Genomic DNA, 138687 nt, shown 5'->3' with positions numbered 1-138687 from the left:
ACACGCACAGTCCCTCTCTCTCTCACACACACAGTCCCTCTCTCTCTCTTTCACGCACTGTCACTCTCTCTCTCTCACACGCACAGTCCCTCTCTCTCTCTCACACACGCACAGTCTCTCTCTCTCTCTCACACGCACAGTCCCTCTCTCTCTCTCTCACGCACAGTCCCTCTCTCTCTCTCTCTCACACGCACAGTCCCTCTCTCTCTCTCACACACACAGTCCCTCTCTCTCTCACACGCACAGTCCCTCTCTCTCTCTCACGCACAGTCCCTCTCTCTCTCTCTCACACGCACAGTCCCTCTCTCTCTCTCACACGCACAGTCCCTCTCTCTCTCTCACACGCACAGTCCCTCTCTCTCTCTCACACGCACAGTCCCTCTCTCTCTCACACGCACAGTCCCCCTCTCTCTCACACGCACAGTCCCTCTCTCTCTCTCTCACACACACAGTCCCTCTCTCTCTCTCACACGCACAGTCCCTCTCTCTCTCTCACACGCACAGTCCCTCTCTCTCTCTCACACGCACAGTCCCTCTCTCTCTCTCACACGCACAGTCCCTCTCTCTCTCTCTCACACGCACAGTCCCTCTCTCTCTCTCACACGCACAGTCCCTCTCTCTCTCTCACACGCACAGTCCCTCTCTCTCTCTCACACGCACAGTCCCTCTCTCTCTCTCACACGCACAGTCCCTCTCTCTCTCTCTCACACGCACAGTCCCTCTCTCTCTCTCACACGCACAGTCCCTCTCTCTCTCTCACACGCACAGTCCCTCTCTCTCTCTCACACGCACAGTCCCTCTCTCTCTCTCACACGCACAGTCCCTCTCTCTCTCTCACACGCACAGTCCCTCTCTCTCTCTCACACGCACAGTCCCTCTCTCTCTCTCACACGCACAGTCCCTCTCTCTCACACGCACAGTCCCTCTCTCTCTCTCACACACGCACAGTCCCTCTCTCTCACACGCACAGTCCCTCTCTCTCACATGCACAGTTCCTCTCTCTCTCTCACACGCAGAGTCCCTCTCTCTCTCTCACACGCACAGTCCCTCTCTCTCTCTCACACGCACAGTCCCTCTCTCTCTCTCACACGCACGGTCCCTCTCTCTCACACGCACAGTCCCTCTCTCTCTCTCACACGCACAGTCCCTCTCTCTCTCTCACACGCACAGTCCCTCTCTCTCTCTCACACGCACAATCCCTCTCTCTCTCTCACACGCACAGTCCCTCTCTCTCTCTCACACGCACAGTCCCTCTCTCTCTCTCACACGCACAGTCCCTCTCTCTCACACGCACAGTCCCTCTCTCTCTCTCACACGCACAATCCCTCTCTCTCTCTCACACGCACAGTCCCTCTCTCTCTCTCACACGCACAATCCCTCTCTCTCTCTCACACGCACAGTCCCTCTCTCTCTCTCACATGCACAGTCCCTCTCTCTCTCTCTCACACGCACAATCCCTCTCTCTCTCTCACACGCACAGTCCCTCTCTCTCTCTCACACGCACAGTCTCTCTCTCTCTCTCACACGCACAGTCCCTCTCTCTCTCTCTCTCACACGCACAGTCCCTCTCTCTCTCTCACACGCACAGTCTCTCTCTCTCTCTCACACGCACAGTCCCTCTCTCTCACACACACGCACAGTCTCTCTCTCTCTCTCACACGCACAGTCTCTCTCTCTCTCTCACACGCACAGTCCCTCTCTCTCTCTCTCTCACACGCACAATCCCTCTCTCTCTCTCACACGCACAATCCCTCTCTCTCTCTCACACGCACAGTCCCTCTCTCTCTCTCACACGCACAGTCTCTCTCTCTCTCTCACACGCACAGTCCCTCTCTCTCTCTCTCTCACACGCACAATCCCTCTCTCTCTCACACACGCACAGTCCCTCTCTCTCTCTCACACGCACAGTCTCTCTCTCTCTCTCACACGCACAGTCCCTCTCTCTCTCTCTCTCACACGCACAATCCCTCTCTCTCTCTCACACGCACAGTCCCTCTCTCTCTCTCACACGCACAGTCTCTCTCTCTCTCTCACACGCACAGTCCCTCTCTCTCACACGCACAATCCCTCTCTCTCTCTCACACGCACAGTCCCTCTCTCTCTCTCACACGCACAGTCCCTCTCTCTCTCTCACACGCACAATCCCTCTCTCTCTCTCACACGCACAGTCCCTCTCTCTCACACGCACAGTCCCTCTCTCTCACACGCACAGTCCCTCTCTCTCTCTCACACGCACAATCCCTCTCTCTCTCACACGCACAGTCTCTCTCTCTCACACACACGCACAGTCTCTCTCTCTCTCTCACACACACAGTCTCTCTCTCTCACACACACGCACAGTCTCTCTCTCTCTCTCACACACACAGTCTCTCTCTCTCTCTCACACGCACAGTCCCTCTCTCTCTCTCACACGCACAATCCCTCTCTCTCTCTCACACGCACAGTCCCTCTCTCTCACACGCACAGTCCCTCTCTCTCTCTCACATGCACAGTCCCTCTCTCTCTCACACGCACAGTCCCTCTCTCTCACTCTCACACACAGTCCCTCTCTCTCCCTCTCACATGCACAGTCCCTCTCTCTCTCACACACACAGTCCCTCTCTCTCTCACACACACAGTCCCTCTCTCTCTCTCACACGCACAGTCCCTCTCTCTCTCACACACACAGTCCCTCTCTCTCTCACACACACAGTCCCTCTCCCTCTCTCACACGCACAGTCCCTCTCTCTCTCACACACACAGTCCCTCTCTCTCTCTCACATGCACAGTCCCTCTCTCTCTCTCACACGCACAGTCCCTCTCTCTCTCACACATGCACAGTCCCTCTCTCTCTCAGACACACGCACAGTCCCTCTCTCTCTCTCACACGCACAGTCCCTCTCTCTCTCAGACACACACACAGTCCCTCTCTCTCTCTCACACACACAGTCCCTCTCTCTCCCATGCACATGCCCCCTCTCTCTCTCAGACACACGCACAGTCCCTCTCTCTCTCTCACACGCACAGTCCCTCTCTCTCTCAGACACACACACAGTCCCTCTCTCTCTCTCACACGCACAGTCCCTCTCTCTCTCTCACATGCACAGTCCCTCTCTCTCTCAGACACACACACAGTCCCTCTCTCTCTCAGACACACACACAGTCCCTCTCTCTCTCTCACACACACAGTCCCTCTCTCTCTCTCACATGCACAGTCCCTCTCTCTCTCAGACACACGCACAGTCCCTCTCTCTCTCTAACACACACAGTCCCTCTCTCTCTCTCCCACGCACAGTCCCTCTCTCTCTCTCACACGCACAGTCCCTCTCTCTCTCACGCACAGTCCCTCTCTCTCTCTCACACGCACAGTCCCTCTCTCTCTCTCACACGCACAGTCCCTCTCTCTCTCACGCACAGTCCCTCTCTCTCTCTCACACGCACAGTCCCTCTCTCTCTCACACGCACAGTCCCGCTCTCTCTCTCTCTCACACGCACAGTCCCTCTCTCTCTCTCTCTCACACGCACAGTCCCTCTCTCTCTCTCACACGCACAGTCCCTCTCTCTCTCTCTCTCACACGCACAGTCTCTCTCTCTCTCTCACACGCACAGTCTCTCTCTCTCTCTCACACGCACAGTCCCTCTCTCTCTCTCTCACACGCACAGTCCCTCTCTCTCTCTCACACACACAGTCCCTCTCTCTCTCACACGCACAGTCTCTCTCTCTCTCTCACACGCACAGTCCCTCTCTCTCTCTCTCACACGCACAGTCCCTCTCTCTCTCTCTCTCACACGCACAGTCCCTCTCTCTCTCTCACACGCACAGTCCCTCTCTCTCTCTCTCTCACACGCACAGTCTCTCTCTCTCTCTCACACGCACAGTCTCTCTCTCTCTCTCACACACACAGTCCCTCTCTCTCTCCCTCTCACATGCACAGTCCCTCTCTCTCTCTCACGCACAGTCCATCTCTCTCTCTCACGCACAGTCCCCCTCTCTCTCACACACGCACAGTCCCTCTCTCTCTCTCACACGCACAGTCCCTCTCTCTCTCTCACACACACAGTCCCTCTCTCTCTCTCACACGCACAGTCCCTCTCTCTCTCACACACACAGTCCCTCTCTCTCTCTCACACGCACAGTCCCTCTCTCTCTCTCACACGCACAGTCCCTCTCTCTCTCTCACACGCACAGTCCCTCTCTCTCTCTCTCACACGCACAGTCCCTCTCTCTCACACGCACAGTCCCTCTCTCTCTCTCTCACACGCACAGTCCCTCTCTCTCTCTCTCACACGCACAGTCCCTCTCTCTCACACGCACAGTCCCTCTCTCTCTCTCACACGCACAGTCTCTCTCTCTCTCTCACACGCACAGTCCCTCTCTCTCACACGCACAGTCCCTCTCTCTCTCTCTCTCACACGCACAGTCCCTCTCTCTCACACGCACAGTCCCTCTCTCTCTCTCTCTCACACGCACAGTCCCTCTCTCTCTCTCTCTCACACACACAGTCCCTCTCTCTCTCCCTCTCACATGCACAGTCCCTCTCTCTCTCTCACGCACTGTCACTCTCTCTCTCTCACACACACAGTCCCTCTCTCTCTCTCACACGCACAGTCCCTCTCTCTCACACACACAGTCCCTCTCTCTCTCTTTCACGCACTGTCACTCTCTCTCTCTCACACGCACAGTCCCTCTCTCTCTCTCACACACACAGTCCCTCTCTCTCTCTTTCACGCACTGTCACTCTCTCTCTCTCACACGCACAGTCTCTCTCTCTCTCTCACACGCACAGTCTCTCTCTCTCTCACACGCACAGTCCCTCTCTCTCTCTCACACGCACAGTCCCTCTCTCTCTCACACACACAGTCCCTCTCTCTCTCTTCACGCACTGTCACTCTCTCTCTCTCACACGCACAGTCCCTCTCTCTCTCTCACACACGCACAGTCTCTCTCTCTCTCTCACACGCACAGTCCCTCTCTCTCTCTCTCTCACGCACAGTCCCTCTCTCTCTCTCTCTCACACGCACAGTCCCTCTCTCTCTCTCACACACACAGTCCCTCTCTCTCTCACACGCACAGTCCCTCTCTCTCTCTCACGCACAGTCCCTCTCTCTCTCTCTCTCACACGCACAGTCCCTCTCTCTCTCTCACACGCACAGTCCCTCTCTCTCTCTCACACGCACAGTCCCTCTCTCTCTCTCACACGCACAGTCCCTCTCTCTCTCACACGCACAGTCCCCCTCTCTCTCACACGCACAGTCCCTCTCTCTCTCTCTCACACACACAGTCCCTCTCTCTCTCTCACACGCACAGTCCCTCTCTCTCTCTCACACGCACAGTCCCTCTCTCTCTCTCACACGCACAGTCCCTCTCTCTCTCTCACACGCACAGTCCCTCTCTCTCTCTCTCACACGCACAGTCCCTCTCTCTCTCTCACACGCACAGTCCCTCTCTCTCTCTCACACGCACAGTCCCTCTCTCTCTCTCACACGCACAGTCCCTCTCTCTCTCTCACACGCACAGTCCCTCTCTCTCTCTCACACGCACAGTCCCTCTCTCTCTCTCACACGCACAGTCCCTCTCTCTCTCTCACACGCACAGTCCCTCTCTCTCTCTCACACGCACAGTCCCTCTCTCTCTCTCACACGCACAGTCCCTCTCTCTCTCTCACACGCACAGTCCCTCTCTCTCTCTCACACGCACAGTCCCTCTCTCTCTCTCACACGCACAGTCCCCTCTCTCTCACACGCACAGTCCCTCTCTCTCTCTCACACGCACAGTCCCTCTCTCTCTCTCACACGCACAGTCCCTCTCCTCCTCCCTCACTCACCACGCACAGTCCCTCTCTCTCTCTCACACGCACAGTCCCTCTCTCTCTCTCACACGCACAGTCCCTCTCTCTCTCTCACACGCACAGTCCCTCTCTCTCTCTCACACGCACAGTCCCTCTCTCTCTCTCACACGCACAGTCCCTCTCTCTCTCTCACACGCACAGTCCCTCTCTCTCTCTCACACGCACAGTCCCTCTCTCTCTCTCACATGCACAATCCCTCTCTCTCTCTCACACGCACAGTCCCTCTCTCTCTCTCACACGCACAGTCCCCTCTCTCTCTCTCACACGCACAGTCCCTCTCTCTCACACGCACCACACGCACAATCCCTCTCTCTCTCTCACACGCACAGTCCCTCTCTCTCTCTCACACGCACAATCCCTCTCTCTCTCTCACACGCACAGTCCCTCTCTCTCTCTCACATGCACAGTCCCTCTCTCTCTCTCTCTCACACGCACAATCCCTCTCTCTCTCTCACACGCACAGTCCCTCTCGCTCTCTCACACGCACAGTCTCTCTCTCTCTCTCACACGCACAGTCCCTCTCTCTCTCTCTCTCACACGCACAGTCCCTCTCTCTCTCTCACACGCACAGTCTCTCTCTCTCTCTCACACGCACAGTCCCTCTCTCTCACACACACGCACAGTCTCTCTTTCTCTCTCACACGCACAGTCTCTCTCTCTCTCTCACACGCACAGTCCCTCTCTCTCTCTCTCTCACACGCACAATCCCTCTCTCTCTCTCACACGCACAATCCCTCTCTCTCTCTCACACGCACAGTCCCTCTCTCTCTCTCACACGCACAGTCTCTCTCTCTCTCTCACACGCACAGTCCCTCTCTCTCTCTCTCTCACACGCACAATCCCTCTCTCTCTCACACACGCACAGTCCCTCTCTCTCTCTCACACGCACAGTCTCTCTCTCTCTCTCACACGCACAGTCCCTCTCTCTCTCTCTCTCACACGCACAATCCCTCTCTCTCTCTCACACGCACAGTCCCTCTCTCTCTCTCACACGCACAGTCTCTCTCTCTCTCTCACACGCACAGTCCCTCTCTCTCACACGCACAATCCCTCTCTCTCTCTCACACGCACAGTCCCTCTCTCTCTCTCACACGCACAGTCCCTCTCTCTCTCTCACACGCACAATCCCTCTCTCTCTCTCACACGCACAGTCCCTCTCTCTCACACGCACAGTCCCTCTCTCTCACACGCACAGTCCCTCTCTCTCTCTCACACGCACAATCCCTCTCTCTCTCACACGCACAGTCTCTCTCTCTCACACACACGCACAGTCTCTCTCTCTCTCTCACACACACAGTCTCTCTCTCTCACACACACGCACAGTCTCTCTCTCTCTCTCACACACACAGTCTCTCTCTCTCTCTCACACGCACAGTCCCTCTCTCTCTCTCACACGCACAATCCCTCTCTCTCTCTCACACGCACAGTCCCTTTCTCTCACACGCACAGTCCCTCTCTCTCTCTCACATGCACAGTCCCTCTCTCTCTCACACGCACAGTCCCTCTCTCTCACTCTCACACACAGTCCCTCTCTCTCCCTCTCACATGCACAGTCCCTCTCTCTCTCACACACACAGTCCCTCTCTCTCTCACACACACAGTCCCTCTCTCTCTCTCACACGCACAGTCCCTCTCTCTCTCACACAAACAGTCCCTCTCTCTCTCACACACACAGTCCCTCTCCCTCTCTCACACGCACAGTCCCTCTCTCTCTCACACACACAGTCCCTCTCTCTCTCTCACATGCACAGTCCCTCTCTCTCTCTCACACGCACAGTCCCTCTCTCTCTCACACATGCACAGTCCCTCTCTCTCTCAGACACACGCACAGTCCCTCTCTCTCTCTCACACGCACAGTCCCTCTCTCTCTCAGACACACACACAGTCCCTCTCTCTCTCTCACACACACAGTCCCTCTCTCTCTCACACATGCACAGTCCCTCTCTCTCTCAGACACACGCACAGTCCCTCTCTCTCTCTCACACGCACAGTCCCTCTCTCTCTCAGACACACACACAGACCCTCTCTCTCTCTCACACGCACAGTCCCTCTCTCTCTCTCACATGCACAGTCCCTCTCTCTCTCAGACACACACACAGTCCCTCTCTCTCTCTCACACACACAGTCCCTCTCTCTCTCTCACATGCACAGTCCCTCTCTCTCTCAGACACACGCACAGTCCCTCTCTCTCTCTAACACACACAGTCCCTCTCTCTCTCTCCCACGCACAGTCCCTCTCTCTCTCTCACACGCACAGTCCCTCTCTCTCTCACGCACAGTCCCTCTCTCTCTCTCACACGCACAGTCCCTCTCTCTCTCTCACACGCACAGTCCCTCTCTCTCTCACGCACAGTCCCTCTCTCTCTCTCACACGCACAGTCCCTCTCTCTCTCACACGCACAGTCCCGCTCTCTCTCTCTCTCACACGCACAGTCCCTCTCTCTTTCTCTCTCACACGCACAGTCCCTCTCTCTCTCTCACACGCACAGTCCCTCTCTCTCTCTCTCTCACACGCACAGTCTCTCTCTCTCTCTCACACGCACAGTCTCTCTCTCTCTCTCACACGCACAGTCCCTCTCTCTCTCTCTCACACGCACAGTCCCTCTCTCTCTCTCACACACACAGTCCCTCTCTCTCTCACACGCACAGTCTCTCTCTCTCTCTCACACGCACAGTCCCTCTCTCTCTCTCTCACACGCACAGTCCCTCTCTCTCTCTCTCTCACACGCACAGTCCCTCTCTCTCTCTCACACGCACAGTCCCTCTCTCTCTCTCTCTCACACGCACAGTCTCTCTCTCTCTCTCACACGCACAGTCTCTCTCTCTCTCTCACACACACAGTCCCTCTCTCTCTCCCTCTCACATGCACAGTCCCTCTCTCTCTCTCACGCACAGTCCATCTCTCTCTCTCACGCACAGTCCCCCTCTCTCTCACACACGCACAGTCCCTCTCTCTCTCTCACACGCACAGTCCCTCTCTCTCTCTCACACACACAGTCCCTCTCTCTCTCTCACACGCACAGTCCCTCTCTCTCTCACACACACAGTCCCTCTCTCTCTCTCACACGCACAGTCCCTCTCTCTCTCTCACACGCACAGTCCCTCTCTCTCTCTCACACGCACAGTCCCTCTCTCTCTCTCTCACACGCACAGTCCCTCTCTCTCACACGCACAGTCCCTCTCTCTCTCTCTCACACGCACAGTCCCTCTCTCTCTCTCTCACACGCACAGTCCCTCTCTCTCACACGCACAGTCCCTCTCTCTCTCTCACACGCACAGTCTCTCTCTCTCTCTCACACGCACAGTCCCTCTCTCTCTCACACGCACAGTCCCTCTCTCTCTCTCTCTCACACGCACAGTCCCTCTCTCTCACACGCACAGTCCCTCTCTCTCTCTCTCTCACACGCACAGTCTCTCTCTCTCTCTCACACGCACAGTCCCTCTCTCTCACACGCAAAGTCCCTCTCTCTCTCTCTCTCACACGCACAGTCCCTCTCTCTCTCACACGCACAGTCCCTCTCTCTCTCTCTCTCACACGCACAGTCCCTCTCTCTCTCTCTCACACACACAGTCCCTCTCTCTCTCTCACACGCACAGTCCCTCTCTCTCTCTCTCTCACACGCACAGTCCCTCTCTCTCTCTCTCACACGCACAGACCCTCTCTCTCTCTCACACGCACAGTCCCTCTCTCTCTCTCTCACACGCACAGTCCCTCTCTCTCTCTCACACGCACAGTCCCTCTCTCTCTCTCACACGCACAGTCTCTCTCTCTCTCTCACACGCACAGTCCCTCTCTCTCTCACACGCACAGTCCCTCTCTCTCTCTCACACGCACAGTCCCTCTCTCTCACACACACAGTCCCTCTCTCTCTCTCTCACACGCACAGTCTCTCTCTCTCTCACACGCACAGTCTCTCTCTCTCTCTCACACGCACAGTCTCTCTCTCTCTCTCACACGCACAGTCTCTCTCTCTCTCACACGCACAGTCTCTCTCTCTCTCACACGCACAGTCCCTCTCTCTCTCTCACACGCACAGTCTCTCTCTCTCTCTCACATGCACAGTCCCTCTCTCTCTCTCACACACACAGTCCCTCTCTCTCTCTTTCACGCACTGTCACTCTCTCTCTCTCACACGCACAGTCCCTCTCTCTCTCACACACGCACAGTCTCTCTCTCTGTCTCACACGCACAGTCCCTCTCTCTCTCTCACACGCACAGTCCCTCTCTCTCTCACACGCACAGTCTCTCTCTCTCTCTCACACGCACAGTCTCTCTCTCTCTCTCACACGCACAGTCCCTCTCTCTCTCTCACACGCACAGTCTCTCTCTCTCTCTCACACACACAGTCCCTCTCTCTCTCTTTCACGCACTGTCACTCTCTCTCTCTCACACGCACAGTCCCTCTCTCTCTCTCACACGCACAGTCCCTCTCTCTCTCTCACACACACAGTCCCTCTCTCTCTCTCACACGCACAGTCCCTCTCTCTCACACACACAGTCCCTCTCTCTCTCTTCACGCACTGTCACTCTCTCTCTCTCACACGCACAGTCCCTCTCTCTCTCACACACACAGTCCCTCTCTCTCTCTTTCACGCACTGTCACTCTCTCTCTCTCACACGCACAGTCCCTCTCTCTCTCTCTCACACGCACAGTCCCTCTCTCTCTCTCACACGCACAGTCCCTCTCTCTCTCTCACACGCACAGTCCCTCTCTCTCTCTCACACGCACAGTCCCTCTCTCTCTCTCACACGCACAGTCCCTCTCTCTCTCTCACACGCACAGTCCCTCTCTCTCTCTCACACGCACAGTCTCTCTCTCTCTCTCACACACACAGTCCCTCTCTCTCTCTTTCACGCACTGTCACTCTCTCTCTCTCACACACACAGTCCCTCTCTCTCTCTCACACGCACAGTCCCTCTCTCTCACACACACAGTCCCTCTCTCTCTCTTTCACGCACTGTCACTCTCTCACACGCACAGTCCCTCTCTCTCTCTCACACACACAGTCCCTCTCTCTCTCTTTCACGCACTGTCACTCTCTCTCTCTCACACGCACAGTCTCTCTCTCTCTCTCACACGCACAGTCCTCTCTCTCTCTCACACGCACAGTCCCTCTCTCTCTCTCACACGCACAGTCCCTCTCTCTCTCCACACACACAGTCCCTCTCTCTCTCTTTCACGCACTGTCACTCTCTCTCTCTCACACGCACAGTCCCTCTCTCTCTCTCACACGCACAGTCTCTCTCTCTCTCTCACACGCACAGTCCCTCTCTCTCTCTCTCCACGCACAGTCCCTCTCTCTCTCTCTCTCACACGCACAGTCCCTCTCTCTCTCTCACACGCACAGTCCCTCTCTCTCTCCACACGCACAGTCCCTCTCTCTCTCTCACACGCACAGTCCCTCTCTCTCTCTCTCACACGCACAGTCCCTCTCTCTCTCTCACACGCACAGTCCCTCTCTCTCTCTCACACGCACAGTCCCTCTCTCTCTCTCACACGCACAGTCCCTCTCTCTCTCACACGCACAGTCCCTCTCTCTCTCTCACACGCACAGTCCCTCTCTCTCTCTCACACGCACAGTCCCTCTCTCTCTCTCACACGCACAGTCCCTCTCTCTCTCTCACACGCACAGTCCCTCTCTCTCTCTCACACGCACAGTCCCTCTCTCTCTCTCACACGCACAGTCCCTCTCTCTCTCTCACACGCACAGTCCCTCTCTCTCTCACACGCACAGTCCCTCTCTCTCTCTCACACGCACAGTCCCTCTCTCTCTCTCACACGCACAGTCCCTCTCTCTCTCTCACACGCACAGTCCCTCTCTCTCTCTCACACGCACAGTCCCTCTCTCTCTCTCACACGCACAGTCCCTCTCTCTCTCTCACACGCACAGTCCCTCTCTCTCTCTCACACGCACAGTCCCTCTCTCTCTCTCACACGCAAGTCCCTCTCTCTCTCTCACACGCACAGTCCCTCTCTCTCTCTCACACGCACAGTCCCTCTCTCTCACACGCACAGTCCCTCTCTCTCTCTCACACGCACAGTCCCTCTCTCTCTCTCACACGCACAGTCCCTTCTCTCTCACACGCACAGTCCCTCTCTCTCTCTCACACGCACAGTCCCTCTCTCTCTCTCACACGCACAGTCTCTCCCTCTCTCTCACACGCACAGTCCCTCTCTCTCTCTCACACGCACAGTCCCTCTCTCTCTCTCACACGCACAGTCCCTCTCTCTCTCTCACACGCACAGTCCCTCTCTCTCTCTCACACGCACAGTCCCTCTCTCTCTCTCACACGCACAGTCCCTCTCTCTCTCTCACACGCACAGTCCCTCTCTCTCTCTCACACGCACAGTCCCTCTCTCTCTCTCACACGCACAGTCCCTCTCTCTCTCTCACACGCACAGTCCCTCTCTCTCTCTCCCACGCACAGTCCCTCTCTCTCTCTCACACGCACAATCCCTCTCTCTCTCTCACACGCACAGTCCCTCTCTCTCTCTCACATGCACAGTCCCTCTCTCTCTCTCTCTCACACGCACAATCCTCTCTTCTCTCACACGCACAGTCCTCTCTCTCTCTCACACGCACAGTCCCTCTCTCTCTCTCTCACACGCACAGTCTCTTCTCTCTCTCACACGCACAGTCCTCTCTCTCTCTCTCCACACGCACAGTCCCTCTCTCTCTCACACACGCACAGTCTCTCTCTCTCTCACACGCACAGTCTCTCTCTCTCTCTCACTTCTCTCTCAACACGCACAGTCCATCTCTCGCTCTCATGACATGCAACATCCCTCTCTCATACCATGAAAATACCACCATCCCACCCAAACTCTCTCTCTCTCACACGCACAGTCCCTCTCTCTCTCTCACACGCACAGTCTCTCTCTCTCTCTCACACGCACAGTCCCTCTCTCTCTCTCTCTCACACGCACAATCCCTCTCTCTCTCACACGCACAGTCCCTCTCTCTCTCTCACACGCACAGTCTCTCTCTCTCTCTCACACGCACAGTCCCTCTCTCTCTCTCTCTCACACGCACAATCCCTCTCTCTCTCTCACACGCACAGTCCCTCTCTCTCTCTCACACGCACAGTCTCTCTCTCTCTCTCACACGCACAGTCCCTCTCTCTCACACGCACAATCCCTCTCTCTCTCTCACACGCACAGTCCCTCTCTCTCTCTCACACGCACAGTCCCTCTCTCTCTCTCACACGCACAATCCCTCTTCTTCTCTCACACGCACAGTCCCTCTCTCTCTCACACACACAGTCTCTCTCTCTCTCTCACACACACAGTCTCTCTCTCTCACACAGACGCACAGTCTCTCTCTCTCTCTCTCTCACACGCACTGTCACTCTCTCTCTCTCTCACACGCACAGTCCCTCTCTCTCACACACACGCACAGTCCCTCTCTCTCTCTCACACGCACAGTCCCTCTCTCTCTCTCACACGCACAGTCCCTCTCTCTCTCACACACACGCACAGTCCCTCTCTCTCTCTCACACGCACAGTCCCTCTCTCTCTCTCACACGCACAGTCCCTCTCTCTCTCTCACACGCACAGTCCCTCTCTCTCTCACACGCACAGTCCCTCTCTCTCTCTCACACGCACAGTCCCTCTCTCTCTCTCTCACACACACAGTCCCTCTCTCTCACACGCACAGTCCCTCTCTCTCTCACACGCACAGTCCCTCTCTCTCTCTCACACGCACAGTCTCTCGCTCTCTCTCACATGCACAGTCCCTCTCTCTCTCTCACACGCACAGTCTCTCTCTCTCTCTCACACACACAGTCCCTCTCTCTCTCTCACACACACAGTCCCTCTCTCTCACACGCACAGTCCCTCTCTCTCTCACACGCACAGTCCCTCTCTCTCTCTCACACGCACAGTCCCTCTCTCTCTCTCACACGCACAATCCCTCTCTCTCTCTCACACTCACAGTCCCTCTCTCTCACACGCACAGTCCCTCTCTCTCTTTCACACGCACAGTCCCTCTCTCTCTCTCACACGCACAGTCCCTCTCTCTCTCACACGCACAGTCCCTCTCTCTCTCTCACACGCACAGTCCCTCTCTCTCTCTCACACGCACAGTCCCTCTCTCTCTCTCACATGCACAGTCTCTCTCTCTCTCACACGCACAGTCCCTCTCTCTCTCACATGCACAGTCCCTCTCTCTCTCACACGCACAGTCCCTCTCTCTCTCTCACACGCACAGTCTCTCTCTCTCTCACACACACAGTCCCTCTCTGTCACATTCACAGTCCCTCTCTCTCACATGCACAGTCTCTCTCTCTCTCTCACATGCACAGTCCCTCTCTCTCTCTCACACGCACAGTCCCTCTCTCTCTCTCACACGCACAGTCTCTCTCTCTCTCACACACACAGTCCCTCTCTCTCACATGCACAGTCCCTCTCTCTCACATGCACAGTCTCTCTCTCTCTCTCACACGCACAGCCCCTCTCTCTCTCACACGCACTCTCTCTCTCACACACACTCTCTATCTCTCACACACACTCTCTCTATCACACACAGTCCCTCTCTCTCTCTCACATGCACAGTCCCTCTCTCTCTCACATGCACAGTCCCTCTCTCTCTCTCACATGCACAGTCCCTCTCTCTCTCACACGCACAGTCCCTCTCTCTCTCTCACACAGTCCCTCTCTCTCTCTCACATGCACAGTCCCTCTCTCTCTCTCACATGCACAGTCTCTCTCTCTCTCTCTCTCTCACATGCACAGTCCCTCTCTCTCTCACACACACGCACTGCCTCTCTCTTTCTCACTGTCACTCACACACTCACTCTCACGCTCACACACACTCTCACACTCACACACTCACACTCACATGCACACTCCTCACTCTCACACACACACACCCCCCCTCTCTGTCTCTCTCACACACCCCCTCTCTCTCACGTGCACACTCCCCCTTCTCTCTCATGCACATGCGCACACACAGACACACCACCTCCCTCCCTCTCACAAACTACCTCTGTCCCTCATACACACATTCCCTCTCTCTGTCTCTCTCTCACTCCCCTCTCTCACATGTGCACCCCACTCTCGCTCACACACACATTCCCTCACACTCTCTCCCTCTCTCACATGCATACTACCTCTCCCTCCCCCTCTCACACACACACCCTCCCTCTTTCTCTCTCACAAGCACACTACCTCTCCCTCCCTCTCACACACACATTCCCTCACACCCTCTTTCTCTCTCACATGTACACTACCTCTCTCTCCCCGTTTCACACGCACATTCTGTCCCTCTCTCTCTCACTCACAGACATTTCCTCCCTCTACCTCTCCCTATCTCCCCGCTCCCCCCTCTCTCTCTCATATATACACACACGCACACCTTCTCTTCCTCCCTCTCTCTCTCTCTCACTCACACGCACACACAGTTTTGTAGTCTTCTGGTTTAAATGGGCTGCGTGCTCTGCGTCCTTTATTTCCTGAGTATTCATGTCTGAATTGGGTTTAGCTGAAATCTCTGGTGATCAGAGAATCAAAAAGATGTCAAGCCCAAAATGAGGCCATTCATCCCTCTGTGCCTGTACTGGCTCTGAGAACAGTCCTGTTTTGCCCCACAGCACCTTCCTTTTTGCCTGTAACCCGCTAAGTCCCTCACCCTCCAGTGTCTGTCCAACTCCCTTTTAAAAATTATTTAACAAATCAGCTTCCAAGACCTTTTCAGGTGGAGAGTTCCCCTCCCGCTCTCGATCTTTTACCTGTGACTTTCAACCCCTGACCTTTGCATATTAACCCTCTCACTCGAAGGAATATTTTCTCTCTCTCTCTCTCTCTTCTATCAAACTTCTCATCATCTTTGAAACCCTCGAGGTGGTCGCCTCTGTTTGAAGGAGGACAGTCCGAATGTTTCCCACCTCTCCTCATAACTGAAGTCCCTCATCCCTGGTCCCATCCTAGGAATCGCCCTCCTCAGAACCCTTTCTGAGGCCTCAACGGCTCCCCTGAGGTGTGGGGCCCGGAATGTTCCGCAATACTCCAGCCGAGGCCTAACCAGCCATTGATAAAAGTTCCGACACAATCTTTTTTTAAATTCGTTCACGAGATGTGGGCTTCGCTGGCTGGGCCCAGCATTTATTGCCCATTCCTAATTGCCCCCTTGAGAAGGTGGTGGGTGAACTTCCTTCTTGAACCGCTGCAGCCCCTGTGGTGTAGGTACACTCACCGTGCTGTTAGGGAGGGAGTTCCAGGATTTGGACCCAGCGACAGTGGCCGATATATTTCCAAGTCAGGATGGTGAGTGGCTCGGAGGGGAACTTCCAGGTGGTGGGTGTTCCCCATGTGTCTGCTGCCCTTGTCCTTCTAGATGGTAGCGGTCGTGGGTTTGGAAGGTGCTGCCGAAGGAGCCTTGGTGAGTTGCTGCAGTGCATCTTGTAGATGGTACACACACTGCTGCTACTGTGCGTCGGTGGTGGAGGGAGTGAATGTTTGTGGATGGGGTGCCGATCAAGCGGGGCTGCTTTGTCCTGGACGGTGTCGAGCTTCTTGAGTGTTGTGGGAGCTGCACTCATCCAGGCAAGTGGAGAGTATTCCATCACACTCCTGACTTGTGCCTTGTCGATGGTGGACAGGCTTTGGGGAGTCAGGAGGTGAGTTATTTGCCACAGGATTCCCAGTCTCTGACCTGCTCTTGTAGCCACAGTATTTATATGGCTGGTCCAGTTCAGTTTCTGGTCAATGGTAACCCCCAAGATGTTGATAGTGGGGGATTCAGTGATGGGAATGTCATTGAACATCAAGGGGCGATGGTTAGATTCTCTGTTGTTGGAGATGGTCATTGCCTGGCACTTGTGTGGTGTGAATGTTACTTGCCACTTGTCAGCCTAAGCCTGGATATTGTCCAGGTTTTGCTGCATTTGGACATGGACTGCTTCAGTATCTGAGGAGACGCGAATGGTGCTGAACATTGTGCAATCATCAGCGAACATCCCCACTTCTGACCTTATGATGGAAGGAAGGTCATTGATGGAGCAGCTGAAGATGGTTCTCTTTGTCTTTAACCTCTATTCCTCTATATGTAAACTCGAGTAACCCAGAGGGTCATCTTATTAATTTGCCCTGTCACTTTTAAGGCCTCATGGATATGGACACTAAGATCTCTCTGACCAGCCACAGTTTTCAAAACTCTGCTATTTCTCGTACACTGTCTTTGTACATTCGATCCCCACCACCACAACCCCACCACCCAACCAAAGCCCATCTCTTCACTGCTCTCTGCGCTGAAATCTATCTGCCCATCTCCCATCTTGCCAAAGTCATCTTGAAGACTTTCACTCTCCTCATCACCATCTGCCACTTAACACATTTCATGCTGCCTGTAAACTCCGTAGTGCTGCCCCCCCTTACACCCGAGTCCAGATCATTTATAAAAACCGAGCCGAGATGAGTTTGTTTCCTTTCTCTGCAGGCACTGCGTTTGAACCGGACTCTCTTGTGGCTCTCCCTGGCCTACAATCGAATAGGAGATGGCGGAGCGACCAAACTAGCGGAGGTGAGCAAACTGGCGATGGGGCCGGGGTGGGTGAACGGTGAATGACACTTGGGCCTCCGCAGAACAGGACAGGTTGTGAGATTGCTCCAGGGTTTTATACTCCTGATAGCCAGTTGGTGATGAGAAAAAAAACCAAGCTAGTCTTTAAACAGGCCGACATCTCCTGACGGCACTCTACTCCTGTGTTGGTAAAGTATCTCTTTATATGTGCTCAAGTAACCGTTCAGCTAATGCCCTCCGCCAGGATGTACTTAACCTCAACAGATATAATTCACACTGGGGCAGGGAGTAGGATTCCTCCTGGGACACAGGGCAGGAGAATCTCTCGCAGGACATTCTGCCCACACCCCCTCTCCCCCTGCCCCCCCCCTGTGACATGGTTGAGAACGGGAGCTTCCCCCCTTGGTTGTTGGGGATCTGTGGAGTGACTGCGTGTTCCAGGTGACTGCCAGGGTGCTACGCAACCAATGCTGTCAGAGTACAGCCCAGCGAACTCATGATGCCTAGGGTTCTGTCCGGGTGGTTTGGGGCCTGGCGAGGTGTGTTGATGTGTGGTGGGGGTGGCATTGTGGGCAGTGTACCCCCAGCTTCTGTAATGGAGTTTCTGTCACTGTCAACCTCGACGCTCTTCTGTTCAGCGCAGGTTCTCGCTCCATTTGCACTAACCCACGAGGAGGTGGTGGAGAGGAGGGTCCTTCTACTCGAGACTCAGGGGAGACAGAAATCGGTAAAGCCTGCCTTTCGTTTTAGCCCACACTCACAAACACTCTGCTTCACCATTAACGCGACATATCCTGAATCTCGTCAATCTCTATTCTCACGATATGGGCTCTGCTGACCAGAGGGCTCTTTCCACGTTCCCTTGAGAAGGTGTTGGTCTGCCTTCTGGTATAAAGAGGGGCCCTTGCACTTTGTAAGGTCTGTTACTGCCCGATGCCTCAGCCTCACAGCTGATAGCGACAGCACTCTGGAATCTGATACTGACGCCCAGTCATGCAACTGCTATAGGGATCGTACAAAAGGAATGTTGCCCTTCGAGGTATTTCTGGGTGGGACCCAGTGACCTGACGTCCAGTTGATGCGGAGGCTTCCTCAGCTTCAACTTGACCAGAAAGAGCAGGGATATCCCCGACATTGAGTACAGGGAAGACTCTTTCACAGTTAGAAACCCCTGTGTGTGTTACAGGACAGGAACCCCTGTGTGTGTTACAGGATAGGAACCCCTGTGTGTGTTACAGGACAGGAAGCCCTGTGTGTCTTACAGGACAGGAACCCCTGTGTGTGTTACAGGACAGGAACCCCTGTGTGTATCATAGGACAGGAACTCCTGTGTGTGTTACAGGACAGAAACCCCTGTGTGTATCATAGGACAGGAACCCCTGTGTGTGTTATAGGACAGGAACCCCTGTGTGTGTTACAGGACAGAAACCCCTGTGTGTATCATAGGACAGGAACCCCTGTGTGTGTTATAGGACAGGAACCCCTGTGTGTGTTATAGGACAGGAACCCCTGTGTGTGTTATAGGACAGGAACTCCTGTGTGTGTTATAGGACAGGAACCCCTGTGTGTGTTATAGGACAGGAACTCCTGTGTGTGTTATAGGACAGGAACCCCTGTGTGTGTTATAGGACAGGAACCCCTGTGTGTATCACAGGACAGGAACTCCTGTGTGTGTTATAGGACAGGAACCCCTGTGTGTATCACAGGACAGGAACCCCTGTGTGTATCACAGGACAGGAACCCCTGTGTGTGTTATAGGACAGGAACCCCTGTGTGTGTTACAGGACAGGAACCCCTGTGTGTGTTACAGGACAGGAACCCCTGTGTGTGTTACAGGACAGGAACCCCTGTGTGTGGTATAGGACAGGAACCCCTGTGTGTATCACAGGACAGGAACCCCTGTGTGTATCATAGGACAGGAACCACTGTGTGTGTTACAGGACAGGAACCCCTGTGTGTATCATAGGACAGGAACCCCCGTGTGTGTTACAGGACAGGAACCCCTGTGTGTGTTACAGGACAAGAACCCCTGTGTGTGTTACAGGACAGGAACCCCTGTGTGTATCATAGGACAGGAACCCCTGTGTGTGTTACAGGACAGGAACCCCTGTGTGTGTTACAGGACAGGAACCCCTGTGTGTGGTATAGGACAGGAACCCCTGTGTGTATCACAGGACAGGAACCACTGTGTGTATCATAGGACAGGAACCCCTGTGTGTGTTACAGGACAGGAACCCCTGTGTGTATCATAGGAGAGGAACCCCTGTGTGTGTTACAGGACAGGAACCCCTGTGTGTGTTATAGAACAGGAACCCCTGTGTGTATCATATGACAGGAACCCCTGTGTGTGTATTATAGGACAGGAACCACTGTGTGTGTTACAGGACAGGAACCCCTGTGTGTATCATAGGACAGGAACCCCTGTGTGTGTTACAGGACAGGAACCCCTGTGTGTATCATAGGACAGGAACCCCTGTGTGTGTTACAGGACAGGAACCCCTGTGTGTGTTACAGGACAGGAACCCCTGTGTGTATCATAGGACAGGAACCCCTGTGTGTGTTACAGGACAGGAACCCCTGTGTATATCATAGGACAGGAACCCCTGTGTGTGTTACAGGACAGGAACCCCTGTGTGTGTTACAGGACAGGAACCCCTGTCTGTATCATAGGACAGGAACCCCTGTGTGAATCATAGGACAGGAACCCCTGTGTGTATCATAGGACAGGAACCCCTGTGTGTGTTACAGGACAGGAACCCCTGTGTATATCATAGGACAGGAACCCCTGTGTGTGTTACAGGACAGGAACCCCTGTCTGTATCATAGGACAGGAACCCCTGTGTGAATCATAGGACAGGAACCCCTGTGTGTGTATTATCGGACAGGAACCACTGTGTGTGTTTTTGGACAGGCACCCCTGTGTGTATCATAGGACAGGAATCCCTGTGTGTATCATAGGACAGGAACCCCTGGGTGTGTTACAGGACAGGAACCCCTGTGTGTATCATAGGACAGGAACCCCTGTGTGTGTTAACAGGACAGGAACCCCTGTGTGTATCATAGGACAGGAACCCCTGTGTGTGTATCATAGGACAGGAACCCCTGTGTGTGTTTTTGGACAGGAACCCCTGTGTGTATCATAGGACAGGAACCCCTGTGTGTGTTACAGGACAGGATCCCCTGTGTGTATCATAGGACAGGAACCCCTGTGTGTGTTATAGGACAGTGAACACTGTGTGTGTTTTAGGACAGGGCCTCTGTGTGTGTTATAGGACAGTAACCCCTGTGTGTGTTATAGGACAGGGCCTCTGTGTGTGTTATAGGACAGGAACCCCTGTGTGTTTTACAGGACAGGAACCCCTGTGTGTGCTATAGGACAGGAACCCCTGTGTGTGTTATAGGACAGTAACCCCTGTGTGTGTTATAGGACAGGGCCTCCGTGTGTGTTATAGGACAGGAACACCTGTGTGTGTTATAGGACAGGAACTCCTGTGTGTGCTATCAGACAGGAACCCCTGTGTGTGTTATAGGACAGGAACTCCTGTGTGTGCTATCAGACAGGAACCCCTGTGTGTGTGTTACAGGACAGGAACTCCAGTGTGTGCTATAGGACTGGAACCCCTCTGTGTGTTACAGGACAGGAACCCCTGTGTGTGTTACAGGACAGGAACCACTGTGTGTGTTACAGGACAGGAACCCCTGTGTGTGTTACAGGACAGGAACCCCTGTGTGTGTTACAGGACAGGAACCACTGTGTGTGTTACAGGACAGGAACCTCTGTGTGTGTTACAGGACAGGAACCCCTGTGTGTGTTACAGGACAGGAACCCCTGTGTGTGTTACAGGACAGGAACCACTGTGTGTGTTACAGGACAGGAACCCCTGTGTGTGTTACAGGACAGGAACCCCTGTGTGTGTCATAGGACAGGAACCCCTGTGTGTGTTATAGGACAGTGAACACTGTGTGTGTTTTAGGACAGGGCCTCTGTGTGTGTTACAGGACAGGAACCCCTGTGTGTGTTACAGGACAGGAACCCCTGTGTGTGTTACAGTACAGGAACCCCTGTGTGTGTTACAGGACAGGAACCCCTGTGTGTGTTATAGGACAAGAACCCCTGTGTGTGTTACAGGACAGGAACCCCTGTGTGTGCTATAGGACAGGAACCCCTGTGTGTATTATAGGACAGTAACCCCTGTGTGTGTTATAGGACAGTAACCCCTGTGTGTGTTATAGGACAGTAACCCCTGTGTGTGTTATAGGACAGGGCCTCTGTGTGTGTTACAGGACAGGAACCCCTGTGTGTGTTACAGGACAGGAACGCCTGTGTGTGTTATAGGACAGTGAACACTGTGTGTGTTTTAGGACAGGGCCTCTGTGTGTGTTACAGGACAGGAACCCCTGTGTGTGTTACAGGACAGGAACCCCTGTGTGTGTTACAGGACAGGAACCCCTGTGTGTGTTATAGGACAAGAACCCCTGTGTGTGTTACAGGACAGGAACCCCTGTGTGTGCTATAGGACAGGAACCCCTGTGTGTATTATAGGACAGTAACCCCTGTGTGTGTTATAGGACAGTAACCCCTGTGTGTGTTATAGGACAGTAACCACTGTGTGTGTTATAGGACAGGGCCTCTGTGTGTGTTACAGGACAGGAACCCCTGTGTGTGTTATAGGACAGGAACTCCTGTGTGTGCTATAGGACAGGAACCCCTGTGTGTGTTACAGGACAGGAACGCCTGTGTGTGTTACAGGACAGGAACCCCTGTGTGTGTTACCGGACAGGAACCCCTGTGTGTATTATAGGACAGGAACCCCCGTGTGTGTTACAGGACAGGAACCCCTGTGTGTGTTACAGGACAGGATCCCCTGTGTGTGTTACAGGACAGGAGTCTTTGGGTGTGTTACAGGACAGGAGTCCCTGGGTGTGTTACAGGACAGGATCCCCTGGGTGTGTTACAGGACAGGAACCCCTGTGTGTGTTACAGGACAGGAACCCCTGGGTGTGTTACAGGACAGGAACCCCTGGGTGTGTTACAGGACAGGAACCCCTGGGTGTGTTATAGGACAGGAACCCCTGGGTGTATCATAGGACAGGAACCCTTGTGTGTGTTACAGGACAGGAATCCCTGGGTGTGTTACAGGACAGGAACCCCTGGGTGTGTTACAGGACAGGAACCCCTGTGTGTGTTACAGGACAGGAACCCCTGGGTGTATCATAGGACAGGAACCCCTGTGTGTGTTACAGGACAGGAACCCCTGTGTGTGTTACAGGACAGGAACCCCTGTGTGTATCATAGGACAAGAACCCCTGTGTGTATCATAGGACAGGAACCCCTGTATGTGTTGCAGGACAGGAACCCCTGTGTGTATCATAGGACAGGAACCCCTGTGTGTATCATAGGACAGGAACCCCTGTGTGTGTTACAGGACAGGAACCCCTGTGTGTATCATAGGACAGGAACCCCTGTGTGTGTTACAGGACAGGAACCCCTGTGTGTGTTATAGGACAAGAACCCCTGTGTGTGTTTTTGGGCAGGAACCCCTGTGTGTGTTATAGGACAGGAACCCCTGTGTGTGTATCATAGGACAGGAACCCCTGTGTGTGTTATAGGACAGGAACCCCTGTGTGTGTTATAGGACAAGAACCCCTGTGTGTGTTTTTGGGCAGGAACCCCTGTGTGTGTTATAGGACAGGAACCCCTGTGTGTGTATCATAGGACAGGAACCCCTGTGTGTGTTATAGGACAGGAACCCCTGTGTGTGTTATAGGACAGGAGCCCCTGTGTGTGTTACAGGACAGGAACCCCTGGGTGTGTATCATAGGACAGGAACCCCTGTGTGTGTATCATAGGACAGGAACCCCTGTGTGTGTTATAGGACAGGAACCCCTGTGTGTATCATAGGACAGGAACCCCTGCGTGTGTCATAGGACAGGAACCCCTGTGTGTGTTATAGGACAGTAACCCCTGTGTGTGTTATAGGACAGGGCCTCCGTGTGTGTTATAGGACAGGAACCCCTGTGTGTGTTATAGGACAGGAACCCCTATGTGTGTTATTGGACAGGAACTCCTGTGTGTGTTATAGGACAGGAACCCCTGTGTGTGTTATAGGACAGGAACTCCTGTGTGTGCTATAGGACAGGAACCCCTGTGTGTGTTACAGGACAGGAACTCCTGTGTGTGTTACAGGACAGGAACCCCTGTGTGTGTTACAGGACAGGAACCCCTGTGTGTGTTACAGGACAGGAACCCCTGTGTGTGTTACAGGACAGGAACCCCTGTTTGTGTTATAGGACAGGAACCCCTGTGTGTGTTACAGGACAGGAACCCCTGTGTGTGTTATAGGACAAGAACCCCTGTGTGTGTTACAGGACAGGAACCCCTGTGTGTGCTATAGGACAGGAACCCCTGTGTGTATTATAGGACAGTAACCCCTGTGTGTGTTATAGGACAGTAACCCCTGTGTGTGTTATAGGACAGTAACCCCTGTGTGTGTTATAGGACAGGGCCTCTGTGTGTGTTACAGGACAGGAACCCCTGTGTGTGTTACAGGACAGGAACGCCTGTGTGTGTTATAGGACAGTGAACACTGTGTGTGTTTTAGGACAGGGCCTCTGTGTGTGTTACAGGACAGGAACCCCTGTGTGTGTTACAGGACAGGAACCCCTGTGTGTGTTACAGGACAGGAACCCCTGTGTGTGTTATAGGACAAGAACCCCTGTGTGTGTTACAGGACAGGAACCCCTGTGTGTGCTATAGGACAGGAACCCCTGTGTGTATTATAGGACAGTAACCCCTGTGTGTGTTATAGGACAGTAACCCCTGTGTGTGTTATAGGACAGTAACCCCTGTGTGTGTTATAGGACAGGGCCTCTGTGTGTGTTACAGGACAGGAACCCCTGTGTGTGTTATAGGACAGGAACTCCTGTGTGTGCTATAGGACAGGAACCCCTGTGTGTGTTACAGGACAGGAACGCCTGTGTGTGTTACAGGACAGGAACCCCTGTGTGTGTTACCGGACAGGAACCCCTGTGTGTATTATAGGACAGGAACCCCCGTGTGTGTTACAGGACAGGAACCCCTGTGTGTGTTACAGGACAGGATCCCCTGTGTGTGTTACAGGACAGGAGTCTTTGGGTGTGTTACAGGACAGGAGTCCCTGGGTGTGTTACAGGACAGGATCCCCTGGGTGTGTTACAGGACAGGAACCCCTGTGTGTGTTACAGGACAGGAACCCCTGGGTGTGTTACAGGACAGGAACCCCTGGGTGTGTTACAGGACAGGAACCCCTGGGTGTGTTATAGGACAGGAACCCCTGGGTGTATCATAGGACAGGAACCCTTGTGTGTGTTACAGGACAGGAACCCCTGGGTGTGTTACAGGACAGGAACCCCTGGGTGTGTTACAGGACAGGAACCCCTGTGTGTGTTACAGGACAGGAACCCCTGGGTGTATCATAGGACAGGAACCCCTGGGTGTGTTACAGGACAGGAACCCCTGTGTGTGTTACAGGACAGGAACCCCTGTGTGTATCATAGGACAAGAACCCCTGTGTGTATCATAGGACAGGAACCCCTGTATGTGTTGCAGGACAGGAACCCCTGTGTGTATCATAGGACAGGAACCCCTGTGTGTATCATAGGACAGGAACCCCTGTGTGTGTTACAGGACAGGAACCCCTGTGTGTATCATAGGACAGGAACCCCTGTGTGTGTTACAGGACAGGAACCCCTGTGTGTGTCATAGGACAGGAACCCCAGTGTGTGTCATAGGACAGGAAGCCCTGTGTGTATTATAGGACAGGAACCCCTGTGTGTGTATCATAGGACAGGAACCCCTGTGTGTGTTATAGGACAAGAACCCCTGTGTGTGTTTTTGGGCAGGAACCCCTGTGTGTGTTATAGGACAGGAACCCCTGTGTGTGTATCATAGGACAGGAACCCCTGTGTGTGTTATAAGACAGGAACCCCTGTGTGTGTTATAGGACAAGAACCCCTGTGTGTGTTTTTGGGCAGGAACCCCTGTGTGTGTTATAGGACAGGAACCCCTGTGTGTGTATCATAGGACAGGAACCCCTGTGTGTGTTATAGGACAGGAACCCCTGTGTGTGTTATAGGACAGGAGCCCCTGTGTGTGTTACAGGACAGGAACCCCTGGGTGTGTATCATAGGACAGGAACCCCTGTGTGTGTATCATAGGACAGGAACCCCTGTGTGTGTTATAGGACAGGAACCCCTGTGTGTATCATAGGACAGGAACCCCTGCGTGTGTCATAGGACAGGAACCCCTGTGTGTGTTATAGGACAGTAACCCCTGTGTGTGTTATAGGACAGGGCCTCCGTGTGTGTTATAGGACAGGAACCCCTGTGTGTGTTATAGGACAGGAACCCCTATGTGTGTTATTGGACAGGAACTCCTGTGTGTGTTATAGGACAGGAACCCCTGTGTGTGTTATAGGACAGGAACTCCTGTGTGTGCTATAGGACAGGAACCCCTGTGTGTGTTACAGGACAGGAACTCCTGTGTGTGTTACAGGACAGGAACCCCTGTGTGTGTTACAGGACAGGAACCCCTGTGTGTGTTACAGGACAGGAACCCCTGTGTGTGTTACAGGACAGGAACCCCTGTTTGTGTTATAGGACAGGAACCCCTGTGTGTGTTACAGGACAGGAACCCCTTGGTGTGTTACAGGACAGGAACCCCTGTGTGTGTTACAGGACAGGAACCCCTGTTTGTGTTATAGGACAGGAACCCCTCTGTGTGTTATAGGACAGGAATCCCTGTGTGTATCATAGGACAGGAACTCCTATGTGTATCATAGGACAGGAACCCCTGTGTGTATCATAGGACAGGAACCCCTGTGTGTGTTACAGGACAGGAACCCCTGTGTGTGTTACAGGACAGGAACCCCTGTGTGTGTTACAGGACAGGAACCCCTGTGTGTGTTACAGGACAGGAACAACTGTGTGTGTTACAGGACAGGAGTCCCTGTGTGTATCATAAGACAGGAACCCCTGTGTGTATCATAGGACAGGAACCCCTGTGTGTATCATAGGACAGGAACCCCTGTGTGTGTGTTACAGGACAGGAACCCCTGTGTGTGTGTTACAGGACAGGAACCCCTGTGTGTGTGTTACAGGACAGGAACCCCTGGGTGTGTTACAGGACAGGAACCCCTGGGTGTGTTACAGGACAGGAACCCCTGGGTGTGTTACAGGACAGGAACCCCTGGGTGTGTTACAGGACAGGAACTCCTGTGTGTGTTACAGGACAGGAACCCCTGTGTGTGTTACAGGACAGGAACCCCTGGGTGTGTTACAGGACAGCAACCCCTGGGTGTGTTACAGGACAGGAACCCCTGGGTGTGTTACAGGACAGGAACCCCTGTGTGTGTTACAGGACAGGAACCCCTGTGTGTGTTACAGGACAGGAACTCCTGTGTGTATCATAGGACAGGAACCCCTGTGTGTGTTACAGGACAGGAACCCGTGGGTGTGTTACAGGACAGGAACTCCTGTGTGTGTTACAGGACAGGAACCCCTGTGTGTGTTACAGGACAGGAACTCCTGTGTGTATCACAGGACAGGAACCCCTGGGTGTGTTACAGGACAGGAACCCCTGGGTGTGTTACAGGACAGGAACCCCTGTGTGTATCATAGGACAGGAACCCCTTGGTGTGTTACAGGACAGGAACCCCTGGGTGTGTTACAGGACAGGAACCCCTGTGTATATCATAGGACAGGAACCCCTTGGTGTGTTACAGGACAGGAACCCCTGGGTGTGCCCTAGGACAGGAACCCCTGTGTGTGTTTGATGGGACAGGGACTCCGTGTGCATTATGTGTGCTTTATCTGTTGCTGTTCTTCCCCCCACACCAGCCTCCCTCTGCCCGGCGCCCTGACTCTAAGAGTGAACGCAGTACCAGCCAGCTGGGCAGTAGCACCAACATCGAGAAGTCAAAAACTGGCAGAGTTACCTCCAAGAAAAGGGTAAGAGAAAGACTAAACAGCCCAATAACAGCTTGAACAGATTCCTAGCTCTCAGTGCGGACGGCAGGGCTCCCAGTGAACTGTTCAACGTTAAGGTCTGGGGTTTGGAGCGCTTCCCTTGAAGCCATAGAGTAATCCCTTCACAATTGTATCTATCTCTGGTAATTCCTGCCATCCGTTTATGATTCTGCTGCACCTTTGCACTGTCAGGTTCCAGGCCTAAAGGAGTGAGGTCTTATCACATCCTCGCCTTCAGTATTACCTTCCTCTTACTAAATAAAGTCAATCTCAATGTGTCGCTATCTCCCTTGTTGCCCAATGTGCTGAATTGTTTCATCAGCTCTGATTTCCCAGCCCGATCGAAGGACCCTGCTTTTCTCTAATACCTCTCGCTCCCTCAGAATGTCCCCAAAGCACCTCGCAGCCACGGCGAGACCTTTGAAACGCGGCCAGCGTTTTCGTTTCGGAACTCCGACATCCCGATTTTGCGCACGGTGCGATCCCACGCACGGCCACGTGACCAACGACGAGGTAACGGTCAGATGGGCGGAGCAGTGGCGAATGGAGTTTAACGTGAGGTGGTGCATTTTGGGAGGACCAACAAGGCACGGCCATACACGACGAACGGTCGGACCCTGGGAAGTACAGAGGATCGGAGGGTCCTTGGCGTGCATGTCCATAGATCCCTGAAGGCAGCAGGGCAGGTAGATAGGGTGGTTAGGAAGGCATATGGGATACTTGCCTTCATTAGCCAAGGCATACAATACAAGAGCAGGGAGGTTATGATGGAGGTTATGATAGGACAAAGCATACTCACCCCTAGGCTTCTCACCTTCATTGTCCTCATAACCCACAAGGGAAGAAACATCTAACCTTACTCTTATTCTTCTTCATACTTCAGCCATTCAGTTCTTTGGCTTTATAGTAGTTCCAACTCAGCTAATGGACCTCTACGTCTCCCTTTGGAATCAAGGTCTACAACTAGAAGGTCACTGTTTCAAAATAAGGGTCGCTCATTTAAGACAGAGATGAGGAGAGGGTTGAGAATCTTTGGAACTGTCTTCCTCCTCAAGAGATGGTGGAAGCAGAGTCTTTGAATATTCTTAAGGCAGAGCGAGAGAGATTCTTGATAAGCCAGGGGGGTGAAAGGTTATCAGGGGTAGGCGGGAATGTGGAGTTGAGGTTACAATCAGATCAGCCCATGATTTTATTGAATGGGCAGGGCAGACTCGAGGGGCTGAATGGCCTACTCCTGCTCCTTGTTCATATGTTAGGACAGCTGCACATCCCCTTGGAGTGGACGAGTTGGATAAGACTATCGTGATTTCCCTAGGATTGGATGGGTTTGCTGGGAATACTGTACCTCTGCCAGGATTGGACGTGTCGAGCGTGACATCAACAGTTCTCGTCTCCTGGTTGATAACATCTCTTCCAACAATTTTGAGAGACCTGGTCACCAAACGGAACACCTTGCTCTGGCTCAACATTTTCTCATGTCCTAAGATCCTTGGTGCAATCGTTGCAGTAAATCGAGTCTCAGAACTCTTGGAATGACCAATCCCTTGTCATAAATGAGGTCCCTCTCTGTTCATCATGCTGTCTGAGAATGGGATTGTACGGCATTGTATGCTGGTCATCCTTTGACACAGTACCCTCTGACCTGAGTACGTTCGTCGTCAGGTTTCTGGGCATCTCTGGTTTCATTCGGTCGCTGAGTTGCTGGTAAAGATGTGGCTGTTGTCAATGCAAAGGTTTCTACCCCTTCAACTAAGGCTGTGTCACCTTGTTCCGGTCTTACCACTAGGATACAGGACAAAGCATCTGCTGTAGTCTGGAGTTTCCCAGAACGTACCCTGTCTTTGCATCAAACCTCATCATCCTCAGTCTGAATCATTGTACTTGCGGAGGCATTTTTGCTAACTCCTTAGAATTTAGGAGTGTCACTCAGGGTTTGTGACTGGTCTCTATCTTGAAGTAGAGACCACGGACATAGATACAAACTTTTCATAAGCCTGTGTAGCAGCTAAAGCCTCTTTCTCTGTCACAGAATATCTCTGTTCAGCCCCTGTCAGTGTATGGATGTCTGCACACTCCGTCCGCCTGTACCTGGAGCTCCCAATCCTGTGGAAGGTGTATCTGCAGCAATGAGAGTGGGTGGTCCTGGGCCATAGTGAGCCAAAATATCAGCATCTGTTTGGTTTCCTCAAAAGATCTCTGATCTGCTTCCTCCCAGCACCATGTAACAGCTGACATAGTGGCTCACTAACGACAGCTAGGCTGGTCAGGAGCTTTCCCGCTTGGTTTACCACATCCATGAATCTCTGGAGTTCAATCAAATTCCGGAGAGCTGGAAATTCCTCGATTTCTCTTGCCTTCCGTGGACCGACTCAACGTGCCCGAGGACCTTGACAGCCGGCTGTGAGAATTGACATTTGCTGCTGAGTCTCAGCGCCGTTTCCATTGCAGCACAGCTCACGCTCCACAAGTGTCACGTTCTGTCTGAGTGGATCCACGGATCAGGACATCATCCATGTGACGTGCAACTCCATCCAGACCTTCCCGGATCGTTGGCGTTGTCCCTCTGGGAGGTTTCTGGTGCTCACCTGATGCTGAAGGGTGACCAGTTGGAACAAAGCCTCCCGTCAGTGCAATGAAGGTCATCAGCAACTTAGACTCTTTGTCGAGGGGTTGTTGCTGATGACTACCGGCGGCATCGAACTTTGTGAAGATTGAACTCTTCCCTAATTTTGCGAAGCTCTGGTCCGCAGACGGCAGAGGATGAACTTCACGTCTGGCTGCTTTGTTCGGCTCTGTAAGATCCACACCGATTGTGATCGATCCGCTGGGTTTTGGCACTGGCACCAACCCCCGAGCACCGGTCACAGGTGAAATAACTCCCTTGCTTCAACCATGGGGCAGAAATTTGCGCTGAGCGGGTTTGGGGGCAGGCGCGCGCCCGACCCACTCGAGCGCGAAGCGATGGGCGATGACATCAGGCGAGCATCCCGACATCATCGCGACACACACGCGATATTTCGGCCGGCGGGCAAGGGGAGTGGGTAGCACACCCGCCGACAATTAACAGGCCCTAGTAAGGCCGTTAAAGTTACCATTGAATGAAATTTTTTTCACTGCCCATCCAACCTTACGGCTGGCGGGGCCGGAGAAAAGGCCAAGCGGCCTTTGGATTTTTATTTTTAGGGAACCTCATCCACGGGCGGGATGAGGTGTTTGGCGGCAATTAAGAACTAAATCAAATGTTTAACATTTCGTTAATAAGGTGTCCCCGCTCGTGGGACAGAGCCACGTGAGCGCGGACACGTTTTTAACGTGGCTAAGTTTTTTATTGCTGATTTTTTGAAAAGTCTTCAACTCCCTCGAGGCAGCTCTGTGCCTCAGAGAGCTTCCATTGCACCCGCAGGCGCGAATTTCCCCGCTCTCCCTCCTCCCCACCCAGCCAGCGTGAAACCGACGCCCGATCGCGGGCGGTTGTCACTGTCATGTCCGCTCCCGCCCGATGAGGGGGAAAACCCTGCCCATAGAGTCCATCTCCTCCTTTATCTTTGGCAAGGGCGAACGAGGAACCTCTCTGGGTGCAAACAGACGCGCTGGCTTTGTTTCAGGGCGTGGAGCAATGCGATACGCTGGTCTTCAGCTTCCCTCCCCCCCTAAGTCCTGTGAACCCCTGTGGAAATGCAGCTCCGAAGTTTTTTGGGCTGACCTTGTTGGCTCTCCAGTTCCCCTACTCCGCAGATCGGATGTGAGCCGGTACAGGGTTTCCTGTTTCAGAGCGAACAGCTCTGGTTCAGGATCACATACAAGGTTTTCAGTGGTTTTTCTCTCTCTGTGTTGAAGGCCCCATGCCCTTGAGATCGATACCTGCTGGCCCATGTAGATTTTCGCAGGATGGGTAAAGAGAACTTTTCTCAGTGTCAGAAGGACCCCAAACTGCTGCATGTGTGTCTAACTGAAAGTGTGTCTTAGTTCCCTGGACGAGGATATCAGCCCTCCAGCAGCATCCACTTTGTGCCTGGATCTCCCCGAGGAGAGACATCTCAATATCTATTTCTGTGGACCTTGCCACAGTCTAAAAGCCTCTCTTCTTGCTTATTGTGGACAGGCTCCTTGCCTACGACACATGATGTTGCGCATCACGTGCACACTGAGGGATGTGGCTCTGGGGAATGATATTATATATAAATAAGGTTTAGAATAGCTATGGAAAAGGACCAGTGCAGTCTGGCGTAAAATGCTTCATTGGAGACGGGATCAGGATGCATTTGTTCCACGTCAATTAGAGTCGAAAATTGGCAAGCAAACTGTCAAGGAACTGTCAGTCAGAGCTGCCTCGGAGGAGAAGATAGTTCAGGTACAGTCAAGGGTGAAAGGCAGGGTAACCAGGGTCAGGATTACCCAGCTGACCATAGTGATAGAGAGTGAGATAAAGCAGAGAAAGAGGGGAAATGACAGGGGCCAGTTTGAGAATAGAAGAGACAACAAGGCTGAAGACAGAAAGTTCAGAGGGCAAGTGAAAAGAGGAATAAGTCTCCTGCTTTCCTGCAGCACTACCCCCCCCGCCCGGCGATCCTGTACCCCCCACCCCACCCCCCCACCCCGGCGATCCTGTACCCCCCCCCCGCAATCCTGTACCCCCCTGCCCGTGATCCTGCACTGTACCCCCTCCCGCGCAACACTGGCCCCACCCCTCCCCTCCCCTCCCACTTCTGACCACCCCACCCCCCTCTCACTCCTGGCACTCCCCACTTTCCTGCGCGGTGACCAGAACTGGGCTCATTACTCTCGTCGTTCCCTAACCAAAGCTTTATGAAGGTTCAGTGTAACCTCCCGGCCCCTGTACTCAGTGCCTCCCTGTCGGAAGCCCAAACGTCTCCGCCCTTTGCTAATCCCTTTCTGCATTTGTCCTGCCACCTTCAAAGATCGATGCAGATGAAACCCCAGGTCCCTCTGACCCTGCATCCTCTTTAGAATCGTACCATGAAGTCTATATCGCCTCTCCCTATTCCTTCTACCAAATTATATCACCTGACAATTCTCTGTTCTAAATTCCATCTGCCAATTTTCTGCCCATTCTGTAGCCTGCCTGTGCCCTGTGCCCATCACCCACACTGTTTGCCACCGCCCCACGTTTGATGTCATCAGTAAATTTTGGAACTTTATTCTGTTTTCCACTATCCATATAGAAAAGAAGTATTGATGTTAGCACTGACCCTTGGGGGTCACCACTGTCTACCATCTTCCAGTCTCCTTAACACTCGTTGTTTTCTGTCCTTTTTATCCAAGCCGGCAGTGTCTCTAGTTGCTATTGCCCTTGCTGTTCCTGTGCCCCTTCCGTTCCTGCGAAACCCTCTTATCCTGAAAGAGCCATGGAATTTGTTCCGTTAAAAATACCTCCGACCCAAGGTACAGGCAGCGGTGGAGGGACTGGGGAACTTTTCACACTGTCCCTGAGTTCAAAGGCATTTGACACACAACAGACTTGGGAGCAAAGTTAGAGTCGGTGGAATTGTGGACAGTAGCAGCCATGGATACAAAATTGGCTGAGTGACAGGAAACAGGGACAGTCCTAGTTAATGGATGTCTTTCAGGCTGGAGGAAGGTTTGTATTGGAGTTCCTCAGGGGGTCAGTCTTGGGACCCTTGCTCTTCCTGATGTATATTATTGACCTAGACCTTGGCGTGCAGGGCACAATTTCGAAACGTGCAGATGATAACGAAACTTTGGAAGCACTGCGAACTGTGAGGAGGATAGTGTCGAACTTCAGAAGGATACAGGCGGGTTGGTGGAATGGGCAGACAGGTGGCAGATGTCGTGCAATGCGGAGAAATGTGAATGAATCACTTTGGTAAGAAGAAGACTGAGAGACAATATAACTTGGAGGGTACAATTCTAAAGGGGGTGCAGGAAAACAGAGACCTGGGTTGTTTTTGTGCGTAGAGGGTACAGAATGGGGCACACAGACGCCAGACTACGCCTGAGTGAGATGTAGATTGAGCGAGGAGTTGGGAATTTGCTTTGGCTGGGAATTTCTGGTACTTTAAATTTAAAGTTATGAAAAGCTGAGGAGTTAGGTTCTTCCTCTCGCGCATTGTTAGTTGAATAGCCTAGTTAAACAGGGAGCTGCCTGAAGTGGCAGTTATCTGTCAATCGGTCGAATGTTTGTGGAAGGGGTGCCGATCAAGCGGGGCTGCTTTGTCCTGGACGGTGTCGAGCTTCTTGAGTGTTGTGGGAGCTGCACTCATCCAGGGCAAGTGGGGAGTATTCCATCACACTCCTGACTTGTGCCTTGTGGATGGTGGACAGGCTTTGGGGAGTCAGGAGGTGAGTTACTCTCCGCAGGTTTCCCAGCCTCTGACCTGCTCTTGTCGCCACAGTATTTATATGGCTGGGTCCAGTTCAGTTTCTGCAACGAAAGTTCACTAAACTAATCCCTAGGATGGAGGGACTGTCCAATGAGGAAAGATTAAATAGACCGGGCCTTTATTCCCTGGGAGTTTAGAAGAATGAGAGGTGATCTCATTCAAACATACAAAATTCTTACAGGGCTCGGCAGGGTAGATGCAGGAAGGGTGTTTCCCTTGGCTGGGGTGAGGCGTGGGGGGGTCTAGAACCAGGGGACACAGCCTCAGAATACGGAGCAGGTCATTGAGGAGTGAGATGAGGAGGAATTTCTTCACTCGGGTTGGTGAATCTTTGGAATTCTCTACCCCAGAGGGCTGTGGAGGCTCAGTCATTGAGTACGTTCAAGACAGAGATCGATAGGTTTCTACATATTAAAAACACCCAGGGATATGGGGTTAGTGTGGGAAAATGGAATTGGAGTAGAGGATCAGCCATGATCTCATTGAATGGTGGAGCAGGCTCGAAAGGCCAAATGGCCTACTCCTGCTCCTATTCCTTATGTTCTTACAAGCCATTAAAGGTGGTAGGACAGGTTGGGAGAGTGGTTAATAAAGCATACAGCATCCTGGGCTTTATTAATCGGAGCATAGAGTACAAGAGCAGGGAGGTCATGTTCAACTTGTATAAGACATTGGTTTGGCCTCAGCTGGAGTATTGTGTCCAGTTCTGGGCACCGCACTTTAGGAAGGATGTGAAGGCATTGGAAAGAGTGCAGAGAAGATTCACGAGAATGGTTCCAAGGATGAGGATAGTTCGGTGCATAGACTGGAGAAGTTGGGACTATTCTCCTTGGAGAAGAGGAGGCTGAGAGGAGATTTGATGGAGGTGTTCAAAATCATGAAGGGTCTGGACAGAGTCGATAGAGGGAAACCATTCCCATTGGTGGAAGGATCGAGAATGAGACAGGGACAGATTTAAAGTCATGGGCAAAAGAGGCGATGGAGACATGAGGAAAGACTATATGATGCAGTGAGCAGTTAGGATCTGGAATGCACTGCCTGAGAGTGTGATTCAATCGAGGCTCTCGAAAGGGAACTGGATAATTATCTGAAAAGTAAGAATTTTCAGGGCTATCGGGAAAAGGCAGGGGATTTGCACGAGGTGAACTGCCCCTTCAAAGGGCCAGAACAGACAAAATAGGCCAAATGGCTCCTTCTGTGCTGTAACTATTCTATGATTCTGAGAGTTGTCAGCAGGACTTAAAACTAGGCACTGTAAGTCCAAATGTGTTTCTGGAGGGGGAAAGGATTCAGGATTACAGTGAGAAGGTGGGTAGGTGGGCATTGAGGGATATGGGGAGAGAAGGTAGGTGGGAAATGAGGGATATGGGGAGACTGTGGGGATCGAGGGATATGGGGAGAAGGTGGGTAGGTGGGCATTGAGGAATATGGGGAGAAGGTGGGGATCGAGTGATATGGGGAGAAGGTGGGGGTAGGTGGGGATCGAGGGATATCGGGAGATGATGGGTAGGTGGGGATTGAGGGATATGGGGAGAAGGTAGGTAGGTGGGCATTGAGGGATATGGGGAGAAGGTGGGTAGGTGGGGATTGAGGGATATGGGGAGAAGGTGGGTAGGTGGGCATTGAGGGATATGGGGAGAAGGTGGGTAGGTGGGGATTGAGGGATATGGGGAGAAGGTGGGTAGGTGGGGATTGAGGGATATGGGGAGAAGGTGGGTAGGTGGGGATTGAGGGATATGGGGAGAAGGTGGGTAGGTGGGCATTGAGGGATATGGGGAGAAGGTGGGTAGGTGGGGATTGAGGGATATGGGGAGAAGGTGGGTAGGTGGGGATTGAGGGATATGGGGAGAAGGTGGGTAGGTGGGGATTGAGGGATATGGGGAGAAGGTGGGTAGGTGGGGTTTGAGGGATATGGGGAGAAGGTGGGTAGGTGGGCATTGAGGGATATGGGGAGAAGGTGGGTAGGTGGGGATTGAGGGATATGGGGAGAAGGTGAGTCGGTGGGGATTGAGGGATATGGGGGAAGGTGGGTAGGTGGGCATTGAGGGATATGGGGAGAAGGTGGGTAGGTGGGGATTGAGGGATATGGGGAGAAGGTGGGTAGGTGGGGATTGAGGGATATGGGGAGAAGGTGGGTAGGTGGGCATTGAGGGATATGGGGAGAAGGTGGGTAGGTGGGGATTGAGGGATATGGGGAGAAGGTGGGTAGGTGGGGATTGAGGGATATGGGGAGAAGGTGGGTAGGTGGGCATTGAGGGATATGGGGAGAAGGTGGGTAGGTGGGGATTGAGGGATATGGGGAGAAGGTGGGTAGATGGGGATTGAGGGATATGGGGAGAAGGTGGGTAGGTGGGGATTGAGGGATATGGGGAGAAGGTGGGTAGGTGGGCATTGAGGGATATGGGGAGAAGGTGGGTAGGTGGGGATTGAGGGATATGGGGAGAAGGTGGGTAGGTGGGGATTGAGGGATATGGGGAGAAGGTGGGTAGGTGGGGATTGAGGGATATGGGGAGAAGGTGGGTAGGTGGGGATTGAGGGATATGGGGAGAAGGTGGGTAGGTGGGCATTGAGGGATATGGGGAGAAGGTGGGTAGGTGGGGATTGAGGGATATGGGGAGAAGGTGAGTCGGTGGGGATTGAGGGATATGGGGGAAGGTGGGTAGGTGGGCATTGAGGGATATGGGGAGAAGGTGAGTCGGTGGGGATTGAGGGATATGGGGAGAAGGTGAGTAGGTGGGCATTGAGGGATATGGGGAGAAGGTGGGGGTAGGTGGGGATCGAGGGATATGGGAGAAGGCGAGTAGGTGGGCATTGAGGGATATGGGGAGAAGGTGGGTAGGTTGGGATTGAGGGATATGGGGAGAAGGTGAGTCGGTGGGGATTGAGGGATATGGGGAGAAGGTGAGTAGGTGGGGATTGAGGGATATGGGGAGAAGGTGGGTAGGTGGGGATCGAGGGATATGGGAGAAGGTGAGTAGGTGGGCATTGAGGGATATGGGGAGAAGGTGAGTCGGTGGGGATTGAGGGATATGGGAGAAGGTGAGTAGGTGGGCATTGAGGGATATGGGGAGAAGGTGGGTAGGTGGGGATTGAGGGATATGGGGAGAAGGTGGGTAGGTGGGCATTGAGGGATATGGGGAGAAGGTGAGTCGGTGGGGATTGAGGGATATGGGGAGAAGGTGAGTAGGTGGGCATTGAGGGATATGGGGAGAAGGTGGGGGTAGGTGGGGATCGAGGGATATGGGAGAAGGTGAGTAGGTGGGGATTGAGGGATATGGGGAGAAGGTGAGTCGGTGGGGATTGAGGGATATGGGGAGAGAAGGTGGGTAGGTGGGGATTGAGGGATATGGGGAGAGAAGGTGGGTAGGTGGGGATTGAGGGATATGGGGAGAGAAGGTGGGTAGGTGGGGATTGAGGGATATGGGGAGAGAAGGTGGGTAGGTGGGGATTGAGGGATATGGGGAGAGAAGGTGGGTAGGTGGGGATTGAGGGATATGGGAGAAGGTGAGTAGGTGGGCATTGAGGGATATGGGAGAAGGTCAGTAGGTCGGGATTGAGGGATATGGGGAAAAGGTGGGTACATGGGGATTAAGGGATACGGGGAGAAGGTGAGTAGGTGGGGATTGAGGGATATGGGGAGAGAAGGTGGGTAGGTTGGGATTGAGGGATATGGGGAGAGAAGGTGGGTAGGTTGGGATTGAGGGACATGGGGAGAGAAGGTGGGTAGGTGGGGATTGAGCGACATGGGGATGGGGAGAGCAAAGGATAGAGTAAGAGGGATGAGGGAGATGAGAGGGGAGAAGGAGGGGTGAACAGTGAAGGACGGGGTGAGAGGGTGAGTGAGGTGATGAGGGAGGGATGGGAGTGAAGGAGGGGGAAGAGGGAAGGGTAGGGGTGAATCGGGATGAGAAAGGGGTGGGGGCAAAGCGGGTGTGAGGGATGAGGCGGTGAAGGAACGGGTGAGGGAGAGTTTGAAGGAGGGGGTGAGAGGGTGAAGGAGGGGCTGAAGCAGCGGTTGCGGGGTTAAGGAGGGGGTGAGGGGCAGAACGAGGGAGTGAGGGGCAGAAGGAGGGGGTTTAAGGAGGGAGTGAGGGGCTGAAGGAGGGGGTTTAAGGAGGGTGTGAGGGGCTGAAGGAGGGGATTAAGGAGGGTGTGAGGGGCTGAAGGAGGGGATTAAGGAGGGTGTGAGGGGCTGAAGGAGGGGGTTTAAGGAGGGTGTGAGGGGCAGAAGGAGGGGGTTTAAGGAGGGTGTGAGGGGCTGAAGGAGGGGATTAAGGAGGGTGTGAGGGGCAGAAGGAGGGGGTTTAAGGAGGGTGTGAGGGGCAGAAGGAGGGGGTTTAAGGAGGGTGTGAGGGGCAGGAGGAGGGAGTGAGGGGCAGAAGGAGGGGGTTTAAGGAGGGAGTGAGGGGCAGAAGGAGGGGGTTTAAGGAGGGTGTGAGGGGCAGAAGGAGGGGATTAAGGAGGGTGTGAGGGGCTGAAGGAGGGGGTTTAAGGAGGGTGTGAGGGGCAGAAGGAGGGGGTTTAAGGAGGGTGTGAGGGGCAGAAGGAGGGGGATTAAGGAGGGTGTGAGGGGCAGAAGGAGGGGGTTTAAGGAGGGTGTGAGGGGCAGAAGGAGGGGGTTTAAGGAGGGTGTGAGGGGCTGAAGGAGGGGGTTTAAGGAGGGTGTGAGGGGCAGAAGGAGGGGGATTAAGGAGGGTGTGAGGGGCAGAAGGAGGGGGTTTAAGGAGGGTGTGAGGGGCAGAAGGAGGGGGTTTAAGGAGGGTGTGAGGGGCAGAAGGAGGGGGTTTAAGGAGGGAGTGAGGGGCTGAAGGAGGGGTTGAGGGATTAAGGAGGGTGTGAGGGGCTGAAGGAGGGGGTGAGGGACGGAGAGTGGGTGGGAGGGGCTGAAGGAGGGGGTGAGGGACGGAGAGAGGGTGGGAGGGGCTGAATGAGGGGGTGAGGGGCTGAAGGAGGAGGTGAGGGACGGAGAGTGGGTGGGAGGGGGCTGCTCTGTTGCACATGCAGCATTTGCAATGTGTGAGGTCAGTTGTTCCCCAATGTGTTCAGGTCTTTGCAGTAATTTATGTTCCTGTTCCTGGTTTCTATAGAAAGAACTTGGAATCCCAGATAAATTTATTTCTCAAACGCAGCTTTCTCTAAAGAAAGAGGAAGTCAGGATGATGAGAAGAGGTAAGTTTACCCACTGGAGAAAATATCTCTGGTGATTTATGTGAACCAAGAGGGAAAGAGGGGAACTGAGAGGGACAGAGAGAAACAGAGGGGAACTGAGAGGGAAACAGAGGGGAACTGAGAGGGACAGAGAGAAACAGAGGGGAACTGAGAGGGAAACAGAGGGGAACTGAGAGGGAAAGAGAGAAACAGAGGGGAACTGAGAGGGGCAGAGAGAAACAGAGGGGAACTGAGAGGGAAACAGAGGGGAACTGAGAGGGAAAGAGAGAAACAGAGGGGAACTGAGAGGGAAAGAGAGAAACAGAGGGGAACTGAGAGGGAAACAGAGGGGAACTGAGAGGGAAAGAGAGAAACAGAGGGGAACTGAGAGGGAAAGAGAGAAACAGAGGGGAACTGAGAGGGAAAGAGAGAAACAGAGGGGAACTGAGAGGGAAAGAGAGAAACAGAGGGGAACTGAGAGGGAAAGAGAGAAACAGAGGGGAACTGAGAGGGAAACAGAGGGGAACTGAGAGGGAAAGAGAGAAACAGAGGGGAACTGAGAGGGAAAGAGAGAAACAGAGGGGAACTGAGAGGGAAACAGAGGGGAACTGAGAGGGAAAGAGAGAAACAGAGGGGAACTGAGAGGGAAAGAGAGAAACAGAGGGGAACTGAGAGGGAAAGAGAGAAACAGAGGGGAACTGAGAGGGAAACAGAGGGGAACTGAGAGGGAAAGAGAGAAACAGAGGGGAACTGAGAGGGAAAGAGAGAAACAGAGGGGAACTGAGAGGGAAAGAGAGAAACAGAGGGGAGAGAGAGGGAAAGAGAGAAACAGAGGGGAATTGAGAGGGACAGAGGGAAACAGAGGGGAACTGAGAGGGAAACAGAGGGGAACTGAGAGGGAAAGAGAGAAACAGAGGGGAACTGAGAGGGGAACTGAGAGGGAAAGAGAGAAACAGAGGGGAACTGAGAGAGAAACAGAGGGGAACTGAGAGGGAAACAGAGGGGAACTGAGAGGGAAACAGAGGGGAACTGAGAGGGAAACAGAGGGGAACTGAGAGGGAAACAAAGGGGAACTGAGAGGGAAAGAGAGAAACAGAGGGGAACTGAGAGGGAAACAGAGGGGAACTGAGAGGGAAAGAGGGGAACTGAGAGGAACTGAGAGGGAAAGAGGGAAACAGAGGGGAACTGAGAGGGAAAGAGAGAAACAGAGGGGAACTGAGAGGGACAGAGAGAAACAGAGGGGAACTGAGAGGGAAAGAGAGAAACAGAGGGGAACTGAGAGGGAAACAGAGGGGAACTGAGGGGGAAAGAGAGAAACAGAAGGGAACTGAGAGGGAAACAGAGGGGAACTGAGAGGGAAAGAGGGGAACTGAGAGGAACTGAGAGGGAAAGAGGGAAACAGAGGGGAACTGAGAGGGAAAGAGAGAAACAGAGGGGAACTGAGAGGGACAGAGAGAACAGAGGGGAACTGAGAGGGAAAGAGAGAAACAGAGGGGAACTGAGAGGGAAACAGAGGGGAACTGAGGGGGAAAGAGAGAAACAGAAGGGAACTGAGAGGGAAACAGAGGGGAACTGAGAGGGACAGAGAGAAACAGAGGGGAACTGAGAGGGAAAGAGAGAAACAGAGGGGAACTGAGAGGGAAACAGAGGGGAACTGAGAGGGACAGAGAGAAACAGGGGGGAACTGAGAGGGAAAGAGAGAAACAGAGGGGAACTGAGAGGGACAGAGAGAAACAGAGGGGAAGAGAGGGAAAGAGAGAAACAGAGGGGAACTGAGAGGGAAAGAGAGAAACAGAGGGGAACTGAGAGGGACAGAGGGAAACAGAGGGGAACTGAGAGGGAAACAGAGGGGAACTGAGAGGGAAACAGAGGGGAACTGAGAGGGAAAGAGAGAAACAGAGGGGAACTGAGAGAGAAACAGAGGGGAACTGAGAGGGAAACAGAGGGGAACTGAGAGGGAAACAGAGGGGAACTGAGAGGGAAACAGAGGGGAACTGAGAGGGAAAGAGAGAAACAGAGGGGAACAGAGAGGGAAACAGAGGGGAACTAAGAGGGGAACTGAGAGGAACTGAGAGGGAAAGAGGGAAACAGAGGGGAACTGAGAGGGAAAGAGAGAAACAGAGGGGAGCTGAGAGGGAAACAGAGGGGAACCGAGAGGGAAACAAAGGGGAACTGAGAGGGAAAGAGGGGAACTGAGAGGGAAACAGAGGGGAACCGAGAGGGAAACAGAGGGGAACTGAGAGGGAAACAGAGGGGAACCGAGAGGGAAACAGAGGGAAACCGAGAGGGAAAGAGGGAAACAGAGGGGAACTGAGAGGGAAAGAGAGGGGAACTGAGAGGGAAACAGAGGGGAACTGAGAGGGAAACAGAGGGGAACTGAGAGGGAAACAGAGGGGAACTGAGAGGGAAAGAGAGAAACAGAGGGGAACTGAGAGGGAAAGAGAGGGAAACTGAGAGGGAAACAGAGGGGAACTGAGAGGGAAAGAGAGAAACAGAGGGGAACTGAGAGGGAAAGAGAGGGAAACTGAGAGGGAAACAGAGGGGAAATCCCTGGCGGAACCCAAACTGAGCATCAGTGAGCAGGCTGTTGTTGAGTAGGTGCCGCTTGCTAACACTGTCAATGAGCCATTCTGTAGACTGATGGGGCGGTAATTAGCCAGTTGGATTTGTCCCTTTTGTGTACAGGACATACCTGGGCAATTTTCCATATTGTCAGTTAGATGCCAGTGTTGTAGCTGTACAGGAACAGCTTGGCTAGGGAGCACAAGTCTTCAGTACTATTGCCGGAATATTGTCAGGGCCCAGAGCCTTTGCAGTATCCAGTGCCTTCAGCTGTTTCTTGATATCACGTGGAGTGAATTGAATTGGCTGAAGACTGGCATCTGTGATGCTGGGGACCTCCGGAGGAGGCTGAGATGGATCATCCACTCGGCACTTCTGGCTGAAGATTGTAGCAAACGCTTCAGCCTTATCTTTTGCACTGATGTGCTGGGCTCCTCCACCATTGAGGATGGGGATATTTGTGGAACCTCCTCGTCCAGTGAGCTGTTTAATTGTCCAACACCATTCACAACTGGATGTGGCAGGACTGCAGAGCTTAGATCCGATCCATTGGTTGTGGAATTGCTTAGCTCTGTCTTATACTGTCTAGCATGCAGGTAGTCCTGTGTTATAGCTTCACCAGGTTGACACCTCATTTTTAGGTATGTCTGGTGCTGCTCCTGGCATGCCCTCCTGCACTCTTCATTGAACCAGGGTTGATCCCCTGGCTTGATGGTAATGGTAGAGTGGGGGATATGCTGGGCCATGAGGTTACAGATTGTGTTCGAGTACAATTCTGCTGCTGCTGATGGCCCACAGCACCTCATGGATGCCCAGTCTTGAGTTGCTAGATCTGTTTGAAATCTATCCCATTTAGCACAATAATAGTGGGACACAACATGGAGGGTATCCTCAAAACAGGAATTCGTCTCCACAGGGACTATGCGGTGGTCTCTCCTACCGATACTGTCTTGGGGTCCAGAGTCAATGCTGAGGACTCCCAGGGCAACTCCCTCCCGACTCTATACCACTGTGCCGCCACCTCTGCTGGGACTGTCCTGCCGGTGGGACAGGACATACCCAGGGATGGGGATGGTGGTGTCTGGGACGTTATCTGTAAGGTATGATTCTGTGAGGATGACTATGTCGGGCTGTTGCTTGACTAGTCTGTGAGACAGCTCTCCCAATTCTGGCACAAGCCCCCTGATGTTAGTAAGGAGGAATTTACAGGGTTAGGTTTCTGGTGCCGAGGTCATTTTAGACTTCATATCAGTTTTATGCAACTGAGGGTCTCGCTCGGCCATTTCAGGGGGGTGCAATTAAGAGTCGACCACGCGGCTGTGGGGTCTGGAGTCACGTGTAGGCCAGACAGGGTAAGGAGGGCAGATCTCCCTTCCCCTAAAGGGGCATTAGTGAATCAGATGGGGTTTATACGACAATCGATGATGGTCGTCATGTTCACCGTCACTTTATATTCCAGATTTATTATCTGAATTTATATTCCACCAGCTGCCGGGCTGGGGTTTGAACCCGGGTCTCCCGAGCATTAGCCTGAGGATGACTGGTCCGAGGACATTAACCCCAATGCCACCGCCTTCCCCTTTAAATAGCTTTCCTCTGTGTTAGTGAATGAAGGTTTAGAGTAAGTGGCAGGTTGCCAACTGGGCTAGAGGTGGCAGGGTGGGTAGGATTGGCAGGATGACAGGAAGGTGTGCTCAGGTCGGTTTGGGTTGGTAGGGAGTCATAAGGTCAAGGGGGGGTGGGGGGGAAGAGTTGGGGGGTCAGAAGGGAGTTGGGGGGTCAGTTGAATGGTAGGGTCAGCTGGGATTCGGGGGGGGGTCAGTTGAATGGTAGAGTCAGCTGGGATTCGGGGGGGTGGTCAGTTGAATGGTGGGGTCAGCTGGGATTCAGGGGGGGGTGGTCAGTTGAATGGTGGGGTCAGCTGGGATTCGGGGGGGGTCACTGGGCTCAGTTGTCTCGAAACTCAGGAGTTCAGTATTGTTTTGTCCTGTCTAACAGTTGCGGGGTAACTGAGCCGGTAAGTTGGTGGGAACTACCTGTTGACTCTGACTCTAACTCAGAGCTGCAGACTTTGTCAGAGGATTCCAGAAGCAAGGGAATTGACCACTGGGCAATTCCACGGAGATGTTGCATTGGGATCCCGGAGGGAAGCCCTTAGTGCACCGTCTCCAGAGTGACCATCCGGACAGCTGAGGACCTGGGCCAATGGGTTAGGGCCTCTCACCGTCCCAGCGCTCGGTTACACGGTTAATAATCTTGCAGCTGTAAATTGTGCCTTTTTTGCTTTCAGGATCCGTGGCTTTGGATGCCAGAGGCAGCAAAACAAAGCTGCACCGTTCAGTGAAGGAGAAACGTGCCGTCACACAGGAACAGGAGGTTTGAGCACAGCAGCATATTAACATCAAATCATCATTTGGACTGTAGTTAAGGAGTGCATGCTCCAATATGTCTGTCTGCATTCAGCAAATGTTAGATATGTGAATGTTTTCATCATTCAGACTCTGAAAGATCAGTGTTTCCATAGTACGCGAGACTTCAGTTTCAATGGGGAGTGTGTGGGTTCAATGTTGATAAGGCCAAACCCATGAGTCTCACAGCTCCAGACTCTCTCTCACAGCCACTGAGTCTCACTGCTCCAGTCTCTCTCTCTCTCCCACAGTCACTGAGTCTCACTGCTCCAGTCTCTCTCTCTCTCCCACAGTCACTGAGTCTCACTGCTCCAGACTCTCTCTCACAGTCACTGAGTCTCACTGCTCCAGTCTCTCTCACAGTCACTGAGTCTCACTGCTCCAGTCTCTCTCTCTCTCCCACAGTCACTGAGTCTCACTGCTCCAGTCTCTCTCTCTCTCCCACAGTCACTGAGTCTCACTGCTCCAGTCTCTCTCTCTCCCACAGTCACTGAGTCTCACTGCTCCAGTCTCTCTCTCTCCCACAGTCACTGAGTCTCACTGCTCCTGTCTCTCTCTCTCCCACAGTCACTGAGTCTCACTGCTCCAGTCTCTCTCTCTCTCCCACAGTCACTGAGTCTCACTGCTCCAGTCTTTCTCTCTCCCACAGTCACTGAGTCTCACTGCTCCAGTCTCTCTCTCCCACAGTCACTGAGTCTCACTGCTCCAGTCTCTCTCTCTCCCACAGTCACTGAGTCTCACTGCTCCAGTCTCTCTCTCTCCCACAGTCACTGAGTCTCACTGCTCCTGTCTCTCTCTCTCCCACAGTCACTGAGTCTCACTGCTCCAGTCTCTCTCTCCCACAGTCACTGAGTCTCACTGCTCCAGTCTCTCTCTCTCCCACAGTCACTGAGTCTCACTGCTCCAGAATCTCTCCCACAGTCACTGAGTCTCACTGCTCCAGTCTCTCTCTCTCCCACAGTCACTGAGTCTCACTGCTCCAGTCTCTCTCTCTCACAGTCACTGAGTCTCACTGCTCCAGTCTCTCTCTCTCTCCCACAGTCACTGAGTCTCACTGCTCCAGTCTCTCTCTCTCACAGTCACTGAGTCTCAGTGCTCCAGTCTCTCTCTCCCACAGTCACTGAGTCTCACTGCTCCAGTCTCTCTCTCTCACACAGCCACTGAGTCTCACTGCTCCAGTCTCTCTCCCACAGTCAGAGTCTCACTGCTCCAGTCTCTCTCTCTCCCACAGTCACTGAGTCTCACTGCTCCAGTCTCTCTCTCTCCCACAGTCACTGAGTCTCACTGCTCCAGTCTCTCTCTCTCCCACAGTCACTGAGTCTCACTGCTCCAGTCTCTCTCCCACAGTCACTGAGTCTCACTGCTCCAGTCTCTCACTCTCACAGTCACTGAGTCTCACTGCTCCAGTCTCTCTCTCTCTCACACAGTCACTGAGTCTCACTGCTCCAGTCTCTCTCTCCCACAGACAGAGTCTCACTACTCCAGTCTCTCTCTCCCACAGTCACTGAGTCTCACTGCTCCAGTCTCTCTCTCTCACACAGTCACTGAGTCTCACTGTTCCAGTCTCCCTCTCCCACAGACACTGAGTCTCACTGCTCCAGTCTCTCTCTCCCACAGTCACTGAGTCTCACTGCTCCAGTCTCTCTCTCTCCCACAGTCACTGAGTCTCACTGCTCCAGTCTCTCTCTCTCACACAGTCACTGAGTCTCACTGTTCCAGTCTCTCTCTCTCCCACAGTCAGAGTCTCACAGCTCCGGTCTCTCTCTCTCCCACAGTCACTGAGTCTCACTGCTCCAGTCTCTCTCTCTCCCACAGTCACTGAGTCTCACTGCTCCAGTCTCTCTCTCCCACAGTCACTGAGTCTCACTGCTCCAGTCTCTCTCTCCCACAGTCAGAGTCTCACTGCTCCAGTCTCTCTCTCTCCCACAGTCACTGAGTCTCACTGCTCCAGTCTCTCTCTCACACAGTCAGAGTCTCAGTGCTCCAGTCTCTCTCTCTCACAGTCACTGAGTCTCACTGCTCCAGTCTCTCTCTCTCCCACAGTCACTGAGTCTCAGTGCTCCAGTCTCTCTCTCACACAGTCAGAGTCTCAGTGCTCCAGTCTCTCTCTCTCACAGTCACTGAGTCTCACTGCTCCAGTCTCTCTCTCTCACACAGTCACTGAGTCTCACTGCTCCAGTCTCTCTCTCTCACACAGTCACTGAGTCTCACTGCTCCAGTCTCTCTCTCTCACAGTCACTGAGTCTCACTGCTCCAGTCTCTCTCTCCCACAGTCACTGAGTCTCACTGCTCCAGTCTCTCTCTCTCCCACAGTCACTGAGTCTCACTGCTCCAGTCTCTCTCTCTCCCACAGTCACTGAGTCTCACTGCTCCAGTCTCTCTCTCTCCCACAGTCACTGAGTCTCACTGCTCCAGTCTCTCTCTCCCACAGTCACTGAGTCTCACTGCTCCAGTCTCTCTCTCCCACAGTCACTGACTCTCACTGCTCCAGTCTCTCTCTCTCTCACAGTCACCGAGTCTCACTGCTCCAGTCTCTCTCTCCCACAGTCACTGAGTCTCACTGCTCCAGTCTCTCTCCCCCACAGTCACTGAGTCTCACTGCTCCAGTCTCTCTCCCCCACAGTCACTGAGTCTCACTGCTCCAGTCTCTCTCTCTCAGTCACTGAGTCTCACTGCTCCAGTCTCTCTCTCCCACAGTCACTGAGTCTCACTGCTCCAGTCTCTCTCTCTCTCCCACAGTCACTGAGTCTCACTGCTCCAGTCTCTCTCTCTCTCCCACAGTCACTGAGTCTCACTGCTCCAGTCTCTCTCTCTCCCACAGTCACTGAGTCTCACTGCTCCAGTCTCTCTGTCCCACAGTCACTGAGTCTCACTGCCCCAGTCTCTCTCTCCCACAGTCACTGTGTCTCACTGCTCCAGTCTCTCTCTCTCTCAGTCACTGAGTCTCACTGCTCAAGTCTCTCTCTCCCACAGTCACTGAGTCTCACTGCTCCAGTCTCTCTCTCTCACAGTCACTGAGTCTCACTGCTCCAGTCTCTCTCTCTCACACAGTCACTGAGTCTCACTGCTCCAGTCTCTCTCTCTCTCACAGTCACTGAGTCTCACTGCTCCAGTCTCTCTCTCTCAGTCACTGAGTCTCACTGCTCCAGTCTCTCTCTCTCCCACAGTCACTGAGTCTCACTGCTCCAGTCTCTCTCTCTCTCACAGTCACTGAGTCTCACTGCTCCAGTCTCTCTCTCCCACAGTAACTGAGTCTCACTGCTCCAGTCTCTCTCTCTCTCCCACAGTCACTGAGTCTCACTGCTCCAGTCTCTCTCTCTCACACAGTCACTGAGTCTCACTGCTCCAGTCTCTCTCTCCCACAGTCACTGAGTCTCACTGCTCCAGTCTCTCTCTCTCTCCCACAGTCACTGAGTCTCACTGCTCCAGTCTCTCTCTCTCACACAGTCACTGAGTCTCACTGCTCCAGTCTCTCTCTCTCCCACAGTCACTGAGTCTCACTGCTCCAGTCTCTCTCTCTCCCACAGTCACTGACTCTCACTTCTCCAGTCTCTCTCTCCCCCACAGTCACTGAGTCTCACTGCTCCAGTCTCATTCTCTCCCACAGTCACTGACTCTCACTGCTCCAGTCTCTCTCTCTCTCACAGTCACTGAGTCTCACTGCTCCAGTCTCTCTCTCCCACAGTCACTGAGTCTCACTGCTCCAGTCTCTCTCTCTCTCACAGTCACTGAGTCTCACTGCTCCAGTCTCTCTCTCTCCCACAGTCACTGAGTCTCACTGCTCCAGTCTCTCTCTCTCTCACAGTCACTGAGTCTCACTGCTCCAGTCTCTCTCTCCCACAGTCTCTGAGTCTCACTGCTCCCATCTCTCTCTCCCACAGTCACTGAGTCTCACTGCTCCAGTCTCCCTCCCCTTTAGCCTATGAGTCTCACTGCTTCAGCCGTAGTCACCGAGTCCTGTGTTCTCCCTGCAGGCTGCTGAGGTTTTGAATCCGTTAATTGATTTTGTCGAGCATCGGGATGGTAAAGTGTATCTCCCTGGAAACCTTTGCCTCATGAGCCTTAACCTGACGCGTAAGTGTGCCCTGGTGACCACGCGAAATAGTGAGCATTTTCCGTTAGCTTTAACTGGTCCTTACCTTGGCGTAGCTCCAGACAGTTGTGAAGTGTTCAGAGCTGTCTGCGATGATCGAGTCATAATCCTCTCCATACCTGTCGCCCTCTCTTTCCCAGAGATGATCTGCAGACCTCATTTCAAACACCCACACCCTCTGCCATTGCCCTAACTAACTGCCCACTACCACTTATATCTCAGTTTGTATAAATGAACTGAATTCTGGTGGCTTTCAGATATGTATTCTGCGCTGCCCGATGGGGTCTGCACACATCTTCTGCTCTGTTAGTTCAGGGTTTTTGCTGGTTAAACAAGTACACTAGAAATAGAAGCAGGAGTAGGCCATTCAGCCCCTCCGAGTCGTTCATTCAAATCAGGACTGATCCCCTGCACCATCTCCCGCTTCCTGTCCAACCCCATAACCCCCGTCATCCCCAAAAATCCTAGCGCTCTCAGTCTTCAAGATGTTGATCTGTGACCACCCAGTTCTCGATAGGATATAGCCCCCACCCCCCAAGCCATCTCCTTGTTATGCACCCCCGCCTCCACCCCCCATGAATTAATTTACTCCCCTCTCATTCCTCTGAAGTCCAGGGAGTATGGGCCCTTTCCACTCGATCTTCTCCAGCTCTCACCCTTGGAATGGACCTTGTGAAGCCTTGGTTCCCCCCCCCACCTAAGGCAAGTCTACCCTTCTCTGGGTAAGGAGACCAAAGCTGTGGTCTCACCCTAGGCGTTGTCTCACCAAAGCCCGATAGAATTCCAGAGAGACGCCCTTCCTCTTAGAGCAACCACCTTGCAGCAAAGGCTAACGCACCATTTATCTTCCATCCTGTGATTCTTGTGCAAGGCCATCCCCATCCTTCTGAACACCAACACTTACTAGTCCCTCACCTTTTGAAAAACATTCTGTGTTTCCATTTTCTTTCCCAAGTTGAAAAATGCTACGCCTTCCCGATTATGCCCCGTCTCCCGCCTTCTTGCCCAATCGCTGGACTGGTCTGCATCCCTTTGAAGCCTCCTGACCTCCACCTCACAGCTTATCTCCCTATCCAGCCGACTTGGATGTATTACAGTTGGTCCCCTGGCCTCAGGCCTTGATGTACCTTGTGAATAGCTGAACCCCCAGCTCCTCCCCTTGTGTCGCTCCACCAGCTACGTTCCACCAACCTGAAGCGACCCACCTGCCCCTGCCCCGGGTTCTCTGTGAGCCAGTCTTCAATCCATGTCCCCCCCCTCCCAATGCCAGAAACAATCATCTTGTGTTAACAGCCTCTTAAATGGCAGCTTCTCACACGCCGTCTAAATGTCCCAATATGTTCCGTCCATTTCCTCCGTCTTATCCACCCGGCTCACCAGAGCCTCAAAATAACCCCCAGGTCCCAGCGGTTTACCAACACCGAGCCCGCTGGTTAAATCAGTTGCCAGTAAAGGCTCTGCTGGTTAAATCAGTTGCCAGTAAAGGCTTTGCTGGTTAAATCAGTTGCCGGTGATGATTTTTCTGGTTAATTGAGTTGATGGTGGTAGTTTTGCTGGTTAATTGAGTTGCTGCTGGTGGTTTTGCTGGTTAGTTGAGTTGCTGTTGGTAGTTTTGCTGGTTAATTGAGTTGCTGGTGGTAGTTTTGCTGGTTAATTGATTTGCTGGTGGTTAATTGAGTTGCTGGTGGTGGTTTTGCCGGTTAATTGAGTTGCTGGTGGTTAATTGAGTTGCTGGTGGTGGTTTTGCTGGTTAATTGAGTTGCTGGTGGTCAATTGAGTTGCTGGCGGTGGTTTTGCTGGTTAATTGAGTTGCTGGTGGTTAATTGAGTTGCTGGTGGTGCTTTTGCTGGTTAATTGAGTTGCTGGTGGTTAATTGAGTTGCTGGTGGTGGTTTTGCTAGTTAATTGAGTTGCTGGTGGTAGTTTTGCTGGTTAATTGATTTGCTGGTGGTTAATTGAGTTGCTGGTGGTGGTTTTGCTGGTTAATTGAGTTGCTGGTGGTTAATTGAGTTGCTGGTGGTGGTTTTGCTGGTTAATTGAGTTGCTGGTGGTTAATTGAGTTGCTGGTGGTGGTTTTGCTGGTTAATTGAGTTGCTGGTGGTTAATTGAGTTGCTGGTGGTGGTTTTGCTGGTTAATTGAGTTGCTGGTGGTTAATTGAGTTGCTGGTGGTGGTTTTGCTGGTTAATTGAGTTGCTGGTGGTTAATTGAGTTGCTGGTGGTGGTTTTGCTGGTTAATTGAGTTACTGGTGGTTAATTAAGTTGCTGGTGGTGGTTTTGCTGGCTAATTGAGTTGCTGGTGGTGTTTTTTCTGGTTAATTGAGTTGCTGGTGGTGGTTTTGCTGGTTAATTGAGTTGCTGGTGGTAGTTTGGCTGGTTAATTGAGATTTCTGGTGGTTAATTGAGTTGTTGGTGGTAGTTTTGCTGGCTAATTGAGTTGCTGGTGGTTAATTGAGTTGCTGGAGATGGTTTTGCTGGTTAATTGAGTTGCTGGTGGTTAATTGAGTTGGTGATGGTTTTGCTGGTTAATTGAGTTGCTGGTGGTTAATTGAGTTGCTGCTGGTGGTTTTTCTGGTTAATTGAGTTGCTGGTGGTGGTTTTTCTGGTTAATTGAGTTGCTGGTGGTGGCTTTGCTGGTTAATAGAGTTGCTGGTGGTTAATTGAGTTGCTGGTGGTGGTTTTGCTGGTTAATTGAGTTGCTGGTGGTAGTTTTGCTGGTTAATTCAGATTGCTGGTGGTTAATTGAGTTGCTGGTGGTAGTTTTGCTGGCTAATTGAGTTGCTGGTGGTTAATTGATTTGCTGGAGGTGGTTTAGCTGGTTAATTGAGTTGCTGGTGGTTAATTGAGTTGCTGGTGGTTAATTGAGTTGCTGGTGGTTAATTGAGTTGGTGGTGATTTTGCTGGTTAATTGAGTTGCTGGTGGTTAATTGAGTTGCTGGTGGTAGTTTTGCTGGTTAATTGAGTTGCTGGTGGTTAATTGAGTTGCTGGAGGTGGTTTTGTTGGTTAATTGAGTTGCTGGTGGTAGATTTGCTGCTTAATTGAGTTGCTGGTGGTTAATTGAGTTGCTGGTGATGGTTTTGCTGGTTAATTGAGTTGCTGGTGGTGGTTTTGCCAGTTAATTGAGATTGCTGGTGGTTAATTGAGTTACTGGCGGTGGTTTTTCTGGTTAATTGAGTTGCCGGTGGTGGTTTTTCTGGTTAATTGAGTTGCTGGTGGTGGCTTTGCTGGTTAATTGAGTTGCTGGTGGTTAATTGAGTTGCTGGTGGTGGTTTTGCTGGTTAATTGAGTTGCTGGTGGTAGTTTTGCTGGTTAATTCAGATTGCTGGTAGTTAATTGAGTTGCTGGTGGTAGTTTTTCTGGTTAATTGAGTTGCTGGTGGTGGTTTTTCTGGTTAATTGAGTTGCTGGTGGTGGCTTTGCTGGTTGATTGAGTTGCTGGTGGTTAATTGAGTTGCTGGTGGTGGTTTTGCTGGTTAATTGAGTTGCTGGTGGTAGTTTTGCTGGTTAATTCAGATTGCTGGTGGTTAATTGAGTTGCTGGTGGTAGTTTTGCTGGCTAATTGAGTTGCTGGTGGTTAATTGATTTGCTGGAGGTGGTTTAGCTGGTTAATTGAGTTGCTGGTGGTTAATTGAGTTGCTGGTGGTTAATTGAGTTGCTGGTGGTTAATTGAGTTGGTGGTGATTTTACTGGTTAATTGAGTTGCTGGTGGTTAATTGAGTTGCTGGTGGTAGTTTTGCTGGTTAATTGAGTTGCTGGTGGTTAATTGAGTTGCTGGAGGTGGTTTTGTTGGTTAATTGAGTTGCTGGTGGTAGATTTGCTGCTTAATTGAGTTGCTGGTGGTTAATTGAGTTGCTGGTGATGGTTTTGCCGGTTAATTGAGTTGCTGGTGGTGGTTTTGCCGGTTAATTGAGATTGCTGGTGGTTAATTGAGTTGGTGGCGGTGGTTTTGCTGGTTAATTGAGTTGCTGGTGGTGGTTTTGCCGGTTAATTGAATTGCTGATGGTAGATTTGCTGATTAATTGAGTTGCTGGTGGTGGTTTTGCCATTTAATTGAGTTGCTGGTGGTTAATTGAGTTGCTGGCGGTGGTTTTGCTGGTTAATTGAGTTGCTGGTGGTAGTTTTGCTGGTTAATTGAGTTGCTGGCGGTGGTTTTGCTGGTTAATTGAGTTGCTGGTGGTAGTTTTGCTGGTCACATCAGGTGCTGGTGGTAGTTTTGCTGGTTAATTGAGTTGCTGGTGGTAGTTTTCCTGGATAAGTCAGTTGTTGGTGGTAGCTTTATTAGTTAAGTCAGTTGCTGGTGGTAGCTTTGCTGGTTACCTCAGTTGCCAGTGGTAGTTTTTCTGGTTAAGTCAGTTGCTGGTGGTAGCTTTGCTGGTTACCCCAGTTGCCAGTGGTAGTTTTTCTTGTTAAGTCAGTTTCTGGTGGTAGCTTTTCTGGTTAAGTCAGTTGCTGGTGGTAGTTTTGCTGGTTAACTGAGTTCCTGGTGGTGATTGGTTTCTCTTTCTGTCTCAGATAATCAGATTACGGAGACTGGTCTGAAAGCTTTCCTGACGACGGTTAAAACGCAGACACATAATGTGAAGCAGAGCCCTGATGGCAGGACAACCAGTGGACTGTTGAGGCTGTTGATAACGGTGAGTCATATTGTTCCTGTGTGTCAAATTCACGCTGTGAAAATCTAACCATAGCCAGAGAGCAGCTCCTGGAGGATTACACAGCACATGGTGGACAGGGGAAGAGGGTTAGATGGCACACAGTGGGACAGGGTTAGAAACGCACAGGACAGGGGTGGAGGGGGGCAGTTAGAGGGTGCAAAATACGGGGGGCATAACCTGCCTCCAACTTTCTCAAGGAGGCAGGTCGAGTGAGTGACCCACTCCCCAGAGGCAGATCGAGTGACTGACCCACTCCCCAGAGACAGATCGAGTGAGTGACCCACTCCCCAGAGGCTGATCGAGTGACTGACCCACTCCCCAGAGACAGATCGAGTGACTGACCCACTCCCCAGAGACAGATCGAGTGACTGACCCACTCCCCAGAGACAGATCGAGTGACTGACCCACTCCTCAGAGACAGATCGAGTGACTGACCCACTCCTCAGAGACAGATCGAGTGACTGACCCACTCCCCAGAGACAGATCGAGTGAGTGACCCACTCCCCAGAGACAGATCGAGTGACTGACCCACTCCCCAGAGACAGGTCGAGTGAGTGACCCACTCCTCAGAGGCAGGTCGAGTGACTGACCCACTCCTCAGAGACAGGTCGAGTGAGTGACCCACTCCTCAGAGGCAGGTCGAGTGACTGACCCACTCCCCAGAGACAGATCGAGTGAGTGACCCACTCCCCAGAGACAGGTCGAGTGACTGACCCACTCCCCAGAGACAGATCGAGTGACTGACCCACTCCCCAGAGGCTGATCGAGTGAGTGACCCACTCCTCAGAGACAGATCGAGTGACTGACCCACTCCTCAGAGGCAGGTCGAGTGACTGACCCACTCCTCAGAGGCAGGTCGAGTGAGTGACCCACTCCCCAGAGACAGATCGAGTGACTGACCCACTCCTCAGAGACAGATCGAGTGACTGACCCACTCCTCAGAGGCAGATCGAGTGAGTGACCCACTCCTCAGAGGCTGATCGAGTGACTGACCCACTCCTCAGAGGCAGATCGAGTGAGTGACCCACTCCTCAGAGACAGATCGAGTGACTGACCCACTCCCCAGAGACAGATCGAGTGAGTGACCCACTCCTCAGAGACAGATCGAGTGACTGACCCACTCCCCAGAGACAGATCGAGTGAGTGACCCACTCCTCAGAGACAGATCGAGTGAGTGACCCACTCCTCAGAGACAGATCGAGTGAGTGACCCACTCCCCAGAGACAGATCGAGTGAGTGACCCACTCCTCAGAGGCTGATCGAGTGACTGACCCACTCCTCAGAGGCTGATCGAGTGAGTGACCCACTCCTCAGAGGCTGATCGAGTGACTGACCCACTCCTCAGAGGCTGATCGAGTGACTGACCCACTCCTCAGAGACAGATCGAGTGACTGACCCACTCCTCAGAGACAGGTCGAGTGACTGACCCACTCCTCAGAGGCTGATCGAGTGAGTGACCCACTCCTCAGAGACAGGTCGAGTGACTGACCCACTCCTCAGAGGCTGATCGAGTGAGTGACCCACTCCTCAGAGACAGATCGAGTGAGTGACCCACTCCCCAGAGACAGATCGAGTGACTGACCCACTCCCCAGAGACAGATCGAGTGACTGACCCACTCCCCAGAGACAGATCGAGTGACTGACCCACTCCTCAGAGACAGATCGAGTGAGTGACCCACTCCTCAGAGGCAGGTCATTCATTTAAATATGTTCATGAGGACGTGTTCCCAGGGCTCAGGAAAACAAGCAGCTAAAAGGAGACAAGATCGTCCGGCTTCAGTAAGTGGGTGACTTTTATCTTCATTACTGCTTCCAGGAAGGGTGGTGTTTCTCCAATCTACCTTCCCCCTCCACCCACCGCCCATCCCTTCATCCTTCTCGATCCTCCTGCAGCCTTTGACCCCGGTTGACCACCCCCTCCTCCTCCATCACCTCCCCACTGTTGTCCAGCTGGGTGGGACCTGCTCTCACCTGATCCCCATTCTTATCTACCCAACCGCAGTCCGAGAATCGCTTGCAATGGCTTCTCTTCCTGATTTACCCCCTCCTCTAGGATTTACCCTTGGCTGTCCCCCATTTCTCATCTACAGGCTGCCTATCAAAGACAACATTCCGAAGCACAATGTCACTTCCCACATCCACGCTGACCACATCCACCTCGACCAGACAACGTCTCCCTCAACCCCTCCATTGTCTCTAAATTGTCTGGCTTCCAATCCTGGACCAGCAGGAATTTCCTCCAACTGAATATAGGGAAGACCAAAGCCATTTTCTTCTGTTGTCACCACAAACTCTGTTCCCTAGTCACCGATTTCTCAGAGGCTGATCCAGAATGTTCCCTTTTGGTGCCATTTTGACATTTTTAAAAAATTCATTCATGGGATGTGAGCGTCGCTGGCCGGGCCTAGCATTTATTGCCCATCCCTAATTGCCCCCTTGAGAAGGTGGTGGGTGAGCTGCCTTCTTGAGCCGCTGCAGTCCCGTGTGGTGTAGGTACACCCACCGTGCTGTTAGGGAGGGAGCTCCAGGATTTGGACCCAGCGACAGTGAAGGAACAGCTGATATATTTCCAAGTGAGGATGGTGAGTGGCTTGGAGGGGAACTTCCAGGTGGTGGTGTTCCCCATGTGTCTGCTGCCCCTTGTCCTTCTAGATGGTAGTGGTCGTGGGTTTGGAAGGTGCTGTCTAAGGAGCCTTGGTGAGTTGCTGCAGTGCATCTTGTAGATGGTACACACACTGCTGCTACTGTGCATCGGTGGTGGAGGGAGTGAATGTTTGCGGATGGGGTGCCCATCAAGCGGGGCTGCTTTGTCCTGGATGGTGTCGAGCTTCTTGAGTGTTGTGGGAGCTGCACTCATCCAGGCAAGTGGGGAGTATTCCATCACACTCCTGACTTGTGCCTTGTAGATGGTGGACAGGCTTTGGGGAGTCAGGAGGTGAGTTACTCACCACAGGATTCCCAGCCTCTGACCTGCTCTTGTAGCCACAGTATTTATATGGCTGGGTCCAGTTCAGTTTCTGGTCAATGGTAACCCCCAGGATGTTGATAGTGGGGGATTCAGTGATGGTAATGCCATTGAATGTCAAGGGGTGATGGTTGGATTCTCTCTTGTTGGAGATGGTCATTGCCTGGCACTTGTGTGGCACGAATGTTACTTGCCACTTGTCAGCCCAAGCCTGGATATTGTCCAGGTCTTGCTGCATTTGGACATGGACTGCTTCAGTATCTGAGGAGTCGCGAATGGTGCTGAACATTGTGCAATCATCAGCGAACATCCCCACTTCTGACCTTCTGATGGAAGGAAGGTCATTGATGAACTTCCAACCCTATATCCACGCCATCACTAAACCACCTAATTCAGCCTCTGTAACTTTGCCCGACTCAGCCTCTCCCTCATCTAATTCACTGCTGAAACTCTCATCCACGTCTTCGTTACCTCCAGACTCGAGTTTTCCAACGCCTGGCTGCTCTCCCACATTCAACCCGCCATCAAATTCAGCTTATCCAACACTCTCCTGCCGTACCAAATCCCCTTCACCATCACTCCTGTGCTCGCTGACAGAAACTGACTCCTAATTAGGCAACACTTCAATTTTAATCCTTTTCAAATTCTTCTCTACCCTCATCCCTGCCTCTCTCTGTAACCTCCTGCAACTCCACAATCCTCCGAGCTATCTGCACTCCGCTAATTCTAGCCCCTTGAGCGTCCCCGAATTTAATCGCACCAGCATTGGTGGCCAAACCTTCAGCTGCCAAGATCTCTGGAACTCCCTCCCTCAACCTCATCATCTCTCTACTCATCTCTCCTCCTTTAAGATGCTCCTTAAAACCTTTTTAGCTTTTTGGTCGCCTCCTAATATCCCCTGTGTAGCTCGATGTCAAACTTTGTCTGCTCGCACTCCTGTGAGCCACCTTCAGGCTTTTTCGGAAGAAGATAAGAAATAGGAGCGGACGGAGGCCATTCAGCCCCTCGAGCCTGCTCCACTATTCAATAAGATCATGGCTGATCTCTTACCTCAATTCCACCTTCCTTCCCTATCCCTGTATCCCTTAATCCCCGTAGCACTCAACAATCTACCACAGGAACAGAAGGAATAGGAGCAGGAGGAGACCAAAACCAGCTCCGCCATCCTGGGTTTCAGTTCCATTTTCCCGCCCACTCTCTGTACCCTCCCCAAGCTCTGTCTTGAACATGCTCAATGACTGAGCAACCACAGCTCTCTGGGCTTGGGAATCCCAAAGACTCCAGGATTCCTTAAGTAAAAAAGAAAATTCTCCCCATCACAGTCCTAAATGACTGACCCCCTAGTCTGAGGCTGTGACCCTGTGTTCTTGACTCCCAGCCAAGGGCAAACATATTTTCAACATCTTCCCTGTCAAGCCCCTTAGGAATTTTATATGCTTCAATTAGACAACCTCTCCCCCCCCTGGGGAATATAGATCTAGGATAGTTTTTATCCGCTCGTCCATGGGGTGTGGGCGAGACTAGCATTTAATGCCCGTCCCTAATTGCCCCCTTGAACTGAGGGTCTCGCTCGGCCATTTCAAGGGGGGGCAGTTAAGAGTCGACCACGCGGCTGTGGGGTCTGGAGTCACGTGTAGGCCAGACTGGGTAAGGAGGGCAGATTTCCCTCCCCTAAAGGGGCATGAGTGACCCAGATGGGGTTTTTATGACATGGTTGTCATTGGACTTTTAATTCCAGATTTTTATTGAATTCGAATACCTCTGTCTGCCGGGGTGGGATTCGAACCTGGGTCCCCCGGTGGCAATACCACTGCACCACTGCCTCCCCAGTCCTGTCATCCCAGGGACCAGTCTAGTGAACCTTCTTTGCACTCCCTCTAGGCCAAGTGTGTCTTCCCTTAGGTAAGGAGACCAAAACTGAACACTGAGCTCCACCAACACTCTGCCTCATTGTAGTAAGGCTTCTTGACTCTTATACTCCGATCCTTTGTAAGAACAGCCAACATATCATTTGCCTTTCTAATTGCTTACTGTATCTGCGTGTGAACTGTCTGTGGTTCATGTACGAGCACACCCAGATTCTCAGAATGCAAACATTACCCAGTCCCTCTCAATTCAAAAAGATATTCGACTTTTTCCTTTCCCACTAAATTGGATAACTTCACCTGGACTACATTATATCCCATTTGCCATTGCTCTTGGGAAGAATGAAGCTATTGTTTTCAGTCTTCACTCCAAACTCCGTTTCCTAGCTACTGACTCCATCCCTCTCCCCTCCCTGGTAACAGTCTGAGAGTAAGCCAGCCTACTTGAAACCTCGGTGTCGCAACTGATCCCAAGGTGAACTTCTGACTACATATTTGCTCCGTCACCAAGACCGCCTGTTAAAACCCAGATAAGAGGAACGCACTGTCTGTCTCTCGTTCCGCTGCTCCACTCCACAGCAATGTGGTCGACTCTTAAATACCCTCTGAACAAGGGCAGTTAGGGATGGACAATAAATGCTGGCCAAGCCAGCGGCACTCATCCCACTAGCCAAAAGGCCAAATTTATGCTTTCTCTATGAATCACAGAATGACCACCCGATGCCCAGGATTCTTCAATAAACAACAACATTATTAGTTTGTTATAAAACCAGGCTTGTCAAGTAGAAAGGCAGAGCATATTAACATACAGTATGAAATATGAAACTATAATAATTACTTTAAATACCCTAACTCGTGCTCTCTCTCAGACACACACACACACTTTCTCTCTCTCTCTCTCTCTCTCTCACGCTCACATGCCCGCTCTCACAAGCTCACACTAAAATAAAACAGGAATTCTGCCAAAAGGTTATAAATCAATGGCTCAAGGGAAAAGGATAGATGGTGGAGTCCTTGTAATGGTATCTGGGCTGTTTGGTTCGTCTCTCAGCGCTGGCCTGGGAAACAGTCGATAACTTTTGCACTACTTTTTCAGGGGGGACTTCAGGGAAAACTTGCAGTCAGTCAATTTCAGAACGTAGAGCGACTTTGGAGCAATGTCCATCTCCCTTTAGCTTCACGATGGATCTGGAGCTTCAGGATCTGCTGTCTTCTTTCCTCAAGCAGTTGGTCCTTCTTGATTCCCCCAAAGCAAAGCAGTCGACCAGCTTTTGAACACAGTTTTCCAGGCATTTTTTTTTCCCCAAAGCCGTAAACCACCATGTGACCCTTTTTGTAAACAGTCCACCCGGGGTCAAGAGGATTCCAGCTTCACTAAAACTGCGTCATTACCTTTCCCTGTAAAATGCTGTCTTTTCTAGGAACAGCAGCCACCAGAGAACAGCATTGACCCTTTAAGGAACAGTGTCTTTTCAAACATATAAACTCTTCCAGAACGTTCTTAGCTCTTGAAGATAAACCATTTTCTGTCAGGGAAGTGTTTTTAACACTGCCTCTGTAACAACGCCTGACCTTGTTCCGGTCTCTGCTCATCTACTGCCGAAACCCTCATCCAGGTCACCGTGACCTCCAAACTCGACAGCTCCAAAGTGCCCCTCGCTGGTCTCCCTCGTTCTCCTCTTCCTAACCTCACAGCAGCTCCCACTCCGCTGCCATCTCTGTGCTCACCGAGAATCTCTCTCGTCTTAGAATCATAGAGTCATTCACAGCGCAGGAGGCGGCCATTCAGCCCATCAAGTCTACGCCAGCTCCCCATAGAGCAACTCAGTCAGCCCCACTCCCCTGTCCGAGCCCTGTAGCCCCTGTGAGCTTATTTCCCTCCAGCGCCCATCTGATTTCCTTCTGAAATCATTCATCGCCTCCCCTTCCACGCCCCTCGCGGGAAGTGAGTTCCGGGTCACCACTCGCTGCGCAAAAATAGTTCTTTCTCCCATCCCCCCCACCTCGTACTCCTCGTACCGTCAGCCAATGGGACCAGCCTTTCTTTCTCTCCCTTATCCAACCCTGTCATCATCTTGTTCTCGCCTCGATCAAATCCCCCCCTCGATCTCCTTCGCTCCAAAGGGGAACAATCCCAGCTTCTCCCACCAAACCCTGTCGCTAAAAACCCCCTCATCCCTGGACCCGTTCTGTTAAACCCCCCCTCCGCACCCTCTCACGGACACTCGCGTCCTCCCTAAAGTGTGTGGCGACCAGATCTGGTGGGGGGGGCAGCACTCGAGCTGGGGTCCTGACCAGATCTAACAGCTTCCCCCCTTTCATGAGGGCCTGAGGTCCCATACGCTCATCACCATCTCAATGTCCTGCAGCTTGCAAAGATCTGTGCACGTGCACTCCCAGGTCCCTCTGTGCCCACCCGTTCCTGTAGAGCTGAACCATTAAGTCTATACTGCCCCTCCTATCAAAATACACCACTTTGTACTTCTCTGTCTGAGATTCCAGCTGCTGTTTCTCTGTATGATTCTAGCTAGCCTATCTTTGTGTTGTCCTCACTGTCTGCTACGCCTCCCATTTCTTTTCCTTGGTTTTAAAAATCTTGAGCTTGTTTATAAATCCCTCCATGGCCTCAGCCCTTCCTATCTCTATCATCTCTAACACCACCCCCCACCACCTCCCCACCCCACGCAACCCTCCAAGATATCTGCGCTCCTCCAACCCTGGTACCCTCCTCCTGTCCATCCCAATTTTAATCGCTCGGTCAGGGGGCTTGACAGGGTAGATGCTGAGAGGTTGTTCCCCCTTGTGGGAGAGCCTAGGACCAGAGGGCACAATCTCAGAGTAAGGGCATCGCCCATTTAAGACAGAGGCGAGGAGGAATTCCTTCTCAGAGGTGTAGTGAATCTGTGGAATTCTTTACCCGCAGAGGGCTGTAGAGGCTGGGTCGTTAGGTACATTCAAGGCTGAGATAGACAGATTTTTAATCAGTGAGGGAATCAACGGTTATGGATGAAAGGCAGGAAAGTGGAGTCGAGGATTTTCAAATCAGCCTTGATCTCATTTGAATGACAGAGCAGTCTCAATGGGCCGAATGGCCTACTTCTGCTCCTACATCTTATGGACCATTGGTGGCCATGCCTTCAGTTGCCCAGGCCCCAACTTCTGAAATACCCTCCTTACACCTCTCTGCCTCTCGACCTCACTTTCCTCCATAAAAAGACTCCTTCAACCTACCTCCTTGACCAAGAGTTTGGTCGCCTGACCTAATATCTCCTTAAGTGGCTCAGTGTCTCACCTTGTTTTACAACAGTCCTGCAAAGCTCCTTGGGACGTTCTGTTACGTTAAAGGTGCTACATAAATGCAAGTTGTTATTATAATTACCACGCCCTTGCCCACTCATCTGACCCGTCTATGTCCCTTGGCTGGGCTCACCGCTTATTTTCCTACCAGACTTCATATCGTCAGCCAACTTGGGTACATAACACTCAGCCCCTTCATCTAAATCATGAACATAGATTGCAAGTACTGATCCTTTGTGGTACTCTCCTGGTTACACTCTGCCGACCCAAAAATGTCTCACTTGTTCCTCCTCTCCATTTTCTGTCCATTAACAATCGTCAGTCCACATGAGTATACTACCTCCAGCCTCACGAGCCCTAATGTTGTGTAATAACTTCCTGTGTGGCACCTTACCGGATGCCCGTTGAAAACCTAAATACACCACATCCACTGGTTCCCCCTTATCCATCCTCAAAAACCCGGGACAAAGTTGTCCAGCAGGACTTTTATAAAAGCCAAACACTGCAGATGCTGGAAATCTGAAACAAAAAAACAGAAAATGCTGGAAAAACTCAGCCAGTCGAAAAGCCTCTGTGGAGAGAGAGAAAACAGTTAACCTTCCAAGTCCTCTGAGGAAGAGTCACAAGGACTCGAAATGTTAACTCTGTTTTCCTTCCCCTTTTATAAAATGTGTTGACTTTTCCTTAATCAGATTAGGATTTTCTAAGCGCCCTGTTACCAAATCCCTAATAATAGTCTCTAGCGTTTTGCCAGCCGCAGATGTTAAGCTAACTAGCACATGATAAGAGGAGTTAAAGACGGGATTATAAGTGATTACCTTATTTTCCATTATAATTTCACCTGTCTGCCTCTAACAGGCCCACATTTACTTTCACTAATCTCTTCCCCTTTGCACGTCTATAAAAACGATTGCGATCTGTTTTTATGTCTCGTGCTAGTCTCCTCACTTTGCTAAACATTTCAAGAATCTTTCATTGCTGGTGATTGCCTGATTACCATCATATCTCTTAATGTAACACCCAACCAGCCCCTTATGTTTTCCTTGTTTAGTTTTAAGGCCCCAGTTTTTGGACTTAACTAAATCACACTCAAACTCCATATAAACTTCTACCCTATTATGCTCACTCTTACGTAGAGGCCTCCCCCCCTTTTTTTTTTCACGAGGTTATCGGACAACCCTTTCTGGTTGCACAATACTAGATTCACAACAGCCTGTTCCCCAGTTGGTTCCTCGACATACAGGTCAAGCAACCTACCTTGTAACTCTTTCGAGTTATCAACAGATCGCATGTAACTCTTTCGAGTACATTCACAGTTCTTGGTTTTCCGGGAGTGGGACATGAACCCACAACCTTCTGACTCAAAGGCGAGGGTGCTATGAACTGAGCCACACCATTGCATTGGAACACTCCACATTATTACTGCCAATTTGGTTTGCCCAGTCAATATGAAGATTAAAGTCCCTGTGGTTACTGTGTTACCCTTATTGCAGGCACCTCTGACTTCCTGATTTATACCCTTCCCTGCGCTAGTCCGGTTAGAGGGCCGATAAACAGCTCCCGCTATTGTTTTCTGCTCCCGCCCAAACTGATTCTAACTCGAGAAGCTATCTACCCTGCAGTACTTGTTTCCCAGCTTCGGACACCTTGCAACCATGTCTCCGGCCTGGCTATTAGAGACCTGGCTGTTTCCATTTTGTGCTAATTCACTTAACTTGTCACCAGTGTTTCTCGCATTCAGATAATAGCGCCTTTCGCTTGGACTTTTTCCGAATTATCCCTGACCTTAACTGAGTCAGTCCTTTGTTACCCTCACTGCCCCTTTCTCATCCGCTCTTCTTATTTTTAACCGCTGCCCTACTCTAGAACTTTGACATTTCCTCTGCTGCTTTTGCAATTACCCTTTCCTGGATCCTTCCACCCAGTCATGCCCTCGTCTGGACCTGGAAAAATTTATTAATTTTGCTTCCAATCGCCACCCTCCATCATTTTCACATGGTCCGTCTCTGACACTTCTCTTCCCTTCCTTGACCTCTCTGTCTCAATTTCTGGTGATAGACTGTCCACCGATATCCATTACAAGCCTACCGACTCCCACAGCTACCTCGACTACAGCTCCTCACACCCCGCTTCCTGTAAGGACTCCATCCCATTCTCTCAGTTCCTTCGCCTCCGTCGCATCTGTTCTGATGACGCTACCTTCAAAAACAGTTCCTCTGACATGTCCTCCTTCTTCCTTAACCGAGGTTTTCCATCCACGGTGGTTGACAGAACCCTCAACCATGTCCGGCCCATCTCCCGCGCATCCGCCCTCACGCCTACTCCTCCCTCCCAGAAACATGATAGTGTCCCCCTTGTCCTCACTTATCACCCCACCAGCCTCCGCATTCAAAGGATCATCCTCCGCCATTTCCGCCAACTCCAGCATGATGCCACCACCAAACACATCTTCCCTTCACCCCCCCGGTGGTATTCCGCAGGGATTATTCCCTCCGGGACACCCTGGTCCACTCCTCCATCACCCCCTACTCCTCAACCCCCACCCACGGCACCTCCCCATGCCCACGCAGAAGATGCAACACCTGCCCCTTCACTTCCTCTCTCCTCACCGTCCAAGGGCCCAAACACTCCTTTCAAGTGAAGCAGCATTTCACTTGCATTTCCCCTAACTTAGTCTACTGCATTCGTTGCTCCCAATGCGGTCTCCTCTACATTGGAGAGACCAAACGCAAACTGGGCGACCGCTTTGCAGAACACCTGCGGTCTGTCCGCAAGAAAGACCCAAACCTCCCTGTCGCTTGCTATTTTAACACTCCACCCTGCTCTCTTGCCCACATGTCTGTCCTTGGCTTGCTGCATTGTTCCAGTGAAGCCCAACGCAAACTGGAGGAACAGCACCTCATCTTCCGACTAGGCACTTTACAGCCTTTACTCCCCCTCCCCCCATCCCCACCCCGTTTCTTCCCCCTCCCTTTTGTTTTTTCCAATAATTTATATAGATTTTTCTTTTCCCACCTATTTCCATTATTTTTAAATCTACAACTAAAACTTTGTTAGTCTGTCCACCCCACCCCCACTAGAGCTGTACTTTGAGTATCCTGTCATCCATTCTTAATTAGCACTTTTCTTAGATAATATCACCACCTTCAACACCTCTTTGATCCTTTTGTCTGTGACATCTTTTGATTATCTGCTCCTATCACTGCTTGCTTATCTCCACAATCACACCCTCAACTTCTCTCTCCCCCCGCACCCCCACCTTAAACCAGCTTATATTTCACCCCTCTCCTAACTACGCTCAGTTCTGTTGAAGGGTCATGAGGACTCGAAACGTCAACTCTTTTCTTCTCCGCCGATGCTGCCAGACCTGCTGAGTTTTTCCAGGTAATTCTGTTTTTGTTTTGGATTTCCAGCATCCGCAGTAGTTTTTTGTTTTTATAAATACAGAATCCAGCCTCGTTTGTGTGTGTGTGTATTGTACATACAGGATCCAGCACCCTGTGTGTGTATTATAAATGCAGGATCCATCCCTGTGTGTGCGTGTGTGTGTGTGTGTACTTTAAATACAGGATCCAGCCCCGTGTGTGTGCGTGTGTGTGTGTGTGTGTGTACTTTAAATACAGGATCCAGCCCCGTGTGTGTGCGTGTGTGTGTGTGTGTGTGTACTTTAAATACAGGATCCAGCCCCGTGTGTGTGTGTGTGTGTGTGTGTGTGTATGTATTATAATTACGGGATCCAGCCCCCTGTGTGTGTGTTTGTGTGTGTGACTATTATAAATACAGGATCCGGCCGCCTGTGTGTGTGTATATTATAAATACAGGATCCAGCCCCCTGTGTGTGTAATATAAATACAGGATCCAGCCCCCTGTGTGTGTAATATAAATACAGGATCCAGCCCCCTGTGTGTGTGTATATTATAAATACAGGATCCAGCCCCCTGTGTGTGTGTATATTATAAATACAGGATCCAGCCCCCTGTGTGTGTGTATATTATAAATACAGGATCCAGCCCCCTGTGTGTGTAATATAAATACAGGATCCAGCCCCCTGTGTGTGTGTATATTATAAATACAGGATACTGTGATTCTCTGGTAGTCAGGGCTTGTAAATGGTTTTCTGGCTCATCGTGGTGTTCCTATTCTTAATTTCAGAAGAATGCTTTCGATCTGACGTGTGAAACATACACGCTGCTTCAGGAGCTGATGTTAGTTCGAGATCCCGTTGCCAAGCATCAGGTGGTCTGCTCTCCAACGTCACTGCAAAATGAGCAGCAGTAACAGAGCTAATCTCTTCACCCTCAGCACTCCGGCAACCACCAGAAACCCTGCTCAATCCTCAGACACAGGTCTGTGCTCAGGGATCACCTCTGCTCCATGTAGTTCATCTGTCCCCAATTCAATGAATCCTTTGCTCCCCAAACCTCTGAATGGAACCACTCCTTCTTGGCCACCTGAGTCATCATGACTAATTTCAAACAATGATAATCGTTTTTTTAAAATGTGAAAGCTTCATATGAAATTTTAAAATAAAATGTCAACTGATTTCATCACAACCCGGAGTCCTGTTCAGTCCTGCAACAGTATCCCAGCCAGCAGCAAGATACTGAACACAGTCACATCAATAACACGGCACACACATGTCCCAGCTCACAGGCACACACAGGGGGAGGGGAAGGGGGAGGGAGGATGTCCTGGGTTGCAGGCACGGTTCTGGGGACAGGGCTAGGGGGGTATGTCAGAGTTACAGGAACAGGGCGATGAGATCCTGGATCCCGGGTTACAGGAACAGGGAGATGAGATCCTGGATCCCGGGTTACGGGGACAGAGGAACAGATGATGTCCTCACCATCGCAGAATTTGGTCTGACTCGCGCTGATTCATCCTAACCCCAACACCACTCAGCACTCTGCTAATCCTTATTCATCCTAACCCCAACACCACTCAGCACTCTGCTAATCCCGATTCATCCTAACCCCAACACTAACTATCCTCAGGGTAGTGTCCTCGGCCCAACCATCTTCAGCTGCTTCATCAATGACCTTCCTTCCATCATAAGGTCAGAAGTGGGGGTGTTCGCTGATGGTTGCACAATGTTCAGCATCATTCGCAACTCCTCAGATACTGAAGCAGCCCATGTCCAAATGCAGCAAGACCTGGACAATATCCAGGCTTGGGCTGACAAGTGGCAAATAACATTCACACCACACAAGTGCCAGGCAATGACCATCTCCAACAAGAGAGAATCCAACCATCACCCCTTGATGTTCAATGGCATTACCATCACTGAATCCCCCACTATCAACATCCTGGGGGTTACCATTGACCAGAAACTGAACTGGACTAGCCATATAAATACTGTGGCTACAAGAGCAGGTCAGAGGCTGGGAATCCTGTGGTGAGTAACTCACCTCCTGACTCCCCAAAGCCTGTCCACCAATCTACAAGGCACAAGTCAGGAGTGGGATGGGATACTCCCCACTTGCCTGGACGTGTACAGCTCCCACAACACTCAAGAAGCTCAACACCGTCCAGGACAAAGCAGCCCCGCTTGATCGGCACCACATCCACAAACATTCACTCCCTCCACCACCGACGCACAGTAGCAGCAGTGTGTGTACCATCTACAAGATGCACTGCAGCAACTCACCAAGGCTCCTTAGGCAGCACCTTCCAAACCCACGACCACTACCATCTAGAAGGACAAGGGCAGCAGACACATGGGGAACACCACCGCCTGGAAGTTCCCCTCCAAGCCACACACCATCCTGACTTGGAAATATATCGGCCGTTCCTTCACTGTCGCTGGGTCCAAATCCTGGAACTCCCTCCCTAACAGCGCTGTGGATGTACCTACACCACAGGGGACTGCAGCGGCTCAAGAAGGCAGCTCACCCACCACCTTCTCAAGGGGGCAATTAGGGGCGGGAAACAAATGCTGGGCCCAGCCAGAGACGCCCACATCCCGTGAATGAATAAAAAAAATTAAATTAAAGTGAGGCCCCATCTGTGCTCTCAAGCTGAAAGTGGCCGATTGGCTGGAAGAGCAGGAGAGGAGTCTCCCTTAGTGTCCTCGACCAATATATTCAATCGATATAACCAAAAGGGATGATCACATTTCTGCTTGTGGGATCTTGCTGTGCCCAAACCGGGCTGCAGCATTACGCTGACCACGCTTGAAAAGTACTCCACTGGTCGCGATCCATCGGGACCTGAGCGGCGCTATGTCAATGCAAATGGTTTGACCCACTGGGTATGCTGACCCGTACTGCAATAGCGCACAGAGGTGGCCTGCTCAGGTCCCAGCGAGCGATCACCTCGCCGGACATGCCCAGCAGGAGGGAGAGGGAGGGAGAAGGGGGAGGGAGAGGGAGGAATACTGAAGGCCGTCCAGGCAGGGGAGGATGAACTGGATCCCGGTGTGTGTGTGTGTGTGGGGGCAGCAGCTGCAGCAATGTTAGACCGTGAGCTGGGCGCCTCCGCCAATAATCAGTAACTTCTGCCGTGCTTCAGTTTCCCATTTGCGTTGAAAGAGGTGGAGTTTGACGATGAGGTGCTCTGTCCGGATGCTTCCTGACATTCTGCCTCTCTATCCGGATGCTTCCTGACGTTCCCTCTCTGTATCCGGACTTTCCATGATGTTTCCATCTCTCTATATCGGGACTCTCTGTCTGGATACTCCCTGAAGTTCCGTCTCCCAATCCGGACTCTACCTGACATATTATCCCTCTATCCGGACTCCAGCTGAAGATCCGTCTCTCTTTGCGGGTGCTTCCTGACATTCCGTATCTCTCTATCCGGACACACACTCACAATCCGTCTCTCTATCCGGACACACACTCACAATCCGTCTCTCTATCCGGACACACACTCACAATCCGTCTCTCTATCCAGACTCTCCGTGACGATCCGTCTCTCTATCCGGACTCTCCCCCTGACGATCCGTCTCTCTATCCGGACTCTCCCCCTGACGATCAGTCTCCCTATCCGGACCCTCCCCCTGACGATCCGTCTCTCTATCCGGACTCTCCCTGACGATCCGTCTCTCTATCCGGACTCTCCCTGACGATCCGTCTCTCTATCCGGACTCTCCGTGACGATCCGTCTCTCTATCCGGACTCTCCCCCTGACGATCCGTCTCTCTATCCGGACTCTCCCCCTGACGATCAGTCTCCCTATCCGGACCCTCCCCCTGACGATCCGTCTCTCTATCCGGACTCTCCCTGACGATCCGTCTCTCTATCCGGACTCTCCCCCTGACGATCCGTCTCTCTATCCGGACTCTCCCCCTGACGATCAGTCTCCCTATCCGGACCCTCCCCCTGACGATCCGTCTCTCTATCCGGACTCTCCCCCTGACGATCCGTCTCTCTATCCGGACTCTCCCCCGACGATCCGTCTCTCTATCCGGACTCTCCCCCTGACGATCCGTCTCTCTATCCGGACTCTCCCCCTGACGATCAGTCTCCCTATCCGGACTCTCCCTGACGATCCGTCTCTCTATCCGGACTCTCCCCCTGACGATCCGTCTCTCTATCCGGACTCTCCCCCTGACGATCAGTCTCCCTATCCGGACTCTCCCTGACGATCCGTCTCTCTATCCGGACTCTCCCTGACGATCCGTCTCTCTATCCGGACTCTCCCTGACGGTCAGTCTCTCTATCCGGACTCTCCCCCGACGATCCGTCTCTCTATCCGGACTCTCCCTGACGATCCGTCTCCCTATCCGGACTCTCCCCCTGACGATCCGTCTCTCTATCCGGACTCTCCCTGACGATCCGTCTCTCTATCCGGACTCTCCCTGACGATCCGTCTCTCTATCCGGACTCTCCCTGACGATCCGTCTCTCTATCCGGACTCTCCCTGACGATCCGTCTCCCTATCCGGACTCTCCCCCTGACGATCCGTCTCTCTATCCGGACTCTCCCTGACGATCCGTCTCCCTATCCGGACTCTCCCCCTGACGATCCGTCTCTCTATCCGGACTCTCCCCCTGACGATCCGTCTCTCTATCCGGACTCTCCGTGACGATCCGTCTCTCTATCCGGACTCTCCCTGACGATCCGTCTCTCTATCCGGACTCTCCGTGACGATCCGTCTCTCTATCCGGACTCTCCGTGACGATCCGTCTCTCTATCCGGACTCTCCCCCTGACGATCAGTCTCTCTATCCGGACTCTCCCTGACGATCCGTCTCTCTATCCGGACTCTCCGTGACGATCCGTCTCTCTATCCGGACTCTCCGTGACGATCCGTCTCTCTATCCGGACTCTCCCTGACGATCCGTCTCTCTATCCGGACTCTCCCCCTGACGATCCGTCTCTCTATCCGGACTCTCCCCCTGACGATCCGTCTCTCTATCCGGACTCTCCCCCTGACGATCAGTCTCTCTATCCGGACTCTCCCTGATGATCCGTCTCTCTATCCGGACTCTCCCTGACGATCCGTCTCTCTATCCGGACTCTCCCCCTGACGATCCGTCTCTCTATCCGGACTCTCCCTGACGATCCGTCTCTCTATCCGGACTCTCCCCCTGACGATCAGTCTCTCTATCCGGACTCTCCCCCTGACGATCCGTCTCTCTATCCGGACTCTCCCCCTGACGATCCGTCTCTCTATCCGGACTCTCCCCCTGACGATCCGTCTCTCTATCCGGACTCTCCCCCTGACGATCCGTCTCTCTATCCGGACTCTCCCCCTGACGATCCGTCTCCCTATCCGGACTCTCCCTGACGATCCGTCTCTCTATCCGGACTCTCCGTGACGATCAGTCTCTCTATCCGGACTCTCCCCCTGACGATCCGTCTCTCTATCCGGACTCTCCGTGACGATCAGTCTCTCTATCCGGACTCTCCCTGACGATCCGTCTCTCTATCCGGACTCTCCGTGACGATCAGTCTCCCTATCCGGACTCTCCCCCTGACGATCCGTCTCTCTATCCGGACTCTCCCCCTGACGATCCGTCTCTCTATCCGGACTCTCCGTGACGATCCGTCTCTCTATCCGGACTCTCCCCCTGACGATCCGTCTCTCTATCCGGACTCTCCCTGACGATCCGTCTCTCTATCCGGACTCTCCCTGACGATCAGTTTCTCTATCCGGACTCTCCCCCTGACGATCAGTCTCTCTATCCGGACTCTCCCTGACGATCCGTCTCTCTATCCGGACTCTCCCCCTGACGATCAGTCTCTCTATCCGGACTCTCCCCCTGACGATCCGTCTCTCTATCCGGACTCTCCCCCTGACGATCAGTCTCTCTATCCGGACTCTCCGTGACGATCCGTCTCTCTATCCGGACTCTCCCCCTGACGATCAGTCTCTCTATCCGGACTCTCCCCCTGACGATCCGTCTCTCTATCCGGACTCTCCCCCTGACGATCCGTCTCTCTATCCGGACTCTCCCTGACGATCCGTCTCTCTATCCGGACTCTCCCCCTGACGATCCGTCTCTCTATCCGGACTCTCCGTGACGATCCGTCTCTCTATCCGGACTCTCCCTGACGATCCGTCTCTCTATCCGGACTCTCCCTGACGATCCGTCTCTCTATCCGGACTCTCCCTGACGATCCGTCTCTCTATCCGGACTCTCCCCCTGACGATCAGTCTCCCTATCCGGACTCTCCCTGACGATCCGTCTCTCTATCCGGACTCTCCCCCTGACGATCCGTCTCTCTATCCGGACTCTCCCTGACGATCCGTCTCTCTATCCGGACTCTCCCCCTGACGATCAGTCTCTCTATCCGGACTCTCCCCCTGACGATCCGTCTCTCTATCCGGACTCTCCCTGACGATCCGTCTCTCTATCCGGACTCTCCCCCTGACGATCAGTCTCTCTATCCGGACTCTCCCCCTGACGATCCGTCTCTCTATCCGGACTCTCCCTGACGATCCGTCTCTCTATCCGGACTCTCCCCCTGACGATCCGTCTCTCTATCTGGACTCTCCGTGACGATCCGTCTCTCTATCCGGACTCTCCCCCTGACGATCAGTCTCTCTATCCGGACTCTCCCCCTGACGATCCGTCTCTCTATCCGGACTCTCCCTGACGATCCGTCTCTCTATCCGGACTCTCTCTGACGATCAGTCTCTCTATCCGGACTCTCCCTGACGATCCGTCTCTCTATCCGGACTCTCTCTGACGATCCGTCTCTCTATCCGGACTCGGGATTTGGGGTTTTGAGGTTTTGGGGTTTTGGGGATTTGGGAGTTTTGGGGTTTTGGAGATTTGGGGATTTGGGGTTTTGGAGATTTGGGGTTTTGGGGATTTGGGGTTTTGGAGATTTGGGGTTTTGGGGATTTGGGGTTTTGGAGATTTGGGGATTTGGGGTTTTGGGGATTTTGGGTTTTGGGGATTTGGGGTTTTGCAAATTGGGGATTTGGGGGTTTTGGGGATTCGGGGTTTTGGGGATTTGGGGTTTTGGGGGATTTGGGGGATTTGGGGGTTTTGGGGTTTTGGGGATTTGGGGGTTTTGGGGATTTGGGGGTTTTGGGGATTTGGGGGTTTTGGGGTTTTGGGGATTTGGGGGTTTTGGGGATTTGGGGGTTTTGGGGTTTTGGGGATTTGGGGGTTTTGGGGTTTTGGGGGTTTTGGGGTTTTGGGGATTTGGGGGTTTTGGGGTTTTGGGGATTTGGGGGTTTTGGGGATTTGGGGATTTGGGGGTTTTGGGGATTTGGGGGTTTTGGGGATTTGGGGGTTTTGGGGGGTTTGGGGGTTTTGGGGGATTTGGGGGTTTTGGGGATTTGTGGGTTTGAGGGATTTGGGGGTTTGGGGGGTTTGGGGGTTTTGGGGGGTTTGGGGGTTTTGGGGGGTTTGGGGGTTTTGGGGATTTGGGGGTATTGGGGGATTTGGGGGATTTGGGGGTTTTGGGGTTTTGGGGATTTGGGGATTTGGGGGGTTTGGGGGTTTTGGGGGATTTGGGGGTTTTGGGGATTTGTGGGTTTGAGGGATTTGGGGGATTTGGGGGGTTTGGGGGATTTGGGGGTTTTGGGGGGTTTGGGGGATTTGGGGGGTTTGGGGGATTTGGGGGGTTTGGGGGATTTGGGGGGTTTGGGGGATTTGGGGGGTTTGGGGGATTTGGGGGGTTTGGGGGATTTGGGGGGTTTGGGGATTTGGGGGTTTTGGGGGATTTGGGGGGTTTGGGGGATTTGAGGGGTTTGGGGGATTTGGGGGGTTTGGGGGATTTGGGGGGTTTGGGGGATTTGAGGGGTTTGGGGGATTTGGGGGGTTTGGGGGATTTGAGGGGTTTGGGGGATTTGGGGGGTTTGGGGGTTTGGGGGGTTTGGGGGGTTTGGAGATTTGGGGGATTTTGGGGTTTTGGGGGTTTGGGGGATTTGGGGGATTTGGGGGTTTTGGGGGTTTGGGGGGTTTGGAGATTTGGGGGTTTTGGGGGGTTTGGGGGATTTGGGGGATTTTGGGGGTTTTGGGGGTTTGGGGGATTTGGGGGATTTTGGGGGATTTGGGGGTTTGGGGGATTTGGGGGGTTTGGGGGGTTTGGGGGATTTGGGGGATTTGGGGGTTTGGGGGGTTTGGGGGGTTTGGAGATTTGGGGTTTTGGGGGTTTGGGGATTTGATTCTCCACTTGGTGAATATTTGGACAATCCTTGGAGCTCAGGGGGCGGGGTCTCGGGGCGGGGCTTCCAGATGACGCTAAAGGGGGCGGGTTTCAAAGGGGGCGGTCCCCATGGGGGCGGGGCTAACAGGAGGCGGTGCAAAGGAGGGAAGGGCTGCGTCATTCATGACCCGGATGCCAGGTCGATTCCGCTTCCTGCTTCGCAAAGCCCGCCCCCTCAGCAGCTGATTGGCTGGAGGCAAAGGAAACTCGCGGCTGATTGGAGCAGAGAGCTGTCATTCAGAATGCTCTCCCTTCCGGGAGCCCGAATGTCAGCCCCCTGAGAGGGGACAGGGTCCAGGTCAGTGACTGAACAGCACAGAAATCCCCATCTCCCTGTATAACACTGGGGTACAGTACTGGTGGGGACGGGTCTGTCACTGTATAACACTGGGGTACAGTACTGGTGGGGACAGGTCTGTCACTGTATAACACTGGGGTACAGTACTGGTGGGGACAGGACTGTCACTGTAAACACTGGGGTACAGTACTGGTGGGGACAGGACTGTCACTGTATAACACTGGGGTACAGTACTGGTGGGGACAGGACTGTCACTGTAAACACTGGGGTACAGTACTGGTGGGGACAGGACTGTCACTGTAAACACTGGGGTACAGTACTGGTGGGGACAGGACTGTCACTGTATAACACTGGGGTACAGTACTGGTGGGGACAGGACTGTCACTGTATAACACTGGGGTACAGTACTGGTGGGGACAGGACTGTCACTGTATAACACTGGGGTACAGTACTGGTGGGGACGGGTCTGTCACTGTATAACACTGGGGTACAGTACTGGTGGGGACAGGTCTGTCACTGTATAACACTGGGGTACAGTACTGGTGGGGACAGGACTGTCACTGTATAACACTGGGGTACAGTACTGGTGGGGACAGGTCTGTCACTGTATAACACTGGGGTACAGTACTGGTGGGGACAGGACTGTCACTGTATAACACTGGGGTACAGTACTGGTGGGGACAGGTCTGTCACTGTATAACACTGGGGTACAGTACTGGTGGGGACGGGTCTGTCACTGTATAACACTGGGGTACAGTACTGGTGGGGACGGGTCTGTCACTGTATAACCCTGGGGTACAGTACTGGTGGGGACGGGTCTGTCACTGTATAACACTGGGGTACAGTACTGGTGGGGACAGCTCTGTCTCTGTATAACACTGGGGTACAGCACTGGTGGGGACAGGTCTGTCACTGTATAACACTGGGGTACAGTACTGGTGGGGACAGGTCTGTCACTGTGTAACACTGGGGTACAGTACTGGTTGGGACGGGTCAGTCACTGTATAACACTGGGGTACAGTACTGGTGGGGACAGGTCTGTTACTGTATAACACTGGGGTACAGTACTGGTGGGATAGGTCTGTCACTGTATAACACTGGGATACAGTACTGGTGGGGACAGGTCTGTCACTGTATAACACTGGGGTACAGTACTGGTGGGGACAGGTCTGTCACTGTATAGCACTTGGTTTAAAGTACTGGTGGGGACAGGTCTGTCGCTGTATAACACTGGGGTACAGTACTGGTGGGGACGGGTCTGTCATTGTATAACACTGGGGTACAACACTGGTGGGGACAGGTCTGTCACTGTGTAACACTGGGGTTCAACACTGGTGGGGACAGGTCTGTCACTGTGTAACACTGGGGTTCAACACTGGTGGGGACAGGTCTGTCACTGTATAACACTGGGGTACAGTACAGGTGCGGACAGGTCTGTCACTGTATAACACTGGGGTACAGCATTGGTGGGGACGGGTCTGTCACTGTATAACACTGGGGTACAGTACTGGTGTTGACAGGTCTGTCACTGTATAACACTGGGGTACAGTACTGGTGGGGACAGGTCTGTCACTGTATAACACTGGGGTACAGCACTGGTTGGGACGGGTCTGTCACTGTATAACACTGGGGTACAGTACTGGTGGGGACAGGCCTGTCACTGTATAACACTGGGGTACAGTACTGGTGGGCACAGCTCTGTCACTATAACACTGGGGTACATACTGGTGTGGACAGTTCTGTCACTGTATTACACTGGGGTACAATACTGGTGGGGACAGGTCTGTCATTGTATAACACTGGGGTACAATACTTGTGGGGACAGGTCTGTCACTGTATTACACTGGGGTACATACTGGTGTGGGCAGGTCTGTCACTGTATTACACTGAGGTACAGTACTGGTGTTGACAGGTCTGTCACTGTATAACACTGGGGTACAGTACTGGTGGGGACAGGTCTGTCACTGTATAACACTGGGGTACAGCACTGGTTGGGACGGGTCTGTCACTGTACAACACTGGGGTACAGTACTGGTGGGGACAGGTCTGTCACTGTACAACACTGAGGTGCAGTACTGGTGTGGACAGGTCTGTCACTGTATAACACTGGGGTACAGTACTGGTGGGGACAGGTCTGTCACTGTATAACACTGGGGTACAGTACTGGTGGGGACGGGTCTGTCACTTTATAACACCGCAGCACAGTACTGGTGGGGACAGGTCTGTCACTGTATAACACTGGGATACAGTACTGGTGGGGCAGGTCTGTCAATGTATAACACTGGGGTACAGTACTGGTGGGGATGGGTCTGTCACTTTATAACACTGGGGTACAGTACTGGTGGGGACGGGTCTGTCACTGTATAACACCGCAGCACAATACTGGTGGGGACGGGTCTGTCACTGTATAACACTGGGGTACAGTACTGGTGGGGACGGGTCTGTCACTTTATAACACTGGGGTACAGTACTGTTGGGGACGGGTCTGTCACTGTATAACACTGTGGTACAGTACTGGTGGGGACTGGTCTGTCACTGTATAACACTGGGGTACAGTACTGGTGGGGACGGGTCTGTCACTGTATAACACTGGGGTACAGTACTGGTGGGGACAGGTCTGTCACTGTATAACATTGGGGTACAGTACTGGTGGGGACGGGTCTGTCACTGTATAACACTGGGGTACAGTACTGGTGGAGACAGGTCTGTCACTGTATAACACTGGGGTACAGTACTGGTGGGGACAGGTCTGTCACTGTATAACACTGGGGTACAGTACTGGTGGGGACAGGTCTGTCACTGTATAACACTGGGGTACAGTACTGGTGGGGACAGGTCTGTCACTGTATAACATTGGGGTACAGTACTGGTGGGGACAGGTCTGTCACTGTTTACCATGGGTACAGTACTGGTGGGGACATGTCTGTCACTGTATAACACTGGGGTACAGTACTGGTGGGGACCGGTCTGTCACTGTAAAACACTGGGGCACAGTACTGGTGGGGACGGGTCTGTCACTGTATAACACTGGGGTACAGTACTGGTGGGGACGGGTCTGTCACTGTTTACCATGGGTACAGTACTGACCTGGACAGTTCTGTGTGTGATTTTTTGATGATGATGTTATATTGACGGACTCTAGCTCTGCTCTTCCCCTCAAGTGGAAACATTCTCTCTGACCCCCCTGTGAAAATCTGTGGTCATTTCCAAGCCCCCTCAGCTTTCTTTTTCTGGAGAGAGGAGACCCAGCCCGTTCATCCTTTTCAGATGGACATACCCACACATTCCTGCGATCCCCCATGCCGATCTCTCTGCACCCTCTCTGATGCCCTAATATCCTTCTTGTAACATGCTGACCAGAATTTCCCATCGTCCTCTCCATGTTGTCCAGCCGAGGTTTAACTTCACTCCCTTACTGCCCAGTTCCATCCCTGAAATCAAGCCTCGTGATTGGGTTATTTGGGTTGATGACCTGTGGAGCAACTGTTCCTGATTGGTGGATTTGTATTGGGAGATCCTCACCTATCCTCACACCTTCCACATCTTAATGTCCTCAGTAATCTTCCTACCAAAATACACTGCCTCACCTTTATCTGTCTCGAATTTTATTGGCCAATTACTTGCCCGTTCTGATTTTTTATCCCTGTCCTTCCATTATATGTTCCAGTCCTCCTCATTGTTGACTAACTACAGCCTCCCCCCGCCAACCCCCACCTCAGCAATTTGGCGTCATCCCTAAATTTGGAAATTGTGTTTTCGATTCCAAAGTTCAAAGCGTTCATGTCAATGGTGAACAGCAGTGGTCCCAGCACCGATCCTTGTGGGACACCACTCCCTACCTCCTGTCACTCAGAATAACAAACCCTTCACTCCCACTCCCTGCCTTCCCTCTTGAAACCTCGAGCAACCTGTTCTGCCTCTTGTGCCCCGACTCCACACCCTCTGACCTTGTTCTTTACTCTATTGTGGGCCACCTTATCGCAGGGCTTTTGAAAACCTAGATAGATTACATCTACCTCATTCCCATTATCTGCTCTCTCTGGTACCTCTTCAAGAAATTCCATCAGGTTGGTCAAGGAAGATTTTCCCTTTCGAAATCCACACTGACTATTCATTATTATTTTTCTCATTCCTGGACGTTCTCTCCTTTTGTAGGGATTCCATTATTTTTCCGACCCTGATGTTAAACTGACTGGTCTACAATTCCCTGGGTATGTTCCGACCCCCTTCTTAGATATAGGAATGAACCCTCGCTCTCCAACGCTCCCCTCACACTACCCCTTTTCCTAACACGTTATAAATATGAGCATTAATGCCTCCACTGTCTCTTCCCGAGACTCTTTCCAACTATGTGGATGCAATCCATCCAGACTTCTCTTAAGTTTGTTCAGTTTATCCAGTACATCCCCTTTTTAATTTTAAGTGCACTCACCAGGTTACTCATCTCACCATCCTAGCCCCTTGTAAATACAGAAGAGAAATAATTATTTCATATTTCGTAGAAACTAGGAGTAGGAATAGGCCATTCGGCCCTTTGAGCCTGCTCCACAATTCAATATGATCATGGCTGACCCTCTATCTCAATGCCGTACTCCCGCTCTCTCCCCATACCCCTTGACACCGTTAGAGTCCAGAAATCTATCTGTTTCCTTCTTAAATATATTCAGTGACCCGGCCTCCACAGCCTCTGTGGTAGAGAATTCCACAGGTTCACCACCGTCCGAGTGAAGAAGTTTCTCCTCATCTCAGTCCTAAATGGTCTACCCCATATCCTGAGACTGTGACCCCTTGTCCTAGACCATCCCAGCCAGAGGAAACATCATCCCTGCACCCAGTCTGTCCATCCCTGTCATTCATGGGATGTGGGTGTCTCTGGCTGGACCAGTATTTATTGCCCATCCCTTATTGCCCCCCTTGAGAAGGTGTGGGTGAGCTGCCTTCTTGAGCCGCTGCAGTCCCTGTGATGTAGGTACACCCACAGCGCTGTTAGGGAGGGGGTTCCAGGATTTGGACCCAGCGACAGTGAAGGAACGGCCGATATATTTCCAAGTCAGGATGGTGAGTGGCTTAGAGGTGAACTTCCAGGTGGTGGTGTTCCCATCTATCTGCTGCCCTTGTCCTTCTAGATGGTAGTGGTCGTGGGTTTCGAAGGTGCTGTCTTAGGAGCCTTGGTGAATTCCTGCAGTGCATCTTGTAGATGGTACACACACTGCTGCCACTGTGCGTCGGTGGTGGAGGGAGTGAATGTTTGTGGATGGGGTGCTAATCAAGTGGGGCTGCTTTGCCCTGGATGGTGTCGAGCTTCTTGAGTGTTGTGGGAGCTGCACTCATCCAGGCAAGTTGGGAGTATTCCATCACACTCCTGACTTGTGCCTTGTAGATGGTGGACAGGGTTTGGGGTCAGGAGGTGAGTTACTTACTACAGTATCCCCAGCCTCTGACCTGCTCTTGTAGCTACAGTATTTATATGGCTGGTCCAGTTCAGTTTCTGGTCAATGGTGACCCCCAGGATGTTGACAGTGGGGGATTCAGTGATGGTAATGCCATTGAATGTCAAGGGGCGATGGTTGGATTCTCTCTTGTTGGAGATGGTCATTGCCTGACACTTGTGTGACGTGAATGTTACTTGCCACTTGTCAGCCCAAGCCTGGATATTGTCCAGGTCTTGCTGCATTTGGACATGGACTGCTTCAGTATCTGAGGAGTCGCGAATGGTGCTGAACATTGTGCAACCATCAGCGAACATCCCCACTTCTGACCTTATGATGGAAGAAAGTTAAATCTTTCATCGTAACGGAATATATTTTTCCCGCACTCTGTTGAACTCTGTTTTTAAATGTTTCCAAGTGGGGAGTGTTTTACATTGATGTTTACCAGTAATGTTGGCCACTTTTCCTAAGTTCCATTCTCAGCCCCTCAAAATCGGCATTTTCCCAACCTGTTAACTCTGTCAACCCATGTCAGTCTCCATCGTCCACCCTCAGGTTCCTGTCACTCAGTCAACTACACATCCATAACAAAAACAGAATTACCTGGAAAAACTCAGCAGGTCTGGCAGCATCGGCGGAGAAGAAAAGAGTTGACGTTTCGAGTCCTCATGACCCTTCAACAGTTCTGCTGAAGGGTCGTGAGGACTTGAAATGTCAACTCTTTTCTTCTCCGCCGATGCTGCCAGACCTGCTGAGTTTTTCCAGGTAATTCCGTTTCTGTTTTGGATTTCCAGCATCTGCAGTTTTTTGTTTTTATCACTACGCATCCATGTTGTTACAGCCCCTTTTACCCCATAAGTTCTGACTTGCCTCACAAGTTGACTGGGTGACACTTAAACAAATGTTTTGATAACAGTTGAGCTATAAACGTTTGTACTTGTCCGATCTTCATCCAAACTGCTGTGCTACTGTAGAGCAATGAAACCTTAAAACTCACCAACCAATCACCTATCCTCTTGGCTAATTGATACCTCTCCGGTCTCGCTGGCTCTCGCTCGCTCTCTCAGACCACTCGCTGCTTTGTAAAAGACCAGAACAGCGCCTCTTGCCTCCCTGCGCCGAATTCCCTCACTCGCCAAATCCCCCGCCGTCAGTAAGCGCTCTGGCCAGCGGTCCCCTGTTGAGCTGGACTTGGCGCCACCGATTGCTACCGGGACCCGCTGACCTGCGAGCGGGTTGCCGGTGAACCATTGCTGATGGGCCAGCTCAGACCTTTGTGTTTCAATTTGCCCAGGTCCCTGTCCCGAGAGTGAACGGTGAAGCCGCGGTGACCATGGAGGACAAGCGGAAGATCCCGATCATTGAGTGGGAGGATCTGGACAAGCGCAAATTCTACGTGTTTGGCGTGTTCATGACTATGGCCATTCGGGTCAGTGTCTATCCGTTCACCTTGATTCGCACCCGCTTGCAAGTCCAGAAGGGCAAGTGCTTGTACAGCGGCACCTTCGATGCCTTCGCCAAGATCCTGAGGGCGGAGGGCATTTCGGGACTGTACCGAGGCTTCCTGGTCAACACCTTCACCCTCATCTCCGGGCAGTGCTACGTCACCACCTACGAGCTCACCCGCAAGTACGTGGCACAGTACAGCAACAGCAACATGGTGAAGTCGGTCATCGCCGGGGGCTCGGCCTCGCTGGTGGCACAGAGCATCACCGTGCCCATCGACATCGTCTCGCAGCACCTGATGGTGCAGGGCCAAGCCATGGGCCGCTTCCAGGGGCCACCCAGGGAGGCAGCGGGCGCGGGCACGTGCCCGCCAGTCGTGTGCCGAACCAAAGACATCATGGTGCAGATCTTCCACCTGGACGGCCTGCGGGGGTTTTACCGAGGCTATGCCGCCTCGCTCTTGACCTACATCCCGAACAGTGCGCTGTGGTGGCCATTCTATCACCTGTACACAGGTGGGTATAAACCCTGGGAGCCTGGCATGGCCACACTGTAGGGGACCGTGGACAAGGAGATCTACTGTAGGGGGCCATTGACGATGAGATCCACTGTAGGGGCCCATTGACAATGAGATCCACTGTAGGGGGCCATTGACGATGAGATCCACTGTAGGGGGCCATTGGCAAGGAGATCCACTATAGGGGACCATTGACAATGAGATCCACTGTAGGGGACTGTTGACAATGAGATCCACTGTAGGGGGCCATTAGCAAGGAGATCCACTGTAGGGGACTGTTGACAATGAGATCCACTGTAGGGGGCCATTAGCAAGGAGATCCACTGTAGGGGACTGTTGACAATGAGATCCACTGTAGGGGGCCATTGACAAAGAGATCCACTATAGGGGCCCATTGACGATGAGATCCACTGTAGGGGCCAATTGACAATGAGATCCATTGTAGGGGGCCATTGGCATGGAGATCCACGATAGGGGCCAGTTGACCAGGAGAACCACTGCAGGGCAGTTGGCAAGGAGATCCCCTGTAGGGACTCATTGATAATGAGAACCAATGGAGGGACCCATTGACAACGAGATCCACTGCAGGGCCTATTGACAATGCAATCCACTGGAAGGGCCCATCGACAATGAGATCCACTGTAGAGACCCATTGACAATGAGATCCACTGTAGAGACCCATTGACAATGAGATCCACTGTAGAGACCCATTGACAATGAGGTGCACTGGAGGGGCCAATTAAAAAGGAAACCCATTGACAATGAGATCCACTGCAAGGGCCCATTGTCAATTAGATCCACTAAAGGGGCCTATTAACGAGATCTGCTACAGGGGTCAGTTGACAAGGAGATCCACTAAAGGGGCCTGTTCACAATGAGATCCATTATAGGGGCCAGTTGACAACAAGATCCACTGTAGGGCCATTGACAATGAGATCCACTGCAGGGGCCTATTGACAACAAGATCCACTGTAGGGGCCCATTGACAATGAGATCCACTGCAGGTACCTATTGACAACAAGATCCACTGTAGGGGCCCATTGACAATGAGATCCACTGCAGGAACCTATTGATAAGGAGATCCACTGTAGGGACCCATTGACAAAGAGATCCATTGTAGGGGTCCATCGGCTAGGAGATCCACTTTAGGTGCCCATTGACAAGGAGATCCATGGTAGGGACCCATTGACAAAGAGATCCACTGGAGGGACCCATTGACAAAGAGATCCACTGTAGGGATGCATTGGCAAGAACATACAAACAAGGAGCAGGAGTAGGTCATTCGGCCCCTCGAGCCTGCCCCGCCATGCAATAAGATTATGGCTGATCTGATGGTAACCTGAAACCTGCATCCCACCTCCCCCCCTGATAACCTATCGCCCCCGGCTCACCAAGAACCTACCCACCTCTGCCTTAAAAACGCTCTGCTTCCACCCACCTTTTCAGGAAGAGAGTTCCAAAGACTCACGACCCTCTGAGTGAAACAATTTCACTTCATCTCATGGGCGACCCCCTTATTTTTAAACGGTGACCCCTAATTTTAGATTCTCCCACAAGAGGAAACATCCTCTCCACATCCGACCCCTCAGGACCTTAAAGGTTTCAATCAAGCTGCCTCTCACTCTTCTAATCTCCAGTGACAAGCCTAGTCTGTCCAACCTTTCCTCATAAGACTTTCCAGGTATTAGTTGTCCAACCTTTCCTCATAAGCCCATTCCCAGTATTAGTCTGGTAAAAGCAAAATACTGCAGTCGCTGGAAACCTGAAACAAAAACAGAAAATGCTGGAAAAACTCAGCATCATCTGTGGAGAGGAAAACAGAGTTAACGTTTTGAGTCTGTATAACTCTTCAAAGCTAGATTCTCCTTCAGAGTCTAGATTCAGAAGAATCTAGAAATAGTCTGGTAAACCTTCTCTGAACTGCTTCCAACACATTTACATCCTTCCTTAAATAAGGAGACCAATACTGTACACAGTGCTCCAGATGTGGTCTCACTCGTGCTCTGTACAACTGAAGCATAACCTCCCTACTTTTGTATTTAATTCCCCTCACAATAAATGATAACATTCTATTCGCTTTCCTAAATTACTTGCTGTACTTGCATACGAGTCTTTTATGATTCATGCACTAGGACACCCAGATCCCTCTGCACCTCAGAGCTCTGCAATCTCTCACCATTTAGATAATATGCTTCTCTTTTATTCTTCCTGCCAAAATGGACAATTTCACATTTTCCCACCTTATACTCCATTTGCCAGATCTTTGCCCGCTCACTTAACCTATCTACATCTCTCTGTAGCCTCCTTATGTCCTCTTCACAAATTACTTTCCCACCTATCTTTGTGTCATCAGCAAGTTTAGCAGCCATCCCTTCAATCCCTTCATCCGAGTCTTTTATATAAACTGTAAACAGTTGAGGCCCCAGCACTGATCTCTGTGGCACGCCACTCGTTAACTAGCCAATCTTCTATCCGTGCCAATACGTTACCCCCTTTACCATGAGCTTTTATTCTCCGCAGTAGTGGCACTTTATCAAAAGCCTTCTGGAAATCTAAGTACAGTACATCTACCAGCTCCCCTTTATCCACAAAACATGTTACTTCTTCAAAGAACTCCAATAGATTAACTAAACACGATTTCCCTTTCACAAAACCATGTTGACTCTGCCTGATTACCTTGAGCTTATCCAAATGCCCTACTATAGCTTCTTTAATAATAGTCCTAACATTTTCCCTACAACAGATGTTAGGCTAACTGGCCTGTCATTTCCTACTTTCTAACTCCCTCCTTTTTTGAACAATGGAGTTACATTTGCTATTTTCCAATCTAATGGGACCTTCCCCGAATCTAGGGAGTTTTGGAAAATTAAAACCAACGCATCAACTATCTCACTAGACGCTTCTTTTAAGACCCTAGGATGAAGTCCATCAGGACCCGGGCTCTTGTCAGTCCGCAGCTCCAACAATTTACTCAGGACCACTCCTTTGGTGACTGTAATTTTCCTGAGTTCCTCCCTCCCTTCCATTTCCTGATTTATAGCTGCTTCTGGGATGTTACTTGTATCCGCGATAGTGAAAACTGATGCAAAATACCTGTTCAATTCATCTGCCATCTCCTTGTTTTCCATTATCAATTCTCCAGACTGAATTTCTATAGGACCAATGCTCACTTTGTTAACCCTTTTCCTATTTAAATACCTATAGAAACTCTTACTATCTGTTTTTATATTTCTGGCTAGCTTTCTTTCATACTCTAATTTTTCCCTCCTTATTAATCTTTTAGTCACTCTTTGCTGTTCTTTATATTCTGTCACCTGTCTTTGCACATTCATATGCTTTTTCTTTAAGTTTGATACAATCTTTAACCTTTCTAGTTAACCATGGATGGTGTGTCCGACTCTTGGACTTTTACTTACTCGTTGGCATGTATCTATTCTATGCATTCTGAAATACCCCCTTAAATATTAGCCACTGCATTTCTATTGACCCATCCCTTAACCTAATTTGCCAATTCACTTTAGGCAGCTCAGCTTTCATGCCCTCATAATTGCCCTTATTTAAGTTTAAAAACTTAGTCTCAGACCCACTCCTCTCTCCCTCAAACTGAATGTAAAATTCAATCATATTACGGTCGTTGCTACCTAGGGGCGCCTTCACTATGAGATCGTGAATTACTCCAACCTCATTGCCCATTACCAGGTCTAGTATAGCCTGCTTTCTGCTTGACTCCAGAACATGCTGTTCTATAAAAACTACCCCGAAAACATTCAACGTACTCCCCATCTAGGCTATCCTTGCCCACCTTACATTTCCGGTCTATTTGTAAATTAAAATCTCCCATGATTATCGCCTTGCCTTTCTGTCAAACTCCGACTATTTCTTCCTTAATGCTCAACCTTACCATGTGGTTATTGTTAGGGGGCCTGGACACAACTCCCACAAGTGACTTCTTGCCTTTACCATCTCTACCCAAACCGTTTCCACACCCTGGTTTCCTAACTGAGGTCATCGCTCTCTACGGTGCTAATGCCATCGTTAACTAACAGATCCACCCCTCCACCCTTTTCTCATTTCCTGTCCTTCCTCTGTATCCTACACCCTTCAATACCGGGTCCCAATCCATGTCCTCCTGCAGCCACAATGGCTATCAGATCATAATTATTTATTTCTATGTGCGCTCTAAGTTCACCTGTTTTGTTTTGGATGCTACGTGCATTCAGATACAGGGCTCTTAGTTTTATCCTTTCATTCTTTTTATAACCTCTAGTCTGTTCTGTTGATTTACAGTTAGATTTGTACTCGCTATCCCTTCCTGTCACAGTCTGCTTTCCATTTCCCATGTTAATACCTTCCTCTTTTGTCTTGTCTCTGCTCTTTGGTTTACCGCACCTTCCCAAATTTGTACCCTTGCCCCCATTACTTAGTTTAAAGCCCTCTCTACTTCCCTAGTTATGCGATTCGCAAGATCACTGCGCCCAGCACGGTTCAGGTGTAGACCGTCCCAACGGTACAGATCCCACTTTCCCCGGTACTGGTGCCAGTGCCCCACGAACCAGAACCCACTTCTCCCACCCCAGCTCTAGAGCCACGCATTCATCTCCCTAAACTTACTTGCCCCAGGCCAATTTGCACGTGGCTCAGGTAATAATCCAGAGATGATGACCTTTGAGGTTCTGCGTCTTAATTTGGTGCCTAGGCCCTCATATTGACTATGCAGAACCCCTTTCTTTGCCCTGCCTATGTCGTTGGCACCTACACGGACCCCGACGACTGGGTCCTCCCCTCCTCCCATCCTGAGATCCACTCGTCCACAACAACAGTATCTCAGAGTGTCCCTCTACTGTAGTATGAAATGCATATGACCATTAGCAGCGTGGGAGTCGAGGAGTTCAGTCTCTTGGGCTGCAGAGGGTGTGTGTGTGGGTCACAAGGGGATTCAGGGCAGTGCAGGTATAATATAAATAAGGATAAAACCAGCCATAGGAGATTCACCAGACTAATCCCTGGGATGGTAGAATTATCCCCCATGAGGAGAGATTGAGGACAGAGATGAGGAGAATTTGTGCTTTTGCACTGTTGAAGACACAAAAAACATCCCACGAATACTTGAAAACCAGGAAGCAAAAAGCAGGGAGGAACTTAAAAACAATCACAGTCACCAGGGAAAAGACACTGAGATAAGCATTAGAATTAAAGGGTTGACAAGTCCCAAGGATCTGACGGCCTGTATGCTAGAATCCATTATTAAGGAGCTGGTAACAGGACATTTAGAAAATCATAACGGAATCAGGCAGAGTCAACATGGTTTCGTGAAAAGGAAATTGACTTCTTTAGGAAGTAACAAGCAAGGTGGGTAAAGGGGAACCTGTAGATGTGACGTACTTGGATTTCCAGAAGGCATTCGATAAGGTACCACACCAAAGGTTAACGACACATAATAAGAGCTCTTGGTTGTGGCGGGTAACATATCAGCATGGATAGAGGATTGGTTAGCTAACAGGCAATAGAGAGTAGGGATAAATGGGTCATTTTTGGCAAGATGTGATGAGTGGAGTGCCTCCGGGATCAGTGCTGGGGCCTCGACTATTTACAACCCGTATAAATGACCTGGATGAAGGGACTGACTGTATGGCTGCTAACTTTGTGGATGACACAAAGATAGGTAGGAAAGTAAGTTTTGAAGCGGACTTAAAGGGGTCTGCAAAGCGACAGAGATAGACTAAGTGAGTGGGCAAAGATTTGGCAGATGGCGTATAACGTGGGGAAGATGTGAGCTTGTCCCAATTTGGCAGGAAGAATAGAAGAACAGCAGATTGTTTAAATGGAGAGAGATTGCAGAACTCTGAGGTGCAGAGGGATCTGGGTGTCCTGGTGCATGAATCAGGGAAAGTTGGTATACAGATGCAGCAAGTGATTAGGGAGGTGAATGGAATATTGGTGTTTATTGCAGGGGGAATGGAGTAAGGATGTTTTGCTACCGATGTACTGAGCATTGGTGAGACCACACCTGGAGTAGTGTACAGTTTTCATCTCCTGACTTAAGGAGGGATATACTTATATTGGAGGCAGTTCGGAGAAGGTTCACTGGGCTGATTCCTGGGACGAAGGGGGGTTTGTCTTATGGGGAAAGGTTGAGCAGGTTGGGCCCTGTACCCATTGGAGTTTAGAAGAATGAGAGGTGATCTTATTGAAACATATAAGATTCTGAGGGGGGGGTTTGACAGGGTGGATGCTGGGAGGATGTTTCCCCCCCACCTCGTGGGGGAATCTAGAACGAGGGGGGCACAGTTTCAGAATAAGGGCCCGCACATTAAAGACGGAGATGCCCAGAGAGCTGATGGAGGTGGATATGTTCTTGACTAACAAGGGAGTCCGAGGTTATCGGGGGTAGGCAGAATGTGGAGTTCAAGCCACAACCAGACCAGCCATGATCTTATTGACTGGGGGAGCAGGCTCGAGGGGCCGAATGGCCTCCTCCCGCTCCTAATTATTATGCTTGTATATATGTTTGTAAACATCCCCTCATGTGATACCCAAACTCGCCCACCACTCACTATTTAGTTTAAAGCCCACTCCACAGCCCTAGTTACAGTGTTTCACCAGAACACTGTCCCAGCCTGGTTAACACTGGGGTACAGCACTGGTGGGGACGGGTCTATCACTGTATAACACTGGGATACAGTACTGGTGGGGACAGGGTCTGTCACTGTATAACACTGGGATACAGTGCTGGTGGGGACGGGTCTGTCACTGTATAACACTGGGGTACAGTACTGGTGGGGACAGGGTCTGTCACTGTATAACACTGGGATACAGTACTGGTGGGGACGGGTCTGTCACTGTATAACACTGGGGTACAGTACTGGTGGGGACGGGTCTGTCACTGTATAACACTGGGGTACAGCACTGGTGGGGACGGGTCTGTCACTGTATAATACTGGGGTACAGTACTGGTGGGGACGGGTCTGTCACTGTGTAACACTGGGGTACAGCACTGGTGGGGACGGGTCTGTCACTGTATAACACTGGGGTACAGTACTGGTGGGGACGGGTCTGTCACTGTATAACACTGGGGTACAGTACTGGTGGGGACGGGTCTGTCACTGTATAACACTGGGGTACATACTGGTGGGGACAGGGTCTGTCATTATATAACACTGGGGTACATACTGGTGGGGACAGGGTCTGTCACTATATATCACTGGGGTACAGTACTGGTGGGGACAGGTCTGTCACTGTATAACACTGGGGTACAATACTGGTGGGGATGGGTCTGTCACTGTATAACACTGGGGTACAGTACTGGTGGGGACAGGTCGGTCACTGTGTAACACTGGGGTACAGTACTGGTGGGGACGGGTCTGTCACTGTATAACACTGGGGTACAGCACTGGTGGGGACAGGTCTGTCACTGTATAACACTGGGTTACAGTACTGGTGGGGACAGGTCTGTCACTGTATAACACTGGGTACAGCACTGGTGGGGACAGGTCTGTCACTGTATAACACTGGGGTACAGTACTGGTGGGGACAGGTCTGTCACTGTATAACACTGGGGTACAGTACTGGTGGGGACAGGTCTGTCACTGTATAACTGGAGTACAGCACTGGTGGGGGTAGGTCTATCACTGTATAACACTGGGGTACAGCACTGGTGGGGACAGGTCTGTCACTGTATAACACTGGGGTACAGCACTGGTGGGGAAAGGTCTGTCACTGTATAACACTGGGTTACAGTACTGGTGGGGACGGGTCTGTCACTGTATAACACTGGGGTACAGTACTGGTGGGGATGGGTCTGTCACTGTATAACACTGGGGTACAGCACTGGTGAGGATAGGTCTGTCACTGTATAACACTGGGGTACAGTACTGGTGGGGACGGGTCTGTCACTGTGTAACACTGGGTACAGCACTGGTGGGGACGGGTCTGTCACTGTATAACACTGGGGTACAGTACTGGTGGGGACAGATCTGCCACTGTATAACACTGGGGTACAGCACTGGTGGGGATAGGTCTGTCACTGTATAACACTGGGGTTCAGTACTGGTGGGGACACTCTGTCACTGTATAACACTGGGGTACAGTACTGGTGGGGGCGGGTCTGTCACTGTATAACACTGGGGCACAGTACTGGTGGGGACAGGTCTGTCACTGTATAACACTGGGGTACAGTACTGGCGGGGACGGGTCTGTCACTGTATAACACTGGGGTACAGTACTGGCGGGGACGGGTCTGTCACTGTATAACCCCGGGGTACAGTACTGGTGGGGACAGGTCTGTCACTGTATAACACTGGGGTACAGTACTGGTGGGGACGGGTCTGTCACTGTATAACACTGGGGTACAGTACTGGTGGGGACGGGTCTGTCACTGTATAACACTGGGGTACAGTATTGGTGGGGACGGGTCTGTCACTGTATAACACTGGGGTACAGTACTGGTGGGGACGGGTCTGTCACTGTATAACACTGGGGTACACTACTGGTGGGGACGGGTCTGTCACTGTATAACACTGGGGTACAGTACTGGTGGGGACGGGTCTGTCACTGTATAACACTGGGGTACAGTACTGGTGGGGACGGGTCTGTCACTGTATAACACTGGGGTACAGTACTGGTGGAGACGGGTCTGTCACTGTTTAACTGTTTCCACCTTCCCTCAGAAAGAAGAGCGGTGACCTTGGTAAGTAGGACCTGGTGAGTAAATTAGAATAGTGTAATATTTTTAAACAAGTTGCTGTATTTGGATTTAACTGAGAAGCGCCAGGAATAAGGGAAATTTAGGACCAATGTAATAAAGTAATATAAATAATCCGAAGTAGAATAAAGTTAACCTCAGGGAAGGAGAGTTAAGACATGGCAGGGCAGCTCAGCCAAGTGGGATGTGTATCCTGTAATATGTGGGAAGTCATGGACGCTACTGGTGCTTTGGACGCCCACGTGTGCAGGAAGTGCTGCAGCTGCAGAATCTTGAGCTCCGGGTTTCAGAGCTCAGGCAGCGACTCGAGTCACTGAGAGCTACGTGGATAGCACGTCCGGAGACGTGGTCACACCGCAGCTTAAGGGCCTGGAGACAGAGAGGGAATGGGTGACCACCAGGCAATCCAAGAGATGGAGGCAGGTGGTGCAGGAGTCCCCCGGGGTCCCGCTCGCCGATCGGCTTTGCGTTTTGGGAGCTGGTCCCTCAGAGGAGTGCAGCCAGAGCCAGGTTTGTGGCACCACGAGCGGCTCAGCTGTGCAGAAGGGGAGGAGAAGGAAAGCAAGAGCAACCGTGATATGGGGATTCATTGGTTCGGGGAGCAGACTGTGGCTGTAGATGTGACTCCGGGATGGGATGTTGTCTCTCTGGTGCCAGGGTCAAGGATGTCACAGAGCGGCCGCAGGGCATTCTTCTGGGGGAAGGTGGTCAGACAGAGGCCGTGGTCCACATTGGGGTCAATGACTTAGGTAGGCAGGGAGATGTGGTCCTGCAATCAGAATTTAGGGAGCGAGGCAGAACATTAGCAAGAAGAACCTCAAATGCAGTGACCTCCGGACTGCTCCCAGTACCACGTGCCAGTGAGTACAGAAATAGGAGGATAAGGCAGATATATGAATGCTTGGCTGGAAAGATGGTGCAGGAGGGAGGGCTTTAGGTTCCTGGGACTGGCTCTGGGGGAGATGGCACCTGTACAAACCGCACGGGTTGCATCTGAACAGAGCTGGGACTGAGTTCCTTGCGGGGCATTTTGCCAGCGCTGTTGGGAGGGCTTTAAACTAACTCGGCAGGGGTGTGGTAACCAGGAGAGAATATTAGAGAGGAATACCAGGGTGCACAAAACACTGGGAGGGACAGATAGCGCTAGTGTAGAGAATAGTAAGTTAATCGATGAAGCCGGGGTGAGGGAGAAGGTAACAATATCTAAATCAGGATTACTATACATGTATGTGAATGCACAGAGTATAGTGAATAAGATTGGGGAGTTACAGGCACAGATTGTCATGTGGAAATATGATGTTGTAGCAATAACAGAGACCTGGCTCAAGAAAGGGCAGAACTGGGTGTTAAATATTCCCGGGTACAAGGTGTTTAGAAAAGATAGGAAAGGAGGAGGGGTGGCGGTATTGGTTAAGGAGAGCATTGCAGTGCTGGAGAAAGAGGATGTCCCAGAGGGTTCAAGGGCAGAATCTATTTGGCCAGAGATAAGGAACTAAAAGGGGCAATTACATTGCTCGGTGTAGTCTATAGACCAGCAAATAGTGAGAAGGATGGAGAAAAACAAATCCACAGGGAAATTGCAGAGAGATGCAGCATTATAGAGCACTTATAATGGGGGACTTTAGTTACCCGAATGTAGACTGGGACAGTGGTAGTGTAAAGGACGGAGAGGGGCAAAAGTTCCTAGATTGTGTTCAGGAAAATGTTCTACAGCAGTATGTGTCCAATCCAACAGGAAAAGACACTCTGTTGGATCTGGTTCTTGGAAATGAGGTGGGCCAAGTAGATCGTGTCAGTGGGGGAGAACATTTAGGAGACAGTGATCATTGTATTGTACATTTTAGAATGATGATGGAAAGGACAATAGGTAATCCAGAGTAAAAATAATTAACTGGACAAGAGCCGACTTCAATGGGACAGGAACGGAGCTGGGCCAGATAGACTGGAACGAAAAATTGGCAGGAAAAACTGTAGCTGAACAATGGGCTACCTTCAAAAAAAGAATTGGATTGGGCACAGTCGAGGTATATTCCATTGAAAGGGAAAGGTAGGGCAAACAAACCCAGAGCTCCCTGGATGAAAAAGGAGATCGAAATTAAGATAAAAAAGGAAAAGTGGGTTTATGGCAGGTGTCAGGTAGAAAATACAATTGAGAACCTAGAGGAATACAGAAGGTTCAGAGGGGAGGTGAAACAGCATATTGGAGAAGCGAAGAGGGATTACGAGAACAGACTGGCAGCCAACATAAAGGGGAATCCCAAAGTCTTCTATAGGCGTATAAATAGGAAAAGGCTGGTAAAAGGAGGAGTAGGGCTGATTAGGGACCTAAAAGGGGAATTTACACATGGATGAAGGGGCCATGGCTGAGGTATTAAATGAATACTTTGCATCTGTCTTCACCAAGGAGGGAGATGCTACCCAGGCCATGGTGACAGATGAGGAAACTCTGTCACTAGAAGAGTTCAAAATTGACAAGGAGGAAGTGTTGAACAGACTGTCGGTACTTAAAGCTGACAAGGCACTGGGATTGGATGAGATGCATCCAAGGATATTGAAGGAAGTGAGAGTAGAAATTGCAGGGGCACTGGCCATAATCTTTCAGCCTTCCCCAGACTCAGGGGAGGTGCCTGAGGACTGGAAAATTGCAAACATTACGCCCTTGTTCAAAAAAAAGGTTGTGAGGATAAGCTCAGCAATTACAGGCCGGTCAGTTTAATTTCAACGGTGGGCAAAATTCTAGAAACAATTATTCGGGTTAGCGCTAGCAGTCACGTGGTAAAATATGGGTTGATGAGGAAGAGCCAGCATGGATTTCTAAAGGGGAAATCGTCTTTAACTAACTTGCTGGAGTTTTTAGAAGAGGTAACAGGAAAGGTGGATGAGGGTAATGCTGTTGATGTGGTGTAGATGGACTTTAAAAAGGCATTTACTGCAGTGCCGCACAACAGACTTGTGAGAAAAGTTATTGCCCATGGGATAAAAGGGACAGTAGCTACGCGGATACAAAACTGGCTGAAAAATAAGAAGCGGAGAGTAATGGTCAATGGATATTCTTTGGGCTGGAGTAAGGTTTGTAGTGGAGTTCCCCAGGGGTCGGTATTGGGACCCTTGCTTTTCCTGATATATATTAATAATCTAGACCTTGGTGTGCAGGGGACAGTTTCAAAGTTTGCAGATGATACGAAGCTTGGGAGTGTTGTGAACTGTGAGGAGGACAGTGTAGAACTTCAAAAGGACATGGAGAAGTTGGTGGAGTGGGCAGATAGGTGGCAGATGAAGTTCAATGTGGAGAAGTGTGAGGTGATGCATTTTGGTAAGAAGAACATGGACAGACAATATAAAATAAGGGGTGAAATTTTGAAGGGGGTGCAGGAGCAGAAATATTTGGCTGTATATGTACATAGATCATCGAAGGTGACAGGACAGGTGGAGAGAACAGTTGATAAAGCATATAGTATCCTGGGCTTTATTAATAGGGGCATAGAGTACAAGAGCAGGGAGGTTATGCTGAATTTATATAAGGCACCCATTAGACCTCATCTGGAGTTTGTGTACAGTCCTGGGCACCAGCTGGAGTATTGTGTACAGTTCTGGGAGCCACATTATAGGAAGGATGTGAATACATTGGAGAGAATGCAGAAGTGATTGACAAGAATAGTTCCAGGGATGGGAAACCTCACCTATGAGGATAGATTGGGAGAGGTTGGGACTGTTCTCCTTGGAGAGAAGGCGGCTGAGAGGAGATTTGAGAGAGATGTTCAAAATCATGAGGGGGCTGGACAGAGTCGATCGGGAGAAGCTGTTCCCACTCGTAAAAGGATCAAGAACGAGAGGGCACAGATTTTAAGTGATTTGCAAAAGTAGCAAATGTGACGTGAGAAAAACCTTTTTCACACAGCGAGTGGTGTGGGTCTGGAGTGCGCTGCCTGGAAAGGTGGTCAAGACAGGTTCAGTGGAGGCATTCAAGAGGCCATTAGATGATTATTGAAATAGAAACAGTGTGCAGGGCTATGGGGTAAAGGCGAGGCAATGGCACTAGGTCATAATGCTGATTTGGAGAGTCGGTGCTGTCACAATGGGCCGAATGGCTTCCTTCTGTGCTGTTAAAATGCTGTAGTACAGTACTGGTGGGGACAGGTCTGTCACTGTATAACACTGGGGTACAGTACTGGTGGGGACAGGTCTGTCACTGTGTAACACTGGGGTACAGTACTGGTGGTGACAGGTCTGTCACTGTATAACACTGGGGTACAGTACTGGTGGGGACAGGTCTGTCACTGTATAACACTGGGGTACAGTACTGGTGGGGACAGGTCTGTCACTGTATAACACTGGGGTACAGTACTGGTGGGGACGGGTCTGTCACTGTATAACACTGGGGTACAGTACTGGTGGGGACAGGTCTGTCACTGTATAACACTGGGGTACAGTACTGGTGGGGACGGGTCTGTCTCTGTATAACACTGGGGTACAGTACTGGTGGGGACAGGTCTGTCACTGTATAACACTGGGGTACAGTACTGGTGGGGACAGGTCAATCACTGTATAACACTGGGGTACAGTACTGGTGGGGACAGGTCTGTCACTGTATAACACTGGGGTACAGTACTGGTGGGGACAGGCCTGTCACTGTATAACACTGGGGTACAGTACTGGTGGGGACAGGCCTGTCACTGTATAACACTGGGGTACAGTACTGGTGGAGACAGGTCTGTCTCTGTATAACACTGGGGTACAGTACTGGTGAGGACAGGTCTGTCACTGTATAACACTGGGGTACAGTACAGGTGGAGAAGGGTCTGTCACTGTATAACACTGGGGTACAGTACTGGTGGGGACGGGTCTGTCACTGTATAACACTGGGGTACAGTACTGGTGGGAACGGGTCTGTCTCTGTATAACACTGGGGTACAGTACTGGTGGGGACAGGTCTGTCACTGTATAACACTGGGGTACAGTACTGGTGGGGACAGGTCAATCACTGTATAACACTGGGGTACAGTACTGGTGGGGACAGGTCTGTCACTGTATAACACTGGGGTACAGTACTGGTGGGGACAGGCCTGTCACTGTATAACACTGGGGTACAGTACTGGTGGGGACAGGCCTGTCACTGTATAACACTGGGGTACAGTACTGGTGGAGACAGGTCTGTCTCTGTATAACACTGGGGTACAGTACTGGTGAGGACAGGTCTGTCACTGTATAACACTGGGGTACAGTACAGGTGGAGAAGGGTCTGTCACTGTATAACACTGGGGTACAGTACTGGTGGGGACGGGTCTGTCACTGTATAACACTGGGGTACAGTACTGGTGGGAACGGGTCTGTCACTGTCGAACATTGGGGTACAGTACTGGTGGGGACAGGTCTGTCACTGTATATCACTGGGGTACAGTACTGGTGGGGACGGGTCTGTCACTGTATAACACTGGGATACAGTACTGGTGGGGGCGGGTCTGTCACTGTATAACACTGGGGTACAGTACTGGTGGGGGCAGGTCTGTCACTTTATAACACTGGGGTACAGTACTGGTGGGGACGGGTCTGTCACTGTATAACACTGGGGTACAGTACTGGTGGGGACGGGTCTGTCACTGTATAACACTGGGGTACAGTACTGGTGGGGACAGGTCTGTCACTGTATAACACTGGGGTACAGTACTGGTGGGGACAGGTCTGTCACTGTATAACACTCGGGTACAGTGCTTGTGGGGACGGTCTGTCACTGTATAACACTGGGGTACAGTACTGGTGGGGACAGGTCTGTCACTGTATAACACTGGGGTACAGTACTGGTGGGAACGGGTCTGTCACTGTCGAACATTGGGGTACAGTACTGGTGGGGACAGGTCTGTCACTGTATAACACTGGGGTACAGTACTGGTGGGGACGGGTCTGTCACTGTATATCACTGGGGTACAGTACTGGTGGGGACGGGTCTGTCTCTGTATAACACTGGGGTACAGTACTGGTGGTGACGGGTCTGTCACTGTATAACACTGGGGTACAGTACTGGTGGGGACGGGTCTGTCACTTTATAACACTGGGGTACAGTACTGGTGGGGACGGGTCTGTCACTGTATAACACTGGGGTACAGTACTGGTGGGGACAGGTCTGTCACTGTATAACACTGGGGTACAGGACTGGTGGGTACGGGTCTGTCACTGTATAACACTGGGGTACAGTACTGGTGGGGACGGGTCTGTCACTGTATAACACTGGGGTACAGTACTGGTGGGGACAGGTCTGTCACTGTATAACACTGGGGTACAGTACTGGTGGGGACAGGTCTGTCACTGTATAACACTGGGGTACATCACTGGAATTTAATGCAGTTACTGGATTTCTATCAGCCAGTGGAATACCAGCCGACAGTTAAATCTGACCCTTTGCCTCTTGTTTCTACAGAGCAGTTGTCCCATGTGACCCCCAGCTTTTGCCCTCACCTGCTGGTCCAGGCTGTCGCTGGCCCTCTGGCAGCTGCTACTTCCTCTACCCTCACCAACCCGATGGATGTCATCCGGGCTCGAGTACAGGTAACAGGGCGTGTGGGTATCGAGGGTATGGAGCATCGTGAGGGAGGCGCTATCAGTAATATCACCCAGAGGAGCTCCTTCTCTGGGGGCACGGGTTCAATCCCCACCCCGGTAGAAATAAATCTGCAATTCAAAGCTCCTCTGTTGTTGCAAAGTCCTCTCCGGAGGGAAATCTGCCATTCTTACCCGGTCTGACCTCCATGTTGGTCCAGACCCACGGCCAAGCCGTCGCCTCTTAACTGCCCCCCTTCCAAACCCACGGCCGCTACCATCTAGAAGGACAAGGGCAGCAGACACATGGGGAACACCACCACCTGGAAGTTCCCCTCAGAGCCACTCACCATCCTGACTTGGAAATATATCGGCCGTTCCTTCACTGTGGAAGTCGGAGGGTCAGTACTGAGGGAGCGCCGCACTGTCGGAGGGTCAGTACTGAGGGAGTGCCGCACTGTCGGAGGGTCAGTACTGAGGGAGCGCCGCACTGTCGGAGGGTCAGTGCTGAGGGAGCGCCGCACTGTCGGAGGGACAGTACTGAGGGAGCGCCGCACTGTCAGAGGGTCAGTACTGAGGGAGTGCCGCACTGTCGGAGGGTCAGTACTGAGGGAGCGCCGCACTGTCGGAGGGTCAGTACTGAGGGAGTGCCGCACTGTCGGAGGGTCAGTACTGAGGGAGCGCCGCACTGTCGGAGGGTCAGTGCTGAGGGAGTGCCGCACTGTCGGAGGGTCAGTACTGAGGGAGTGCCGCACTGTCGGAGGGTCAGTACTGAGGGAGTGCCGCACTGTCGGAGGGCCAGTACTGAGGGAGAGCCGCACTGTCGGAGGGTCAGTACTGAGGGAGCGCCGCACTGTCGGAGGGTCAGTACTGAGGGAGTGGTCCAAATCCTGGAACTCCCTCCCTAACAGCACGGTGGGTGTACCTACACCACAGGGGACTGCAGCGGCTCAAGAAGGCGGCTCACCCACCACCTTCTCAAAGGGGCAATTAGGGACGGGTAATAAATGCTGGGCCCGGCCAGCGACGCCCACATCCCGTGAATGAATTTTTATTAAAAGATGGCTGAGTGAGACACTCAGTTCAGTCTGGGATGGGCAACATCCCTTGCGTTTATAAATAACAGTGTACAGGTAACAGTGTCAGAAAGCAGTAGTGCCCCCTTACCCTCACCCCCCACACCAGTGCCCGCTTTGTCTCTCTGCCACATTCACCTTCCCATCATCGCTGGCCCATTCCCTCAGCTCGTATCAATCTTTCTCATACAGATTAACAGGTTGGGCTGTGATTACAGAGGAATGTCGGAGCCTGTTCCACCATTCAGGTAGATCACAGCTGCTCTGTATGTTCTCCCCCTCTGCCCACCTTGATTCCATAACCCTTAGTCCCCTTTACCCAACAAAAACCTGTCCACCTCAGCTCTGAGACAGTGCACTCCCTCAGTACTGACCCTCCAACAGTGCGGCGCTCCCTCAGTACTGACCCTCCGACAGTGCGGCACTCCCTCAGTACTGACCCTCCAACAGTGCGGCGCTCCCTCAGTACTGACCCTCCGACAGTGCGGCGCTCCCTCAGTACTGGCCCTCCGACAGTGCGGCACTCCCTCAGTACTGACCCTCCGACAGTGCGGCGCTCCCTCAGTACTGACCCTCCGACAGTGCGGCACTCCCTCAGTACTGACCCTCCGACAGTGCGGCGCTCCCTCAGTACTGACCCTCCGACAGTGCGGCACTCCCTCAGTACTGACCCTCCGACAGTGCGGCACTCCCTCAGTACTGACCCTCCAACAGTGCGGCGCTCCCTCAGTACTGACCCTCCGACAGTGCGGCGCTCCCTCAGTACTGACCCACCGACAGTGCAGCACTCCCTCAGTACTGACCCTCCGACAGTGCGGCGCTCCCTCAGTACTGACCCACCGACAGTGCAGCACTCCCTCAGTACTGACCCTCCGACAGTGCGGCACTCCCTCAGCACTGACCCTCCGACAGTGCGGCGCTCCCTCAGTACTGACCCTCCGACATTGCGGCGCGCCCTCAGTACTGACCCTCCGACAGTGCGGCGCTCCCTCAGCGCTGACCCTCCGACAGTGCGGTCTCCCTCAGCGCTGACCCTCCGACAGTGCGGCGCTCCCTCAGTACTGACCCTCCGACAGTGTGGCTCTCCCTCAGTACTGACCCTCCAACAGTGCGGCGCTCCCTCAGTACTGACCCTCCGACAGTGCGGCGCTCCCTCAGTACTGACCCACCGACAGTGCAGCACTCCCTCAGTACTGACCCTCCGACAGTGCGGCGCTCCCTCAGTACTGACCCACCGACAGTGCAGCACTCCCTCAGTACTGACCCTCCGACAGTGCGGCACTCCCTCAGCACTGACCCTCCGACAGTGCGGCGCTCCCTCAGTACTGACCCTCCGACATTGCGGCGCGCCCTCAGTACTGACCCTCCGACAGTGCGGCGCTCCCTCAGCGCTGACCCTCCGACAGTGCGGTCTCCCTCAGCGCTGACCCTCCGACAGTGCGGCGCTCCCTCAGTACTGACCCTCCGACAGTGTGGCTCTCCCTCAGTACTGACCCTCCAACAGTGCGGCGCTCCCTCAGTACTGACCCTCCGACAGTGCGGCACTCCCTCAGTACTGACCCTCCGACAGTGCGGCGCTCCCTCAGTACTGACCCTCCGACAGTGCGGCGCTCCCTCAGTACTGACCCTCCGACAGTGTGGCACTCCCTCAGTACTGACTCTCCGACAGTGCGGCACTCCCTCAGTACTGACCCTCCGACAGTGTGGCACTCCCTCAGTACTGACCCTCCGACAGTGTGGCACTCCCTCAGTACTGACTCTCCGACAGTGCGGCACTCCCTCAGTACTGACCCTCCGACAGGGGAGCTCCTGACCCGAATCAGCTCAAACTGGTTTATTCGGAACTGCGGCTAAGGCAGGTGAGGCCGGGCGTGTAGACGCTTGGCATCTGGGGGCGTGTTGGGCCCTGCGGAGTGGTACGAGGTGGGCACTGGGTGGGTGGTGGGGGTTGAATCTGTGCTAGGGGAGTCGGGTGGGGGTTGGGTGAGGGTTGCGCGATTCCTATTAACCCTTGCCTCTGCTCGCAGGTGGAGGGAGGTCACTCAATGCTGCAAACCTTCAGGCAGCTGCTGCTGGAAGAGGGTGTCTGGGGCCTGAGCAAGGGCCTGTCCGCTCGGGTCTTGTCCTCCACCCCGTCCGCTCTCTGCATCGTCGTGGGCTACGAGAGTCTGAAGAAGTTGAGCCTGCGGCCTGAGCTGGTGGACTCTCGGCACTGGTAAACCCACCGGTAGCGGCGGTGGGCGTTGGGAGGGGCGGCGGTGGGCACGGGGTGGTTGTGTGAAGGGCCCCCTTGCCTCCCCGCCCCCGCCGAATTCAGCCGGCAAACCGGTTGACGGTGAGGGGCCAGTCCCCTTTCACTCAGCGCCTGTGCACAGCGGAGGGGAGAACCGCGGACTGCTTTACCCCCGACTGTAAATACCCCCAGACCCCGTGTCGCAGGCAGGAACCCTCAGCTCGCCCCCTCCAACCACCCCCCCGGCCCGGCTCTCTCTCCCTTTCCCACCACGACAGAGGTTAACGGAAGCCCTGTCCCCCTGGAGGGGGTGTGAGCCCCGAGGGTGACTCCCAGTGTAGGGGAGCGATAGGGCAACCACAGCATGGGACTGAGGGGCTTCCCCCATGCCCACCGTTAACCCCCTCGCAGGCCTGGGAATGCCCCCCAACTCCGGCACCTACTGGAGGAGCACAGACACGTCTCTCTCTGCCTCGGGAAGGTGGATTCAGGTTCCTTCCCCCTCCCCCCAGTGCCGGGAGGGGGTCTCGAGGGTCTTGGTTAGGGGCAGTGAGCGAGGTGGTGGGGACTCTCCCAGTCGCTGTGGTTTCCGGGAGGGTCTTAGTCATGGCGGGGGGTCTCTCTGTCGCTGTGTGTGTGTGGGGGTCCCGATCACTGTTGGGGTTTCCCTGACACTGTGTGAGTGTGTGTGGGGGTCCCGATCACTGATGGGGTCTCTCTGACACTCTGTATGTGTGTGGGCGGGGAGGGGAGGTTGTCGATCATTGATTGGCTCTCTCTGACACTGTGTGTGGGGTGACGTTCGCTGAGAGGTAACATCAACTCCTTTATTCTCTCACTGTCTGTCCAGAGCAGAGGTTTTTTTTTGGTTTTAAAAATGGGCTGTGGCCTTTTATTTCAAAGAACCCTTGGTTTGTGTGGTTAATTTTTAAAGTGCCCTCACCGCAAACTCTCATAGGGTTAAAATCGGAAGTTTAGTTTATTCACACATTCAAACCCGGGGGAATGATCGCATCTTCACGCACACACGCACACAAGAGACGTTTTACAACTGTGAATAACTTAACGTTAAAAAGAACCGCGCCAATGGACATCAGTTCGCGTGATTGTCAGAGTCCGGAAACTCCGGATCCAGGCGGCGTTCCCTCACGGAGCAGTTCCAGTTCAGGTGGGCTGCGGGCAGAAGTGCAGGATTCCTTCAAGGACGACGACGACACCGTGAGATGTGGTTGATATTCAGAGAGTTGGTTTGCGAAGCAGGGCGATGACCGAAGAAAACCCGAGAGCGGACTTTTTTTCCCAGAGAGGACCAACGGGCTACGAAGAGGCTCAGACCAGTAGCAGGCTGCTTTGTCAGCCTGAAGTCCTGCTTTTTGCTGTTTGCAGGTTGGAGTTAAATCAGCGAGGCTAGAGATGTAATATTGAATGCTGTCCAAGAGCTAGAAGCTTGGATCATGTAATGTTGCCCACGAATGAGTTAATTATAGCTTTACAGGATGTTTCTGTGCTTCTGGCCAAAATCCATTGTTTACCTCAGGAGAGAGATGCTGGCTATTAGCACCTCTGCAGGTATAACAAGTTTCCGATGGCTCTCCCTTTGTTGTAGTCCAGGTTGTGCGAGCCAGTCGGTCTGCTAGTCCTCTGGTTTCGGCGATTATAATGTGTTCCAACAAGGAGATGGGAGATTCCACAAGGTTGAATTTTTGTCCTTGTAACTGCTGTTGGAAATTTCCAGAAACTGTGGCCAATCTAGTGAATCATGTGACCTGTGGCAGCCAGCTCCATTTTTAAATATACAAAACAAGAAAATAAAAGTTTGATTTGCACATTTTATGATTTCTTTCATGACTCAGGGATATGTCAGTCACTGATAGGGCCTCCCTGTCACAATGTGTTTGTGTGGAGGGGTGGGAGGGGGTTGTCTGTCACTGATGGGGTCTCCTTGTCGTTGTGTGTGTGCCTGAGGGGGGTGGTCTCTGTCACTGTCTCTGTCACTGGTTGGGTCTCTCCCTCTGTTGCTATCTGTGTGGGGGTCCCAGTAACTGATGGGGTCTCACTGTCGCTGTGTGTGAGGGTCTCACTGTCGTTGTGTGTGAGGGTCTCTCTCTGTTGCAGTGTGTGAGGATCTCCCTGTCGCTGTGTGTGAGGGTCTCTCTCTGTCGCTGTGTGTGAGGGTCTCTCTGTCGCTGTGTGTGAGGGTCTCTCACTGTCGCTGTGTGTGAGGGTCTCTGTCGCTGTGTGTGAGGGTCTCTCTCTGTCGCTGTGTGTGAGGGTCTCTCCCTGTCGCTGTGTGTGAGGGTGTCTCTGTCGCTGTGTGTGAGGGTCTCTCTGTCGCTGTGCCTGAGGGTCTCTCTCTGTCCCTGTGTGTGATGGTCTCTCTGTCGCTGTGTGTGAGGGTCTCTCCCTGTCGCTGTGTGTGAGGGTCTCTCCCTGTCGCTGTGTGTGAGGGTCTCTCCCTGTCGCTGTGTGTGAGGGTCTCTCCCTGTTGCTGTGTGTGAGGGTCTCTCTCTGTCGCTGTGTGTGAGGGTCTCTCTCTGTCGCTGTGTGTGGGTGTTTCGCTCTATCGCTGGGTGTGAGGGTCTCTCTCGCTGGGTGTGAGGGTCTCTCTGTCACTGTGTGTGAGGGTCTCTCTCTTTCGCTGTGTGTGAGGGTCTCTCCCTGTCACTGTGTGTGAGGGTCTCTCTGTCGCTGTGTGTGAGGGTCTCTCTCTGTCGCCGTGTGTGAGGGTCTCTCTCTGTCGCTGTGCGTGAGGGTCTCTCCCTGTCGCTGTGTGTGAGGGTCTCTCTCTGTCGCTGTGTGTGAGGGTCTCTCTGTCGCTGTGTGAGGGTCTCTCTGTCGCTGTGTGTGAGGGTCTCCCTGGCGCTGTGTGTGAGGGTCTCTCTCTGTCGCTGTGTGTGAGGGTCTCTCACTGTCGCTGTGTGTGAGGGTCTCTCCCTGTCGCTGTGTGTGAGGGTCTCTCTCTGTCGCTGTGTGTGAGGGTCTCTCTGTCGCTGTGTGTGAGGGTCTCTCACTGTCGCTGTATGGTGAGGGTCTCTCTGTCGCTGTGTGTGAGGGTCTCTCCCTGTCGCTGTTTGTGGGGGTCTCTCTCTCGCTGTGTGTGAGGGTCTCTCTGTCGCTGTGTGTGAGGGTCTCTCTCTGTCGCTGTGTGTGAGGGACTCTCTGTCGCTGTGTGTGAGGGTCTCTCTGTCACTGTGTGAGGGTCTCTCCCTGTCGCTGTGTGTGAGGGTCTCTCCCTGTTGCTGTGTGTGAGGGACTCTCTGTCGCTGTGTGTGAGGGTCTCTCTCTGTCGCTGTGTGTGATGGTCTCTCTCTGTCGCTGTGTGTGAGGGTCTCTCCCTGTCGCTGTGTGTGAGGGTCTCTCTCTGTCGCTGTGTGTGAGGGTCTCCCTGTCGCTGTGTGTAAGGGTCTCTCTGTCGCTGTGTGTGAGGGTCTCTCTCTGTCCCTGTGTGTGATGGTCTCTCTGTCGCTGTGTGTGAGGGTCTCTCCCTGTCGCTGTGTGTGAGGGTCTCTCTCTGTCGCTGTGTGTGAGGGTCTCTCCCTGTCGCTGTGTGTGAGGGTCTCTCCCTGTCGCTGTGTGTGAGGGTCTCTCCCTGTTGCTGTGTGTGAGGGTCTCTCTCTGTCGCTGTGTGTGAGGGTCTCTGTCGCTGTGTGTGGGTGTTTCTCTCTCTCGCTGGGTGTGAGGGTCTCTCTCGCTGGGTGTGAGGGTCTCTCTGTCGCTGTGTGTGAGGGTCTCTCTCTTTCGCTGTGTGTGAGTGTCTCTCCCTGTCACTGTGTGTGAGGGTCTCTCTGTCGCTGTGTGTGAGGGTCTCTCTCTGTTGCCGTGTGTGAGGGTCTCTCTCTGTCGCTGTGCGTGAGGGTCTCTCCCTGTCGCTGTGTGTGAGGGTCTCTCTCTGTCGCTGTGTGTGAGGGTCTCTCTGTCGCTGTGTGAGGGTCTCTCTGTCGCTGTGTGTGAGGGTCTCCCTGTCGCTGTGTGTGAGGGTCTCTCCCTGTTGCTGTGTGTGAGGGTCTCTCTGTCGCTGTGTGTGAGGGTCTCTCCCTGGCGCTGTGTGTGAGGGTAACTCTCTGTCGCTGTGTGTGAGGGTCACTCTCTGTCGCTGTGTGTGAGGGTCTCTCTGTCGCTGTGTGAGAGGGTCTCTCCCTGTCGCTGTGTGTGAGGGTCTAACCCTGTCGCTGTGTGTGAGGGTCTCTCTGTCGCTGTGTGTGAGGGTCTCTACCTGTCTTGATGTGTGTGGGTCACTTCCTGTCGCTGTGTGTGAGGGTCTCCCTGTCGCTGTGTGTGAGGGTCTCTCCCTGTCGCTGTGTGTGAGGGTCTCCCTGTCGCTGTGTGTGAGGGTCTCCCTTTCGCTGTGTGTGGGTGTCTCTCCCTGTCGCTGTGTGCAATGGTCTCTCCCTGTCGCTGTGTGTGAGGGTCTCTCTGTCGCTGTGTGTGAGGGTCTCCCTGTCGCTGTGTGTGAGGGTCTCACTGTCGCTGTGTGTGAGGGTCTCTCTGTCGCTGTGTGTGAGGGTCTCTCTCTGTCGCTGTGTGTGAGGGTCTCTCCCTGTCGCTGTGTGTGGGGGTCTCTCTCTGTCGCTGTGTGTGAGGGTCTCTCTCTGTCGCTGTGTGTGAGGGTCTCTCCCTGTCGCTGTGTGTGGGGCTCTCTGTTGCTGTGTGTGAGGGTCTCTCTCTGTCGCTGTCTGTGGGGGTCTCTCTCTGTCGCTGTGTGTGAGGGTCTCTCTCTGTCGCTGTGAGTGAGGGTCTCTCTCTGTCGCTGTGTGTGAGGGTCTCTCTATCGCTGTGTGTGAGGGTCTCTGTCGCTGTGTGTGAGGGTCTCTCCCTGTCGCTGTGTGTGGGGGTCTCTCTCTGTCGCTGTGTGTGAGGGTCTCTCTCTGTCGCAGTGTGTGAGGGTCTCTCTGTCGCTGTGTGTGAGGTTCTCTGTCGCTGTGTGTGAGGGTCTCTCCCTGTCTCTGTGTGTGAGGGTCTCTCTATCGCTGTGTGTGAGGGTCTCTCCCTGTCGCTGTGTGTGAGGGTCTCTCCCTGTCGCTGTGTGTGAGGGTCTCTCTCTGTCACTGTGTGTGAGGGTCTCTCCCTGTCGCTGTGTGTGAGGGTCTCTCTCCATCGCTGTGTGTGAGGGTCTCTCCCTGTCGCTGTGTGTGAGGGTCTCTCCCTGTCGCTGTGTGTGAGGGTCTCTCTGTCGCTGTGTGTGAGAGTCTCTCCCTGTCGCTGTGTGTGAGGGTCTCTCTCTGTTTCTGTGTCTGAGGGTCTCTCAGTCGCTGTGTGTGAGGGTCTCCCTGTCGCTGTGTGTGGATTTCTCTCTGTCGCTATGTGTGAGGGTCTCTCCCTGTCGCTGTGTGTGATGGCCTTACTGTCACTGTGTGTGAGGGTCTCTCTCTGTCGCTGTGAGTGAGGGTCTCTCTCTGTCGCTGTGTGTGAGGGTCTCTCTCTGTCGCTGTGTGTGAGGGTCTCTCTGTCGCTGTGTGTGAGGGTCTCTCCCTGTCGCTGTGTGTGAGGGTCTCTCTGTCGCTGTGTGTGAGGGTCTTTCTCTGTCGCAGTGTGTGAGGGTCTCTCTCTGTCGCTGTGTGTGAGGGTCTCTCCCTGTCGCTGTGTGTGAGGGTCTCTCTGTCGCTGTTTGTGAGGGTCGCTCCCTGTCGCTGTATGTGAGGATCTCTCTGTCGCTGTGTGTGAGGGTCTCTCTGTCCCTGTGTGTGAGGTTCTCTCTTTCGCTGTGTGTGAGGGTCTCTCTCTGTCGCTGTCTGTGAGGGCCTCTCCCTGTCGGTGTGTGAGGCTCTCTCTCTGTCGCTGTGTGTGAGGGTCTCTCCCTGCCGCTGTGTGTGAGGATCTCTCGCTGTCGCTGTGTGAGGGTCTCTCTTTGTCGCTGTGTGTGAGGGTCTCTCTCTGTCGCTGTGTGAGGGTCTCTCCCTGTCGCTGTGTGTGAGGGTCTCTATGTCGCTGTGTGTGAGGGTCTCTCTCTGTCGCTGTGTGTGAGGGATTCTCTGTCACTGTGTGTGAGGGTCTCTCTGTCGCTGTGTGTGAGGGACTCTCCCATTTACTGTGTGTTAGGGTCTCTCCCTGTCGCTGTCTGTGAGGGTCTCTCTGTCGCTCGGTGTGAGTGTCTCTCCCTGTCGTTGTGTGTGAGGGTCTCTCCCTGTCGCTGTGTGTGAGGCTCTCCCTGTCGCTGTGTGTGAGGGTCTCTCTGTCCCTGTGTGTGAGGGTCTGTCTCTGTCGCTGTGTGTGAGGGTCTCCCTGTCGCTGTGTGTGAGGGTCTCTCTCTGTCACTGTGTGTGAGGGTCTCACTGTCGCTGTGAGTGAGGGTTTCTCCCTGTCGCTGTGTGCGAGGGTCTTTCTGTCGCTGTGTGTGAGGGTTTCTCTGTCGCTGTGTGTGAGGGTCTCTCCCTGTCGCTGTGTGTGAAGGTCTCTCTGTCCCTGTGCGTGAGGGTCTCTCTCTGTCGCTGTGTGTGAGGGTCTCCCTGTCGCTGTGTGTGAGGGTCTCTCCCTGTCGCTGTGTGTGAGGGTCTATCTGTCGCTGTGATTAGGGTGTCTCCCTGTCGCTGTGTGTGTCTCTATCTCTGTCGCTGTGTCTGAGGGTCTCTCTGTCGCTGTGTGCGAGGGTCTCTCCCTGTCGCTGTGTGTGAGCGTCTCACTGTCTCTGTGTGTGAGGGTCTCTCTCTGTCACTGTGTGTGAGGGTCTCTCTCTGTCGCTGTGTGTGAGGGTCTCTCCCTGTCGCTGTGTGTGAGGGTCTCTCTGTCGCTGTTTGTGAGGGTCGCTCCCTGTCGCTGTGTGTGAGGGTCTCTCTGTCGCTGTGTGTGAGGGTCTCTCTGTCCCTGTCTGTGAGGGTTTCTCTTTAGCTGTGTGTGAGGCTCTCTCTCTGTCTCTGTGTGTGAGGGTCTCTCTCTGTCGCTGTGTCTGAGGGTCTCTCTGTCGCTGTCTGTGAGGGTCTATCCCTGTCGCTGTGTTTGAGGGTATCTCTCTGTCGCTGTGTGTGAGGGTCGCTCCCTGTCGCTGTGTGTGAGGGTCTCTCTCTGTCGCTGTGTGTGAGGGTCTCTCCCTGTCGCTGTGTGTGAGGGTCTCTGTCGCTGTGTGTGAGGGTCTCCCTGTCGCTGTGTGTGAGGGTCTCCCTGTCGCTGTGGGTGAGGGTCTCTCCCTGTCGCTGTGTGTGAGGGTCGCCCTGTCGGTGTGTGTGAGGATCTCTCTGTCGCTGTGTGTGAGGGTCTCTCTGTCGCTGTGTGTGAGGGTCTCTCTGTCACTGTGTGTGAGGGTCTCTCTGTCGCTGTGTGTGAGGGTCTCTCTCTGTCGCTGTGTGTGAGGGTCTCTCTCTGTCGCTGTGTGTGAGGGTGTCTCCCTGTTGCTGTGTGTGAGGGCCTCTCTGTCGCTGTGTGTGAGGGTCTCTCTGTCGCTGTGTGTGAGGATCTCTCTGTCGCTGTGTGTGAGGGTCTCTCTGGCACTGTGTGTGAGGCTCTCCCTGTCGCTGTGTGTGAGGGTCTCCCTGTCGCTGTGTGTGAGGGTCTCTCTCTGGCAATGTGTGTGAGGGTCTCCCTGTCGCTGTGGGTGAGGGTCTCTCCCTGTTGCTGAGTGTGAGGGTCTCCCTGTCGCTGTGTGTGAGGGTCTCCCTTTCGCTGTGTGTGGGGGTCTCTCCCTGTCGCTTTTTGCGAGGGTCTCTCCCTGTCGCTGTGTGTGAGGGTCTCTCTGTCGCTGTGTGTGAGGGTCTCTCCCTGTCGCTGTGTGTGAGGGTTTCTCCCTCTCGCTGTGTGTGAGGGTCTCTCTGTCGCTGTGTGTGAGGGTCTCTCTGTCGCTGTGTGTGAGGGTCTCCCTGTCGCTGTGTGTGAGGGTCTCTCCCTGTCGCTGTGTGTGAGGGTTTCTCCCTGTCGCTGTGTGTGAGGGTCTCTCTGTCGCTGTGTGTGAATGTCTCTCTCTCTCGCTGTGTGTGAGAGGCTCTCCCTCTCGCTGTGTGTGAATGTCTCTCTCTCTCGCTGTGTGTGAGGGTCTTTCTCTGTCGCTGTGTGTGAGGGTCACTCTCTCTCGCTGGGTGTGAGGGTCTTTCTCTGTCGCTGTGTGTGACGGTTTCTCTCTGTCGCTGTGTGTGAGGGTCTCTCTGTCGCTGTGTGTGAGGGTCTCTCTGTCGCTGTGTGTGAGGGTCTCTCCCTGTCGCTGTGTGTGAGGGTCTCTCTGTCGCTGTGTGTGAGGGTGTCTCTCGCTCCCTGTGTGTGAGGGTCTCACTCTGTCGCTGTGTGTGAGGGTCTATCTGTCGCTGTGTGAGAGGGTCTCTGTGTCGCTGTGTGTGAGGGTCACCCTGTCATTGTGTGTGAGGGTCTCTCTCTGTCGCTGTGTGAGAGTGTCTGTCTGTCGCTGTGAGTGAGGGTCTCTCTGTCGCTGTGTGTGAGGGTTTCTCTCTGTCGCTGTGTGTGAGGGTCTCTCACTGTCGCTGTGTGTGAGGGTCTCTCTCTGTCGCTGTGTGTGAGGGTCTCTCCCTGTAGCTGTCTGTGAGGGTCTCTCTCTGTCGCTGTGTGTGAGGGTCTCTCTCTTTCGATGTGTGTGAGGGTCTCTGTGTCGCTGTTTGTGAGGGTCTCCCTGTCGCTGTGTGTGAGGGTCTCTCTCTGTCGCTGTGTGTGTGTCTCTCTGTCGCTGTGTGTGATGGTCTCTCTGTCGCTGTGTGTGAGGGTCTCTCTCTGTCGCTGTGTGTGAGGGTCTCCCTGTCGCTGTGTGTGAGAGTCTCTCTCTGTCACTGTGCGTGAGGGTCCCTCTCTGTCGCTGTGTGTGAAGGTCTCTCCCTGTCACTGTGTGTGAGGGTCTCTCCCTGTCACTGTGCGTGAGGGTCTCTCTCTGTCGCTGTGTGTGAGGGTATCTCTCTGTCGCTGTGTGTGAGGGTCTCTCCCTTTCACTGTGTGTGAGGGTCTCTCTCTGTCGCTGTGTGTGAGGGTCTCTCTGTCACTGTGTGTGAGGGTCTCTCTCTGTCGCTGTGTGTGAGGGTCTCCCTGTCGCTTTGTGTTCTGTGTGAGGGTCTCCCTGTCGCTGTGTGTGAGGGTCTCTCTCTGTCGCTGTGTGTAAGGGTCTCTCTCTGTCGCTGTGTGTGAGGGTCTCTCTGTCGCTGTGTGTGAGGGTCTCCCTGTCGCTGTGTGTGAGGGTCCCTCCCTGTCGCTGTGTGCGAGGGTCTCTCTCTGTCGCTGTGTGTGAGGGTCTCTCTGTCGCTGTGTGTGAGGGTCTCTCTCTGCCTCTGTGTGTGAGGGTCTCACTGTCGCTGTGTGTGAGGGTCTCTCTCTGTCGCTGTGTGTGAGGGTCTCTCTCTGTCGCTGTGTGTGAGGGTCTCCCTGTCGCTGTGTGTGAGGGTCTCTCCCTGTCACTGTGTGTGAGGGTCTCTCCCTGTCACTGTGCGTGAGGGTCTCTCTCTGTCGCTGTGTGTGAGGGTATTTCTCTGTCGCTGTGTGTGAGGGTCTCTCCCTTTCACTGTGTGTGAGGGTCTCTCTCTGTCGCTGTGTGTGAGGGTCTCTCCCTGTCGCTGTGTGTGAGTGTCTCTCCCTGTCACTGTGTGTGAGGGTCTCTCCCTGTCACTGTGCGTGAGGGTCTCTCCCTGTCGCTGTGTGCGAGGGTCTTTCTGTCGCTGTGTGTGAGGGTTTCTCTGTCGCTGTGTGTGAGGGTCTCTCGCTGTCGCTGTGTGTGAAGGTCTCTCTGTCCCTGTGCGTGAGGGTCTCTCTCTGTCGCTGTGTGTGAGGGTCTCCCTGTCGCTGTGTGTGAGGGTCTCTCCCTGTCGCTGTGTGTGAGGGTCTATCTGTCGCTGTGATTAGGGTGTCTCCCTGTCGCTGTGTGTGTCTCTATCTCTGTCGCTGTGTCTGAGGGTCTCTCTGTCGCTGTGTGCGAGGGTCTCTCCCTGTCGCTGTGTGTGAGCGTCTCACTGTCTCTGTGTGTGAGGGTCTCTCTCTGTCACTGTGTGTGAGGGTCTCTCTCTGTCGCTGTGTGTGAGGGTCTCTCCCTGTCGCTGTGTGTGAGGGTCTCTCTGTCGCTGTTTGTGAGGGTCGCTCCCTGTCGCTGTGTGTGAGGGTCTCTCTGTCGCTGTGTGTGAGGGTCTCTCTGTCCCTGTCTGTGAGGGTTTCTCTTTAGCTGTGTGTGAGGCTCTCTCTCTGTCTCTGTGTGTGAGGGTCTCTCTCTGTCGCTGTGTCTGAGGGTCTCTCTGTCGCTGTCTGTGAGGGTCTATCCCTGTCGCTGTGTTTGAGGGTATCTCTCTGTCGCTGTGTGTGAGGGTCGCTCCCTGTCGCTGTGTGTGAGGGTCTCTCTCTGTCGCTGTGTGTGAGGGTCTCTCCCTGTCGCTGTGTGTGAGGGTCTCTGTCGCTGTGTGTGAGGGTCTCCCTGTCGCTGTGTGTGAGGGTCTCCCTGTCGCTGTGGGTGAGGGTCTCTCCCTGTCGCTGTGTGTGAGGGTCGCCCTGTCGGTGTGTGTGAGGATCTCTCTGTCGCTGTGTGTGAGGGTCTCTCTGTCGCTGTGTGTGAGGGTCTCTCTGTCACTGTGTGTGAGGGTCTCTCTGTCGCTGTGTGTGAGGGTCTCTCTCTGTCGCTGTGTGTGAGGGTCTCTCTCTGTCGCTGTGTGTGAGGGTGTCTCCCTGTTGCTGTGTGTGAGGGCCTCTCTGTCGCTGTGTGTGAGGGTCTCTCTGTCGCTGTGTGTGAGGATCTCTCTGTCGCTGTGTGTGAGGGTCTCTCTGGCACTGTGTGTGAGGCTCTCCCTTTCGCTGTGTGTGAGGGTCTCCCTGTCGCTGTGTGTGAGGGTCTCTCTCTGGCAATGTGTGTGAGGGTCTCCCTGTCGCTGTGGGTGAGGGTCTCTCCCTGTTGCTGAGTGTGAGGGTCTCCCTGTCGCTGTGTGTGAGGGTCTCCCTTTCGCTGTGTGTGGGGGTCTCTCCCTGTCGCTTTTTGCGAGGGTCTCTCCCTGTCGCTGTGTGTGAGGGTCTCTCTGTCGCTGTGTGTGAGGGTCTCTCCCTGTCGCTGTGTGTGAGGGTTTCTCCCTCTCGCTGTGTGTGAGGGTCTCTCTGTCGCTGTGTGTGAGGGTCTCTCTGTCGCTGTGTGTGAGGGTCTCCCTGTCGCTGTGTGTGAGGGTCTCTCCCTGTCGCTGTGTGTGAGGGTCTCTCCCTGTCGCTGTGTGTGAGGGTATCTCCCTGTCGCTGTGTGTGAGGGTCTCTCTGTCGCTGTGTGTGAATGTCTCTCTCTCTCGCTGTGTGTGAGAGGCTCTCCCTCTCGCTGTGTGTGAATGTCTCTCTCTCTCGCTGTGTGTGAGGGTCTTTCTCTGTCGCTGTGTGTGAGGGTCACTCTCTCTCGCTGGGTGTGAGGGTCTTTCTCTGTCGCTGTGTGTGACGGTTTCTCTCTGTCGCTGTGTGTGAGGGTCTCTCTGTCGCTGTGTGTGAGGGTCTCTCTGTCGCTGTGTGTGAGGGTCTCTCCCTGTCGCTGTGTGTGAGGGTCTCTCTGTCGCTGTGTGTGAGGGTGTCTCTCGCTCGCTGGGTGTGAGGGTCTTTCTCTGTCGCTGTGTGTGAGGGTCTCACTCTGTCGCTGTGTGAGAGGGTCTCTGTGTCGCTGTGTGTGAGGGTCACCCTGTCATTGTGTGTGAGGGTCTCTCTCTGTCGCTGTGTGAGAGTGTCTGTCTGTCGCTGTGAGTGAGGGTCACTCTGTCGCTGTGTGTGAGGGTTTCTCTCTGTCGCTGTGTGTGAGGGTGTCGCTCTGTTGCTGTGTGTGAGGGTCTCTCACTGTCGCTGTGTGTGAGGGTCTCTCTCTGTCGCTGTCTGTGAGGGTCTCTCTCTGTCGCTGTGTGTGAGGGTCTCTCTCTGTCGATGTGTGTGAGGGTCTATCTGTTGCTGTGTGAGAGGGTCTCTGTGTCGCTGTGTGTGAGGGTCTCACTCTGTCGCTGTGTGTGAGGGTCTATCTGTTGCTGTGTGAGAGGGTCTCTGTGTCGCTGTGTGTGAGGGTCACCCTGTCATTGTGTGTGAGGGTCTCTCTCTGTCGCTGTGTGAGAGTGTCTGTCTGTCGCTGTGAGTGAGGGTCTCTCCGTCGCTGTGTGTGAGGGTTTCTCTCTGTCGCTGTGTGTGAGGGTCTCTCTCTGTCGCTGTGTGTGAGGGTCTCTCACTGTCGCTGTGTGTGAGGGTCTCTCACTGTCGCTGTGTGTGAGGGTCTCTCTCTGTCGCTGTGTGTGAGGGTCTCTCCCTGTAGCTGTCTGTGAGGGTCTCTCTCTGTCGCTGTGTGTGAGGGTCTCTCTCTGTCGATGTGTGTGAGGGTCTCTGTGTCGCTGTTTGTGAGGGTCTCCCTGTCGCTGTGTGTGAGGGTCTCTCTCTGTCGCTGTGTGTGTGTCTCTCTGTCGCTGTGTGTGATGGTCTCTCTGTCGCTGTGTGTGAGGGTCTCTCTCTGTCGCTGTGTGTGAGGGTCTCCCTGTCGCTGTGTGTGAGAGTCTCTCTCTGTCACTGTGCGTGAGGGTCCCTCTCTGTCGCTGTGTGTGAAGGTCTCTCCCTGTCACTGTGTGTGAGGGTCTCTCCCTGTCACTGTGCGTGAGGGTCTCTCTCTGTCGCTGTGTGTGAGGGTATCTCTCTGTCGCTGTGTGTGAGGGTCTCTCCCTTTCACTGTGTGTGAGGGTCTCTCTCTGTCGCTGTGTGTGAGGGTCTCTCTGTCACTGTGTGTGAGGGTCTCTCTCTGTCGCTGTGTGTGAGGGTCTCCCTGTCGCTTTGTGTTCTGTGTGAGGGTCTCCCTGTCGCTGTGTGTGAGGGTCTCTCTCTGTCGCTGTGTGTAAGGGTCTCTCTCTGTCGCTGTGTGTGAGGGTCTCTCTGTCGCTGTGTGTGAGGGTCTCCCTGTCGCTGTGTGTGAGGGTCACTCCCTGTCGCTGTGTGCGAGGGTCTCTCTCTGTCGCTGTGTGTGAGGGTCTCTCTGTCGCTGTGTGTGAGGGTCTCTCTCTGCCTCTGTGTGTGAGGGTCTCACTGTCGCTGTGTGTGAGGGTCTCTCTCTGTCGCTGTGTGTGAGGGTCTCCCTGTCGCTGTGTGTGAGGGTCTCTCCCTGTCGCTGTGTGTGAGTGTCTCTCCCTGTCACTGTGTGTGAGGGTCTCTCCCTGTCACTGTGCGTGAGGGTCTCTCTCTGTCGCTGTGTGTGAGGGTATTTCTCTGTCGCTGTGTGTGAGGGTCTCTCCCTTTCACTGTGTGTGAGGGTCTCTCTCTGTCGCTGTGTGTGAGGGTCTCTCCCTGTCGCTGTGTGTGAGTGTCTCTCCCTGTCACTGTGTGTGAGGGTCTCTCCCTGTCACTGTGCGTGAGGGTCTCTCTCTGTCGCTGTGTGTGAGGGTATTTCTGTGTCGCTGTGTGTGAGGGTCTCTCCCTTTCACTGTGTGTGAGGGTCTCTCTCTGTCGCTGTGTGTGAGGGTCTCTCTGTCACTGTGTGTGAGGGTCTCTCTCTGTCGCTGTGTGTGAGGGTCTCCCTGTCGCTGTGTGTTCTGTGTGAGGGTCTCCCTGTCGCTGTGTGTGAGGGTCTCTCTCTGTCGCTGTGTGTGAGGGTCTCTCTGTCGCTGTGTGTGAGGGTCTCCCTGTCGCTGTGTGTGAGGGTGACTCCCTGTCACTGTGTGCGAGGGTCTCTCTCTGTCGCTGTGTGTGAGGGTCTCTCTGTCGCTGTGTGTGAGGGTCTCTCTCTGCCTCTGTGTGTGAGGGTCTCACTGTCGCTGTGTGTGAGGGTCTCTCTCTGTCGCTGTGTGTGAGGGTCTCTCTCTGTCGCTGTGTGTGAGGGTCTCCCTCTCGTTGTGTGTGAGGGTCTCTCCCTGTCGCTGTGTGTGAGGGTCTCTCCCTGTCACTGTGTGTGAGGGTCTCTCTGTCGCTGTGTGTGAGGGTCTCTCCCTGTCGATGTGTGTGAGGGTCTCTCCCTGTCGCTGTGTGTGAGGGTCTCTCCCTGTCGCTGTGTGTGAGGGTCTCTCTCTGTTGCTGTGTGTGAGGGTCTCTCACTGTCGCTGTGTGTGAGGGTCTCTCCCTGTCGCTGTGTGTGAGGGTCTCTCTCTGTCGCTGTGTGTGAGGGTCTCTCTGTCGCTGTGTGTGAGGGTCTGTCTCTGTCGCTGTGTGGTGAGGGTCTCTCTGTCGCTGTGTGTGAGGGTCTCTCCCTGTCGCTGTTTGTGGGGGTCTCTCTCTCGCTCTGTGTGAGGGTCTCTCTGTCGCTGTGTGTGAGGGTCTCTCTCTGTTGCTGTGTGTGAGGGTCTCTCCCTGTCGCTGTGTGTGAGGGTCTCCCTGTCGCTGTGTGTGAGGGTCTCTCTCTGGCAATGTGTGTGAGGGTCTCCCTGTCGCTGTGGGTGAGGGTCTCTCCCTGTTGCTGAGTGTGAGGGTCTCCCTGTCGCTGTGTGTGAGGGTCTCCCTTTCGCTGTGTGTGGGGGTCTCTCCCTGTCGCTTTTTGCGAGGGTCTCTCCCTGTCGCTGTGTGTGAGGGTCTCTCTGTCGCTGTGTGTGAGGGTCTCTCCCTGTCGCTGTGTGTGAGGGTTTCTCCCTCTCGCTGTGTGTGAGGGTCTCTCTGTCGCTGTGTGTGAGGGTCTCTCTGTCGCTGTGTGTGAGGGTCTCCCTGTCGCTGTGTGTGAGGGTCTCTCCCTGTCGCTGTGTGTGAGGGTCTCTCCCTGTCGCTGTGTGTGAGGGTTTCTCCCTGTCGCTGTGTGTGAGGGTCTCTCTGTCGCTGTGTGTGAATGTCTCTCTCTCTCGCTGTGTGTGAGAGGCTCTCCCTCTCGCTGTGTGTGAATGTCTCTCTCTCTCGCTGTGTGTGAGGGTCTTTCTCTGTCGCTGTGTGTGAGGGTCACTCTCTCTCGCTGGGTGTGAGGGTCTTTCTCTGTCGCTGTGTGTGACGGTTTCTCTCTGTCGCTGTGTGTGAGGGTCTCTCTGTCGCTGTGTGTGAGGGTCTCTCTGTCGCTGTGTGTGAGGGTCTCTCCCTGTCGCTGTGTGTGAGGGTCTCTCTGTCGCTGTGTGTGAGGGTCTCTCGCTCGCTGGGTGTGAGGGTCTTTCTCTGTCGCTGTGTGTGAGGGTCTCACTCTGTCGCTGTGTGAGAGGGTCTCTGTGTCGCTGTGTGTGAGGGTCACCCTGTCATTGTGTGTGAGGGTCTCTCTCTGTCGCTGTGTGTGAGGGTTTCTCTCTGTCGCTGTGTGTGAGGGTGTCGCTCTGTTGCTGTGTGTGAGGGTCTCTCACTGTCGCTGTGTGTGAGGGTCTCTCTCTGTCGCTGTGTGTGAGGGTCTCTCCCTGTAGCTGTCTGTGAGGGTCTCTCTCTGTCGCTGTGTGAGAGGGTCTCTCTCTGTCGCTGTGTGTGAGGGTCTCTCTCTGTCGATGTGTGTGAGGGTCTATCTGTTGCTGTGTGAGAGGGTCTCTGTGTCGCTGTGTGTGAGGGTCTCACTCTGTCGCTGTGTGTGAGGGTCTATCTGTTGCTGTGTGAGAGTGTCTGTCTGTCGCTGTGAGTGAGGGTTTCTCTCTGTCGCTGTGTGTGAGGGTCTCTCTCTGTCGCTGTGTGTGAGGGTCTCTCTGTCGGTGAGTGTGAGGGTCTCTCCCTGTCTCTGTGTGTGAGGGTCTCTCACTGTCGCTGTGTGTGAGGGTCTCTCACTGTCGCTGTGTGTGAGGGTCTCTCTCTGTCGCTGTGTGTGAGGGTCTCTCCCTGTAGCTGTCTGTGAGGGTCTCTCTCTGTCGCTGTGTGTGAGGGTCTCTCTCTGTCGATGTGTGTGAGGGTCTCTGTGTCGCTGTTTGTGAGGGTCTCCCTGTCGCTGTGTGTGAGGGTCTCTCTCTGTCGCTGTGTGTGTGTCTCTCTGTCGCTGTGTGTGATGGTCTCTCTGTCGCTGTGTGTGAGGGTCTCTCTCTGTCGCTGTGTGTGAGAGTCTCTCTCTGTCACTGTGCGTGAGGGTCCCTCTCTGTCGCTGTGTGTGAAGGTCTCTCCCTGTCACTGTGTGTGAGGGTCTCTCCCTGTCACTGTGCGTGAGGGTCTCTCTCTGTCGCTGTGTGTGAGGGTCTCTCCCTTTCACTGTGTGTGAGGGTCTCTCTCTGTCGCTGTGTGTGAGGGTCTCTCTGTCACTGTGTGTGAGGGTCTCTCTCTGTCGCTGTGTGTGAGGGTCTCCCTGTCGCTTTGTGTTCTGTGTGAGGGTCTCCCTGTCGCTGTGTGTGAGGGTCTCTCTCTGTCGCTGTGTGTAAGGGTCTCTCTCTGTCGCTGTGTGTGAGGGTCTCTCTGTCGCTGTGTGTGAGGGTCTCCCTGTCGCTGTGTGTGAGGGTCACTCCCTGTCGCTGTGTGCGAGGGTCTCTCTCTGTCGCTGTGTGTGAGGGTCTCCCTGTCGCTGTGTGTGAGGGTCTCTCCCTGTCGCTGTGTGTGAGTGTCTCTCCCTGTCACTGTGTGTGAGGGTCTCTCCCTGTCACTGTGCGTGAGGGTCTCTCTCTGTCGCTGTGTGTGAGGGTATTTCTCTGTCGCTGTGTGTGAGGGTCTCTCCCTTTCACTGTGTGTGAGGGTCTCTCTCTGTCGCTGTGTGTGAGGGTCTCTCCCTGTCGCTGTGTGTGAGTGTCTCTCCCTGTCACTGTGTGTGAGGGTCTCTCCCTGTCACTGTGCGTGAGGGTCTCTCTCTGTCGCTGTGTGTGAGGGTATTTCTGTGTCGCTGTGTGTGAGGGTCTCTCCCTTTCACTGTGTGTGAGGGTCTCTCTCTGTCGCTGTGTGTGAGGGTCTCTCTGTCACTGTGTGTGAGGGTCTCTCTCTGTCGCTGTGTGTGAGGGTCTCCCTGTCGCTGTGTGTTCTGTGTGAGGGTCTCCCTGTCGCTGTGTGTGAGGGTCTCTCTCTGTCGCTGTGTGTGAGGGTCTCTCTGTCGCTGTGTGTGAGGGTCTCCCTGTCGCTGTGTGTGAGGGTGACTCCCTGTCACTGTGTGCGAGGGTCTCTCTCTGTCGCTGTGTGTGAGGGTCTCTCTGTCGCTGTGTGTGAGGGTCTCTCTCTGCCTCTGTGTGTGAGGGTCTCACTGTCGCTGTGTGTGAGGGTCTCTCTCTGTCGCTGTGTGTGAGGGTCTCTCTCTGTCGCTGTGTGTGAGGGTCTCCCTCTCGTTGTGTGTGAGGGTCTCTCCCTGTCGCTGTGTGTGAGGGTCTCTCCCTGTCACTGTGTGTGAGGGTCTCTCTGTCGCTGTGTGTGAGGGTCTCTCCCTGTCGATGTGTGTGAGGGTCTCTCCCTGTCGCTGTGTGTGAGGGTCTCTCCCTGTCGCTGTGTGTGAGGGTCTCTCTCTGTTGCTGTGTGTGAGGGTCTCTCACTGTCGCTGTGTGTGAGGGTCTCTCCCTGTCGCTGTGTGTGAGGGTCTCTCTCTGTCGCTGTGTGTGAGGGTCTCTCTGTCGCTGTGTGTGAGGGTCTGTCTCTGTCGCTGTGTGGTGAGGGTCTCTCTGTCGCTGTGTGTGAGGGTCTCTCCCTGTCGCTGTTTGTGGGGGTCTCTCTCTCGCTCTGTGTGAGGGTCTCTCTGTCGCTGTGTGTGAGGGTCTCTCTCTGTTGCTGTGTGTGAGGGACTCTCTGTCGCTGTGTGTGAGGGTCTCTCTGTCACTGTGTGTGAGGGTCTCTCCCTGTCGCGGTGTGTGAGGTTCTCTCCCTGTTGCTGTGTGTGAGGGACTCTCTGTCGCTGTGTGTGAGGGTCTCTCTTTGTCGCTATGTGTGATGGTCTCTGTCGCTGTGTGTGAGGGTCTCTCCCTGTCGCTGTGTGTGAGGGTCTCTCTCTGTCGCTGTGTGTGAGGGTCTCCCTGTCGCTGTGTGTGAGGATCTCTCCCTGTCGCTGTGTGTGAGGGTCTCTCCCTGTTGCTGTGTGTGAGGGTCTCTCTCTGTCGCTGTGTGTGAGGGTCTCACTCTGTCGCTGTGTGTGGGTGTTTCTCTCTCTCGCTGGGTGTGAGGGTCTCTCTCTCTCGCAGGGTGTGAGGGTCTCTCTGTCGCTGTGTGTGAGGGTCTCTCTCTTTCGCTGTGTGTGAGGGTCTCTCCCTGTCACTGTGTGTGAGGGTCTCTCTGTCGCTGTGTGTGAGGGTCTCTCTCTGTCGCCGTGTGTGAGGGTCTCTCTCTGTCGCTGTGCGTGAGGGTCTCTCCCTGTCGCTGTGTGTGAGGGTCTCTCTCTGTCGCTGTGTGTGAGGGTCTCTCTATCGCTGTGTGAGGGTCTCTCTGTCGCTGTGTGTGAGGGTCTCCCTGTCGCTGTGTGTGAGGGTCTCTGTCTCTCGCTGATTGTGAGGGTCTCTCTGTCGCTGTGTGTGAGGGTCTCTCCCTGGCGCTGTGTGTGAGGGTAACTCTCTGTCGCTGTGTGTGAGGGTCACTCTCTGTCGCTGTGTGTGAGCGTCTCTCTGTCGCTGTGTGTGAGGGTCTCTCCCTGTCGCTCTGTGTGAGGGTCTAACCCTGTCGCTGTGTGTGAGGGTCTCTCTGACGCTGTGTGTGAGGGTCTCTACCTGTCTTGATGTGTGTGGGTCACTTCCTGTCGCTGTGTGTGAGGGTCTCTCTGTCGCTGTGTGTGAGGGTCTCTCTCTGTCGCTGTGTGTGAGGGTCTCCCTGTCGCTGTGTGTGAGGGTCTCCCTTTCGCTGTGTGTGGATGTCTCTCCCAGTCGCTGTGTGCGAGGGTCTCTCCCTGTCGCTGTGTGTGAGGGTCTCTCTGTCGCTGTGTGTGAGGGTCTCCCTGTCGCTGTGTGTGAGGGTCTCACTGTCGCTGTGTGTGAGGGTCTCTCTGTCGCTCTATGTGAGGGTCTCTCTCTGTCGCTGTGTGTGAGGGTCTCTCCCTGTCGCTGTGTGTGGGGGTCTCTTTCTCTGTCGCTGTGTGTGAGGGTCTCTCTCTGTTGCTGTGTGTGAGGGTCTCTCCCTCTCGCTGTGTGTGGGGCTCTCTCTCTGTCGCTGTGTGTGAGGGTCTCTCTCTGTCGCAATGAGTGAGGGTCTCTCTGTCGCTGTGTGTGAGGGTCTCTCTCTGTCGCTGTGTGTGAGGGTCTCTCTATCGCTGTGTGTGAGGGTCTCTCTCTGTCGCTGTGTGTGAGGGTCTCTCCCGGTCGCTGTGTGTGGGGGTCTCTCTCTGTCGCTGTGTGTGAGGGTCTCTCCCTGTCGCTGTGTGTGGGGGTCTCTCTCTGTCGCTGTGTGTGAGGGTCTCTCTCTGTCGCTGTGAGTGAGGGTCTCTCTGTCGCTGTGTGTGAGGGTCTCTCTCTGTCGCTGTGTGTGAGGGTCTCTCTATCGCTGTGTGTGAGGGTCTCTCTCTGTCGCTGTGTGTGAGGGTCTCTCCCTGTCGCTGTGTGTGGGGGTCTCTCTCTGTCGCTGTGTGTGAGGGTCTCTCTCTGTCGCTGTGTGTGAGGGTGTCTCTGTCGCTGTGTGTGAGGTTCTCTCTCTGTCGCTGTGTGTGAGGGTCTCTCCCTGTCTCTGTGTGTGAGGGTCTCTCTATCGCTGTGTGTGAGGGTCTCTCCCTGTCGCTGTGTGCAAGGGTCTCTCCCTGTCGCTTTGTGTGAGGGTCTCTCTCTGTCGCTGTGTGTGAGGGTCTCTCTCTGTCGATGTGTGTGAGGGTCTCTGTGTCGCTGTTTGTGAGGGTCTCCCTGTCGCTTTGTGTGAGGGTCTCTCTCTGTTGCTGTGTGTGTGTCTCTCTGTCGCTGTGTGTGATGGTCTCTCTGTCGCTGTGTGTGAGGGTCTCTCTCTGTCGCTGTGTGTGAGGGTCTCCCTGTCGCTGTGTGTGAGAGTCTCTCTCTGTCACTGTGCGTGAGGGTCCCTCTCTGTCGCTGTGTGTGAAGGTCTCTCCCTGTCAATGTGTGTGAGGGTCTCTCCCTGTCACTGTGCGTGAGGGTCTCTCTCTGTCGCTGTGTGTGAGGGTATCTCTCTGTCGCTGTGTGTGAGGGTCTCTCCCTTTCACTGTGTGTGAGGGTCTCTCTCTGTCGCTGTGTGTGAGGGTCTCTCTGTCACTGTGTGTGAGGGTCTCTCTCTGTCGCTGTGTGTGAGGGTCTCCCTGTCGCTTTGTGTTCTGTGTGAGGGTCTCCCTGTCGCTGTGTGTGAGGGTCTCTCTCTGTCGCTGTGTGTAAGGGTCTCTCTCTGTCGCTGTGTGTGAGGGTCTCTCTGTCGCTGTGTGTGAGGGTCTCCCTGTCGCTGTTTGTGAGGGTCACTCCCTGTCGCTGTGTGCGAGGGTCTCTCTCTGTCGCTGTGTGTGAGGGTCTCTCTGTCGCTGTGTGTGAGGGTCTCTCTCTGCCTCTGTGTGTGAGGGTCTCACTGTCGCTGTGTGTGAGGTTCTCTCTCTGTCGCTGTGTGTGAGGGTCTCTCTCTGTCGCTGTGTGTGAGGGTCTCCCTGTCGCTGTGTGTGAGGGTCTCTCCCTGTCGCTGTGTGTGAGTGTCTCTCCCTGTCACTGTGTGTGAGGGTCTCTCCCTGTCACTGTGCGTGAGGGTCTCTCTCTGTCGCTGTGTGTGAGGGTATCTCTCTGTCGCTGTGTGTGAGGGTCTCTCCCTTTCACTGTGTGAGAGGGTCTCTCTCTGTCGCTGTGTGTGAGGGTCTCTCTGTCACTGTGTGTGAGGGTCTCTCTCTGTCGCTGTGTGTGAGGGTCTCCCTGTCGCTGTGTGTTCTGTGTGAGGGTCTCCCTGTCGCTGTGTGTGAGGGTCTCTCTCTGTCGCTGTGTGTGAGGGTCTCTCTGTCGCTGTGTGTGAGGGTCTCCCTGTCGCTGTGTGTGAGGGTCACTCCCTGTCGCTGTGTGCGAGGGTCTCTCTCTGTCGCTGTGTGTGAGGGTCTCTCTGTCGCTGTGTGTGAGGGTCTCTCTCTGCCTCTGTGTGTGAGGGTCTCACTGTCGCTGTGTGTGAGGGTCTCTCTCTGTCGCTGTGTGTGAGGGTCTCTCTCTGTCGCTGTGTGTGAGGGTCTCCCTCTCGTTGTGTGTGAGGGTCTCTCCCTGTCGCTGTGTGTGAGGGTCTCTCCCTGTCACTGTGTGTGAGGGTCTCTCTGTCGCTGTGTGTGAGGGTCTCTCCCTGTCGATGTGTGTGAGGGTCTCTCCCTGTCGCTGTGTGTGAGGGTCTCTCCCTGTCGCTTTGTGTGAGGGTCTCTCTCTGTTGCTGTGTGTGAGGGTCTCTCACTGTCGCTGTGTGTGAGGGTCTCTCCCTGTCGCTGTGTGTGAGGGTCTCTCTCTGTCGCTGTGTGTGAGGGTCTCTCTGTCGCTGTGTGTGAGGGTCTGTCTCTGTCGCTGTGTGGTGAGGGTCTCTCTGTCGCTGTGTGTGAGGGTCTCTCCCTGTCGCTGTTTGTGGGGGTCTCTCTCTCGCTCTGTGTGAGGGTCTCTCCCTGTCGCTGTGTGTGAGGTTCTCTCCCTGTTGCTGTGTGTGAGGGACTCTCTGTCGCTGTGTGTGAGGGTCTCTCTTTGTCGCTGTGTGTGATGGTCTCTGTCGCTGTGTGTGAGGGTCTCTCCCTGTCGCTGTGTGTGAGGGTCTCTCTCTGTCGCTGTGTGTGAGGGTCTCCCTGTCGCTGTGCGTGAGGGTCTCTCTGTCGCTGTGTGTGAGGGTCTCTCTCTGTCGCTGTGTGTGATGGTCTCTCTGTCGCTGTGTGTGAGGGTCTCTCCCTGTCGCTGTGTGTGAGGGTCTCTCTCTGTCGCTGTGTGTGAGGGTCTCTCCCTGTCGCTGTGTGTGAGGTTCTCTCCCTGTCGCTGTGTGTGAGGGTCTCTCCCTGTTGCTGTGTGTGAGGGTCTCTCTCTGTCGCTGTGTGTGAGGGTCTCACTCTGTCGCTGTGTGTGGGTGTTTCTCTCTCTCGCTGGGTGTGAGGGTCTCTCTCTCTCGCTGGGTGTGAGGGTCTCTCTCTCTCGCAGGGTGTGAGGGTCTCTCTGTCGCTGTGTGTGAGGGTCTCTCTCTTTCGCTGTGTGTGAGGGTCTCTCCCTGTCACTGTGTGTGAGGGTCTCTCTGTCGCTGTGTGTGAGGGTCTCTCTCTGTCGCCGTGTGTGAGGGTCTCTCTCTGTCGCTGTGCGTGAGGGTCTCTCCCTGTCGCTGTGTGTGAGGGTCTCTCTCTGTCGCTGTGTGTGGGGGTCTCTCTCTGTCGCTGTGTGTGAGGGTCTCTCTCTGTCGCTGTGTGTGAGGGTGTCTCTGTCGCTGTGTGTGAGGTTCTCTCTCTGTCGCTGTGTGTGAGGGTCTCTCCCTGTCTCTGTGTGTGAGGGTCTCTCTATCGCTGTGTGTGAGGGTCTCTCCCTGTCGCTGTGTGTAAGGGACTCTCCCTGTCGCTTTGTGTGAGGGTCTCTCTCTGTCGTTGTGTGTGAGGGTCTCTCCCTGTCGCTGTGTGTGAGGGTCTCTTTCCATCGCTGTGTGTGAGGGTCTCTCCCTGTCGCTGTGTGTGAGGGTCTCTCCCTGTCGCTGTGTGTGAGGGTCTCTCTCTCGCTGTGTGTGAGGGTCTCTCTCAGTCGCTGTGTGTGAGGGTCTCCCTATCGCTGTGTGTGTGGATTTCTCTCTGTCGCTATGTGTGAGGGTCTCTCCCTGTCGCTGTGTGTGATGGCCTCACTGTCGCTGTGTGTGAGAGTCTCTCTCTGTCGCTGTGAGTGAGGGTCTCTCTCAGTCGCTGTGTGTGAGGGTCTCTCTCTGTCGCTGTGTGTGAGGGTCTCTCTGTCGCTGTGTGTCAGGGTCTTTCCCTGTCGCTGTGTGTAAGGGTCTCTCTGTCGCTGTGTGTGAGGGTCTCTCTCTGTCGCAGTGTGTGAGGGTCTCTCTCTGTCGCTGTGTGTGAGGGTCTCTCCCTGTCGCTGTGTGTGAGGGTCTCTCTGTCGCTGTTTGTGAGGGTCGCTCCCTGTCGCTGTGTGTGAGGGTCTCCCTGTCGCTGTGTGTGAGGTTCTCTCTCTGTCGGTGATTGTGAGTGTCTCTCTCTGTCGCTGTGTGTGAGGGTCTCTATCTGTCGCTGTGTGTGAGGGTCTCACTGTCGCTGTGTGTGAGGGTCTCTCTCTGTCGCTGTGTGTGAGGCTCTCACTGACGCTGTGTGTGAGGTTCTCACTGTCGCTGTGTGTGAGGGTCTCTCTCTGTCGCTGTGTGTGATGGTCTCACTGACGCTGTGTGTGTGGGTCTCTCTCTGTCGCTGTGTGTGAGGGTCTCTCTCTGTCGCTGTGTGTGAGGGTCTCTCTCTATCACTGTGTGTGAGGGTCTCTCTGTCGCTGAGTGTGAGGGTCTCTCTCTGTCGCTCTGTGTGAGGATCTCTCTCTGTCTCTGTGTGTGAGGGTCTCTCCCTGTCGCTGTGTGTGTGGGTGTCTGTCGCTGTGTGTGAGGGTCTCTCGCTGTCGCTGTGTGTGAGGGTCTCCCTGTCGCTGTGTGTGAGGGCCTCTCTGTCGCTGTGTGTGAGGGTCTCTCTGTCGCTGTGTGTGAGGGTCTCTCCCTTCCGCTGTGTGTGAGGGTCTGTCCCTGTCGCTGTGTGTGAGGGTCTCTCTCTGTCGCTGTGTGTGAGGGTCTCTCTCTGTCGCTGTGTGTGAGGGTCTCTCTGTCGCTGTGTGTGAGGGTCTCTCTGTCGCTGTGTGTGAGGGTCTCTCCCTGTCGCTGTGTGTGAGGGTCTCCCTGTCGCTGTGTGTGAGGGTCTCTCTCTGTCGCTGTGTGTGAGGGTCTCCCTGTCGCTGTGTGTGAGGGTCTCTCTCTGTCTCTGTGTGTGAGGGTCTCTCTGTCGCTGTGTGTGTGTCTCTCTGTCGCTGTCTGTGAGGGTCTCTCCCTGTCGCTGTGTGTGAGGGTCTATCCCTGTCGCTGTGTGTGAGGGTCTCTCTATCGCTGTGTGTGAGGGTCTCTCTCTGTCGCTGTGTGTGAGGGTCTCTCCCTGTCGCTGTGTGTGGGGGTCTCTCTCTGTCGCTGTGTGTGAGGGTCTCTCTCTGTCGCTGTGTGTGAGGGTGTCTCTGTCGCTGTGTATGAGGTTCTCTCTCTGTCGCTGTGTGTGAGGGTCTCTCCCTGTCTCTGTGTGTGAGGGTCTCTCTATCGCTGTGTGTGAGGGTCTCTCTCTGTCGCTGTGTGTAAGGGACTCTCCCTGTCGCTTTGTGTGAGGGTCTCTCTCTGTCGTTGTGTGTGAGGGTCTCTCCCTGTCGCTGTGTGTGAGGGTCTCTTTCCATCGCTGTGTGTGAGGGTCTGTCCCTGTCGCTGTGTGTGAGGGTCTCTCCCTGTCGCTGTGTGTGAGGGTCTCTCTGTCGCTGTGTGTGAGGGTCTCTCTCTGTCGCTGTGTGTGAGGGTCTCTCTCTATCACTGTGTGTGAGGGTCTCTCTGTCGCTCAGTGTGAGGGTCTCTCTCTGTCGCTCTGTGTGAGGGTCTCTCTCTGTCTCTGTGTGTGAGGGTCCCTCCCTGTCGCTGTGTGTGTGGGTGTCTGTCGCTGTGTGTGAGGGTCTCTCGCTGTCGCTGTGTGTGAGGGTCTCCCTGTCGCTGTGTGTGAGGGCCTCTCTGTCGCTGTGTGTGAGGGTCTCTCTGTCGCTGTGTGTGAGGGTCTCTCCCTTCCGCTGTGTGTGAGGGTCTGTCCCTGTCGCTGTGTGTTTGGGTCTCTCTCTGTCGCTGTGTGTGAGGGTCTCTCTGTCGCTGTGTGTGAGGGTCTCTATGTCGCTGTGTGTGAGGGTCTCTCCCTGTCGCTGTGTGTGAGGGTCTCTCCCTGTCGCTGTGTGTGAGGGTCTCTCTGTCGCTGTGTGTGAGGGTCTCTCTCTGTCGCTGTGTGTGAGGGTCTCCCTGTCGCTGTGTGTGAGGGTCTCTCTCTGTCTCTGTGTGTGAGGGTCTCTCTGTCGCTGTGTGTGAGTGTCTCTCTGTCGCTGTCTGTGATGGTCTCTCCCTGTCGCTGTGTGTGAGGGTCTATCCCTGTCGCTGTGTGTGAGGGTCTCTCCCTGTCGCTGTGTGTGAGGGTCTCTCTCTGTCGCTGTGTGTGAGGGTCTCTCTGTCGCTGTGTGTGAGGATCTCTCTGTCGCTGTGTGTGAGGGTCTCTCTCTGTCGCTGTGTGTGAGGGTCTCTCTGTCCCTGTGTGTGAGGGTCTCCCTCTGTCGCTGTGTGTGAGGGTCTCCCTGTCGCTGTGTGTGAGGGTCTCTCTCTGTCACTGTGTGTGAGGGTCTCACTGTCGCTGTGTGTGAGGGTCTCACTGTCGCTGTGTGTGAGGGTCTCTCCCTGTCGATGTGTGTGAGGGTCTCTCTGTCGCTGTGTGTGAGGGTCTCTCCCTGTCGCTGTGTGTGAGGGTCTCTCTGTCGCTGTTTGTGAGGGTCGCTCCCTTTCGCTGTGAGTGAGGTTCTCACTGTCGCTGTGTGTGAGGGTCTCTCTGTCCCTGTGTGTGAGGGTCTCTCTTTCGCTGTGTGTGAGCGTCTCTCGCTGTCGCTGTCTGTGAGGGCCTCTCCCTGTCACTGTGTGTGAGGGTCTCTCCCTGTCGCTGTGTGGGAGGGTCTCTGTCGCTGTGTGTGAGGGTCTCCCTGTCGCTGTGTGTGAGGGTCACTCCCTTTCGCTGTGTGTGAGGGTCTCTCTCTGTCGCTGTGTGTGAGGGTCGCCCTGTCGCTGTGTGTGAGGGTCTCTCTGTCGCTGTGTGTGAGGGTCTCTCCCTGTTGCTGTGTGTGAGGGTCTCTCTGTCGCTGTGTGTGAGGATCTCTCTGTCGCTGTGTGTGAGGGTCTCTCTGTCGCTGTGTGTGAGGGTCTCTCTGTCGCTGTGTGTGAGGGTCTCTCTCTGTCGCTGTGTGTGAGAGTCTCTCCCTGTCACAGTGTGTGAGGGTCTCTCTGGCACTGTGTGTGTGGGTCTCCCTGTCGCTGTGTGTGAGGGTCTCTCCCTGTCGCTGTGTGTGAGGGTCTCCCTGTCGCTGTGTGTGAGGGTCTCCCTTTCGCTGTGTGTGGGTGTCTCTCCCTGTCGCTGTGTGCGAGGGTGTCTCCCTGTTGCTCTGTGTGAGGGTCTCTCTGTCGCTGTGTGTGAGGGTCTCTCCCGATCGCTGTGTGTGAGGGGCTCTCTGTCGCTGTGTGCGAGGGTCTCACCCTGTCGCTGTGTGTGAGGGTGTCTCTGTCGCTGTGTGTGAGGTTCTCTCTCTGTCGCTGTGTGTGAGGGTCTCTCCCTGTCTCTGTGTTTGAGGGTCTCTCTATCGCTGTGTGTGAGGGTCTCTCCCTGTCGCTGTGTGTAAGGGACTGTCCCTGTCGCTTTGTGTGAGGGTCTCTCTCTGTCGTTGTGTGTGAGGGTCTCTCCCTGTCGCTGTGTGTGAGGGTCTCTTTCCATCGCTGTGTGTGAGGGTCTCTCCCTGTCGCTGCGTGTGATGGTCTCTCCCTGTCGCTGTGTGTGAGGGTCTCTCTGTCGCTGTGTGTGAAGGTCTCTCTCTGTTTCTGTGTCTGAGGGTCTCTCAGTCGCTGTGTGTGAGGGTCTCCCTGTCGCTGTGTGTGTGGATTTCTCTCTGTCACTATGTGTGAGGGTCTCTCCCTGTCGCTGTGTGTGATGGCCTCACTGTCGCTGTGTGTGAGAGTCTCTCTCTGTCGCTGTGAGTGAGGGTCTCTCTCTGTCGCTGTGTGTGAGGGTCTCTCTCTGTTGCTGTGTGTGAGGGTCTCTCTGTCGCTGTGTGTGAGGGTCTTTCCCTGTCGCTGTGTGTAAGGGTCTCTCTGTCACTGTGTGTGAGGTTCTCTCTCTGTCGCAGTGTGTGAGGGTCTCTCTCTGTCGCTGTGTGTGAGGGTCTCTCCCTGTCGCTGTGTGTGAGGGTCTCTCTGTCGCTGTTTGTGAGGGTCGCTCCCTGTCGCTGTGTGTGAGGGTCTCCCTGTCGCTGTGTGTGAGGTTCTCTCTCTGTCGGTGATTGTGAGTGTCTCTCTCTGTCGCTGTGTTTGAGGGTCCCTCTCTGTCGCTGTCTGTGAGGGTCTCACTGTCGCTGTGTGTGAGGGTCTCTCTCTGTCGCTGTGTGTGAGGCTCTCACTGACGCTGTGTGTGAGGTTCTCACTGTCGCTGTGTGTGAGGGTCTCTCTCTGTCGCTGTGTGTGATGGTCTCACTGACGCTGTGTGTGTGGGTCTCTCTCTGTCGCTGTGTGTGAGGGTCTCTCTCTGTCGCTGTGTGTGAGGGTCTCTCTCTATCACTGTGTGTGAGGGTCTCTCTGTCGCTGAGTGTGAGGGTCTCTCTCTGTCGCTCTGTGTGAGGGTCTCTCTCTGTCTCTGTGTGTGAGGGTCTCTCCCTGTCGCTGTGTGTGTGGGTGTCTCTCTGTCGCTGTGTGTGAGGGACTCTCGCTGTCGCTGTGTGTGAGGGTCTCCCTGTCGCTGTGTGTGAGGGCCTCTCTGTTGCCGTGTGTGAGGGTCTCTCTGTCGCTGTGTGTGAGGGTCTCTCCCTTCCGCTGTGTGTGAGGGTCTGTCCCTGTCGCTGTGTGTGAGGGTCTCTCTCTGTCGCTGTGTGTGAGGGTCTCTCTCTGTCGCTGTGTGTGAGGGTCTCTCTGTCGCTGTGTGTGAGGGTCTCTCTGTCGCTGTGTGTGAGGGTCTCTCCCTGTCGCTGTGTGTGAGGGTCTCGCTGTCGCTGTGTGTGAGGGTCTCTCTCTGTCGCTGTGTGCGAGGGTCTCCCTGTCTCTGTGTTTGAGGGTCTCTCTCTGTCGCTGTGTGTGAGGGTCTCTCCCTGTCGCTGTGTGTGAGGGTCTCTCTCTGTCTCTGTGTGTGAGGGTCTCTCTGTCGCTGTGTGTGAGTGTCTCTCTGTCGCTGTCTGTGAGGGTCTCTCCCTGTCGCTGTGTGTGAGGGTCTATCCCTGTCGCTGTGTGTGAGGGTCTCTCCCTGTCGCTGTGTGTGAGGGTCTCTCTCTGTCGCTGTGTGTGAGGGTCTCTCTGTCGCTGTGTGTGAGGATCTCTCTGTCGCTGTGTGTGAGGGTCTCTCCCTGTTGCTGTGTGTGAGGGTCTCTCTGTCGCTGTGTGTGAGGATCTCTCTGTCGCTGTGTGTGAGGGTCTCTCTGTCGCTGTGTGTGAGGGTCTCTCTGTCACTGTGTGTGAGGGTCTCTCTGTCGCTGTGTGTGAGGGTCTCTCTCTGTCGCTGTGTGTGAGGGTCTCTCCCTGTCACAGTGTGTGAGGGTCTCTCTGGCACTGTGTGTGTGGGTCTCCCTGTCGCTGTGTGTGAGGTTCTCTCCCTGTCGCTGTGTGTGAGGGTCTCCCTGTCGCTGTGTGTGAGGGTCTCCCTTTCGCTGTGTGTGGCTGTCTCTCCCTGTCGCTGTGTGCGCGGGTGTCTCCCTGTTGCTCTGTGTGAGGGTCTCTCTGTCGCTGTGTGTGAGGGTCTCTCCCGATCGCTGTGTGTGAGGGGCTCTCTGTCGCTGTGTGCGAGGGTCTCACCCTGTCGCTGTGTGTGAGGGTGTCTCTGTCGCTGTGTGTGAGGTTCTCTCTCTGTCGCTGTGTGTGAGGGTCTCTCCCTGTCTCTGTGTGTGAGGGTCTCTCTATCGCTGTGTGTGAGGGTCTCTCCCTGTCGCTGTGTGTAAGGGACTGCCCCTGTCGCTTTGTGTGAGGGTCTCTCTCTGTCGTTGTGTGTGAGTGTCTCTCCCTGTCGCTGTGTGTGAGGGTCTCTTTCCATCGCTGTGTGTGAGGGTCTCTCCCTGTCGCTGCGTGAGATGGTCTCTCCCTGTCGCTGTGTGTGAGGGTCTCTCTGTCGCTGTGTGTGAAGGTCTCTCTCTGTTTCTGTGTCTGAGGGTCTCTCAGTCGCTGTGTGTGAGGGTCTCCCTGTCGCTGTGTGTGTGGATTTCTCTCTGTCACTATGTGTGAGGGTCTCTCCCTGTCGCTGTGTGTGATGGCCTCACTGTCGCTGTGTGTGAGAGTCTCTCTCTGTTGCTGTGAGTGAGGGTCTCTCTCTGTCGCTGTGTGTGAGGGTCTCTCTCTGTCGCTGTGTGTGAGGGTCTCTCTGTCGCTGTGTGTGAGGGTCTTTCCCTGTCGCTGTGTGTAAGGGTCTCTCTGTCACTGTGTGTGAGGGTCTCTCTCTGTCGCAGTGTGTGAGGGTCTCTCTCTGTCGCTGTGTGTGAGGGTCTCTCCCTGTCGCTGTGTGTGAGGGTCTCTCTGTCGCTGTTTGTGAGGGTCGCTCCCTGTCGCTGTGTGTGTGGGTCTCCCTGTCGCTGTGTGTGAGGTTCTCTCTCTGTCGGTGATTGTGAGTGTCTCTCTCTGTCGCTGTGTTTGAGGGTCCCTCTCTGTCGCTGTCTGTGAGGGTCTCACTGTCGCTGTGTGTGAGGGTCTCTCTCTGTCGCTGTGTGTGAGGCTCTCACTGACGCTGTGTGTGAGGTTCTCACTGTCGCTGTGTGTGAGGGTCTCTCTCTGTCGCTGTGTGTGATGGTCTCACTGACGCTGTGTGTGTGGGTCTCTCTCTGTCGCTGTGTGTGAGGGTCTCTCTCTGTCGCTGTGTGTGAGGGTCTCTCTCTGTCTCTGTGTGTGAGGGTCTCTCTGTCGCTGAGTGTGTGTCTCTCTGTCGCTGTCTGTGAGGGTCTCTCCCTGTCGCTGTGTGTGAGGGTCTATCCCTGTCGCTGTGTGTGAGGGTCTCTCTATCGCTGTGTGTGAGGGTCTCTCTCTGTCGCTGTGTGTGAGGGTCTCTCTCTGTCGCTGTGTGTGAGGGTGTCTCTGTCGCTGTGTATGAGGTTCTCTCTCTGTCGCTGTGTGTGAGGGTCTCTCCCTGTCTCTGTGTGTGAGGGTCTCTCTATCGCTGTGTGTGAGGGTCTCTCTCTGTCGCTGTGTGTAAGGGACTCTCCCTGTCGCTTTGTGTGAGGGTCTCTCTCTGTCGTTGTGTGTGAGGGTCTCTCCCTGTCGCTGTGTGTGAGGGTCTCTTTCCATCGCTGTGTGTGAGGGTCTGTCCCTGTCGCTGTGTGTGAGGGTCTCTCCCTGTCGCTGTGTGTGAGGGTCTCTCTGTCGCTGTGTGTGAGGGTCTCTCTCTGTCGCTGTGTGTGAGGGTCTCTCTCTATCACTGTGTGTGAGGGTCTCTCTGTCGCTCAGTGTGAGGGTCTCTCTCTGTCGCTCTGTGTGAGGGTCTCTCTCTGTCTCTGTGTGTGAGGGTCCCTCCCTGTCGCTGTGTGTGTGGGTGTCTGTCGCTGTGTGTGAGGGTCTCTCGCTGTCGCTGTGTGTGAGGGTCTCCCTGTCGCTGTGTGTGAGGGCCTCTCTGTCGCTGTGTGTGAGGGTCTCTCTGTCGCTGTGTGTGAGGGTCTCTCCCTTCCGCTGTGTGTGAGGGTCTGTCCCTGTCGCTGTGTGTTTGGGTCTCTCTCTGTCGCTGTGTGTGAGGGTCTCTCTGTCGCTGTGTGTGAGGGTCTCTATGTCGCTGTGTGTGAGGGTCTCTCCCTGTCGCTGTGTGTGAGGGTCTCTCCCTGTCGCTGTGTGTGAGGGTCTCTCTGTCGCTGTGTGTGAGGGTCTCTCTCTGTCGCTGTGTGTGAGGGTCTCCCTGTCGCTGTGTGTGAGGGTCTCTCTCTGTCTCTGTGTGTGAGGGTCTCTCTGTCGCTGTGTGTGAGTGTCTCTCTGTCGCTGTCTGTGATGGTCTCTCCCTGTCGCTGTGTGTGAGGGTCTATCCCTGTCGCTGTGTGTGAGGGTCTCTCCCTGTCGCTGTGTGTGAGGGTCTCTCTCTGTCGCTGTGTGTGAGGGTCTCTCTGTCGCTGTGTGTGAGGATCTCTCTGTCGCTGTGTGTGAGGGTCTCTCTCTGTCGCTGTGTGTGAGGGTCTCTCTGTCCCTGTGTGTGAGGGTCTCCCTCTGTCGCTGTGTGTGAGGGTCTCCCTGTCGCTGTGTGTGAGGGTCTCTCTCTGTCACTGTGTGTGAGGGTCTCACTGTCGCTGTGTGTGAGGGTCTCACTGTCGCTGTGTGTGAGGGTCTCTCCCTGTCGATGTGTGTGAGGGTCTCTCTGTCGCTGTGTGTGAGGGTCTCTCCCTGTCGCTGTGTGTGAGGGTCTCTCTGTCGCTGTTTGTGAGGGTCGCTCCCTTTCGCTGTGAGTGAGGTTCTCACTGTCGCTGTGTGTGAGGGTCTCTCTGTCCCTGTGTGTGAGGGTCTCTCTTTCGCTGTGTGTGAGCGTCTCTCGCTGTCGCTGTCTGTGAGGGCCTCTCCCTGTCACTGTGTGTGAGGGTCTCTCCCTGTCGCTGTGTGGGAGGGTCTCTGTCGCTGTGTGTGAGGGTCTCCCTGTCGCTGTGTGTGAGGGTCACTCCCTTTCGCTGTGTGTGAGGGTCTCTCTCTGTCGCTGTGTGTGAGGGTCGCCCTGTCGCTGTGTGTGAGGGTCTCTCTGTCGCTGTGTGTGAGGGTCTCTCCCTGTTGCTGTGTGTGAGGGTCTCTCTGTCGCTGTGTGTGAGGATCTCTCTGTCGCTGTGTGTGAGGGTCTCTCTGTCGCTGTGTGTGAGGGTCTCTCTGTCGCTGTGTGTGAGGGTCTCTCTCTGTCGCTGTGTGTGAGAGTCTCTCCCTGTCACAGTGTGTGAGGGTCTCTCTGGCACTGTGTGTGTGGGTCTCCCTGTCGCTGTGTGTGAGGGTCTCTCCCTGTCGCTGTGTGTGAGGGTCTCCCTGTCGCTGTGTGTGAGGGTCTCCCTTTCGCTGTGTGTGGGTGTCTCTCCCTGTCGCTGTGTGCGAGGGTGTCTCCCTGTTGCTCTGTGTGAGGGTCTCTCTGTCGCTGTGTGTGAGGGTCTCTCCCGATCGCTGTGTGTGAGGGGCTCTCTGTCGCTGTGTGCGAGGGTCTCACCCTGTCGCTGTGTGTGAGGGTGTCTCTGTCGCTGTGTGTGAGGTTCTCTCTCTGTCGCTGTGTGTGAGGGTCTCTCCCTGTCTCTGTGTGTGAGGGTCTCTCTATCGCTGTGTGTGAGGGTCTCTCCCTGTCGCTGTGTGTAAGGGACTGTCCCTGTCGCTTTGTGTGAGGGTCTCTCTCTGTCGTTGTGTGTGAGGGTCTCTCCCTGTCGCTGTGTGTGAGGGTCTCTTTCCATCGCTGTGTGTGAGGGTCTCTCCCTGTCGCTGCGTGTGATGGTCTCTCCCTGTCGCTGTGTGTGAGGGTCTCTCTGTCGCTGTGTGTGAAGGTCTCTCTCTGTTTCTGTGTCTGAGGGTCTCTCAGTCGCTGTGTGTGAGGGTCTCCCTGTCGCTGTGTGTGTGGATTTCTCTCTGTCACTATGTGTGAGGGTCTCTCCCTGTCGCTGTGTGTGATGGCCTCACTGTCGCTGTGTGTGAGAGTCTCTCTCTGTTGCTGTGAGTGAGGGTCTCTCTCTGTCGCTGTGTGTGAGGGTCTCTCTCTGTCGCTGTGTGTGAGGGTCTCTCTGTCGCTGTGTGTGAGGGTCTTTCCCTGTCGCTGTGTGTAAGGGTCTCTCTGTCACTGTGTGTGAGGGTCTCTCTCTGTCGCAGTGTGTGAGGGTCTCTCTCTGTCGCTGTGTGTGAGGGTCTCTCCCTGTCGCTGTGTGTGAGGGTCTCTCTGTCGCTGTTTGTGAGGGTCGCTCCCTGTCGCTGTGTGTGTGGGTCTCCCTGTCGCTGTGTGTGAGGTTCTCTCTCTGTCGGTGATTGTGAGTGTCTCTCTCTGTCGCTGTGTTTGAGGGTCCCTCTCTGTCGCTGTCTGTGAGGGTCTCACTGTCGCTGTGTGTGAGGGTCTCTCTCTGTCGCTGTGTGTGAGGCTCTCACTGACGCTGTGTGTGAGGTTCTCACTGTCGCTGTGTGTGAGGGTCTCTCTCTGTCGCTGTGTGTGATGGTCTCACTGACGCTGTGTGTGTGGGTCTCTCTCTGTCGCTGTGTGTGAGGGTCTCTCTCTGTCGCTGTGTGTGAGGGTCTCTCTCTGTCTCTGTGTGTGAGGGTCTCTCTGTCGCTGAGTGTGTGTCTCTCTGTCGCTGTCTGTGAGGGTCTCTCCCTGTCGCTGTGTGTGAGGGTCTATCCCTGTCGCTGTGTGTGAGGGTCTCTCTATCGCTGTGTGTGAGGGTCTCTCTCTGTCGCTGTGTGTGAGGGTCTCTCTCTGTCGCTGTGTGTGAGGGTGTCTCTGTCGCTGTGTATGAGGTTCTCTCTCTGTCGCTGTGTGTGAGGGTCTCTCCCTGTCTCTGTGTGTGAGGGTCTCTCTATCGCTGTGTGTGAGGGTCTCTCTCTGTCGCTGTGTGTAAGGGACTCTCCCTGTCGCTTTGTGTGAGGGTCTCTCTCTGTCGTTGTGTGTGAGGGTCTCTCCCTGTCGCTGTGTGTGAGGGTCTCTTTCCATCGCTGTGTGTGAGGGTCTGTCCCTGTCGCTGTGTGTGAGGGTCTCTCCCTGTCGCTGTGTGTGAGGGTCTCTCTGTCGCTGTGTGTGAGGGTCTCTCTCTGTCGCTGTGTGTGAGGGTCTCTCTCTATCACTGTGTGTGAGGGTCTCTCTGTCGCTCAGTGTGAGGGTCTCTCTCTGTCGCTCTGTGTGAGGGTCTCTCTCTGTCTCTGTGTGTGAGGGTCCCTCCCTGTCGCTGTGTGTGTGGGTGTCTGTCGCTGTGTGTGAGGGTCTCTCGCTGTCGCTGTGTGTGAGGGTCTCCCTGTCGCTGTGTGTGAGGGCCTCTCTGTCGCTGTGTGTGAGGGTCTCTCTGTCGCTGTGTGTGAGGGTCTCTCCCTTCCGCTGTGTGTGAGGGTCTGTCCCTGTCGCTGTGTGTTTGGGTCTCTCTCTGTCGCTGTGTGTGAGGGTCTCTCTGTCGCTGTGTGTGAGGGTCTCTATGTCGCTGTGTGTGAGGGTCTCTCCCTGTCGCTGTGTGTGAGGGTCTCTCCCTGTCGCTGTGTGTGAGGGTCTCTCTGTCGCTGTGTGTGAGGGTCTCTCTCTGTCGCTGTGTGTGAGGGTCTCCCTGTCGCTGTGTGTGAGGGTCTCTCTCTGTCTCTGTGTGTGAGGGTCTCTCTGTCGCTGTGTGTGAGTGTCTCTCTGTCGCTGTCTGTGATGGTCTCTCCCTGTCGCTGTGTGTGAGGGTCTATCCCTGTCGCTGTGTGTGAGGGTCTCTCCCTGTCGCTGTGTGTGAGGGTCTCTCTCTGTCGCTGTGTGTGAGGGTCTCTCTGTCGCTGTGTGTGAGGATCTCTCTGTCGCTGTGTGTGAGGGTCTCTCTCTGTCGCTGTGTGTGAGGGTCTCTCTGTCCCTGTGTGTGAGGGTCTCCCTCTGTCGCTGTGTGTGAGGGTCTCCCTGTCGCTGTGTGTGAGGGTCTCTCTCTGTCACTGTGTGTGAGGGTCTCACTGTCGCTGTGTGTGAGGGTCTCACTGTCGCTGTGTGTGAGGGTCTCTCCCTGTCGATGTGTGTGAGGGTCTCTCTGTCGCTGTGTGTGAGGGTCTCTCCCTGTCGCTGTGTGTGAGGGTCTCTCTGTCGCTGTTTGTGAGGGTCGCTCCCTTTCGCTGTGAGTGAGGTTCTCACTGTCGCTGTGTGTGAGGGTCTCTCTGTCCCTGTGTGTGAGGGTCTCTCTTTCGCTGTGTGTGAGCGTCTCTCGCTGTCGCTGTCTGTGAGGGCCTCTCCCTGTCACTGTGTGTGAGGGTCTCTCCCTGTCGCTGTGTGGGAGGGTCTCTGTCGCTGTGTGTGAGGGTCTCCCTGTCGCTGTGTGTGAGGGTCACTCCCTTTCGCTGTGTGTGAGGGTCTCTCTCTGTCGCTGTGTGTGAGGGTCGCCCTGTCGCTGTGTGTGAGGGTCTCTCTGTCGCTGTGTGTGAGGGTCTCTCCCTGTTGCTGTGTGTGAGGGTCTCTCTGTCGCTGTGTGTGAGGATCTCTCTGTCGCTGTGTGTGAGGGTCTCTCTGTCGCTGTGTGTGAGGGTCTCTCTGTCGCTGTGTGTGAGGGTCTCTCTCTGTCGCTGTGTGTGAGAGTCTCTCCCTGTCACAGTGTGTGAGGGTCTCTCTGGCACTGTGTGTGTGGGTCTCCCTGTCGCTGTGTGTGAGGGTCTCTCCCTGTCGCTGTGTGTGAGGGTCTCCCTGTCGCTGTGTGTGAGGGTCTCCCTTTCGCTGTGTGTGGGTGTCTCTCCCTGTCGCTGTGTGCGAGGGTGTCTCCCTGTTGCTCTGTGTGAGGGTCTCTCTGTCGCTGTGTGTGAGGGTCTCTCCCGATCGCTGTGTGTGAGGGGCTCTCTGTCGCTGTGTGCGAGGGTCTCACCCTGTCGCTGTGTGTGAGGGTGTCTCTGTCGCTGTGTGTGAGGTTCTCTCTCTGTCGCTGTGTGTGAGGGTCTCTCCCTGTCTCTGTGTGTGAGGGTCTCTCTATCGCTGTGTGTGAGGGTCTCTCCCTGTCGCTGTGTGTAAGGGACTGTCCCTGTCGCTTTGTGTGAGGGTCTCTCTCTGTCGTTGTGTGTGAGGGTCTCTCCCTGTCGCTGTGTGTGAGGGTCTCTTTCCATCGCTGTGTGTGAGGGTCTCTCCCTGTCGCTGCGTGTGATGGTCTCTCCCTGTCGCTGTGTGTGAGGGTCTCTCTGTCGCTGTGTGTGAAGGTCTCTCTCTGTTTCTGTGTCTGAGGGTCTCTCTGTCGCTGTGTGTGAGGGTCTCTCCCTGTCGCTGTGTGATGGGGTCTCTCTCTGTCGCTGTGAGTGAGGGTCTCCCTGTCGCTGTGTGTGAGGGCCTCTTTGTCGCCGTGTGTGAGGGTCTCTCTGTCGCTGTGTGTGAGGGTCTCTCCCTTCCGCTGTGTGTGAGGGTCTGTCCCTGTCGCTGTGTGTGAGGGTCTCTCTCTGTCGCTGTGTGTGAGGGTCTCTCTCTGTCGCTGTGTGTGAGGGTCTCTCTGTCGCTGTGTGTGAGGGTCTCTCCCTGTCGCTGTGTGTGAGGGTCTCTCCCTGTCGCTGTGTGTGAGGGTCTCGCTGTCGCTGTGTGTGAGGGTCTCTCTCTGTCGCTGTGTGCGAGGGTCTCCCTGTCTCTGTGTGTGAGGGTCTCTCTCTGTCGCTGTGTGTGAGGGTCTCTCCCTGTCGCTGTGTGTGAGGGTCTCTCTCTGTCTCTGTGTGTGAGGGTCTCTCTGTCGCTGTGTGTGAGTGTCTCTCTGTCGCTGTCTGTGAGGGTCTCTCCCTGTCGCTGTGTGTGAGGGTCTATCCCTGTCGCTGTGTGTGAGGGTCTCTCCCTGTCGCTGTGTGTGAGGGTCTCTCTCTGTCGCTGTGTGTGAGGGTCTCTCTGTCGCTGTGTGTGAGGATCTCTCTGTCGCTGTGTGTGAGGGTCTCTCACTGTCGCTGTGTGTGAGGGTCTCTCTCTGTCGCTGTGAGTGAGGGTCTCTCTGTCGCTGTGTGTGAGGGTCTCTCTCTGTCGCTGTGTGTGAGGGTCTCTCTATCGCTGTGTGTGAGGGTCTCTCTCTGTCGCTGTGTGTGAGGGTCTCTCCCTGTCGCTGTGTGTGGGGGTCTCTCTCTGTCGCTGTGTGTGAGGGTCTCTCTCTGTCGCTGTGTGTGAGGGTGTCTCTGTCGCTGTGTGTGAGGTTCTCTCTCTGTCGCTGTATGTGAGGGTCTCTCCCTGTCTCTGTGTCTGAGGGTCTCTCTATCGCTGTGTGTGAGGGTCTCTCCCTGTCGCTGTGTGTAAGGGACTCTCCCTGTCGCTTTGTGTGAGGGTCTCTCTCTGTCGTTGTGTGTGAGGGTCTCTCCCTGTCGCTGTGTGTGAGGGTCTCTTTCCATCGCTGTGTGTGAGGGTCTCTCCCTGTCGCTGTGTGTGATGGCCTCACTGTCGCTGTGTGTGAGAGTCTCTCTCTGTCTCTGTGAGTGAGGGTCTCTCTCTGTCGCTGTGTGTGAGGGTCTCTCTCTGTCGCTGTGTGTGAGGGTCTCTCTGTCGCTGTGTGTCAGGGTCTTTCCCTGTCGCTGTGTGTAAGGGTCTCTCTGTCGCTGTGTGTGAGGGTCTCTCTCTGTCGCAGTGTGTGAGGGTCTCTCTCTGTCGCTGTGTGTGAGGGTCTCTCCCTGTCGCTGTGTGTGAGGGTCTCTCTGTCGCTGTTTGTGAGGGTCGCTCCCTGTCGCTGTGTGTGAGGGTCTCCCTGTCGCTGTGTGTGAGGTTCTCTCTCTGTCGGTGATTGTGAGTGTCTCTCTCTGACGCTGTGTGTGAGGGTCTCTCCCTGTCGCTGTGTGTGAGGGTCTCACTGTCACTGTGTGTGAGGGTCTCTCTCTGTCGCTGTGTGTGAGGCTCTCACTGACGCAGTGTGTGAGGATCTCACTGTCGCTGTGTGTGAGGGTCTCTCTCTGTCGCTGTGTGTGATGGTCTCACTGACGCTGTGTGTGTGGGTCTCTCTCTGTCGCTGTGTGTGAGGGTCTCTCTCTGTCGCTGTGTGTGAGGGTCTCTCTCTATCACTGTGTGTGAGGGTCTCTCTGTCGCTGAGTGTGAGGGTCTCTCTCTGTCGCTCTGTGTGAGGGTCTCCCTATCGCTGTGTGTGGATTTCTCTCTGTCGCTATGTGTGAGGGTCTCTCCCTGTCGCTGTGTGTGATGGCCTCACTGTCGCTGTGTGTGAGAGTCTCTCTCTGTCGCTGTGATTGAGGGTCTCTCTCTGTCGCTGTGTGTGAGGGTCTCTCTCTGTCGCTGTGTGTGAGGGTCTCTCTGTCGCTGTGTGTCAGGGTCTTTCCCTGTCGCTGTGTGTAAGGGTCTCTCTGTCGCTGTGTGTGAGGGTCTCTCTGTCGCTTTGTGTGAGGGTCTCTCTCGCTGTGTGTGAGGTTCTCTCTCTGTCGCTGTGTTCGAGGGTCTCTCCCTGTCGCTGTGTGTGAGGGTCTGTCTGTCGCTGTTTGTGAGGGTCGCTCCCTTTCGCTGTGAGTGAGGGTCTCTATGTCGCTGTGTGTGAGGGTCTCTCTGTCCCTGTGTGTGAGGGTCTCTCTTTCGCTGTGTGTGAGGGTCTCTCGCTGTCGCTGTCTGTGAAGGCCTCTCCCTGTCGCTGTGTGTGCGGGTCTCTCTCTGTCGCTGTGTGTGAGGGTCTCTCCCTGTCGCTGTGTGGGAGGGTCTCTGTCGCTGTGTGTGAGGGTCTCCCTGTCGCTGTGTGTGAGGGTCACTCCCTTTCGCTGTGTGTGAGGGTCTCTCTCTGTCGCTGTGTGTGAGGGTCGCCCTGTCGCTGTGTGTGAGGGTCTCTCTGTCGCTGTGTGTGAGGTTCTCTCCCTGTTGCTCTGTGTGAGGGTCTCTCTGTCGCTGTGTGTGAGGATCTCTCTGTCGCTGTGTGTGAGGGTCTCTCTGTCGCTGTGTGTGAGGGTCTCTCTGTCACTGTGTGTGAGGGTCTCTCTGTCGCTGTGTGTGAGGGTCTTTCTCTGTCGCTGTGTGTGAGGGTCTCTCCCTGTCACAGTGTGTGAGGGTCTCTCTGGCACTGTGTGTGAGGGTCTCCCTGTCGCTGTGTGTGAGAGTCTCTCCCTGTCGCTGTGTGTGAGGGTCTCCCTGTCGCTGTGTGTCAGGGTCTCCCTTTCGCTGTGTGTGGGTGTCTCTCCCTGTCGCTGTGTGCGAGGGTCTCTCCCTGTCGCTCTGTGTGAGGGTCTCTCTGTCGCTGTGTGTGAGGGTCTCTCCCTGTCGCTGTGTGTGAGGGTCTCTCTGTCGCTGTGTGTGAGGGTCTCACCCTGTCGCTGTGTGCGAGGGTCTCTCCCTGTCGCTGTGTGTGAGGGTCTCTCCCTGTCGCTGTGTGTGAGACTCTCTCCCTGTCGCTGTGTGTGAGGCTCTCTCCCTGTCGCTGTGTGTGAGGGTCTCCCTGTCGCTGTGTGTGAGGGTCTCTCCCTGTCGCTGTGTGTGAGGGTCTCTCTCTGTCGCTGTGAGTGAGGGTCTCTCTGTCGCTGTGTGTGAGGGTCTCTCTCTGTCGCTGTGTGTGAGGGTCTCTCTATCGCTGTGTGTGAGGGTCTCTCTCTGTCGCTGTGTGTGAGGGTCTCTCCCTGTCGCTGTGTGATGGGGTCTCTCTCTGTCGCTGTGAGTGAGGGTCTCCCTGTCGCTGTGTGTGAGGGCCTCTCTGTCGCCGTGTGTGAGGGTCTCTCTGTCGCTGTGTGTGAGGGTCTCTCCCTGTCGCTGTGTGTGAGGGTCTCTCGCTGTCGCTGTGTGTGAGGGTCTCCCTGTGGCTGTGTGTGAGGGCCTCTTTGTCGCCGTGTGTGAGGGTCTCTCTGTCGCTGTGTGTGAGGGTCTCTCCCTTCCGCTGTGTGTGAGGGTCTGTCCCTGTCGCTGTGTGTGAGGGTCTCTCTCTGTCGCTGTGTGTGAGGGTCTCTCTCTGTCGCTGTGTGTGAGGGTCTCTCTGTCGCTGTGTGTGAGGGTCTCTCCCTGTCGCTGTGTGTGAGGGTCTCTCCCTGTCGCTGTGTGTGAGGGTCTCGCTGTCGCTGTGTGTGAGGGTCTCTCTCTGTCGCTGTGTGCGAGGGTCTCCCTGTCTCTGTGTGTGAGGGTCTCTCTCTGTCGCTGTGTGTGAGGGTCTCTCCCTGTCGCTGTGTGTGAGGGTCTCTCTCTGTCTCTGTGTGTGAGGGTCTCTCTGTCGCTGTGTGTGAGTGTCTCTCTGTCGCTGTCTGTGAGGGTCTCTCCATGTCGCTGTGTGTGAGGGTCTATCCCTGTCGCTGTGTGTGAGGGTCTCTCCCTGTCGCTGTGTGTGAGGGTCTCTCTCTGTCGCTGTGTGTGAGGGTCTCTCTGTCGCTGTGTTTGAGGATCTCTCTGTCGCTGTGTGTGAGGGTCTCTCACTGTCGCTGTGTGTGAGGGTCTCTCTCTGTCGCTGTGAGTGAGGGTCTCTCTGTCGCTGTGTGTGAGGGTCTCTCTCTGTCGCTGTGTGTGAGGGTCTCTCTATCGCTGTGTGTGAGGGTCTCTCTCTGTCGCTGTGTGTGAGGGTCTCTCCCTGTCGCTGTGTGTGGGGGTCTCTCTCTGTCGCTGTGTGTGAGGGTCTCTCTCTGTCGCTGTGTGTGAGGGTGTCTCTGTCGCTGTGTGTGAGGTTCTCTCTCTGTCGCTGTATGTGAGGGTCTCTCCCTGTCTCTGTGTGTGAGGGTCTCTCTATCGCTGTGTGTGAGGGTCTCTCCCTGTCGCTGTGTGTAAGGGACTCTCCCTGTCGCTTTGTGTGAGGGTCTCTCTCTGTCGTTGTGTGTGAGGGTCTCTCCCTGTCGCTGTGTGTGAGGGTCTCTTTCCATCGCTGTGTGTGAGGGTCTCTCCCTGTCGCTGTGTGTGATGGCCTCACTGTCGCTGTGTGTGAGAGTCTCTCTCTGTCTCTGTGAGTGAGGGTCTCTCTCTGTCGCTGTGTGTGAGGGTCTCTCTCTGTCGCTGTGTGTGAGGGTCTCTCTGTCGCTGTGTGTCAGGGTCTTTCCCTGTCGCTGTGTGTAAGGGTCTCTCTGTCGCTGTGTGTGAGGGTCTCTCTCTGTCGCAGTGTGTGAGGGTCTCTCTCTGTCGCTGTGTGTGAGGGTCTCTCCCTGTCGCTGTGTGTGAGGGTCTCTCTGTCGCTGTTTGTGAGGGTCGCTCCCTGTCGCTGTGTGTGAGGGTCTCCCTGTCGCTGTGTGTGAGGTTCTCTCTCTGTCGGTGATTGTGAGTGTCTCTCTCTGTCGCTGTGTGTGAGGGTCTCTCCCTGTCGCTGTGTGTGAGGGTCTCACTGTCGCTGTGTGTGAGGGTCT

At 53.7% G+C, this 138687-nt stretch overlaps 2 protein-coding genes across 3 annotated transcripts; both read left to right on the top strand.

Moving 5' to 3' along the window:
- Nucleotides 1-17264: 17264 nt before the first annotated feature.
- On the top strand, nt 17265-65063 carry LOC144674006 (leucine-rich repeat-containing protein 71-like; the record flags this gene model as incomplete). The annotated part of the gene is made up of 8 exons (XM_078535583.1): nt 17265-17348; nt 17992-18075; nt 27225-27335; nt 38803-38884; nt 43716-43801; nt 47808-47907; nt 52436-52557; nt 64858-65063. Coding segments are annotated over 8 exons (795 nt in total), but the record flags the coding sequence as incomplete, so codon positions are not given.
- A 7449-nt stretch (nt 65064-72512) lies between these two features.
- On the top strand, nt 72513-100369 carry LOC144674005 (solute carrier family 25 member 44-like). 2 transcript variants are annotated; one of them, XM_078535582.1, is made up of 4 exons: nt 72513-72611; nt 79335-80001; nt 95122-95244; nt 98339-100369. In XM_078535582.1, exons 2-4 carry the CDS (start codon nt 79374-79376, stop codon nt 98503-98505), a joined length of 918 nt encoding a protein of 305 aa, XP_078391708.1. In that variant the 5' UTR covers nt 72513-72611; nt 79335-79373; the 3' UTR covers nt 98506-100369. The 2 variants fall into 2 exon arrangements, with proteins under 2 accessions (XP_078391708.1, XP_078391707.1); XM_078535581.1 differs by having other exon boundaries at nt 95117-95244.
- Nucleotides 100370-138687: the final 38318 nt, after the last annotated feature.

This window comes from Cetorhinus maximus, unplaced genomic scaffold, assembly GCF_964194155.1.
Source record: "Cetorhinus maximus unplaced genomic scaffold, sCetMax3.hap1.1 HAP1_SCAFFOLD_536, whole genome shotgun sequence".
Classification (NCBI taxonomy): domain Eukaryota; kingdom Metazoa; phylum Chordata; class Chondrichthyes; order Lamniformes; family Cetorhinidae; genus Cetorhinus; species Cetorhinus maximus.
The sequence above is the reverse complement of the archived record's forward strand: the minus strand, read 5'-3'. Positions and strand labels throughout refer to the sequence as shown.

What these genes read in the sequence shown, in the direction of transcription:
- LOC144674005 (XM_078535581.1), top strand. Translation starts at nt 79,374, where the DNA reads ATGGAGGACAAGCGGAAGATCCCGATCATTGAGTGGGAGGATCTGGAC. An exon ending in ATTCTATCACCTGTACACAG is followed by an intron (nt 80,002 to 95,116) that starts GTGGGTATAAAC and finishes TTGTTTCTACAG; the next exon opens with AGCAGTTGTCCCATGTGACC. An exon ending in TCATCCGGGCTCGAGTACAG is followed by an intron (nt 95,245 to 98,338) that starts GTAACAGGGCGT and finishes CTCTGCTCGCAG; the next exon opens with GTGGAGGGAGGTCACTCAAT.